Genomic DNA, 144179 nt, shown 5'->3' with positions numbered 1-144179 from the left:
CTGTAATTTGGCAGTCGTTGAAGATATCATAATGAAATTTGGTAGGGACGTTACTCCTATTACTATATGTGAGTCAAATAAAAATTAGCAAAATCGGATTACAAACACGCCCACTTTTTAAAAAAAAATTTTTTAAAGTAAAATTTTAACAAAAAATTTTATATCTTTACAGTATATATGTAAATTATGTCAACATTCAACTCCAGTAATGACACGGTGCAACAAAATACAAAATTAAAAGAAAATTTCAAAATGGGCGTGGCTCCGCCCTTTTTCATTTAATTTGTCTAGAATACTTTTAATGCCATAAGTCGAACAAAAATTTACCAATCCTTGTGAAATTTGGTAGGGGCCTAGATTCTATGAATATAACTGTTTTCTGTGAAAAATACGCGAAATCGGTTGAAGCCACGCCCAATTTTTATACACAGTCGAGCGTCTGTCCTTCCGTTCGGCCGTTAACACGATAACTTGTGAAAAATTGATATATCTTTACTAAACTTAGTTCACGTAACTACTTATCTGAACTGACTTTATCTTGGTATAAAAAATGGCCGAAATCCGACTATGCCCACGCCTACTTTTTCGATATCGAAAATTACGAAAAATGAAAAAAATATCATATAGTGATGAAACATGGTAATTTGGATTGGTTTATTAACGCAAAATATAACTTTAGAAAAAACTTTGTAAAATGGGTGCGACACCTACCATCTTAAGTAGAAGAAAACGAAATCAAAAGCCCTTGGGATCTTGGCAGGTCGATATATAAATAAATTAGCCGTACCCGACAGATGATGTTTTGGGTCACCCTGGTCCACATTTTGGTCGATATCTCGAAAACGCCTTCAAATATACAACTAAGGGCTACTCCCTTTTAAACCCTCATTAATACCTTTCATTTGATACCCATATCGTACAAACACATTCTAGAGTCACCCCTGGTCCACCTTTATGTCTATATCCCGAAATGGTTTCCACCTATAGAACTAAGGCGCACTCCCTTTTAAAATACTCATTAACACCTTTCATTTGATACCCATATCGTACAAACGCATTCTTGAGTCACCCCTGGTCCGCCTTTATGGCGATATCTCGAAATGCCGTCCACCTATAAAACTATGGCCCACTCCCTTTTAAATACTCTTTAATACCTTCCATTTGATACCCATGTCATACAAACACATTCCAAGGATACCCTAGCTTAATTTTCCTACATGGCGATTTTCCCTTATTTTGTCTCCAAAGCTCTCAGCTGAGTATGCAATGTTCCATTACACCCGAACTTAGCCTTGCTTACTTGCTTTTTTATGTAGTCGGCTAACGAAGCTAACGTAAATTTGGTTGTGTGCGCACTGCTTCTTGAACTTCATTTAAATGACTATCATTGCCACAGCACTCCGCCCTCCTTGCCTTAACTTCACAGATATGCAATAGAAACACTTAATTCTATAATTTGTATAATCACTGAAGCGTATTCACTTTTTACTACCCAAGTTTTGCACGCTGTATCGTTATAACAGTTATTTATATTTTCATCATTTTTAAGCATCTGTTCGTGATAATTAAATAAAAAATTGGTGAAAAATCGCCGCACTTATAAGGCGAAACAAAAAATTAGTACAATTGAAAATATGCACCGGTGCTTGCATGCATCACACATCAATGATTTAGCGCACCGAGCTGAGATGAATCAAAAACAAAACGTTGACAATTTTGTAAAAATATATGTATTTTTGTGTGGACAATAGGCTTGAGACCCACCTTTGATACTTAAATATGTAAGAACCAGGCATTCTTTAAGAATACGGTACTTCTTCCTAACCGGGTACATTTTAAGAACCAGGTTCTTTTTTGGAATAAGGCACTTTTAAAGAACCGAGTACTTTTGCAGAACCCGGCAGTTTTTAGAAACATTTTTTCCAAAAAAGGGTCGTTTTGGGAGAGCAATTTTTTAATAAACTGATTTTTTTCATAAATGGGGTTTTTTGGGATTCGAGTACTTTTTTGAACTGGATACTTTTAAAGAACCCATTACTTTAAAAAAGATATTTTTTTTAAACCAGTTAGTCTTAGGAACCGGGGTTTTTTCTTCATCCGGATATTTTTTTTGGAGCCGTGCTCTTTTCACAACCGTGTCATTTTCCGAAGCTGGAAAAATTTTTGAAGGTGGGTACTTTTCGGGGTATGCACCCTTTTTCGAAGCCGGGTACTCTTTTAGAACCGGGAACTTTTTCATATCGGGGTAATTTTTTGGAGCCGGGTACTATTTTCAAACCAGGTACTTTTTTAGAACCGGATTGTTTTTCGAACTTAGTCCAAATGGAAGTTGCATACTCACAAATTTACTTACCTACTTAATTGGCACATAACCGTTTAAATGGCTTTATATGGATAGCCCATGCTCATTATGCTCTTGGAATGCTGGTCAAGTAGATGAATTGGGTATGTCAAGCATAACAAAAAATGTGTTTACCGTGCAACAGACGGCGCTGGTTGGTATCAACGGCGCTCTTAGAACACTACCTGACCTAGCGTTAAATGACATGCTGAACAAATATCCTATGGATATTGTGGGCGAATTGTTCATTTCAAGACGGACTATTGTGTGGCGACAACTACTGCTATTCGAGCTTGGGATAGGGACTCATTTACGACAGTGGGTTAGTCAAATGGTTGAAGGTTTGGTCGAAGTTGATAAGCCGCAATCGCTGCAGTGTTTTCCAGCGGAAGTTTCTGTGATTAAGAATGCGTTGGGGTGTGACATCCATTGCTACTATAGTTCAATAATTAACATCTACTTCGACAGCCAAGCAGCTATTAAGGCACCGAGCTCAACAATTTTACCATCAAGAGTAATATGGGAACGCCTGAATTCGGATATAAAGGCTTATATCGAATTCCTGTACATATTAAACCTACGATACGCTAAGCAAGCGTTGAAAAGACGCTACATCTTGCAATGTAGGCAAATTCTCTTGGCCGGATGTGTCAATCTGTCGAAAGTAATGGGTTCATCAAGCCTTAATGGTGATTGGGTCACACTCCAATGGACGTCTAAATGGTACGTCATTATATAACGGAAAGGGCTTCCTACTGCAGCTCGATTCAGGATAATTAGTTGGAAACGTCGATTTATTTCAAGTTTGACTTTGGGATTGGCTCACGTAGATGTCCGGAGGATTTACCTAGGTCGCTTACAGTCAACCTGGACTTATCTAGCATTTTTTCATTGATACCTTTTAATTCAAATATTTATGCAGCCGTAATGTATGACATTCCGATCAGCGTAAAATCCTGCCTTACAGTTTACACGATTTTGTTACTTATACCGTCGGAGTGCTAAAAATTCCGCTCATGACAGTCACCGGCAGTTCAGGCTAAAGAAACATGCTCCTGCCGCATCCTTCTTCATCACTTATATAAGCAAACTTCGATAACGAATAAACGGGAATGAACGGGATATCCTAGTGGAAAAACTTAACAAAGCTGCAGCCAATTACTTAAATATTTTAAAATTTCAGTAACTTTTTACTTGATTAGGAAGATTACTAAAACCTTGTAAAGTTGTTTTTTTAAGATGATCTAAATTAATTATTATATAAATAATTAAAATATTCGTCGCTCATTTACGTTTTTCTTGCTGTGTAGAACTGAGATTAGGGTGAGCCAAAAAAAAATATACCTTTTTTCCTTTGGTATAGTGAAAATATTGTTCAGGACATTCAAAAGGACACCCAAAAATATTTTAGTTTTTTATTTTCATATTTAAAGGTGCTTCATCGCGACTTTAGCTTTTCCATACAAATCGTATGGAGAATCTTCAAGCTTTTATAAAAAGCTGAACAGAGCTATTGCCCTTAACGGCCCAAATTATTGCTATACCTATACTTATAGGAAATTTAACGGTCTGCAAAATAGGTTAATTGTTATTCGAGCCTAAATTTCTACGTTAATAAAATCTTAAGCTGAAAATTTTACAGGTTATCTTTTATGATACGGCGGCCGCCGTGGTATGGTGGTAGCGTGCTCCGCCTACCACAACGAAGATCCTGCGTTCACGCCCCGGGCAAAGTAACATCCAAATTTTAGAAACAAGTTTTTTTTCAATTAGGAAACAGTTTTTCGGAGTTGGCATAAACCATGTAGGTCCCGTCTCGCCAATTAAAAAACAAACTAAAAGGAGCACGACGCAAATTGGCAGAAGAGCTCGGCCAAAATACTCTTCAGAGGTTATCGCGCCTAGCATTTATATTTTTTTTTTTTTTTTGTATATCATTTTTGAGGCTCTGAACATTAATTTCGCAAATACCAAAAGGAAAAAATATTTTATTTAGCACACATATGTACATACATACGTTAAAAATGTATTACTAAATTCATTTTCGTTAACAGTACTTACTTTAAATATAGCGGTTACGTATGCTCTCGCTTATTTCCGTTAACATTTAAAACAAGTCCGCAAGTTCTGAGTTCACATTTATTTGCCTTCTTTATAATACCATCATTCTAAACAACACTGACGTTTTATTACATAACATAAACTTGTTAGTCGCCATTTAATATTTAATGGTTGTTTATCCCTACATAAAAAAGTAAGCATACACATCTTCAGCCAGTAGAAACACATAATAATAATTGTTTTACTGTGTTATGTCATTTGCCACAAATGTACTATGGATAGTATAAATGTAAATTGTTATCGGCGTTGAACTTGAAACTTTTTCACTTTGAGCTTCCAACTATTAACTGCCAATAAAAGAAAAATATCCAACCGTACACATAGGCGAACAAAGAAATTCTCGCCGACAGTACCCGCTGAAGCATGAAGGGAGTTTGTCCGATAGTACCAGTAGGGGTACACAAATGATCTGTCCGACAATACCCGAAGTTGTACAATGAGGACGTGTTGAATAGTACCCGTAATAAGAGTAGAAAAAGTACCTGTACAACAGTACCGGTATGGGCGTAAAGGCACTATCCATCCATGCATAAATTGGTACAGTTGGTCTCCCCACAAAACGCGTTCAAACAAAAGGGAAGACTCAAACCCATATAAAGTTTGCAGAACGGGCTATAGTGGCGCATTCCTTTGCGACTCATCCCGATTCATCTTTGACTAATCGCATTTTTTATTTTGCAGGGTAATTACTATAGTTATTGATATTGGAGAAAAATGACAACGTTTACAAACGGCTATGGTTACTGGGACATGTTTCTGAATTCCATTTCTTCATCGGCTAGCTTCTCGGGAGCTGAGTATGGATGCCGTATGTATGCACCGCTGCTCGCTTTGCATTTGGTCTCTTAGTGTTGCCTTTTTATACTCAGTTCTCTGCTCAACTGAGCACAGAGTTTATTAACTTTGATTGGATAACGGTTGGTTGTACAGGTATAAAGGAATCGAGATAGATATAGACTTCCATATATCAAAATCATCAGTATCGAAAAACAATTTGATTGAGCCATGTCCGTCCGTCTGCCCGTTAACACAATAACTTGAGTAAATTTTGAGGTATCTTGATGAAATTTGGTATGTAGATTCCTCACTCCGCACTCGTCTCAAATCGCTATTTAAAATGAACGATATCGGACTATAACCACGCCCACTTTTTCGATATCGAAAATTTCGAAAAACCGAAAAATGCGATAATTCATTGCCAAAGACGGATAAAGCGATGAAACTTGGTAGATGGGTTGACCTTATGATGTAGGTTAGAAAATTAGTAAGATTTTGGACAATGGGCGTGGCACTGACCACTTTTAAAAGAAGGTAATTTAAAAGTTTTGCAAGCTGCAATTTGGCAGTCGTTGAAGATATCATGATAAAATTTGGCAAGAACTACTATTACTATATATGTGTTAACTAAAAATTAGCAAAATCGGATGAGAACACTCCCACTTTTTTAAAAAAAAATTTTTAAAAGTCAAATTTTAACAAAAAATTTAATATCTTTACTATATATAAGTAAATTAAGTCAACATTCAACTCCAGTAATGACATGATGCAACAAAATACAAAAATAAAAGAAAATTTCAAAATGGGAGTGGCTCCGCCCATTTTCATTTAGTTTGTCTAGAATACTTTTAATGCCATAAGTCGAACAAAAATTTACCAATCCTTCTTAAATTTTGGTAGGGGCATAGATTCTATGACGGTAACTGTTTTCTGTGAAAACGGGCGAGATCGGTTGAAGCCATGCCCAGTTTTTATACACAGTCGACCGTCTGTCTTTCCGCTCGGCCGTTAACACGATAACTTGAGCAAAAATCGATATAGCTTTACTAAACTTGGTCCTCGTACTTATCTGAACTCACTTTATCTTGGTATAAAAAATGGCCGAAATCCGACTATAACCACGCCCACTTTTTCGGTATCGAAAATTACGAAAAATGAAAAAAATGCTATAATTCTATACCAAATACGAAAAAAGGGATGAAACATGGTAATTTGATTGGTTTATTGACGCCAAATATAACTTTAGAAAGAACTTTGTAAAATGGGTGTGACACCTACCATATTAAGTACAAGAAAATGAAAATGTTCTACAGGGTGAAATCAACAGCCCTTGGAACCTTGGCAGGAATACTGTTCGTGATATTACATATATAAATAAATTAGCGGTACCCGACAGATGATTTTCTGTATCACCCTGGTCCACAATTTGATCGATATCGCGAAAACGCCTTCACATATACATCTAAGGGCCACTCGCTTTTAAAACCCTCATTAATACCTTTAATTTGATACCCATATCGTACAAACACAAGAGTCACCCCTGATCCACCTTTATGGCGATATCCTTAAATGGCGCCCATCCATAGAACTATGGCCTACTCTCTCTTAACATACTCTTTAGTACCTTCCATTTGATACACATGTCATACAAACATATTCCAGGGTTACCCTAGGTTCATTTTCCTACATGGTTATTTTCTTTATTTTGTCTCCATAGCTCTCAACTGAGTATGTGATGTTCGGTTACACCCGAACTTAGCCTTCCTTACTTGTTTTCACTATTCCTTTATTCACCATTTAAGTACATACTAATTCTATATGCTTTTTAATTGGAATAATTATAGGCGCGCTCCAAGAAATTAGTAACTTTGGTTTTATAGCAATGCTTTTATAAGCAGTATTTCGCTGATATGAATTTACCCAAATTCTAATTTCAGAAAATCTTAACTAAAAGAATTAACAGTCATATCAACAAAAATGAAGTTAGTACTTTTATAAGTGAACTCATAAACATATATTTATATGGTCAGTTCTAGTAGAAAATCATTTAGTTGGCTACCAGCCACTTGTCATGCTGCAATCAAGAAGCTCAATTACAGTTGCTTATATAATACAAGTGTATGACACTTACTGAATATGTTTCTAATTATATTGTGACTATGGTCTCACTTGCATTTTGGTCACTTATAATAATCTCGTGCGTCATTAACATCCTGGCAACACTTTTTACGCACTGTAATTAAATAAGTTACACTGTACAGCAGTAATTTTGCAACAAAGTTATCATGGTATTTACCTGAAACGTGGCCTCACACAGATACATTTTTCCGAACAATCTTACAGCCCAGCTCGTCTAGTTTACTTATAATTTTCATTGAAAGGGTAAATGGGTCACAAGGTGTCCTTGGTTCTTATAGAATAAGCAATATGTCCTAGTAGCTCTTTGAAATGCCTCTAGTTCTTCTTCGTCCACTTATTCGCATTTTCCGTAAGGCACCACGACGTTGCCACGTATTGATGCAACATGTTGCTAAGGATTTACTGAGTTTTTTCACTCTGGTGTATATAAACAATGGAAGTAATAAACGTGGAAGTGTGCTGAACTATAAGTATATTCTGCGAAAATTATCTGTACGGAATCCGCTTTATGAAAACCAGCAAGTTTACTTTGTTGCCTAAAAACATTGCGTGTGACCACTGTACTTTGGTCATCCTTCGGACTATGCTGTTTCTTTCGAGTGCCGGACACCAAGCCGTGATGCTGGAGGTGATTCTCACCCTCATCTCCATAGATCTTTTAGGGTATTCAAGGCCATGTTAAATCGTTTTCGAGATGAGAAGGCTTGTAACTAAATGGTGATTGTGACCGTAACATACCAGATCTATATCCGAAAAAGGACCATCACCATCGATAACACTCCACAACACCTTCGAAAAGTGTCTTTATCACTACAACAGCATAGATCTGTAGAATCCTATCCAGTTTTTATTGCTATTAGACTGAATAAAGTCATGTCCGATATATTTGACCAAGTCAGCATTCTTGGGACCATTTTCGAAAGTTTGCTTCAACCAGTTATGCTACACTGACCCTCTCTTTAAACAACATGTTCTCCAATAAAATCCGATATCTCTATAGTAGACGCAGATTCCACTGCCGTCTTCACAATTGGCTCTAAATTTATTTGCATTTTAGACAGTGTTGTATTGCAAGAAGGTATTTCACATGTCTTCAGTATAGAGCTTCGCAGCCTTTCTAGTATTTTTCATGAGGAACAACAGCCAAACGAGAGAGTTGGCTACTCTCTACGAAATTCAACACCGATAGTTATTTACTCTAACTGTAAATGCACGATTAAAGCCCCCGTGGATGGGAACACTTCATAATAGGGGAAAATAGATTTCAGACAGTTGTTAGATGAACTAGCCTCTCACAGCAGTAATATGTGTCCCAGTATATGCAAGACAAGCTGCTATACAGCCCGGGTTTAACCAGCTGATTTACATGGCTCCTCCCTTAGCTGAAAGTTTGTTGCGTCACGATTTTTACCAATAAAGGTGTGCAGACCAACTTGGCACCCACCCACATAAATGATGTCCGAACAAGGTTTCTTATTACCCTTTTCGTCTCTCCTAAGGTGAATTGAATATGATATTTACCAGCCATTATTAGAGTAAAAATGCATTCTTTTGGACCTATTGTGAGAAGAAGAGATAGAGAGTGTTGAGCTGCTCCTTTTCAGCTGGCCTGCTCTGGTCAGGACACGCATAAAATTTCTGGAGAGGCACTTCATCGAATGTTTAGCGGAGCATACTTCTGCTAAAATAATAAACATTTTACGATGCATTAGACGAAGAAATTTGCTAAACTTTTTATAAATTTAAAGGATGAGCGCTTTCTCCTCATCCAGGGGTATTACAATGGGCTGGAAGGCCTAAGTGCACGCTTCTGCTTTGGTGTGTGCCGACGACTTACTTTATCGTCCCTCCCTCTTCAGTAAAAAAGTAAAAAATACCTCTATTACTCTCAAAATGACCTCTGATTAAAAAGTTGTCCATAGCCAATTATTTTTGCCGCATATTTGTAAATTGCTACGCATATAAAACGTAGTTTCATGCTGATGAGAAAGCAGTGAGTATTTGTATGTCATAATCTGCGCTGACAGCTGTTTTGCGAACAAATTACAATTATAATATGTGACACAGAAATAATTATATTGAACCAAGTGTGAAGTTGTTTTGTTTAAATTCATAAATGAATTTTAATGTCAATCGCTTTGATGTATTTTACTTGTCCTAAATCTAATCTAATATATATTATAAATGGCAAAGTTTGGATGTTAAGATGTTTGGATGTTTGGATGTTTGGATGTTTAGATGTTTGGATGTTTGGATGTTTGGATGTTTGGATGTTTGGATGTTTGGATGTTTGGATGTTTGTCCAGACGTTTGTCTTTGTGACTCAATAACGCAAGAACGGCTGGACCGATTTGGATGAAATTTTGCACACATATAGCCAATAGTCTAGAAGGATCTACTAGCTATATATTTTTCAAAAGGGGCGTGGTCCCCGCCCCCTAGGAACAGTTATAATTTAATTATTATATTTTTTCGTCTTTGCGACTGAATCACGCCAGAATGGCTACACGGATTTTGATGAAATTTGGGACACAGACAGTAGTCTACTAGCGAAATTTTTTTCGAACATGGAAAGAGGGGTGGGGGTCCCACGACCCTTCGAGAAATTATTTTTCATAATTTTTACACATTATAACTTTACGTATACTGGCCTTCACCAATATCACAGACTCAAGGGGTCAAATAAGTCGAGGGCTTACAAAGTAAGCAGTGACACCCTCCGCCCGCCCCCCTTTATCTCCCCCTCTGGTGTAAAATCCATAAATTGTTATAACTGAATCTAAATTTTCTCCTAAATCAATAGTTTTTGGTATCTGGTACATACAGAACGAGATCTAGACAATTTTGGAGGAACGATCAGTGGTCCTCTCCTCTACTCCCGCCATCCGCCCTCCATCAATTGTTTTTATTAGCACGCTTTTATTAGCTTTACCTGTATGTTTCTATCTAACTTTTTATTCGCTCCAATGCGACTGCTGCCTTATTAACATGGTTTTATAATTAGCTTCACTTTATTTGTAATCCCGTAAGGGTCATATCGAGACCCTTCCGGGATCATTTCTGGATGGTTTTCGGGATCGGTCCGGGATTACGCCGGGGTAATTTCGGGACTTTTTCGGGACTATTTCGGGATCATTTTGGGACCCTTCCGGGATCATTTCTGTATAGTTTACGGGATCCGTCCGGGATCCCGTCGGGGTTATTTTGGAACATTTTCGGGACTATTCCGGAATCATTTCGGGACTATTTCGCGATCATTTGGGGACCCTTCCGGCATCATTTCTGGATGGTTTTCGGGATCCGTGCGGAATCTCGTCGGGGTCATATGGGGACTTTTTCGGGATCATTTGAGGGCTCTTCCGGCATCATTTCTGGATGGTTTTCGGGATCCGTCCGTGATATCGTCGGGGTCATTTGGGGACTTTTTCGGGATCATTTGGGGGCTCTTCCGGCATCATTTCTGAATGGTTTTCGGGATCCGTCCGGGATCTCGTCGGGGTCATTTGGGGACTTTTTCGGGATCATTTTGGGGCTCATCCGGCATCATTTCTAGATGGTTTTCGGGATCCGTCCGGGATCCCGTCGGGGTCATTTCGGGACTTTTTCGCGACTAATACGGGATCATTTGGGAACCCTTTCGGCATCATTTCTGGATGGTTTTCGGGATCCGTCCGGGATCCCGTCGGGGTCATTTCGGGACTTTTTCGCGACTAATACGGGATCATTTGCGGACCCTTTCGGCATCATTTCTGGATAGTTGTCGGGATCCCGTCACGGTCATTTCGGGACTATTAGGGGATCATTTGAGGACCTTTCCGGCATCATTTCTGTATTGTTTTCGGAATCCTTTCGGGATCCCGTCAGGGTCATTTTGGGACTTTTTTGGGGCTAATACGGGATCATTTGGGGATCCTCTAGAGGTCGTTTCGTGACTTTTTCTGTTTTATTTCGGGATCATTTGGGGACCCTTCCGGCATAATTTCTTGATGGTTTGCCGGATCCATCAGGGTCATTTCGGGACCATTTTGGGATCATTTGGGGACCCTTCCGAGATCATTTCTGGATCCGTCCGGGATGCCGTAGGAGCCATTTCGGAATTTTTTGTTACTTTTCCGGGATAGTTTTTGGACCCTTCCGGGATCATTTCTGGATCTGTGCGGGATCCCATCTGGGTCATTTCCGGACTATTTCGGGATCATTTTGGGATCCTTCCGGAATCATTTCTGTATGGTTTTCGCGATCCGTCGTTGATTCCCTCGGAGCCATTTCGGAACCTTTTCTGGAGTATGTCGGGGTCATTTGGGGACTTTTTCGGGATCATTTGGGGCTCTTCCGGCATCATTTCTGGATGGTTTTCGGGATCCGTGCGGGATCTCGTCGGGGTCATTTGGGGACTTTTTCGGGATCATTTGGGGGCTCTTCCGGCATCATTTCTGGATGGTTTTCGGGATCCATCCGGGATCCCATCAGGGTAATTTCGGGACTATTAGGGGATAATTTGTGGACCTTTCCGGCATCATTTCTGGATAATTTTCGGTATCCATCCGGGATGCCGACGAGGTCATTTCGGGATTATTTCGGGATCATTTGGGATACCTACCGGCATCATTTCTGGATGGTTTTTGGGATTCGTCCGGGTCATTTCGGAACTATTAGGGGATCATTTGAGGACCTTTCCGGCATCATTTCTGGATAGTTTTTGGAATCCTTTCGGGATCCCGTCAGGGTCATTTCGGGGCTTTTTCGGGATCATTTAAGGATGGCTTTCAGGATTCGTCCGGGAACCCGTCAGGGTAATTTCTGGACTTTTCCGAGACTATTTCGGGATCATTTTGGGACCTTCCCAAGATCATTTCTGGATGGATTTCGGGATTTGTCCGGGATGCCCTCAGGGTCATTTTGGGACTATTAGGTGAGCATTTGAGGACCGTGCCGGCATCACTTCTGGATGGTTTTCGGTATCCGTTCAGATTCCCGTCGGAATAATTGCGGGACTTTTTCGGGATCATTGGGGTCCCTTCCAAAATCATTTCTGGATGGTTTTTGGGATTCGTCCGGCATCCCGTCGGGGTCATCTCGGGACTTTTTCTCGACTAATACGGGATCATTTGCGGGCCCTTTCGGTATCATTTCTGGATAGTTGTCGGGATCCGTTCGGGATCCCGTCAGGGTCTTTTCGGAACTATTGGGAGATCATTTGAGGACCTTTCCGGCATCATTTCTGGTTAGTTTTCGGGATCTTTTCCGGGTCCCATCAGGGTCATTTCGGGACTTTTTCGGCATCATTTAACATTGGTTTTCAGGATTCGTCCGGTATCCGTCAGGGTAATTTCTGGACTTTTCCCAGACTATTTCGGGATAATTTTGGGACCCTCCCAAGATCATTTCTGGATGGATTTCGGGATCTGTCCGGGATGCCGTCAGGGTCATTTTGGGACTATTAGGTGATCATTTGAGGACCTTTTCGGAATCACTTCTGGATGGTTTTCGGTATCCGCTCAGGATCCCGTCGGAATTATTGCGGGACTTTTTCGGGATCATTTGGTGTCCCTTCCGGCATCATTTCTGGCTGGTTTTTGGGATTCGTCCGGCATCCCGTCGGGTTCATTTCGGGACTTTTTCTCGACTAATACGGTATCATTTGCGGGCCCTTTCGGCATCATTTCTAGATAGTTGTCGGGATCCGTTCGGGATCCCGTCAGGGTCTTTTCGGAACTATTAGGTGATCATTTGAGGACATTTCCGGCATCATTTCTGGATAGTTTTCGGGATCCTTTCGGGGTCCAGTCAGGGTCATTTCGGGACTTTTTCGGGATCATTTAGAGATGGCTTTCAGGATTCGTCCGGGAACCCGTCAGGGTAATTTCTGAACTTTTCCGAGACTATTTCGGGATAATTTTGGGACCTTCCCAAGATCATTTCTGGATGGATTTTGGGATCAGTCCGGGATGCCGTCAGGGTCATTTTGGTATTAGGTGATCATTTGAGGACCTTTCCGGCATCACTTCTGGATGGTTATCGGTATCCGATCAGGATCCCCTCGGAATCATTGCGGGACTTTTTCGGGATCATTTGGGGTCCCTCCCAAGATCATTTCTGGATGGATTTCGGGATCTGTCCGGGATCCCGTCAGGGTCATTTAGGGGTGCGTTCGAGATCCCGTCAGGGTCATTTCGGGACTTCTTCGGGAATATATCGGGATCATTTCTGGAGGGTTTATGGGATCCGTCCATTACCCCTTAAGGGTCATTTCGGGACTATTAGGTGATCATTTGAGGACCTTTCCGGCATCACTTCTGGATGATTTTCGGTATCCGTTCGGGATCCCGTCGGAATCAATGCGGGACTTTTACGGAATCATTTGGGATTCCTTCCGGCATCATTTCTGGATGGGTTTCGGGATTTGTCCAGGATCCCGTCGGGGTTATTTCGGGACCTTTTCGGGGCTAATACGGGATCATTTGGGGATCCTCTAGGGGTCGTTTCGTGACTTTTTCTGTATTATTTTGGGATCATTTTGGGACCCTTTCGGCATAATTTCTTGATGGTTTGCCGGATCCATCAGGGTTATTTCGGGACCATTTTGGGATCATTTGGAGACCATTCCGAGATCATTTCTGGATCCGTCCGGGATGCCGTAGGAGCCATTTCGGAATTTTTTGTTACTTTTCCGGGATAGTTTTTGCACCCTTCCCGGATCATTTCTGGATCTGTGCGGGATCCCATCTGGGTCAATTCCGGCCTATTTCGGGATCATTTTGGAATCCTTCCGGAATCATTTCTGTATGGTTTTCGCGATCTATCGTGGATCCCCTCGGAGCCATTTCGGAACTTTTTCTGGAGTTAGTCGGGATAATTTAGGGACCTTTCCTGGATATTTTCTGGATGGTTTCTGAGTTCCGTCCGGAAGCCCGTCAGGGTAATTTCGGAACTTTTTCGGGACTATTACGGAATCAATTTGGTACCCTTCAGGCATCATGTCTGTGTGGTTATCTGGATAAGTCTAGAATCGTGTCGTTGTCATTTCGGGTTTTTTTGGGACTACTTCGGGAACCACTCCGGGGCGTTTCTGGATGGTTTTCGGGATCCGTCCGCGATAGCGTCGGGGTCATTTCGTGGCTTTTTCTGGATAATTTCGTTATCATTTTGGGATCCTATCAGGTTATCAGCTCATAAAGTTCTTTTTTTTACTCAATTACAAAAATAAAATTCATTAGACAGAAAAAAATTTTAAACAGATAACTTTATAAGCAGGCTAACGTGAATAGCCCACATATTTCATTTTCTCCTTGCGGACGGGGCCGCGGGTAAAGGCTAGTATATATTATAAATGGGAAAGTTTGGATGTTAAGATGTTTGGATGTTTGGATGTTTGGATGTTTGGATGTTTAGATGTTTGGATGTTTGGATGTTTGGATGTTTGGATGTTTGGATGTTTGGATGTTTGTCCAGACGTTTGTCTTTGTGACTCAATAACGCAAGAACGGCTGGACCGATTTGGATGAAATTTTGCACACATATAGCCAATAGTCTAGAAGGATCTACTAGCTATATATTTTTCAAAAGGGGCGTGGTCCCCGCCCCCTAGGAACAGTTATAATTTAATTATTATATTTTTTCGTCTTTGCGACTGAATCACGCCAGAATGGCTACACGGATTTTGATGAAATTTGGGACACAGACAGTAGTCTACTAGCGAAATTTTTTTCGAACATTGAAAGAGGGGTGGGGGTCCCACGACCCTTCGAGAAATTATTTTTCATAATTTTTACACATTATAACTTTACGTATACTGGCCTTCATCAATATCACAGACTCAAGGGGTCAAATAAGTCGAGGGCTTACAAAGTAAGCAGTGACACCCTCCGACCGCCCCCCTTTATCTCCCCCTCTGGTGTAATAACCATAAATTGTTATAACTCAATCTAAATTTTCTCCTAAATCAATAGTTTTTGGTATCTCGTACATACAGAACGAGATCTAGACAATTTTGGAGGAACGATCAGTGGTCCTCTCCTCTACTCCCGCCATCCGCCCTCCTTCAATTGTTTTTATTAGCACGCTTTTATTAGCTTTACCTGTATGTTTCTATCTAAATTTTTATTCGCTCCAATGCGCCTGCTGCCTTATTAACATGGTTTTATAATTAGCTTCACCTTATTTGTAATCCCGTAAGGGTCATATCGAGACCCTTCCGGGATCATTTCTGGATGGTTTTCGGGATCGGTCCGGGATTACGCCGGGGTAATTTCGGGACTTTTTCGGGACTATTTCGGGATCATTTTGGGACCCTTCCGGGATCATTTCTGTATAGTTTACGGGATCCGTCCGGGATCCCGTCGGGGTTATTTTGGAACATTTTCGGGACTATTCCGGAATCATTTCGGGACTATTTCGCGATCATTTGGGGACCCTTCCGGCATCATTTCTGGATGGTTTTCGGGATCCGTGCGGGATCTCGTCGGGGTCATATGGGGACTTTTTCGGGATCATTTGAGGGCTCTTCCGACATCATTTCTGGATGGTTTTCGGGATCCGTCCGGGATCTCGTCGGGGTCATTTGGGGACTTTTTCGGGATCATTTTCGGGCTCATCCGGCATCACTTCTGGATGGTTTTCGGGATCCGTCCGGGATCCCGTCGGGGTCATTTCGGGACTTTTTCGCGACTAATACGGGATCATTTGGGAACCCTTTCGGCCTCATTTCTGGATGGTTTTCGGGATCCGTCCGGGATCCCGTCGGGGTCATTTCGGGACTTTTTCGCGGCTAATACGGGATCATTTGGGAACCCTTTCGGCATCATTTCTGGATGGTTTTCGGGATCCGTCCGGGATCCCATTAGGGTAATTTCGGGACTATTAGGGGATCATTTGGAAACCTTTCCGGCATCATTTCTGGATAATTTTCGGGATCCGTCCGGGATGCCGACGAGGTCATTTCGGGACTATTTCGGGATCATTTGGGATACCTACCGGCATCATTTCTGGATGGTTTTTGGGATTCGTCCGGGATCCCGTCGTGGTCCTTTCGGGACTTTTTTTCGACTAATACGGGATCATTTGCGGACCCTTTCGGCATCATTTCTGGATAGTTGTCGGGATCCCGTCACGGTCATTTCGGGACTATTAGGGGATCATTTGAGGACCTTTCCGGCATCATTTCTGTATTGTTTTCGGAATCCTTTCGGGATCCCGTCAGGGTCATTTTGGGACTTTTTTGGGCTAATACGGGATCATTTGGGGATCCTCTAGGGGTCGTTTCGTGACTTTTTCTGTTTTATTTCGGGATCATTTGGGGACCCTTCCGGCTTAATTTCTTGATGGTTTGCCGGATCCATCAGGGTCATTTCGGGACCATTTTGGGATCATTTGGGGACCCTTCCGAGATCATTTCTGGATCCGTCCGGGATGCCGTAGGAGCCATTTCGGGATTTTTTGTTACTTTTCCGGGATAGTTTTTGGACCCTTCCGGGATCATTTCTGGATCTGTGCGGGATCCCATCTGGGTCATTTCCGGACTATTTCGGGATCATTTTGGGATCCTTCCGGAATCATTTCTGTATGGTTTTCGCGATCCGTCGTTGATTCCCTCGGAGCCATATCGGAACCTTTTCTGGAGTATGTCGGGGTCATTTGGGGACTTTTTCGGGATCATTTGGGGCTCTTCCGGCATCATTTCTGGATGGTTTTCGGAATCCGTGCGGGATCTCGTCGGGGTCATTTGGGGACTTTTTCGGGATCATTTGGGGGCTCTTCCGGCATCATTTCTGGATGGTTTTCGGGACCCGTCCGGGATATCGTCGGGGTCATTTGGGGACTTTTTCGGGATCATTTGGGGGCTCTTCCGGCATCATTTCTGGATGGTTTTCGGGATCCGTCCGGGATCCCATCAGGGTAATTTCGGAACTATTAGGGGATCATTTGTGGATCTTTCCGGCATCATTTCTGGATAATTTACGGTATCCATCCGGGATGCCGACGAGGTCATTTCGGGATTATTTCGGGATCATTTGGGATACCTACCGGCATCATTTCTGGATGGTTTTTGGGATTCGTCCGGGATCCCGTCGGGGTCATTTCGGGACTTTTTCTCGACTAATACGGGATCATTTGCGGACCCTTTCGGCATAATTTCTGGATAGTTGTCGGGATCCGTTCGGGATCCCGTCACGGTCATTTCGGAACTATTAGGGGATCATTTGAGGACCTTTCCGGCATCATTTCTGGATAGTTTTTGGAATCCTTTCGGGATCCCGTCAGGGTCATTTCGGGGCTTTTTCGGGATCATTTAAGGATGGCTTTCAGGATTCGTCCGGGAACCCGTCAGGGTAATTTCTGGACTTTTCCGAAACTATTTCGGGATCATTTTGGGACCTTCCCAAGATAATTTCTGGATGGATTTCGGGATTTGTCCGGGATGCCCTCAGGGTCATTTTGGGACTATTAGGTGAACATTTGAGGACAGTTCCGGCATCACTTCTGGATGGTTTTCGGTATCCATTCAGATTCCCGTCGGAATAATTGCGGGACTTTTTCGGGATCATTGGGGTCCCTTCCAAAATCATTTCTGGATGGTTTTTGGGATTCGTTCGGCATCCCGTCGGGGTCATTTCGGGACTTTTTCTCGACTAATACGGGATCATTTGCGGGCCCTTTCGGTATCATTTCTGGATAGTTGTCGGGATCCGTTCGGGATCCCGTCAGGGTCTTTTCGGAACTATTGGGAGATCATTTGAGGACCTTTCCGGCATCATTTCTGGTTAGTTTTCGGGATCCTTTCCGGGTCCCATCAGGGTCATTTCGGGACTTTTTCGGCATCATTTAAGATTGGTTTTCAGGATTCGTCCGGTATCCGTCAGGGTAATTTCTGGACTTTTCCCAGACTATTTCGGGATAATTTTGGGACCCTCCCAAGATCATTTCTGGATGGATTTCGGGATCTGTCCGGGATGCCGTCAGGGTCATTTTGGGACTATTAGGTGATCATTTGAGGACTTTTTCGGCATCACTTCTGGATGGTTTTCGGTATCCGCTCAGGATCCCGTCGGAATTATTGCGGGACTTTTTCGGGATCATTTGGTGTCCCTTCCGGCATCATTTCTGGCTGGTTTTTGGGATTCGTCCGGCATCCCGTCGGGTTCATTTCGGGACTTTTTCTCGACTAATACGGGATCATTTGCGGGCCCTTTCGGCATCATTTCTAGATAGTTGTCGGGATCCATTCGGGATCCCGTCAGGGTCTTTTCGGAACTATTAGGTGTTCATTTGAGGACATTTCCGGCATCATTTCTGGATAGTTTTCGGGATCTTTTCGGGGTCCAGTCAGGGTCATTTCGGGACTTTTTCGGGATCATTTAGAGATGGCTTTCAGGATTCGTCCGGGAACCCGTCAGGGTAATTTCTGAACTTTTCCGAGACTATTTCGGGATAATTTTGGGACCTTCCCAAGATCATTTCTGGATGGATTTTGGGATCAGTCCGGGATGCCGTCAGGGTCATTTTGGTATTAGGTGATCATTTGAGGACCTTTCCGGCATCACTTCTGGATGGTTATCGGTATCCGATCAGGATTCCCTCGGAATCATTGCGGGACTTTTTCGGGATCATTTGGGGTCCCTCCCAAGATCATTTCTTGATGGATTACGGGATCTGTCCGGGATCCCATCAGGGTCATTTAGGGGTGCGTTCGAGATCCCGTCAGGGTCATTTCGGGACTTCTTCGGGAATATATCGGGATCATTTCTGGATGGTTTATGGGATCCGTCCATGACCCCTTAAGGGTCATTTCGGGACTATTAAGTGATCATTTGAGGACCTTTGCGGCATCACTTCTGGATGATTTTCGGTATCCGTTCGGGATCCCGTCGGAATCAATGCGGGAATTTTACGGAATCATGTGGGATTCCTTCCGGCATCATTTCTGGATGGTTTTCGGGATTTGTCCGGGATCCCGTCGGGGTTATTTCGGGACCTTTTCGGGAATATATCGGGATCATTTCTGGATGGTTTATGGGATCCGTCCATGACCCCTTAAGGGTCATTTCGGGACTATTAAGTGATCATTTGAGGACCTTTGCGGCATCACTTCTGGATGATTTTCGGTATCCGTTCGGGATCCCGTCGGAATCAATGCGGGAATTTTACGGAATCATGTGGGATACCTACCGGCATCATTTCTGGATGGTTTTTGGGATTCGTCCGGGATCCCGTCGTGGTCCTTTCGGGACTTTTTTTCGACTAATACGGGATCATTTGCGGACCCTTTCAGCATCATTTCTGGATAGTTGTCGGGATCCCGTCACGGTCATTTCGGGACTATTAGGGGATCATTTGGGGACCCTTCCGGCATAATTTCTTGATGGTTTGCCGGATCCATCAGGGTCATTTCGGGACCATTTTGGGATCATTTGGGGACCCTTCCGAGATCATTTCTGGATCCGTCCGGGATGCCGTTGGAGCCATTTCGGGATTTTTTGTTACTTTTCCGGGATAGTTTTTGCACCCTTCTGGGATCATTTCTGGATCTGTGCGGGATCCCATCTGGTTCAATTCCGGACTATTTCGGGATCATTTTGGAATCCTTCCGGAATCATTTCTGTATGGTTTTCGCGATCCATCGTGGATCCCCTCGGAGCCATTTCGGAACTTTTTCTGGAGTTAGTCGGGATAATTTAGGGACCCTTCCTGGATATTTTCTGGATGGTTTCTGAGATCCTTCCGGGAGCCCGTCAGGGTAATTTCGGAACTTTTTCGGGACTATTTCGGGATCAATTTGGTACCCTTCAGGCATCATTTCTGTGTGGTTATCTGGATAAGTCTAGAATCGTGTCGTTGTCATTTCGGGTCTTTTTGGGACTACTTCGGGAACTTTTGGAAACACTTCCGGGGCGTTTCTGGATGGTTTTTGATCCGTCCGCGATAGCGTCGGGGTCATTTCGTGGCTTTTTCTGGATAATTTCGTTATCATTTTGGGATCCTATCAGGTTATCAGCTCAAAAAGTTCTTTTTTTTACTCAATTACAAAAATAAAATGCATTAGACAGAAAAAAAATTTTAAACAGATAACTTTATAAGCAGGCTAACGTGAATAGCCCACATATTTCATTTTCTCCTTGCGGACGGGGCCGCGGGTAAAGGCTATATATATTATAAATGGGAAAGTTTGGATGTTAAGATGTTTGGATGTTTGGATGTTTGGATCTTTGTCCAGACGTTTGTCTTTGTGACTCAATAACGCAAGAACGGATGGACCGATTTGGATGAAATTTTGCACACATATAGCCAATAGTCTAGAAGGATCTACTAGCTATATATTTTTCAAAAGGCGCGTGGTCACCGCCCCCTAGGAACAGTTATAATTTAATTATTATATTTTTTCGTTTTTGCGACTGAATCACGCCAGAATGGCTACGCGGATTTTGATGAAATTTGGGACACAGACAGTAGTCTACTAGCGAAATTTTTTTCGAGCATGGAAAGAGGGGTAGGGGTCCCACGACCCCTTAGAGAAATTATTTTTCATAATTTTTACACATTATAACTTTACGTATACTGGCCTTCACCAATATCACAGACTCAAGGGTTCAAATAAGTCGAGGGCTTACAAAGGAAGCAGTGACACCCTCCGCCCGCCCCCTTTATCCCCCTCTGGTGTAAAATCCATAAATTGTTATAACTCAATCTAAATTTTCTCCTAAATCAATAGTTTTTGGTATCTGGTACATACAGAACGAGATCTAGACAATTTTGGAGGAACGATCAGTGGTCCTCTCCTCTACTCCCGCCATCCGCCCTCCATCAATTGTTTTTATTAGCACGCTTTTATTAGCTTTACCTGTATGTTTCTATCTAACTTTTTATTCGCTCCAATGCGCCTGCTGCCTTATTAACATGGTTTTATAATTAGCTTCACGCTATTTGTAATCCCGTAAGGGTCATATCGAGACCCTTCCGGGATCATTTCTGGATGGGTTTCGGGATCGGTCCGGGATTACGCCGGGGTAATTTCGGGACTTTTTCGGGACTATTTCGGGATCATTTTGGGACCCTTCCGGGATCATTTCTGTATAGTTTACGGGATCCGTCCGGGATCCCGTCGGGGTTATTTTGGAACATTTTCGGGACTATTCCGGAATCATTTCGGGACTATTTCGCGATCATTTGGGGACCCTTCCGGCATCATTTCTGGATGGTTTTCGGGATCCGTGCGGGATCTCGTCGGGGTCATATGGGGACTTTTTCGGGATCATTTGGGGGCTCTTCCGGCATCATTTCTGGATGGTTTTCGGGATCCGTCCGGGATATCGTCGGGGTCATTTGGGGACTTTTTCGGGATCATTTGGGGGCTCTTCCGGCATCATTTCTGGATGGTTTTCGGGATCCGTCCCGTCCGGGATCTCGTCGGGGTCATTTGGGGACTTTTTCGGGATCATTTTGGGGCTCATCCGGCATCATTTCTGGATGGTTTTCGGGATCCCGTCGGGGTCATTTCGGGACTTTTTCGCGACTAATACGGGATCATTTGGGAACCCTTTCGGCACCATTTCTGGATGGTTTTCGGGATCCGTCCGGGATCCCATTAGGGTAATTTCGGGACTATTAGGGGATCATTTGGGAACCTTTCCGGCATCATTTCTGGATAATTTTCGGGATCCGCCGGGATGCCGACGAGGTCATTTCGGGACTATTTCGGGATCATTTGGGATACCTACCGGCATCATTTCTGGATGGTTTTTGGGATTCGTCCGGGATCCCGTCGTGGTCCTTTCGGGACTTTTTTTCGACTAATACGGGATCATTTGCGGACCCTTTCAGCATCATTTCTGGATAGTTGTCGGGATCCCGTCACGGTCATTTCGGGACTATTAGGGGATCATTTGGGGACCCTTCCGGCATAATTTCTTGATGGTTTGCCGGATCCATCAGGGTCATTTCGGGACCATTTTGGGATCATTTGGGGACCCTTCCGAGATCATTTCTGGATCCATCCGGGATGCCGTAGGAGCCATTTCGGGATTTTTTCTTACTTTTCCGGGATAGTTTTTGGACCCTTCCGGGATCATTTCTGGATCTGTGCGGGATCCCATCTGGGTCATTTCCGGACTATTTCGGGATCATTTTGGGATCTTTCCGGAATCATTTCTGTATGGTTTTCGCGATCCGTCGTTGATTCCCTCGGAGCCATTTCGGAACCTTTTCTGGAGTATGTCGGGGTCATTTGGGGACTTTTTCGGGATCATTTGGGGGCTCTTCCGGCATCATTTCTGGATGGTTTTCGGGATCCGTCCGGGATATCGTCGGGTTTATTTGGGGAATTTTTCGGGATCATTTGGGGGCTCTTCCGGCATCATTTCTGGATGGTTTTCGGGATACGTCCGGGATCCCATCAGGGTAATTTCGGGACTATTAGGAGATCATTTGTGGACCTTTCCGTCATCATTTCTGGATAATTTTCGGTATCCGTCCGGGATGCCGACGAGGTCATTTCGGGATTATTTCGGGATCATTTGGGATACCTACCGCCATCATTTCTGGATGGTTTTTGGGATTCGTCCGGGATCCCGTCGGGGTCATTTCGGGACTTTTTCTCGACTAATACGGGATCATTTGCGGACCCTTTCGGCATAATTTCTGGATAGTTGTCGGGATCCGTTCGGGATCCCGTCACGGTCATTTCGGAACTATTAGGGGATCATTTGAGGACCTTTCCGGCATCATTTCTGGATAGTTTTTGGAATCCTTTCGGGATCCCGTCAGGGTCATTTCTGTTTTTTTTCGGGATCATTTAAGGATGGCTTTCAGGATTCGTCCGGGAGCCCGTCAGGGTAATTTCTGGACTTTTCCGAGACTATTTCGGGATCATTTTGGGACCTTCCCAAGATCATTTCTGGATGGATTTCGGGATTTGTCCGGGATGCCCTCAGGGTCATTTTGGGACTATTAGGTGAGCATTTGAGGACCGTTCCGGCATCACTTCTGGATGGTTTTCGGTATCCGTTCAGATTCCCGTTGGAATAATTGCGGTACTTTTTCGGGATCATTGGGGTCCCTTCCCACATCATTTCTGGATGGTTTTTGGGATTCGTCCGGCATCCCGTCGGGGTCATTTCGGGACTTTTTCTCGACTAATACGGGATCATTTGCGGGCCCTTTCGGTATCATTTCTGGATAGTTGTCGGGATCCGTTCGGGATCCCGTCAGGGTCTTTTCGGAACTATTGGGAGATCACTTGAGGACCTTTCCGGCATCATTTCTGGTTAGTTTTCGGGATCCTTTCCGGGTCCCATCAGGGTCATTTCGGGACTTTTTCGGCATCATTTAAGATTGGTTTTCAGGATTCGTCCGGGATCCGTCAGGGTAATTTCTGGACTTTTCCCAGACTATTTCGGGATAATTTTGGAACCCTCCCAAGATCATTTCTGGATGGATTTCGGGATCTGTCCGGGATGCCGTCAGGGTCATTTTGGGACTATTAGGTGATCATTTGAGGACCTTTTCGGCATCACTTCTGGATGGTTTTCGGTATCCGCTCAGGATCCCGTCGGAATTATTGCGTGGCTTTTTCGGGATCATTTGGTGTCCCTTCCGGCATCATTTCTGGATGGTTTTTGGGATTCGTCCGGTATCCCGTCGGGTTCATTTCGGGACTTTTTCTCGACTAATACGGGATCATTTGCGGGCCCTTTCGGCATCATTTCTAGATAGTTGTCGGGATCCGTCAGGGTCTTTTCGGAACTATTAGGTGATCATTTGAGGACATTTCCGGCATCATTTCTGGATAGTTTTCGGTCCTTTCGGGGTCCAGTCAGGGTCATTTCGGGACTTTTTCGGGATCGTTTAGAGATGGCTTTCAAGATTCGTCCGGGACCCGTCAGGGTAATTTCTGAACTTTTCCGAGACTATTTCGGGATAATTTTGGGACCTTCCCAAGATCATTTCTGGATGGATTTTGGGATCAGTCCGGGATGCCGTCAGGGTCATTGTGGTATTAGGTGATCATTTGAGGACCTTTCCGGCATCGCTTCTGGATGGTTTTCGGTATCCGATCAGGATCCCCTCGGAATCATTGCGGGACTTTTTCGGGATCATTTGGGGTCCCTCCCAAGATCATTTCTGGATGGATTTCGGGATCTGTCCGGGATCCCGTCAGGGTCATTTAGGGGTGCGTTCGAGATCCCGTCAGGGTCATTTCGGGACTTCTTCGGGACTATATCGGGATCATTTCTGGATGGTTTATGGGATCCGTCCATGACCCCTTAAGGGTCATTTCGGGACTATTAGGTGATCATTTGAGGACCTTTCCGGCATCACTTCTGGATGATTTTCGGTATCCGTTCGGGATCCCGTCGGAATCAATGCGGGACTTTTACGGAATCATTTGGGATTCCTTCCTGCATCATTTCTGGATGGTTTTCGGGATTTTTCCGGGATCCCGTCGGGGTTATTTCGGGACCTTTTCGGGGCTAATACGGGATCATTTGGGGATCCTCTAGGGGTCGTTTCGTGACTTTTTCTGTATTATTTCGGGATCATTTTGGGACCCTTTCGGCATAATTTCTTAATGGTTTGCCGGATCCATCAGGGTCATTTCGGGACCATTTTGGGATCATTTGGGGACCCTTCCGAAATCATTTCTGGATCCGTCCGGGATGCCGTAGGAGCTATTTCGGGATTTTTTGTTACTTTTCCGGGATAGTTTTTGCACCCTTCCGGGATCATTTCTGGATCTGTGCGGGATCCCATCTGGGTCAATTCCGGACTATTTCGGGATCATTTTGGAATCCTTCCGGAATCATTTCTGTATGGTTTTCGCGATCCATCGTGGATCCCCTCGGAGCCATTTCGGAACTTTTTCTGGAGTTAGTCGGGATAATTTAGGGACCCTTCCTGGATATTTTCTGGATGGTTTTTGAGATCCGCCCGGGAGCCCGTCAGGGTCATTTCGGAACCTTTTCGGGATCATTTTGGAACACCTTCAGGGATCATTTCTGTGTGGTTCTCTGGATACGTCTAGAATCGTGTCGCTCTCATTTCGGGTTTTTTTGGGACTATTCGGGGAACTTTTGGAGACCCTTTCGGGGCATTTATGGATGGTTTTCGGGATCCGTCCGCGATAGCGTTGGGGTCATATCGTAGCTTTTTCTGGATAATTTCGGGATCATTTGGGATCCTATCAGGTTATCAGCTCATTTAGTTCTTTTTTTTACTCAATTACAAAAATAAAATGCATTAGACAGAAAACAAAATTTTAAACAGATAATAAGCAGGCTAACGCGAATAGCCCATATATTTAAAATTTTCCTTGCGGACGGGGCCGCGGGTAAAGGCTAGTATGAACATAAATTTGTATAACATAACTTGAACACAAGTGAAACATGAAAATGTAATTTGTTTTGAGTTGTGAAATTAATTTATATAATCATAACAAAATGAATCTTATTCAAATTTGCCGAAACTCAGAAAAAGTGGTCATGTAATAACATTCGCTCGTGTATGTGTGTGTGCATATTTTCAATGGTTGTGAGTGACATTTAATTATTACAAGCTTCCCTGGGATAAATGCGATTAGTTCGGTATGCATTCGGGACTAGGCGCAGGGATTACTACTTTGGCCCTACTCATATAAAATGACCCATTTGCATCTGCTCAAGGATGTCTAATGAGGAGCCTTACTGACTCATCTGAAACCGCATTGATTAAACGGTTTGCGGTAGGTTTCAGTATTCTGCACAATACGCTTGACAGAACTTTATATGCGACAGGCCGATTCCACTTTAGTTAGAGCAGCTTAGACTCCAATCGACAGGCAAACACATCTACGGCCATGCCAACCTCCGTATTTGAGTAACTTAGTGGCTTATACATCAGCGCGCGGCTTTTTTGTTATTTTTTTTTTACCTTGTCTTGCTCGAGCGAAGGACAATCAATTCCATCATTTAAGGTTTGCTGTCCTCCTTCCTCTTCTTGTAGCGAAAATTCCCTGAAAGCTTTGGGAGTTCTACCAATGTTGAGGGTCCTTTGTAGGATATTGATCCTGTACGTTCTAGGAAAAATAGCAGCATTATGGTGCTAGCCGCACCATTGCGCGGACGAATTGATATGGCAACGCGGCTCCCAGCATATATAAATTTTCTCAGCTGCGATACGAAGTGCTCTATATGCTCGCTTCCACTGGTATGCATGCGGTCGTCAGTTGTATGTAGCTCGGTTTATTCGAAGATCTAAAGCATTGATGACAGGTCATCCATCTGCCGCAACATGGTCGATGTGGTTGCCTATTTTTACATTGTCGAAATTTATATACATAGCTTGTATGACGTTGCCCAACGGAGAGCAAATGTTTTGGGCTATCTCGTCCATTGTCGGTGTATGTAACGAGGGCTCACTTTCTATTGACCACGCGCCCCTTCTCCTTATCACCAACTTTGCCCGTGTTCCAATAAGAAAGCTAAAAGTATTACCCCTGTCTTAAGGGCGCATTTTCCCTTAACCCATATAACTACGCATTTCATTCCGTCATCTTGCATATAGGATGACGTCATCGCAGTTTCTCTTAAGATTACCATACAGGCACGCGGAGCATCCAGCGCCTTCTATCTTATCACTTTTTATAAAGCGTGCAGTTATGGTGGTGATAAGTACTCGCAGTATATTTATAGATGACCATCCAATCAAACGAAGCATCTTAAGTCAATTTTCAGTCGACTAACTGCCACTACATGTCTCCCCGCTCTTCAACTGGTGTCATTCGTTATCATGCCGCTAATTAGCTATTGCCTTACCTTCATGCTGTTACGTCCATCGACCTCTTTCTATAGCACCGCCGACCACCGATTCCATTCCTCATCGCTGCTGACAATGGTCCTTGGTCCGGTTGCTTAACTGTTTTCGACCACTGATCTTGCCACTGTAGGAGTTACATATGACACTTTCCGCTCTCAACTACTCCGTCGACCAACTATTAATAAGGCAGGGCACTTCGCTCTGTTCTCCCCTAACCTCTTTTTACGGAATGCTTATGTTCTCCTGACATCTGAACCAAATGTAGTATGTAGTCGATCTTTCTAACAAAAACCGTTTTTTACTCAATTGGGGTTTGTGGTATCTCTACTTGAAACGCGAACGTGTGTTACCGTAGCTGTCGACCAACCCCATCGCATACTTGATGAACTTTTTATGTCCAAACCATTTGCTAGATATGACCATGTTTCAGGTACCGAAGCAGTCGATCAGTCTCAGTTCATAAGATAGAGTTTCGTACTAGACACTGAGCTTTCCCACCGAAAAGCCAAATACACCTTATTTTATCGCTGAAGTCGCTTCTCACATCTTTCATATCATGACGGGCAGCGCATTCCAAGCTCTTGTGGAATGCGTCCTTTTTTTAATCCTCCTTTTCTTTTACCTTGAAGCAGATAGTTTTCGAGACGTCTGCAGTACCAAAATGATGATGAGCTCACTCAAATGTTATTGAAACGTTACTGTCCGCAAAGTAAACAAGCTGCGTCTTTGTTGTAAGTTCGTTAAGTTCATAAAACAAAACATATTTTATTGTTTCAAGCAAATGCAAAAAATTTAAATATTCTGAATAAACCAGAAGTGTATGTGTGTGTGTATTTAACTAAAATCTGCAATCAACTTTATTTAGCTAAAAAACTGGTTACTCTACTTCAAGCGTTTAACATTGTGCAGCATTTGACCCAATTTTTCAGTTGCAACTGCAGTTTCATCTTGCCATTTGGCTCTTCTGTGTTGATGGAAAAATTCACTGTCTTGACCATGTCTAATTTTGGTTGTTGATATGATAGTGAACAGGATTTATAATGCACTTACACACATACGTTCATACATGTTTAAAAATTTAATCTTGTCGTGAAACTCTTCTAACAAACAGCTGGTTACCAACGGTTGACTTATCGCAATTGGGTATATCCGAATCGCGCAATGTTGAATTTTACGTGAGATTAGTGAGCATACCTTGCAATGCTGCATTCACCCTTTTGGTGTGTTATTTGTGAATTAAAGTCTTTGATGAATATTGAGGTGAAGTACCAATTAACCATTTGACAATTGGCTCAACGTAGCGTTTCCAAGTCACAACTTGCTGCCACAATTGATGTCCAATATGTCTTCTGTGTATAACTCAACAGATGCGTATTTGAAAGGCTTCTACTGCAGTGATGCATACTAGGATAAAATACTTTCACATAACCGTATATTCAACCTTCAATAGGCATCAGTTTCTTTGATGTGTATGGCATTAAAAAGGTGTATCCGTTAAATTAGCAGAGTATGTTGCTTATTAAAAGGTTATCTCAAACAGCATCTTTGAACTTTGTGGTGGTGCAAAATTTTAAACTTTTATTTAAGGCTATCATAGCGAAAATGGTGTAACCCCAGACTAATTTATTGGGAAAAAATGAGTTAAAATTGGAGAAATTTTTTTTAGAAGATAATCAATTCCATGGTGGAACTATACAAGGTGCACAGTGACAGCTGATTTGTAATTTTTATACTCAGTTGAGCAGAGCTCACAGAGTATATAAACTTTGATTGGATAAAGGTTCGTTGTACAGGTATAAAGGAATCGAGATAGATATAGACTTCCATATATCAAAATCATCAGTATCGAAAAAAATTTGATTGAGCCATGTCCGTCCGTCCGCCCGTTAACACGATAACTTCAGTAAATTTTGAGGTATCTTGATGAAATTTGGTGTGAAGATTCCTGGGCCCTCATCTCAGATCGCTATTTAAAATGAACGATATCGGACTATAACCACGCCCACTTTTTCGATATCGAAAATTTCGAAAAACCGAAAAAATGCGATAATTCATTACCAAAGACGGATAATGCGATGAAACTTGGTAGGTGAGTTGAACTTATGACGCAGAATAGAAAATTTGTAAAATTTTGGACAATGGGCGCGGCACCGCCCACTTTTAAAAGAAGGTAATTTAGAAGTTTTGCAAGCTGCAATTTGCCAGTCGTTGACGATATCATGATGAAATTTGGCAGGAACGTTACACTTATTACTATATGCCTGTTTAATAAAAATTAGCAAACGCCCACTTTTTAAAAAAAATTTTTTTTAAATTAAAATTTTAAAAGAAAAGTTAATATCTTTACAGTATATAAGTAAATTAAGTCAACATTCAACTCCAGTAATGATATGGTGCAACAAAATACAAAAATAAAAGAAAATTTCAAAATGGGCGTGGCTCCGCCCTTTTTCATTTAATTTGTCTAGGATATTTTTAATGACATACGTCGAACAAAAATTTACCAATCCTTGTGAAATTTGGTAGGAGATTAGATTCTAGGACGATAACGGTTTTCTGTGAAAAAGGGCGAAATCGGTTGAAGCCACGCCCAGTTTTTATACACAGTCGACCGCTCGGCCGTTAACACGATAACTTGAGCAAAAATCGATATATCTTTACTAAACTCAGTTCACGTAATTATCTGAACTCACTTTGTATTGGTATAAAAATTGCCGAAATCCGCCTATGACCACGCCCACTTTTTCGATATCGAAAATTACGAAAAATGAAAAAAATGTCATAATTCTATACCAAATACGAAAAAAGGGATGAAACATGGTAATTGGATTGGTTTATTGACGCAAAATATAACTTTAGAAAAAAACTTTGTAAAATGGGTGTGGCACCTTCCATATTAAGTAAAACAAAATGAAAAAGTTCTGTAGGGCGAGATCAAAAGCACTTGGAATCTTGACACGAATACTGTTGGTGGTATTACAAATATAAATAAATTAGCGGTACCCGACAGATGATGGTCTGGGTCACCCTGGTCCACATTTTGGTCGATATCTCGAAAACGCCTTCACATATACAACTACCACCACTTCCTTTTAAAACCCTCATTAATACCTTTAATTTGATACCCATATTGTACAAACGCATTCTAGAGTCATCCCTGGTCCACCTTTATGGCGATATCTCGAAAAGAAATCCACCTGTAGAACTAAGGCCCACTCCCTTTTAAAATACTTATTAACGCCTTTCATTTGATACCCATATCGTACAAACAAATTCTATAATCAGCCCTGGTCCACCTTTATGGCGATATCCCTAAATGGCGTCCACCTATAGAACCATGGCCCTCTTAAAATACTCTTTAATACCTTCCATTTGAAACCCAAGTCATACAAACACATTCCAGGGTTACCCTAGGTTCATTTTCCTACATGGTGACTTTCCCTTACTTTGTCTCCATATCTCTCAACTGAGTATGTAATGTTCGGTTACACCCGAACTTAGCCTTCCTTACTTGTTTATTTTAATTTGATACATCAACTTCGATTTTGACATTAGTCCATCGACAATAGGGAAAAAACAATCCGCTAGTAGTTGCGTGGATTTAGATTTTGTACGGAGCGAATGGAAACTTGCGATCTGTTTTTAAGGTATTTTCCATGGAGCTACAAACCTAAAACGGGAGCATTTCTCGATTAAGTTTTTCAAGAAATTTTAAACGTATTTAAGATGTCAAAGGAAGAAAAAAAATATCTCAAAAAGTTTGTCTAGGGACGCACAGATATATTTGAAAAGTTTTTCAAAAGGGAGAAATCTTGCAATCAATCTTTAAAAGATTTGCTACTGAGCTAGAAAGTTGAAAGCCCACACATGTACAGTTCAGAGCGCGCAGACAATGGCAAAGTGTGGGAAAATAAAAAGAGGTTAAACAACACTTTCAAACACTTCCTTTTTTTAAACGAATCAAAATGCAGCGGAAAATGTATCCTTAAACACAGATATAATGTTGATGAATTCTAATTTTGAAATTTTAACAAATACTTGGGTAACAACTTATCAGAAACAAAGCTATAAAGGTAGAATGCTATTGTGCACCGTTTACTTCTATGTTTCCAATCTAAATATACTTGAAGTAATTGTTCCCTAGATAGTTTCGGTAATTGCATTATACCTTCTTAGTTTTATTTCTGACAAGCTGTTTACAGTAGATGTTGTTCAAGTTTTAAAATTAAAATTCAACAGAGACACATTTTCCGCTCAGTTTAGATCTTTTTATATAACGGCAGTTTTCAAAATGTATGTTTCACGCAAACTTCGTAAAAGCGAACTGCATTACTCGAATATTTTATAAGAATTTGAATGAGGTAATGGAATTTCGACCTACTGAATTTCCAAATATACCAGCTGGTCTTTGGCCATATCCTTATTTATAAATTACGTTTTTAGCGCCTACTGTTGATGGAAACTAGAATCGCTTAATACACATAATTTTGTTTCGTTGATTTTGCGACAGGGTGGATAGGTAATCGATGCATATTTTGAAATATTTTGCGTCATTTTCAAATTTTGTTTAGAGTTACACCAGTTTTGTTTGGCATGGGGGTATGAGGCGAAAACGGAGAGCAAGAAATACAGGAAGCGAAAAAAGAACCAAAAGGAAAGAAAATGGGAGATAAGTTGGAACGAAGATTGGACGTAAAAGGTATAAAAGTTTTCGAGGGCAAACAGAGAAGGTATGGGAGTTGGAAAGACGTGTATTGTGGTGACGCATTGCATGAAGTAGAGGAAACGTACGGGTGTTTAAAATAATCACGTAATTTTATTAAAAAATCACTAAAGGCCGATTTCAGCAACTCGACTTAGGCTAAAACTTAGTTGCAACTTAAGTTAGCCCAAATTTGAGACTAAGTTTTTTTCGGTTTCACCAACTTAGCTACAAAACCCATTTGACTTATAAAAACCCTATCAGCCATTTTATACATAGTACTTAGTATTTTTGGCTACGTTATAATTACACGCATAATGAAATAAGTATCAATACCGCCATTTAATTCGACTCAAAATTTATACTACAGCAACACTGTTGAAAGTCGAGAATAAACCAGCTGACATTTAGGCTAATTTGTGACTCAGCTAAGCATTGGTGGTGAAACAGGAAAATTAAAAAATATGAATCGACTAAATTAAGTCGAGTTGTTGAAGTCGGCACTAAGGAAATTAAGATATGTCAAGGATTTTTGAGATAAGGACAAAAATGTGACTCAAGTTGCCCCGATTGTTGCGATTCTTAGAGCTTTCAGAACATTTTTAAGATAGTTAGATAGAGTTTCTTCTAGACCTACTTAGGCTCCTCGATTTAAGGTAATCTTAGGGCATGGATCGTATACTTTTAGACTCATGTAGGGGCTGTTTTCTGGCCCATTTTAGAGTCATGCAAAGTAAGCCAGTTCAATCCAGGATCACTTTGCTAAGTTTTCGGCTTGTGGTAAGTGGACTCTCCGAGTCTAAACTTTTAGCTGAACCAGTTTTTCTTATCTCAGAGAAGACCTGGTTGGTCCAGTTTTTTTGCAATTTTTCATTCATATGCCAAAAAAATATAAAAAAAATGAGCGTCGTATCCGAAAATTTGGTGCAAAACAAAATAATTGACTTTATGGCCACTAAAAAAATATTTGACTTTATGATCATTTCATAAAGTAGGATGGTCATAATATTAATATCATTGACACCATTTAAAATTTTACTTTGTAACGATTTCATATGACTTTGAGGTCATTTGAAGTAGACACAACGCCAACTGAACTTTTGTCCGTTGAACATATATCACTCCACCAAAACTATCTGCCAAGTATATAATATTATTATATATATTAGTTTTAGCTGTTCATAAGAATGCAAATTTGCTATGGAAAACCCACAGATGCCTATGAGAATAATACCACCAGATGACGTTGGTGCTTTAATTGTTGGACTAAAAATTTTAAGTGCGTGATCTTAATAACAATACTCAAATACAAAACGTATTGCTCTTTTATTTATATTAATTTAAGAAGTTTATATAGAAATTCGCGCAATTACTTTACATTACGTAATTTTCTCTTTCTCTTCTTCTCTTCTTACAGTCAAACCAATTTCGAGATAGTCAGAAGGCATACTCAACCTACATGACCGCCGTTAACTGCATTCTATAGCTTTAATGCTCCGTAGAGCTACAATTAAGACTAGCAATAGAAAAATTAATATATAACACATCTAAGTACGTACATATTTAGAAATTTTGATAAACTTGACAGACAAGCTGAAAACAACACATAAACGAGTTTACATTTGATCATTATGTCCCCAACGGAGACGCATTAGTTTCAGTTGTTGGAACAAGTAAAAAGAAGACTAGAAAAGTGTTATCCATTGTTTTTTTTTCTTAATTCAAATCAAAACAACCAAACGCTGATTTATTGGACGCAACACCGACGCCAAAGTCAAAGTCAAACTTAGAATAAAAAACATAAAAGCTAAGTAATCAATACCATTTTCGTTCAACGTGCAACATGAAAAATAAACTTAACGAAGATTAAGAAGAGAATAAGAGCGCCAAGAGGCAAAATGAATAAATTTGAGTGAATAAACATTGAATGAAGAAAATTTTGTAAGATCGGTGCTGGCGTTTTCTGCAGAAAAAAGTAGAGCTGCAACAAAGATATCTCACAAACAGACTAAATAATTTCTTGTCACAGCTTCAATGCAACTTATGAGTCTGCAATCAAGGAAATAACCAGTTTCATATAGTCTTCAGCCACTACAATAAATTGATTCATAGTTGCTCTAGCGAAGCTATTACTTACCGACTTTGCTTTAGCCCACATCAGACGCAGAACAGCTGAACAAAAATATGCGCGCTATGATCTCCACCCAATCAGTTGCCGGATGACAACGCATGCGCACGCACACAACACCGCTAACAAAATAACACCAAAGTGAGCATTCGAAATTTTATAAAGATCTACGTGAACAATAAAAACAAAAATCATGACACAATGCATGGCATACAAAACGAAAAGTGCTAAATTGTGAAAGTCAAAGACAACAACACAAAAAAGGTGACGAAAATCAGTGAGGTGCAATAAAATAAAGAGAAAAAAACGCAAATCAAAAATAAAATGAGAAATAAGAGCATAATAAAAAAAAAATAAATGAAAACGGTCATACACTTTATTTACAACACGTAGCCGTGAGCAGCAAGTGTTAATGTTGATTATAATGGAATTTTTTTTATAATTGTTTTTTTTTGTTTGTTTGTTTTTTTTTTTTGTGTACCTTTAATGCTCACCTAAAAAAGTTATTGGTGTTACACGAATAAATAAAATTAAAAACGGAAAAAACAATAAAATTTTTAATTCAATAATGTTAAGTGATACTTACAAAGCTTTCTCACAAACAATGCGCAAAATATAAAATTTTTTAACCGCCAAATGAAAGTAATAAAAAAAACAATTACTTGAGTATCCACTCAAACCCAATCGCTTGGTATTTAATAACATGCCAAAGTGGTCATTGTGTTTATTGTTTATGGGATTAGACGAATAGTTTTCAATCAATAACACTATGTAATTGTTTCTTGAACATAGAGAATTGTTAACAGCAAAACGTGATACTAAATACTCAGTGCGAAAAGTGAAAATAAATGGAGGAGTTGTTTTAAATAGTTTTAGAGAAGTGAATAATGTGAAAAATAAGTGTAAGAATTTCATTCAAAATAAAAAAAGATAAAATTCCATCTAACGTTTACTACAAACACCGAAAAAGTGCAAAAAAATTAACTTATGCAATTAAAACAAAAGACTTAAGAAACGAACTTGCTAAGAAATGCAACCATAAATAGCCCTATCTCTCAGTTTGTCTTTGCAACATATTTATTATCAGTATGCAGAGATGGCAGTGATAAATCATTTGATTATTTTAATCGATTATTTTTATCGAATGATCGGTTAAATTTTATCGTTATTTTGTATTTTCTTAATCGATTCCATGCAATCAAACCAACTAATTGAATACTAGAAAAATGCTATTTTGCATATTAGCAACTGGTATTTTTAACGCGGCGCTGTCCTACGAAATATCAATTGCCAATCTCTGCATCAGCATCACACCTGTTGCCAAATGAGTCAGTGTATATGCGTCAGGGACATACCAATTAATACATTAGTCAGCCTCTCGCCAGAAGGCAGATGGCATACTACTTCGTTTAAGCAAGAGTATATTGAAAACAACTTTCTCTTGGGGCGACCTCATGATGGTACTTCCCGACTTAGTGTGTATAAGGATTAGGACCTCCTTATGTTAATCTGGATCAACCGGCTGAGTTGGCCGTCGTAGAGCTTACGGAGATTTTCCATATTCCCTATCTATAAATCTTTCAAAGAAGTTTTCTTTCGAATATTCCCTGAGCCGCTTCATCTGATGTTGTCATGGTCCATGTTTTTGCACTATATGCAGGACGAGTACGATAACTGACTTGTAGAGCATGATTTTCGTTTGCCGAGAGAGGACTTTACTTTCTCTTAGTCCAAAGTAGCATATATTGTTATCAGTAGATTAGGTTAGGTTAGGGTGGCTGCCCGAGGGCACACTTAGGCCAGTAGTATTAGGCCCGTTGTAATACCACGAAAAATATCGTTACCTTTCCTCTTCGAACCATTTTGAGGACCTGATGAAAACTACCAAGTCCTTGACGTCATGCTCCACAACCTGGCTCAGATTATCAAGAAATGGAACTCCCAGAAAGCGCTGCCGTGCTCTGCTTAGTGCTGGGCAGTTGCAAATGAGGTGAACCACCGACACCCCGGTGTTTGTGCTCTTTTAGCATTAGCTTGAATGTGGACAGGGGCATACCTAAGAGTTCTTGTCCAGGAAGAACCTGCCTGGTTGTACCCTGCCTAGCGAGTTCATCTGCAATTCAATTTCCCTCGATATCCCTATGTCTTGGGACCCATGTGAGGTGCACTCGGTTCTGTTGAGCCATCTCTTGAAGAGATCGGCGACAGTTTAGTGCTAGTTCAGAATTGAACGAATGGGAGCCAAGAGATTTTATGGCAGCTTGGCTGTCGCTGAAGATAAAAATTTCTTTGCCGACATTGCATGTCGCTATCCTAGCTGCGGTTTCCCTTATGGCTGCAACTTCTGCCTGGAATACACTGCAGTGATCGGATAGTCTGAATGAGAGCTGGAGGTCAAGGTCCCTTGAGTATACTCCACCTCCAACTCTACCGTTTAGCTTAGAGCCGTCCGTGTATATGGAAATGCTGCTGCCCATAGCAAGGCACTTATCCTACTCCGTCCAGGTATCCCTGCTGGGTATGTTTACCTTAAAGTTGGTTTCCGCAACTGTTGTGGTCGCATAGCGATCTGTGATAGGAGGAAGAAAACTGTATTTGTTTACTATACTTGAGTGTCCTGTGGTATTGTTGTTCCAAAACAGCAACTCCCTTAGACGCAGGGCTGACGTTGCCGCTGCTCGATGACCAGCTAGATCCAGTGGAAGGATGTCAAGAATGATTGTTATCAGTAACTCATATCAGTAACTCACGATCTGGCAACGGTAATCGATGAGTTACCGGTTTGGCATTGACGAGTTATGGGCGTGTTATCCATTTTTTATTGACGAGCTATCGGTTTGTTAAAGGTGTGTTATCGGCGAAACGTATACCAGCTATCGAATTGTTATCGATATTCGTAATTTTGAGTTTTTCTAGCGCTGAGGATGTTTTCAGATTGAAACCGAAATATCGACCAATTTTATATATGGCGTTTTATTTATTTATCCTTGTGGCCTTGAGCTCATAAATTAACCAAAAGTTAAAATACACTTATAAGGCTGTTAACAAAACTCAAAAATCGAAGTGCTATAAATTTATAACAATAATAAAGCTCACCGATGTACTATTGATTAATTATCAATGATTTATCGGTTTGTCATCGACTTTTAATTGAAATAATATCAATTAGGTGGCAAAAAATGTTCGATATATTGTCAAACAGTTATTGATTTAATATGGGTTAAGTAAGGTTGAACTGGCCGGTCAATGAGGACCTCACATAGACTGAATGACTCCATAGTGTTACCAGAAGTTTGTTTGACGACCAAACTGAAAACCACTATCAAAAATCAGGACCTATGTCATAAAATAGCTCCGTCTTCTTCGCAAATACTTGAAGCTTTTTAGGACTTGTGCCACTTGCTGCTTCTAGATCCGACAGCTGTTTCACACAAAACGTGCTCAATGGTTTCCTCCTCTAACCCCGACTTCCTCCGTCTACTATCACTGAAAAAGCCTTATTTAAAGGTATGAAGAAGGCGCCAGAACACAGTCCAGCCAGGAAGACCTTCGCGAGTCAATCTTATTGCTATCAAAGTGTTATCGGTTTTTTGAAAATTTATCGATTTTTTATCAAAAAGCTATCGATTTTAAAACGAAAAATTATTGATTTCTTCATGGAATATTATTAATTGACTATCGGCATGTTATCGATTTGTTTCCTAAGCCTCATCAGTTTTTTATGAAACAGATACCGATAGAACGTCACTATAATATCGATAAAACATCTGTGAGCCGTCGATGAAAAGCCGATAAGAAAGTCAATAATAATCGAAAAATCTGCGAAAGGGTATAGCGTGGTTTATAAGTCCCCAGAGAGAAACCTGAAACAGAACTTATGTTTCAGAAACTAAATACACCTTTAATCCTCCGATAGATTATGGCAACTGACCAGACCAGAAGACTTTATTTTCGTGAATAACTTTACTGCTATCGACCCGATCATGAAAAGCTTTAGTTACTTTTTAAGTTTAAAGGCGGTCTTTTTAATAATTCGGAAATCGAAATTTTTTTCTTTTTATTTAATCGTTTTTTTTTTTGTACCAAAGTTGATTATGTCACATTTTAGCGTTATCGTCTGGCTAGACGAACATATTTTTAAGCCATAAGACCTCATAGTTCGTATTCATTTCAAAATTATTTAATAAAAATTCAAACTTGGGTCTGGTTAATCACAGTGTGCGGCGAGTTTTCATCAAACTTTAAATAAAAGTTCAAATATTTGTGGATAAATTTCAAAGTGTCAAAGTTCATCTGGCCAGACCACAATGCTAAGATGTGTTGAATTCATTCACCGCTAATCCGAGGGTTAAACATATGTACCAACATATTAACATATAAACTGAGCCCGAGTTTAAATATTATACACAAATAAACTTTTGAAGTGAAAAACAGGTACAATAACAAATACAAATAACACATCTTGTACAAATTAACGTAAAGAGAGAATGTCTTTAATTGTGCGAGGGTGTGAAAACCGGTGAAACTGAAATTAGCAAAAAAAGAAAATCAGCGAGCAATTTCAGCGGGCTGACCGTTGTTCGATCGTCGGAGAAAACATTAAGAAATTACCTGACGATGATGACGTGGCGGTTTTCGAAATTGTACCATCACAATGTGCCAGTAAATGCTTTCTTCTTTTCAGTTTTCCCCAATTGACTACCAATTATTATTTATCGGTGTTAAGCTCATTAATTCTTAAAAGTGTTTAAAAAAATTAACAAATTTTAATCTTTACAATCCCTATAAGTTTTATTCGAGATTGTAAATTTTTGTCATTTATATTCCTATAAAAAAAATTCTTCCTGAAACAAAAACATAATCATGATAACATGCGTGGTAAAACGACCAAAAGTCTCCCATTTCGAGCGATGATTTTTATTGGAAGGTCATATGAGTAGAGTTTGTACACCGAGTAGTTTCTGAAACAGAAATTGGGATATATATTTCTCTGCGGGAACACACACTGTGCTATTTGCAAAAGTGTTAAAGTCAGCTGAGCTTATAGCTACTATAAATTGTCAGAAGGCCAATTGGAGCTTCTTGCAAGGGGTACTAAAATATACACATATTGCAACAAAATCGGAGAAAGCGATGACGCATAATATTATCTTATTTTAAAAATAAAATTCTAAAGCGAACAAACAAAAACTCAATTGATTTTCACTTTAAATAATTAATAAACTAACACAATTTTCACGCTTTAGTAGCCTGCAAGAACAAGAACAACCGGATACTTTTTAAAAGACAGATACTTAAAATAAATGACAAATATTGTGAAGAAGGAGAAAGTTGTAAAATGTTACAATTGAACTTGACTTGAATATTCTAAGAAAAGTAAATGAAAGAATTTCACTGGCGCAAAATACTTACGCTCAAGCAGTGCTAACTTTTAAATATAAGGAAAAAGGAACAAATGCAACTAAAGCGCAAACAGCTTCAAAAGTGGCAGCATCCGCAACAGCAACAACAACAGCAGCAACAACAAGAATAAAACAAAACTAATTTGCTTGCTAAAGCAATGGAGAAAATAAGCGAGTCCAAAGAATATACTACAACGCGGACCACATATTTTAGATCAAACATATTGCCAAACTGGATCGCAGGTAAACCACAAAACAACAGCAGTGACATGGGCCACAATAACAACAGCATCTATCGAAACAACAACGACTTCAAAAGAAATAACAACAACACAACAAATAGTCAAACGATTTCTGCGTTTAACCACAAATCTTGCGTACGGAATCGGCACATTGGTGTGATTGCACCAACTACACAAAGCAACTCCGCAGCAAACAGACAAACTGCAGCAGCAGTCAACAAACTCAAGCAACAAATGCGAACGATGCTTAATGACTGTCACTTGTATATGGCAGTAGAAAGATGTTCACTGTTCATCGCTATTTTGTTGTTAATGTTTGAATGTGCGTTATCAGTTGAAATAGCTGACTTGTTTGATAGTACGACGCCTATGCAACCAACTTTAAACAGCAGCAGTCTGGCATTACTCGCTCACAGCAATTTGACGACGCAAACAGCCATTGGCATTAATATGAATTGGCAAAAATTGGATGCGACGAATAAGAGCAACAATAATTGGAGTAACAGCAGCTACAACAACAACAACAAAAATAATAGTAGCACACGCATTAATGGCAGTGATTCAATTTTTATGCGTTTCGCGAAACGCTTCTCTGCCGGAAATGAATTATGGGATGATATTATACGCGACTGTTATCAACGGCCAACTTTTAGTTGCTTTCAAAAGAATGTTTTTAGTTACTTGAATGGTGCACTTGATGTTAACGATGTTAACATAACACAACGTGTAAAATTTTATCGCAATCAAGTCGACTTTACAAATTTGCAACATGAACCAACAGAGGCGACAGCAGCCAAGGATAGTGTGGATGATTTATGGGTAGAACGCAAGGATAAACACTTGCTTAGCAACGAGATACCGTTTGAGGAGGAAGGTCGTTCAGCTACAGGTAAGCATAATTTATTTATATAACTATTAGCAGACCCAGCAGACGTTGTTCTGCTTAAATTTGGTCTATCTGCATACATTTTAACAAGCTTTTTCGGTCTAACTCTGCCCTCGCCCCTCTACACTTTTTCCTAATCTCTGTATTCACTCCTCCCTCCGTATTTTTCGCTCCATCTTCGTCTCATTCTATCTCTTTCTCAGTCTCCTTCTCCTCTCTTTTCTCTTCTCTCAAGTTTTTCTCATTCTTCTTCATATCTTATTGCCAGTCCCAGAGGGTGGTATGTATTTTGTTACAGTCCCATTCCGAGTCTCAGTCCCTGTCTCAGTCTCAGTCTCAGTATCAGTCTCAGTCTCAGTCTCAGTCCCAGTTCCAGTTCCAGTTCCAGTCCTAGTCCTAATCCCAGTCCCAGTCCGTCTCTGGTCTACTTCCCGGAAAACAGCATCGTAAATACTAATATAGGCAAATTTATATACCAAATTTCAGGCAAATCGAATAGGACGTATGTAAACAGGTATGTGGGTATTATTAATTCATGTCTTTATTTCGGCTTCGCATGCATATTTATCAGTTTTGCCAGGTTGATGCGACTAAATCGAATATCACAATAAAAATTACTTTAAAGCGTTCGGCAACAGCTTTCATTTGATATCCATAATACACACACATTCTAGCGGTATCCGGGTCCATGTTTTGGCCTATATCTCGAGGTCCTAGTCACCAAGAGATGTAAAACTTACTCTGTACTAAAGCACACATCAACAGCTTCAATTTGATACCAATAATGTAAAAACACATCCTAGTGTTACCCGGGTCCACGTTTTGGCCTATATCTCGAGACCCTGGTCACACAGGGGTATGAAAATTACCCTTTACTAAAGCACTCATCAACAGCTTTCATTTGTTATCCATATTCTATAAACACATTCTAGGGGTATCCGGGTCCACGTTTTGACCTATATCTCGAGACCCTGTGCGTCGACCCTGAAGTTTCTTTGCTATAAACCTCACTGAGCCCCTAGACCTTTCCAACGAATGCAAAACCGTGGAAATCGGTTCGTACGTTCTGGAGTTATAGCGTCAGGAAGGAAAACCCAACTTATTTTTATATTATAGATTAGTAATTGCATATTTGTAACTACTGTACACTTATTGTTGGAGGTCTATGTAAAATAAAGCTACACGTTTGTATTTAAATTTTATGCCAGAAATAAATAAACCACTGGGGCGGTCCTTCTTGGTCATAAATTAAGTCATTTGGGCGCACCAAAAAAGATGAATTTTCCCTAAATGTCCATAGAAAAGATCGTGCGACAAGAAATCGAGGCGGACTCGCAATAATCACTCAACACTATGCGCAGTACAATATATTTAATCCTAACATCTACCGTGCAGAGACAGGGTCCTGCAGCGTCAAGAAATACTTGTGCAGACAGGCGATTCGAATTTAGAAATCACCAACATTTACATCCTCCCGTTACTTGCTATTTCCTGAAATCTGTGCTTTTCTCACTGGTGAGAATCAAATTTTTCTAGGCGACTTTAACCGTGCATCATGTTTGTGGCATTCTGATCTGCAAGATGCCAGTAGGGATGAAATGTTGGCGTATGAAATAGATGACACTGCGTTCTGCACGATAAGCTGGACACCCTCGTACGTATAGTAGGAAATTGTCATAGCTCGCCAGATAACTGCATCGTTAGCGCAAGGCTAGTGTAGTGCTTGAGTTGGCCGCCGATGTTATCATTGACAACCGACCGCCTACTCATACTGCTCTCACTTGAGTGGTGAGCCGAATTCATCATATCTGAGCGACGCACATAGAGGTATTTGAGCAATCTGAGTGGTCAAAATTATTTGTTTGGCTTTAAATAATTTAATTTTGTTATTCATGGTGATTTCAGTTATATTTAACTTTTTATTTTATTATATATACAGTGGTCCAAAAAAGTCTACGGACAGCAAAGTTTCTTAAAAAATCATTGTTTTTTGCTTTAAATTGTTTAATTAGGTTACTCGTGGTGATTTCAGTTATATTTAACTTTTTATTTTATTTTATTATATATACAGTGGTCCAGAAAAGTCGACGGACAGCAAAGTTTCTTTAAAAAGCATTGTTTTTTGCTTTAAATTGTTTAATTAGGTTACTCATGGTGATTTCAGTTATATTTAACTTTTTATTTTATTTTATTATATATACAGTGGTCCAGAAAAGTCGACGGACAGCAAAGTTTCTTAAAAAATCATTGTTTTTTGCTTTAAATTGTTTAATTATGTTACTCGTGGTGATTTCAGTTATATTTAACTTTATATTTTATTTTATTATATATACAGTGGTCCAAAAAGTCGACGGACATTCTAGTATAATAATTCATTCTAGTATAATAAAGTACAACTGACAAGCAGATCGCACATTTCGCTGAATTTTGGCATTTATTTTTATATGCCTGGCATCGAGAATTCTAACACAATTTATTAAGTAATTATCAAAAAAATTTAAGCCTGCCGAAAAATGGTGAGTTTCTATACATCACCTACGTGTTCGGCATTACCAGATTAGTAAATAATCAATACTAAAGCTAAAACTCGTATCCCAATCCGATACACTGTTATTTGTAACAGAAGTCCAGTGGCATGGTTAGTTATCATTCTTTAGGGCTCATCATCAGAGAATATGTCAGGCAGGTCATGAACATTGAAGCATGGCAATGGTGTCTTTTGCAAAAGTTTGCAATGTTTTCCTTCTTTTTGGCTTCATACCTGTCATCACTGGGTCAGAATTCAGAAGTAACCTGTAAACATTATAAAATATTTAGTTGCATTAAATTACATTTTCACTTACAAATCCAGTTTTACCTATTTAATATGTCCAGGTTGCAGGTTTCTCTAGAGAATTGCCTTGCAAAATTTTGCCTATATAGTCGAATGTGTTTATTTCTGGCTTCTGCTGCCTCTTCTGATAGTATAGATCTAGGATTCGGTATGAGCACATTGATTCACCAAACAAGATCGAATTCTACAATTGCGTTTCTAAACGTGAGATTAACGTCCAAACTGAGTTTCATAAACATCAGACATCTTTTAATATAACCGTCCACAAGAGTAGAGGGCATGGCATGGTACCAATCATCACCATATTGCATATATATTCTTTTTATGCTACAACAAGATTACAAAATTGGAGTACGTTTACTATTTTTTATTGCTCACCATATGGAGATGGCACCACTGTGCAACGCTCAAAATTACCAATTTTTTCAAAAAGTGGGAATAAGCGGGAACAATCTTTCCACTATTGAAATTAACAAAATACAGGCTTTCTAAAAAAAAATGGAATCAATGCGTGGCAAAGCGGGCCCTAAAACAAAACCCTTTTGGAAAACAAAAAAAATGGGCAAAAATTTTGCCCCAATACATCACTTTTTAAAAATTGTATTACGAAGGTGTTAAGGACTATATAAATCTTAAAATACATAAGTATTAAACTTACTGTTTCATAAGAATCCATGGCTTCTTTTTTATAAACTTCACTGAAATCCGTAAAAATATCAATTCAAAATTTATATTCTCTAAGAACGTGAAAAACTGCCGCAAGATACGCACGAATGATCCAACTTTGAGTGGATGTCCACACTAAGCATTTGAATGATGCAAATAAATCTGGGGCTGAAACTGTTATTTCTTTTATAATATAAGTTTTTGCAAAACTATTAATTTTGGACTTTAAATATATTTGGATCAAGATAAAAATTATTTTCGGATTTTTATTTTTTGAGTCCGATAGAACTAGTTAAACTCGGACTTTTAAAAATAAAAGTCACGAAATAAAAGTTAAATCAAGACTTTTATTTTTTAAGGCCGAAATAAAAGGCCCAAATCAAAAAATAAAAATACAGATTTTACTTTTATATGTGGACTTTTATTTAAAAAGTTCGAAAAATAAAAAGGATGCATGATTCGACATGATATTGCTATAGGGATACCTGGGAACTCAAACATTTTCACCTAGAACAATTTTTTGACCATGACTTTTTCGATTCCGAAAAAAAAAAAAATTATTATTATTTTCCGTCCCTGAAATAAATAATTATTGATTCTAATACGCTAGAGTATTGGCCTACTAAATATAATTTTTTTTATTTGCTTCGTTTTGAAAAATTGATTTTTGGCCGCCCAGATTGCTCAAATACCTATATGTACGACGCCTTTTAATCAACTTTAAAATAGGCGAGTCGGTGGAATATAAAGCACATACAGAAAATCTTTTTGCTATCCTTCCAGTCCCGACTGATGTCTGTAAAGAAGAACGTGCGAAAGATCTTTGAACCCACATCGGCTCGCTTCATTCCCGCAGAAACAATTCCGGAAACACGAGCAAATTTTCCAACGGAGGCCGCAATTTTTTGCCTCCAAAACATAATGCGTTCCTTGGTAGGCAGCCGGCAGTAGCTCGTCTCCTATTACCCTCACCGTCACAGAGGTTAAAAACTCCATCAAAACTTGCTAAATTATCTAAAGCGGTAAGCTCGGACGAGATTGCCATGCCGATGCTTAAAGAGATTGGCTATGAGGGATTTAAATATTTATCGCTCTTCTTTAAATTGTCTCTGTCCACTTTCGTGATCTCTGCAAAATATAAAATGGCGTGGTGTTACCGTTACTAAAGCCTGTGAAACCAGCTAATGTAGGAGACTCAGCTGGTTAGGGGGCTTAGATTATACCCGCAGCAGGTATGCCTGTCGTAAGAGGTGACTAAAATACCAAATTGATTCAATGGGTTGTGTAGCGCAACCTCTTCAAGGGGTTGCCAGCGCAATAGATAGTTTCTCCAACCCAATTGTCAACCTCCCATACCCGTGGAGGATCCTGTTTCTTTGACAGCCGAGGCTCTGGCGACCCCAAGTTTCTTATAGATCTAGGGGTGGGGCGGTACGGCCTAGAAGGTTTCATGTGGTCATACCAGATGGTCGAGCTAGTACCTTAATGGTGCTTGTTACCGGAACGTTCCAGATCTGCATCCGGAAAAGGAGCATCGATATCGATAACGCTCCCCAAGGCCTTCGTGGAGTGTCCTCGTTTCTACAACAACAACAACAACTGCAATTGTGCGCTATATCTCCTACGGCCAGTGACAAAGGCACTTGACCCGTCCCGCTCCCTTAAGCAATTGGCAAGCTGTTTGTATGCTACGCGTCTCCGATATAGTCACCCAGCGGAAAAGAAATGTACTGGAGAAAATTGCAAACACCGCGCTCAGAGCTGCCACGGATGTCTTACACGGAAAGGCAAAAATACTTCCAATACTCAGAAACGTGAACATCCCAACAGGCATATGATTAAAAAGACCCGCCGCCTTCCAGAGATTTAGGGAGTAAATCCGTAAATGCTATAAAGAACACACAAAAATTCAGTCGTGTGAAGTAAAAGGGTCAGCAAAGTCCTATACCATTAAATGTCTAGCAAACCCAATTCTCAATGTCAAAATCCCAAAACTCATTGTTGAAGAAAGCAGAATTGATGTATATTGCAACGATTTTCTGTCATCTTTTGTCAAATTTGGTTTTTAGATAAACCTTCTTCAAAATTCTCAGGGGGACGCGCGTCAGCCTGGCACAACTTCGATCTTTACACTGCAGTAGATTGAACTCTTGCTTATCCAGAATTAAACCTAATAATCTGTTCCCACATAAACAAACCATCATTTCAATTGCAATGTGGAGCCAACGGCTTTAACACCCATATCTATTGATCCAACCCTGTTGAAACTGCAAGTTTCTTCGGACTCCCGATAAAGGATATTTATGATAATTTCTGAGTGATCACATCTATTGAATGGGGCGAAGAACTGTTAACGCAAAAACAAAACCAAAAAGACATTCTTATCGGTCGTTTTCGCTCATTTTCAGTACCAGTCTATTCATATGTAAGCCAAATTTTTCGCTCCAGTTATCGTGTTAACGGACGAACGGATAGATGAACGGGCATGGTCTGGACTTCGATATAAGATGGTATATATCTATCATGCTCCCTTAATGCCATTACGTGCAACAGTTATCCAATCAAAGTTATAATACAAGTACATATAATACAACGCTGGGTATAAGAATTTAATATATTGGACTAGGATGCATACCAGTTGAGTAGTACTTTGCAACTAGTTGTTCTATCTACTTGAACTTTTCAAATTATTTAATCTACTTTATTTACATAATTTCTGTTTGCAAAATACATCACTGCAATAATTTATCACAACATGCATTTTCAACTACGACTGTAATTATGTAACTTTGTGTTATAATTTTTTGTTTTGTTGTGAAGTAGTAAATACAAAAACTTATGTACATAATTAAACCAGTAACTAATGAAATGAATGAAACTTAATTGCACATCTACAAGTATTACATCAAATTCAGCAGCAATCAAAACGAATTTCGTAATATATAATAACTTCCTGCGTGATAAACAAAAGTGACAATATTTACCAAACGAAAGTTTTTAGTACTAATAAAAATGTTAGTTTTATTGACAGCAAAAGAATGATTCAACAAGTCGCGAAAATGAGTACTAAGCAAGTAAAAAATATATGCCATGTCTGTGAGCGCATAAAAATACTTACATAGGCTATATTAGTGCAGACAGTATTCACACGCACTCATTTCGATATTCACAGACTTTGATTTTATGCTTTAAGCTGACTTCACTTTAACCTTAAGCTGTTGCAGACATACCAGCATACCCAATAAACACTATAACTCAGTTAAGGTTTGAGTTTAAGACTAACCTTATTCTCTAACTTCATAATTTGGTTCCCACTCGCATTTCATATAATCACCTAAATGCACATTTTCGACTAGTGAGGTTAAGTCTTCCTCTATCTGCTCTTCCAACTCAGTTAAGGTTTTCCCTTTCTCTGCTTCCAAACTTTCTTGGCCGGAACCTCTTCGTATAACATGACCTAGCCTATCTCTTTTTATTCGCTGCACTTTCGTCATATCTGCGTAAAGCTCATGAAGCTCATGATTACCCCTACTTCGATATACGCCATCGACATCACAGACAGAATTTATTATTATTTAATAAATCTTCCTTTCTCTCGAAAACTCAAGAGCCATCTCACCTTCTCTCGAAACCTTCCATTACTCCGAGCGATACATCAGGGTAGGTATGATGAGCGACTTGTAGAGCGTGATTTTTGTTCGTCGAGAACAACTTAACTTCTCCGTTTGCTACTCAGTACAAAGTAGCACTTGTTTGCAAGAGTTATTCTCAGTTTGATTTCTAAGGTGGCATTGTTTTTTCTGTTAATGCTGATTCCTGAATAGACGAACTTCTTCACAGTCTCGAATGTATATCCGTCAATATTGAGGTGGCTACCAAGGCGCGAGTGTGCCGGTGTACTTTGTCTTGTCCTCACTTACCGCAAGACCCACTTTTTTTACTTCTTCATTTGATCCAGAGAAGGCAGAACTCACAGCGCGTCTGTTCTAGTCAATAATATGAATACCATCAGCATACGCTAGCAATTGTACCCGCTTATAATATATTTCACCATTGGGATTTATTTCTGCTGCTAGAATCATCTACTCCAGTCTTATGTTAAAGAAATATCATGAAAGGATGTCGCCTTATCTGAAGCTTTGTTTGGTTTCGAATGGTTCGGAGCAGATAGTGTTGCTCAACGTCATTACGCAGAGCCTTATTTAGATGGTGAGTATAGATTTTCTTATCGTGAGTCTTCTCCAAGATCTTGCGCATCGTGAAGATCTGGTCGATAGTATATTTACCAGGTATGAGGTTTGCGGGATCGCCTGTCTTGTGTATCCGCCATTAAATAAACATGTGTAATGTCACGTTTTGGTGGCTTGGGCATAACTTTAAAAATAAACATAACTGTTGAAAGAACCCATTTAATGCCACGCTCATTAGCTGCATTCGTACAGAAAGACTAGAAGACTAAACAGTGAAAAAAATTTACAAAAACCTCATATATCATAAAACTCTGAAGTAATGGTACAATGTTGAGCTCGGATTCAGATTCTATGCAGAAAACTTGATCGGAAATAATTCTCAGCTGCTCACAAACGAAACTTTCCACATCTGTGTAATTAGCATTTTTCAATAGTTTTTTTTATATTGTTTATTGGGTAAATGCCTACTGCTTGAGCGTAAGCTCCGTTCAAACTATCATAGCCACAGTTAAATACATACGTGCTTATGTATGAAGGCATCTACATATCTGATCATCAGTGAAAGTTTTTTAATAAAAGTGAATTTCGGTTAGCACAACAACAGTCCCGTGAATACCAAAGCGATGCTGAAGCGGTTCAAAGAAAAAAACGAATAAACGTAATGCTTTAAATAAATAGTAAAATAAAAAAATAATAGCATTCGCATTCACGTGCACACAAAAAATAATGAAATCGAAAATTTAATACATTTTAAGCGAAATTATTATCTCTGATATAAAATGATCTAAAATTGCATTTCAGAACTTGACCTAAAGCACCAAATAAGTATCTACTAGTTCGATAGTAACTAAATTATTTCTAGTTCAAAAATCGACAGTTTGTGTTTTATATTTCTCTTTAATACATACTTGATAAATATGCTAGCTACAAAAAAAAAACTGTTGCTTGCTTTGCTCGACTTTGAGTATGTCTTCTTTCCCACACTTTAAAGCCTTTCCCTACCTAAACTCCATAGCAAATAGATAAGCAACTTGTACTTGAATCCATTCACATTAAACTTTCCTAAGTTCTTCAGAGGGCGATTTCGGCTAGTTCGGAGCTATCGAAAACGTACCAATAAAATAACTAGTTCTAAAGTGGTAATTTGTATCTAATTGTCAACTATATATAGAAAATGTAATGCAGCGGGCACAATTTCCAATGCCACGTTAAACTCGCCAGCTGAAGGCATGCAAAAGAGATAAAGGGCGAATAAGTAGTGGTTCCAAATGAACTAGAATCGCACTTGTTTTGAACTAGAGATTTTCAAAAAAATGTTTATAAATTCTCGAACGCGAGGCCATACAATATTAAATAACACACAAAAGCTTTTTGTTTATATGCGTTACATATTGTCGTTTTATTTATCGATATTTCGACTTCAATTAGAAATCATCTTCAGGACTAGAAATACAAATTGACAAGTATTATAATAAAAATACAAAAGTACATGTATACATAAACAATGACTTACATCGTTGGATGTACCAGGTCGACTAATTTAAAATTTGATATAGTAACAAAAGAAGAAAATAAGCACACAAAAAAGTAAACAAATAAGGTACCGTAATTATAAACAAATTATTACTAACAACAATATATTATAACAAGTAAGGAAGGCTAATTTCGGGTATAACCGAACATTACATACTCAGTTGAGAGCTATGGAGACAAAATAAGGGAAAATCACCATGTAGGAAAATGAACCTAGGGTATCCCTGGAATGTGTTTGTATGACATGTGTATCAAATGAAAGGTGTTAATGAGTATTTTAAAAGAGCGTGGGTATCAAATGAAAGGTGTTAATGAGTATTTTAAAAGGGAGTGGGCCTTAGTTCTATAGGTGGACGCCTTTTCGAGATATCGCCATAAAGGTGGGCCAGGGGTGACTCTAGAATTTTTTTGTACGATAGGGGTATCAAATTAAAGGTATTAATGAGCGTTTTAAAAGGGAGTGGCCCTTAGTTGTATATGTGAAGGCGTTTTCGAGATATTGACCAAAATGTGGAACAGGGTGATCCAGAACATCATCTGTGACCGCTAATTTATTTATATATGTAATACCACGAACAGTATTCCTTCCAAGATTCCAAGGGCTTTTGATTTCGCCCTGCAAAACTTTTTCATTTTCTTCTACTTAATATGGTAGGTGTCACACCCATTTTACCAAGTTTTTTTCTAAAGTTATATTTTGCGTCAATAGACCAATACAATTACCATGTTTCATCCCTTTTTTCGTATTTGGTATATAATTATGGCATTTTTTTCATTTTTCGTAATTTTCGATATCGAAAAAGTGGGTCATATTCGGATTTCGTCCATTTTTTACACCAATACAAGGTGAGTTCAGATAAGTACGTGAACTGAGTTTAGTAAAGATATATCGATTTTTGCTCAAGTTATCGTGTTAACGGCCGAGCGGAAGGACAGACGGTCGACTGTGTATAAAAACTTGGCGTGGCTTCAACCGATTTCGCCCTTTTTCACAGAAAACAGTTATCGTCCTAGAATCTAAGCCCCTACCAAATTTCACAAGGATTGGTAAATTTTTGTTCGACTTATGGCATTAAAAGTATCCTAGACAAATTAAATAAAAAAGGGCGGAGCCACGCCCATTTTGAATTTTTTTTTTTATTTTTGTATTTTGTTGCAACATATCATTACTGGAGTTGAATGTTGACATAATTTACTTATATACTGTAAAGATATTAATTTTTCTTTTAAAATTTGAATTTAAAAAAAAATTTTTAAAAAGTGGGCGCGGTCGTTCTCCGATTTTGCTAATTTTTATTAAGCAGACATATAGTAATAATAGTAACGTTCCTGCCAAATTTCATCATGATATCTTCAACGACTGCGAAATTACAGCTTGCAAAACTTCTAAATTACCTTCTTTTAAAAGTGGGCGGTGCCAAGCCCAATTTAAGTTCAACTCACCTACCAATTTTCATCGCTTAATCCGTATTTTGTAACGGATTGTCGCACTTTTTCTATTTTTCGAAATTTTCGATATCAAAAAAGTAGGCGTGGTTATTGTCCGATATCGTTCATTTTAAATAGCGATGTGAGATGAGAGCACAGGAACCTACATACCAAATTTCATCAAGATAACTCAAAATTTACTCAAGTTATCGTGTTAAAGGACAGACGGACGGACGGACGGACGGACATGGCTCAATCGAATTTTTTTTCGATACCGATGATTTTGATATATGGAAGTCTATATAACTATCTCGATTCCTTTATACCTGTACAACCAACCGTTATCCAATCAAAGTTAATATACTCTGTGAGCTCTGCTCAACCGAGTATAAAAAGTTAAGCTGTGAGCGAGCCCCATAGCATAAGTTCATATTTTATTCCCACCCAGGTAAATGTTGTTGTAACTCTCAGAATTAATTTTTGCAATTTCTCATAATCAATTGTCTGAATGCGTGAGCGCATTCATCTGTGTCTGACTTAAAATTCATTCGTTTGGTGTGCTGATTATGTGTAGCATCTCCAAAATATAGCGTTTCCTATAATGTTTTTCTTGTTGTAGAATCTCTACCTCATCGAAATCCGGAGAGTATCCAGTTGTTTTCCAATGTTGAGAGAGGGCCCTTTTGTTATCACTAGTGTGGTCCCTATTTTTTAAGTTTGATTTGTGAGCGGAAATCCTTGTCTTTAGTTTGGATTTAGTTGTCCCCACATATACCTTATTGCATACGTGGGACCCGTCGCCGTTGCATTTAATTTTATATATAACGTCGGATTTCTCATATTTTCCGATTTTGCTTTTTGTATTGGTAAATATTTTTTGTAAAGTGTTATTACATGTGAAGGCAATTTGAAATTTTTCTCTGTCGTACAAATTCTAATGCTTCACTCTATTCGGCAAACCTTGTACAAAAGTGGCGGATTTATATATTTTATCAGGTTTAGCTTTCTTGTCTCTAGTCGTTGTGAAATGGCTATGTATGAACTGTTTTATAAGGTTACCAGGAAAATTATTATTTTCAAGAACTTTTTTAATTACTTCCACATTGTGAGAACCCGTCTTACGAAATTTCTGGCCGTATTTACGATCACAGACTTATCGTGTTTTGAATAAAAGTTTAATAATCTACCGGAGGCAGTAGGCTTTCTATACCAATCGAAAGGTGGTTGTTGTTTTTTATTACCATTGTGTCCAGAAATGGCAATTCTCCATCTTTCTCAACCTCTAATGTAAATCTTATAGATCTGTTGTATTCATTTAACTTAGCCAGCATTTCCTGAAAATGGTCCGTTCTTGCAAAGGCAAACAGATCGTCAACATATTTAGTGAGTAGGCGGGGTTTATGTGGCGAATCTTCTTCAAATTTAGTTAGCAGTTCTTCTATCACTATATCTGCTATGACCGGAGATGCCGGTGACCCCATAGGCATTCTTGCACGTTGTTCGTAAATCTTATTATTGATGTTGAAGTACCTGTTTTCTTTAATACAAAAACGTACTACCTCAAGGAAAAGATCCTTGGTTAGATTTGTATGCTTTTTAATTCGGTTCCATTTAGACGAGATTATTTCCAAAGCATGGTCTACTGGAATGCTAGGGAATAATGAGACAACATCGAACGAAACTAGTATCTTATCATCAAAAACGTATGTATCCTTAATTTTATTTTTAAACTCAATGGCATCTTTTACATTGTATTGTGATTCTTTAGTTATATTCTTCAAATTATTTACAACGAATTTACATAGGTTGTAAGAAGGCGAGTTAATGGAAGAACATATAGGTCTCAGTGGGATTCTTTCTTTATGAATCTTCGGTAGACCATACAGTCTTGGTGCATTCGCAGTCTTACTAAACAGGAGGTATTTTTCTTTCAAGTCGATCATATTGTTTTTAAAGAGCTTTTCCACGATCGCATTGTTTCTGTCTTGCAGCTTGTTAGTTGGATCTCTTTTTAATACTCGGTATGTGGAAATGCCATTGACAATGCATTGTATTTTGTTAAGTAATCGGCCATTTTCATTTAAACTGTGACATTTCCTTTGTCCGCGTTTAGAACTAACAATTCTTTATTATTTTTAAAATCCGTAGCGGGGAATTCCTGGGACCAAGGACAAAAAATGCTTGGTAGATTTTTTTAGTCACATACAACTTTTTCGAGAGGTACTCATCACATCTCGATTGATTGCGAGCGAATTTTTCATCGTAGAAAGATCAAATATGAATTCCCAGTAGGACACACCCAAGGCCACAAAAAGATTCCCAAAAATCGGAACCATATTGATTTTGGAAAACTTCTTTACATTCTAACTCAATACATGGATTTTCTCGAAATCTTTGTACGCTTACTACAGTTTTTCTCAGCGGAATCTGAATATTGAGACATATCGCAAATTTCTATATTTAAGGAATTAAAGGAAATGCTAAGAGAGTAACGTGTTCTTCGCTGCAATAAAATACTCTCACGGATATTAGCATCACTAAGCTATACCATCACTAAGGCGATGCTAAGGCCATGCTAAGCGATATTTACGTCAATAATCAAATCATGTATACACATATATAAGGCAGCCGAGAGATGTCACGCACAGATGCATTTACTTATACGCCTATGTGTGCGCGAGAGACTGTAAACTAAAAACATTCACATCAATAATTCAATCATTATGTCCACACATATGTACATACACGCAGCGGAGATGAGATGCCCAAACACATGCAGAAATCTTATTGAGATGCTCCTAAATGTAGGCAATTATAATTGTGGAAGTGTCGCTCACACATACAAGCGCATGGGGTGTGAGAGAAGCTATACAAATTATACAATTGTAGTTACACTGAGAAGTTTGAGAGCTGATGGACTAGTAGATTCTGGAAGCACCTAGAAGATGCGAACAGGGAGTATAAAAGGCAGCAGATGTAGAGGCGCTGGAATTCAGTTTGATTTGAGTTGTCAAGCAGTTACGACTAAGACGATATCTAGCGAGCAATAGCAGTATTATTTTGAAAGTCAGTTTCCTTTAAGCTATCAGTTAGGTTATTAAGCTATTCGTTGCACAGTTTCAATGTTATTGTGAAGTATTTTAATAAAGGCCATTTTTCCATTATTCAATATTGGAGTTATTTATTGAACAGTTTAGCGATACGAACCTAGCAAAAGGGCAAATAAGAGGATTTGCAAGTAAATTCGTTACAATACATTTAGAAACAGATATACGTCATTTTAATTATTTAAATTACGCGAAGGTTCTTAGTTAAACCATTTGCAACCAGTTTGTGGAATCCGTTTTGTCATATTTTGCTTGCTTTTGAAATACGTAAATAAATTTAATATAAATTCATAATATGGCGCAAAGACCAAAGACTAAAACTACTCGGCAAACAGCGGCAGCATCTTCCCCACTTCTCACTCCAACGTTTGCTAAATCTTCAATAATTGAGAGTCCACCGCCAATTTCGAGTGAGATTTCGCGCCTAGAGGCAAAAATTATTCTGTGGAAAGAGAGCATCGTGGAACATCTAAAAGAGTCAGAGGAGCGAGTTTTGCGGAGAGTTGGTGAGTTGGTAGTGGAGATAGCAAATTTAAAAATCAATTATAGCAAAACGGAAAAAAGGGTTGAGTTGGCTGAAAGTGAATGTAGACAGCTTAGATCAGATGTAATTTCTTTAAAAAGCCAGCTCAGTGAATGCCAAAATAATGCGGTGCTGTCTGATTTATTGTTAAGTGGGGTTCCCCAAACGCCAAATGAGGATTTGTCTGGAGTTTTTCAGAGCACATGTCGCACGGTTCAAATAAGTGCGCCAACAATACGTGATGTTTTTCGAATTGAAAAGAGCAAAAATGGCAACTCACCCATAATAATAAAGCTCAGTTCGCCTACCGAACGCTCTTTGCTTTTAAGAGCTATTGCGAATTTTTGTAAAATAAGCAAAAGGCCATTGACACTCAGTGATATTGGGCATAATGGAAATGGCAAAATATTTGTACATGAGTGTCTAACGAAGAATAACCGTGAGATATTACACACATGTGGTTCATGTTGAAAGACACTAAGGGATACCAATTTTTTAAATATCTATAGTACTGGGCATCTCAGGATTCCCTTTTTACAACGCCGAGATCACGTCATCTGGCCTGCGATTTAGGATAATAATTATTTTGCAAGAGCTTAGACTAGACCAATGTGAATTAATACCTCTTATATAACCCCCACCCCACCCCCCCCCCCTCCAACAGCAAAATGAAAAATAGATAAAAAAAAATTTATAAATTTTTATCTGAAAATATAATAATTTATCCAGGGACCATGCCTAATACTTATGCTGTATATTATATATACTTTTTTGTTGAAACTTTGAAAAGTATGTTTCAAAATTGGTGCCCTCTAGTAAAACTCTTTGAACTTTTAATTCCGGTGGGAAGAACAAACAAAATTTATCTGATATTGTTTGTCTTCAATCCAGGAACGCGTGGGGAAAGTATTGAAATACAATTTTGGATCATATTGGGCACACAAGTTGCCTGCTGGAATGAAAAAAAATCTATGCAAAAGCCTCTCCCATACTTTTCGTTAGATGCAAATATTACAAAAACACATATAAGTTCATTATTAAGTCTATACTTCAGAAATCTAAAATCAAATGTAATCGGCCTTGTATTACATAAATAAAAATAAACACCATAATTGCATTAACAGAAAAGATAACAGCTCTGCTACAACAACAACATAACAACAAATAACAGGTTATGAATCGGAAAATGAGATGAAAACCAAAGTGATATTGTTGCGCTGTGCAGAGACGTATAAAAATAGAGAACCGCCAACAGAACGAATAGTGGGAAACAGTAAACCCTCAAATCGCTGATAGGTAATAATTCACGATTGGGGAAATGTGGCATGAAAATCGTCAATTCCAACGCTAAAAACATTTTATTTTCATTCAGTAACCACAATTTTCCTATTTTTTTACGTTTTCAATAACTTTTTTTGTGTAATTTTAATGAAAACGCCACGTTGTTTGCTAATCTTCCAGTAGGTAATGTGGTGAATTACCTGCCACCAATTTGACAATTTCTCTTGCTGTCCGTCGTTGATTATTCTCTATAGATTTACGTCTCTGGCGCTGAGCCTGAAATGACTGCAGATTACAATAACACATTGAATTAGTAAGCATCGCTTTGTATGTCCTACCTTTTTTTTATTCAAGGTTCGATTCGAGCTCAAGACCAGAACAATAATTTTTTTATGATAACTATTGTTTTTTTTTTTAATTTTTCTAGAATTGAAGAATTGTATTTTATAATTTTCTACCTACTATTCCAAAAACAAAATACAGCCTTTCAATTATAGAATAATTAATTAATTCAGAAACATGTCTTAGTAACCATCGCCGTTTGTAAACTTACAATTTTTCTCTAATATCAATTACAAAAATTAAAAAAACAATAATTATTATAAAAAAATGTATTGTTCTGGTCTTGAATTCGAATCGAACCTTGCATCCTTTATCAATAGGACGGGAAAACAAAAACAATTGTTAATAAACCAAGGGTAATTTTTTTGATTTGATATTGACCTATCTTAGTTGATACCCTTTATTAGTACTTACTTAAAAGCATCGCTAATAAGATCTGTCCTATAAAGCGAAAATCGTTTCTATCATTCGGTCTAGGACAGCGCTTGAAGAAGTACTTTAGCTTTTATAACAAACAATTTTCCTATTAATATTACAGTATTGAATACGAAAACGACATTGGCAATTTTTATCAAGTTTCGTTAATCAAATTGATTCGATAAGTATGGGCACTACTATTTTCGTTCTCGCTGCTGTAGATGCATGTCTTCGCGAGTTGTCAACGCCATGCACGGTAATGAGTTATTGCGTGATATCGTGGGTGGTGCCACTGGTGTTAATACACTATTTCATGATACCATAACACACATTCGTTAACAAATAAATTAGTTTACTAAAAGGTGCTGCAAAATAGCTAAAGGCACAAGAGATTAGCCCAGTGGTCACAAGCATTATCAACCGTAGTATTATGTGTTTCAAAAACAGTTTGGGCTCTGTGGAAGACAGCGTCTTATGTACACAAGTAAGTTAATTCTTTGAGCGTAGGTGATTATTGCTTAGGACCACAGAATCTGGTTGACAAGCTGCGCCGCCAACGTTGCCGGTCATTATCTTAAAACTTCAAGTCCATGTCGCCTTAACGCATGGTTGAGATATAAATTTCAATTAATTCAATGGCGCATGTTACACCATCAACACACTACTGACCGCAGCCCCAAAAATGCGCTTGGCGCAAAAGGGTAATACGAGTATCGAGAAAGAGTGCGCCGAACTGCATTTTAATTTGAAACTAGAGTGGACTCCACTTATACAAAAACAGAAAAAATCTAGAATGCGGTGGCCTGGTTTCAAACCCACGTGCCCCGGATTGCAGTAGCTCTCTTTACATACTGAGCTATCACATTTGTGTAACATATCACAACACCCAAAATGTTCCGAAAAAGAATCTACTTATGACTTGCAACACTTTCCACAAATAATTTTTTTTATACTCAGCGCAGCAGAGCTCACAGAGTGTATTAATTTTGTTCGCATAGCGGTCCCGTAACGGCATAAACTAATCGAGATAGATATAGACTTCTATATATCAAGATGATCTTGGCGAAAAATAAATTCATTTAGCCATGTCCGTCCGTCCGTTCGTCCGTAAACACGATAACTTGAGTAAATTTTGAGGTATCTTAATGAAATTTGGTATCTAAGTTCCTGGGCACTCATCTCAGATCGCTATTTAAAACGAACGAAATCGGGCCATAACCACGCCCACATTTTCGATATCGAAAAACCAAAAAGGGGGGATAATTCATTATCAAAGACGGATAAAGCAATGAAACTTGGTAGGTGGGTTGACCTTACGACGCAGAAAAGAAATTTAGTAAAATTTTGGATAATGGGAGTAGCACTGCCCACTTTTAAAGGAAGGTAATTTAAAAGTTTTGCAAACTGTAATTTGGCAGTCGTTGACGATATCATGATGAAATTTGGGATGAAAGTTACTCCTATTAATATATGTGAGCCAATCAAATATTGGCAAAATCGGATGACGAACACACCCACTTAAAACAAAATTTTTTTTTAACTCAAATTTTAACAAAAAATGTAATATCTTTACAGTATATAAATAAAGTATGTCAAAATTCAACTCCAGTAATGACACGGTGCAACAAAATACAAAAATAAAAGAAAATTTCAAAATGGGCGTGGCTCCGCCCTTTTTAATTTAATTTGTCTAGAATACTTTTAATGCCATAATTCAAAAATTTACTAATCCTTGTGAAATTTGCTAAGGGCATAACTTCTATGACGATAACGGTCGTCTTTGAAAATGGGAGAAATCAGTTGAAGCCACGCCCAGTTTTTATACACAGTCTACCGTCTGTCCTTCCGCTCGGCCGTTGACACGATAAATTGTGCAAAAATCGATATATCTTTACTAAACTCAGTTCACGTACTTATCTGTACTCACTTTATCTTGGTATTAAAAATGGACGAAATCCAACTATGACCACGCCCACATTTTCGATATCGAAAAATTAAAAAAAAAAACCATAATTCTACACCACTCAAAGCTCCATTATTGCTCGGCTCTGGTAGCACTTGACCTGTCAAAAGCTTTTGACACAGTCAAACACCGCGCACTACTCCAAGACATAGAAGATTTAACCCTTCCCTATTGTCTAAAAGGATGGATCGCGCATTATCTGAGTGGTTGGCAAGCGTCGGTTCAATTTAGGAACGAAATTTCAAAGCCTTCAAAATTAAACAAGGGGTGTCGAAGGTGGTATCCCCGCTTCTGTTTAACTTATATATATCCAAGCTCCCTTAACCACCAGAACAATCAGCCAGCGTTTCATATGCTGACGACTGCACAACAATGTCATTAGGCTATAGCCCCTCAAAAAATGAAATTTCCAAAATAAATAGTTATCTTCCCAGTCTGTCTGTTCTCTTCACATCGCGCAATCTGTATACGGCGACTCTATGTAAGATATGGGAACAACAGGTAACGCAGATACTGAACGTACACGGCAATGGCGTTATGCTATCGATCTTAGGTGTAATGCTCGACAGCGCTTTTACCTTTAAGCCATATACCTCCGAAATTGTATCTAAATTACAAAGCCGCATGAAAATCTCTAAATCGCTAGCCTGCCACCTAAATAGTAAGCCAAAAGAATATCCCGAAATGACCCCCAAATGAACCCGACGGAGTCCCCAAAAAGATCCCAGAATGACCCCCAAATGACCCCGAGGGGTCCCAAAAAATGTCACGGAATGACCTCCAAAAGACCCCGAGGGAGTCGCAAAAGTCATCCCGAAATGACCCCAAAACCCTAGAAGGATCGCGAGGGAGCCCGTGGAATGGACCCCAATAGACCCCGCGAGGATCCCCAGGGTGTCCCAGAAATTACCCCCAAACGGCCCCCATAAAAACCCACGAATACTCCCCAAAATCATCTCAATATTACCCTAAGAAACTTCAGAACTACACGCGAACTGGTTACGCATATGGGTATATTTTCAGAGCATCTCGATGGTTTATTTTTTTATTTTTGAACTAGCAGACCCGGCAGACGTTGTTCTGCCTTAAATTTGGCCTATCTGCATACATTTTAATAAGCTTTTTCCGTCTAACTCACCCCTACCCCTCTACATTTTTTCCCAATCTTTTTATTCACTCCTCCCTCCGTCTTTTTCTCCATCTTCGTCTCATTTTATCTCTTTCTCAGTCTCTTTCTCTCTTTTCCTTTCTCTCAAGTTTTTCTCCTTCTTCTTCATCTCTTATTGCCAGCCCCAGAGTGTGGTATGTATTTTGTTCCAGTCCCGTTTCGAGTCTCAGTCCCATTCCCACTCCGAGTCTCAGTCTCAGTCCCATTCCTAGTCCTAATCCCAGTCCCAGTCCGTCTCTGTTATACTTCCCGGAAAAAAGCATCGTTAATACTAATATAGGCAAATTTATATACGAAATTTCAGGCAAGTCGAATAGGACGAATGTAAATAGGTATGTGGGTATTATTAATTTTAGTCTTTATTTCGACTTCGCATGCATATTTATCAGTTTTGCCAGGTTGATGCGACTAAATCAAATTTCACAATGAACTTTAGAGCTCTCAGCAATAGCTTTCATTTGATATCCATAATACACACACATTCTAGGGGTATCCGGGTCCATGGTTTGGCCTATATCTCGAGACCCTAGTCACTCAGCGGTGTAAAACATAATCTGTACTAAAGCATACATCAACAGCTTTAATTTGATACCCATAATGTAAAAACACATTCTAGGTGTATCCGGGTCCACGTTTTGGGCTATATCTCGAGACCCCAGCCTCCCAATTGTATGTAAATTATCCTGTACTATAGCACTCATCAACAGCTTTCATTTGATATCCATATTGTATAACCACATTCTAGGGGTACCCGGGTCCACGTTTTGGGCTATATCTCGAGACCCTAGCTTCCCAGTTGTATGAAAATTATCCTGTACTATAGCACTCATCAACAGCTTTCATTTGGTATCATATTGTATAAACACATTCTAGAGGTACCCGGGTCCACGTTTTGGGCTATATCTCGAGACCCTAGCTTCCCAGTTGTATGAAAATTATCCTGTACTATAGCACTCATCAACATCTTTCATTTGATATCCATATTGTATAAACACATTCTAGGGGTACCCGGGTCCACGTTTTGATCTCAAGACCCTAGGCACGTAGCGAAAAAAAGGTAGACATTGGCCGATTCTCAGACCTACCCAATATGTTCACAAAATTTCATGAAAATCGGTTCAGCCGTTTCGGAGGAGTTAAGCCTCTAAAACCGTGACAGAAGAATTTTATATATTAGATTTGATATCCATATTGTATAAACACATTCTAGGGGTACCCGGGTCCACGTTTTGGGCTATATCTCGAGACCCTAGCCTCCCAGTTGTATGGAAATTATCCTGTACTATAGCACTCATCAAGGACTTTCATTTGATATCCTATTGTATAAACACATTCTGGGGGTACCCGGGTCCACGTTTGGATCTCAAGACCCTAGGCACGTAGCTAAAAAAAGGTAGACGTTGGCCGATTCTCAGACCTACCCAATATGCTCACAAAATTTCATGAGAATCGGTTCAGCCGTTTCGACGGAGTTAAGCCTCTAAAACCGTGACAGAAGAATTTTATATATTAGATAACTGAATAAAAACTAAAATTTTATTGTTATTCCATATTTTGTAAATAATGAATAATAACTCAACTCTTTATTCAAAATTTGCAAAAATAAGAATGGGCGTTTATCATCAATTAGAATATTTTGAATAACGAGAATATGTTATTCATTATTCAAGAAATGTTTGAATAAAAAATAACATGTTATTCATCACTCAAATTTCTTGAATAATGAATAAAAATTTATTTTTTATTTTTCCGTCAATAGTTATTCAAATTTGTTGATAACGCCCATCCATGATACAGCCATATTTTAGTGACCGATTTTGGCTATGAACCAATTTTCATGTCATAAAAAAGTTACGAAAAATACCTCACTTCTACACCATCTTTTTCAATTTTGAACCCGTAAACCCTCCCCGTAAATCCGCCACCGACCTCACCTGTCTGGTTTATTGCAACATTATCGCACGCAAAATAAGTGCAGAGCAGTTCAGTACAGAATAAAGTATAGCAGCTGTGAAAAATGACGAGATAAAGCTTTGGCGACTCAAAGTAAACATCATATGAAACACTTTTCAGGAAAAATTTTAGAAACAACCGACATGCGGCTAATCTCAATGCTTTATTTAGCTAAAATAGCCGCGAAACTACAAGAAATTTGCCCATAATAAATTCATCACTTTTAAAATGCTCGATTTTATTTATTTTTCTTATAATTCTTTGAATTTTAAACTAAAAAATAATAATTTTGGTCATGGTTCCATTATATGGCTGGGCATGCTGGATATGACCATGTTCCGAGCACCTGCAAAGTCAATCAGCCTCAGTCCATTAGGCACTCTGATATTTGCGAGTATACCCCGCCTGTAATAGCAATATAAGTAGAAGTATTACATACATGTCAGCAGTCGATTTAAAATAATACCCACCTATTTAAGTTTCGCCCTTTTTATTATAAATGATCGAGCGTTTGGATATGAAAGATCTGTATATAGCTGCGGCCAATACGCATTATTCTCTCCAGATAATGCCAACGCACAAAGTTCTCCATCCACAACTCCAGGTACTGCTAAATCTCCAGGAGTACAACCCTTAAAGCTACCTCCAGCACAAATCACTGAATTTGTTACATAAATATCGGGTATTCTCTTATAAGTCTCCTTACAAACCCCCCGTGGTACCACACGCACTGAACTAGTTTGGATTTGAGATGATGCTCCCCATCCACTAATTCGCATTTCTTTGCTAGCACTTACTTTCTTACTGCACAGTGGTTTTGGTTCTACTTCAGGACTGGGTAGGAAGGGTGATTCTAGTTCAATCACGCCTACATCCATATTGTGCATTATGGGAGCATAAAGCCATGGATAATGTGTATGCAGCACATTGCGAGTTTGCCCAGTCTCTTTTGTAAAATTAGTAACACCGGCCACAACGGTCATATTCTTCTTGTCAATTTTTTTCACACATTGTGCAAGTGTAACCACCATTTTCAGTGAGACCAATCCACCAGCACAACGAAAATTTCCGCAAATATATATTCTTACTAAATACGGGCTATCTGTTATAGAAGTAGGTTCGCCTCCAACAATGCGAAATTCCGCAGTTGTATAACGAAAAGGACAGCCCAAAACTACCAAAAGGAACGCAAACTGCTTCGTTAAATTCATTGTACTTTCTGACTATTTTCACCGCTTTTTATGTATAAAGTGAATCAAGCTAAATTTTGTGGGCACTATTTATACATATTTGGTCATGTGATTAAAACATAAACAAAAGCTAGATTTCAGGAATGTCAACAATACAATAAAAATTCTTCTTAATTTAATTTAAAGCTATACAAAAACAATCTGTTTTTTATTTACTCGGCCTTATTAGCTTAAGTAAATTTCCGATGCAAAGTTTCTGCTAAATTTTAAACTGTTTATAGAAAGAACAAAAGGCTAACTAAGCTTTTTAAAATGATATTTCCATAGAAATTTCCTCTATAATAGGAGCTTAATAAACCTATTTAACTTTTATGAATACGCAATCAAGTATAGTGATAGTTTTAAACCAGTTGAATAAACAGTTTTTGTTCTACCAAAAATAGCAAAATCAAGATTATTATGGATACTTCAATGAAATGGAATGGCAAAACACCTTGAAATTATATTTAAAAAGAATATTTCCTTGAAAATATTTGGACTTACTTATTTCTCCGACCATGCTTATATCAGCTTCAGCATCCCCCTAAAGAGGCTAGAGAAGGGAGGTACCTTTAGCAACCCTACGAACCCAACGAACTGTACTGAATTCCAGAAACAGGTAGAAACAAAACTGGGACAAACCAAAGAGGTTGCCAATGTGGAGGAACTGGAGGAGTCTAATGAATTACTAGAAAGGACGCTTATGACTGCGTATAACAAAGCTTGCCCTCTAAGAAGATTAAGAGGAAAAGCAAAGCCGCCATGATGAAGCAATGAGCTGAGTCATCTAAGAAGACAGGTGAAAGAAATATTTAAGCTAGCAAAGACCGCGGAAAGCGAAGCGTGTCCGGACGAGTACAAGGATCTACTGAGCATCTACCAGCGTGGAATTTCCAGAGCAAAGAGAATCTCATGAAAAAGTTTCTGTACGGACATAGAGTGCTCCAGCGAAACAGCACGGTTGAAGAAAGTCCTTGCAAGGGAAAATATAGTCCAGGTATTTATAAAGAAAGAGAAAGAAGAATGGTCATGTAATAGTGAGGAATTCCTTGAGGTGCTTTTCCATAGACATTTCCCATCGAGAGATGGTTCAGAAGAGCCAGCAGACAGCACTTACAATTAGACCACGGAGCGGGTACTGCCGGGCTTGGTGGCCGATACCAAGATCGAATACGCAGTGAAGACGGTTTCTTAGTTTAAATCTCAGGGCTCAGATGGTATATTCCCGGCCATGCTACAAGTTTCGAATATAGCGGTCGTCGAATGGCCTAAAATAATATTCGATGGGTGCATAAGATTGAATCATGTACCGCACTCTTGGAGAACTGCTCGTGTAGCTTTCCTACCAAAGTCGGGGAATAACGGTCACGTGTGTCCCAAAGACTATAGACCCATTAGCTTAACATCATTTCTGTTCAAAACCTTTGAGAGGCTGATAGATGTGTACATAAAGTCCAACATGGATGAAAAGCTGCTCTCCACAACACAGCGTACGTACACCAAAGGCAAGTTGGTAGACACCGCATTGCATAGGGTGGTAATGAGCATAGAGAAAGCCCTGGAATATGAGGAATATGCTCTAGGAGTCTTTTTAGACAATGCCGTGGCTTTCAATAATGTTTCCAAATGGGCGATTAGGGATGGTTTTAATTACATTAAAGTACATCCAGCCTTAACCAGATAGCCGGTCTATCTATCATGTAAAATTGCAGGAAGATTACATCACAATGGGGATTGTACGAGGCCACGAAATCAGTGGACAGGGGCACGCTGCAGGGTGGGGTGCTATCACCTCTGCTGTGGACGCTGGTCATCAACCAACTGCTCAGGCGATTCGATGAGGGACACAGTGTTTCGATTGTATGGAGTTAGGTGGAAAAGGTCAAAACCATTATAGTTTTGCTCCTATATTAACTTATATTAACTATCTGGTTGGAATTTTTGGCAAACTACTAGTTTTATACTCAGCTTAGCAGAGCTCACAAAGTATATTAATTTTGTTACCCCGTAACGCCATAAACTAATCGAGATAGATATAGACTTATATATACGATAACTTGAGTATATTTCGAGGTATCTTAATGAACTTTTGGTGTGTAAGTTCTTGAGCACTCATCTCAGATCCCTATTTTTAATGAACGAAATCAGGATATAACCACGCCCACTTTTTCGATATCGTAAATTACGAAAAACCGAAAAAGTGCGATAATTCATTACCAAAGACAGATAAAGCGATGAAACTTGGTAGATGGTTTGACCCTATGAAGCAGAATAGAAAATTAGTAAAATTTTGGACAATGGGCTGGGTACCGCCCACTTTTAAAAGAAGGTAATTTAAAAGTTTTGCAAACTGTAATTTGGCCAGCGTGCTTTTTACACAGAGTATATTAACTTTGACTGGATAACGGTTGGTTGTACAGGTATAAAGGAATCGAGATAGATATAGACTTCCATATATCAAAATCATCAGTGTCGAAAAAAAATTTCATTGAGCCATGTCCGTCCGTCTGTCCGTTTACACGATAATTTGAGTAAATATTGAGATATCTTCACCAAATTTGGTACACGAGCTTATCTGGAAGCAGAATAGATTGGTATTTAAAATGAGAGAAATCGGATGATAACCACGCCCACTTTTTATTCATATAACATTTTGGAAAACCCAAAAAAACCTGATTATTTAGTAAATAATACACCTAGAAGGTTGAAATTTGACGTGTGGACTGATATTGAGACTCTTGATAAAAATTTGAAAAAAAAAATTTTAAATGGGCGTGGCACCACCCACTTGTGGAAAAATAAATTTTACAAATATTATTAATCATAAATCAAAAATCGTTAAACCTGTTGTAAAAAAATTCGGCAGAGAGGTTGCCTATAAGGAATGCTTTGTAGAAAAATTAACGAAATCGGTTAAGGACCACGCCCACTTTTATATAAAAGAGTTTTAAAAGGTTCGGGGACGAATAAAATAAGCTATATCTATGCAAAAAAGGGCTTTATATCAATGGTATTTCATTACCCCAAGTGGATTTATAACAATAAATAGGTAAAACTTAAAATTTAAAAAACATGGGTGTGGCACCGCCCATTTTATGACTAAGCAATTTTCTATGTTTCGGGAGCCATAACTCGAAGAAAAATTAACGGATCGTAATAAAATTGGATTCACAAATTTTCCCTATAGTAGAAAATATTTCTAGTAAAAATAGACGGGGTCGGTCAAAGACCACGGCAACTTAGACATAAAACAAGTTTAAAAGGGTCGTAGACTAGAATAATAAGCTATTACTTAGCAAAAAATAGTTTTGAATCAATGATATTTCACTTATCAAATTTTATTGTAAGAAGAAATGTGGAGACATTTTTTTTAAACGGGCGGCGAAACGTGTTATGTAGAAAAGTAATTTATCTGAAATGAAATGTGCAACTGAAACTTACGCTGAGTATATAATGTTCGGTTACACCCGAACTTAGACACCTTTACTTGTTGTTGCCTTGTTCCTTATGACCATGTTTTTCCATTATGCTATTTTAAGAAGTACAATAACTAACCATGAATATTATTTGTTGTTGTAACTTATTGCTTAGTGTATGAAACATTTTTAGAGCAATTTATTATTTTAATTTATTAAATATTTTGGGAAAAATTAACAACTCGTCATCAGAACGAACAAGGCAAGAGCTGTTTCGATTATATCTTGTAAAGCTTTTCAAAACAAATTAAGCGTTAGGGTAGTCCTTGTTTAACAACAATAAATTAATTTCATAGGTAGGGTAGGGTAGGTGAGGCGAGTACCGAAGAAAATTTAATGATGAGCTGTACGAGCTATACGCAGACATCAACATAGTCCAGCGAATTTAAACGCAGCGGCTGCGCTGGCTAGGCCATGTTATGCGAATGAAAGATGATGCTCCGGCCAAGAAAGTGTTTCTATCGGAACCCGCCTATGGAAGCAGAGGTATAGGGCGGCCCCCACTCCGTTGGAAGGACCAGGTGGAAAATGATTTAAACTGCCTTGGTGTGACCAACTGGCGCCGGTTGGCGGAGCGAAGAAGCGACTGGCGCGCCTTGCTGGACGGCCATACCCGTTTAGACGGTTACGCGCCAATTAAGTAAGTAAGTAAGTAACACCTTGAGAGGGTTGCGCTACACAACCCATTAAATCAATTTGGTATTTTAGTTGCCTCTTACGACAAGCATACCTACCGCGGGTATATTCTAACCCCCTAACCCGCTGTGGGTCAAATTCTTCTTCTTACGCTTTGCTTGCAACAAAAGTTGGAAGTTGACTACATTTTCTGGTGCCAGTGTCGGCCGATCTGCCGTTCTCCATAAAAATACTGCAATCTATAAGTTTGCGTTAAACGCATTTATATAACAAAGTGCTTATGTGACACGGCCTTTAGTTATTGTGCTTCTTGAAAAGAAAAGAACACACCAAAAAAGAGCCAAGCTTGTGCTGAACGCAAATATACAAATATATTCCGTAAGGAAGTATAAAATTATGCAGCCTAAGGTGATTGGAAAAAAGACGTATCTTTAGTCGGGTTTTTTTGTCAACAGATTGTATATAGGAGGGGCGCGGGTTCGAATCTTACTGCTAAGTTAAAAGGCTTTAAAGAGGTTTACAGTGTATAATCGAAACATTTCACGCCTTGTTCTTTGATTACTCTTATAGTTTTTGTTTGCTAAGTTAGCTGTTTTTATTTACTAACTCGAGCAATTTAATGTTATTATTTGCTTAATTAGGGCGCTGCGTAAATATGTATTCATGCTAACGTCATATATTAACAAGTAAGGAAGGTTAAGTTCGGGTGTAACCGAACATTACATACTCAGTTGAGAGCTATGGTGACAACATAAGGGAAAATAACCATGTAGGAAAATGAACCGAGGGAAACCCTGGAATGTGTTTGTATGACATGCGTATCAAATGAAAGGCATTAAAGAGTATTTTATGAGGGAGTGGGCCATAGTTCTAAAGGTGGATGCCATTTAGGGATATCGCCATAAAGGTGGATCAGGGTTCACTCTAGAATGCGTTTGTACGATATGGGTATCAAATGAAAGGTGTTAATGAGTATTTTAAAAGGGAGTAATCCTTAGTTCCATAGGTGGATGCCGTTTCGAGATATCGCCATAAAGGTGGACCAGGGGTGACCCTAAAATTTGTTTTACAATATGGACATCAAACGAATGGTGTTAATGAGTATTTTAAAAGGGAGTGGGCCTTAGTTCTATAGGTGGACGCCGTTTCGAAATATCGTCACAAAGGTGGACCAGGGGTGACTCTAGAATGTGTTTGTACGATATGGGTATCAAATTAAAGGTATTAATGAGGGTTTTAAAATGGAGTGGTGGTTGTTGTATAGGTGGTCGCCTTTTCGAGATATCGCCATAAAGCTGGACCAGGGGTGACCCTAAAATTTGTTTGTACAATATGGGCATCAAACGAATGGTGTTAATGAGTATTTTAAAGGGGAGTGGGCCTTAGTTCTATAGGTGGATGCCGTTTCGAGATATCGCCATAAAGGTGGACCAGGGGTGACCCTAGAATATGTTTGTACAATATGGGCATCAAACGAAAGGTTTTAATGAGTATTTTAAAAGGGAGTGGGCCTTAGTTCTATAGGTGGACGCCGTTTCGAAATATCGCCACAAAGGTGGACCAGGGGTGACTCTAGAATGTGTTTGTACGATATGGGTATCAAATTAAAGGTATTAATGAGGGTTTTAAAAGGGAGTGGTGGTTGTTGTATAGGTGGTCACATTTTCGAGATATCGCCATAAAGGTGGACCAGGGGTGACCCTAGAATTTGTTTGTACAATATGGGTATCAAAAGAAAGGTGTTAATGAGTATTTTAAAAGGGAGTAATCCTTAGTTCCATAGGTGGACGCCGTTTCGAGATATCGCCATAAAGGTGGAGCAGGGGTGACCCTAGAATTTGTTTGTACAATATGGGTATCAAAAGAAAGGGGTTAATGAGTTTTTTAAAAGGGAGTAATCCTTAGTTCCATAGGTGGACGCCGTTTCGAGATATCGCCATAAAGGTGGGCCAGGGGTGACTCTAGAATTCGTTTGTGCAATATGGGTATCAAACGAAAGGAGTTAATGAGTATTTTAAAAGGGAGTGGGCCTTAGTTCTATAGGTGGACGCCTTTTCGAGGTATCGCAATAAAGGTGGACAAGGGGTGACTCAAGAATGCGTTTGTACGGTATGGGTATCAAATGAAAGGTGTTAATGAGTATTTTAAAATGGCGTGAGTCTTAGTTCTATAGGTGGACGCCTTTTCGAGATATCGCCATAAAGGTGGACCAGGGGGGACTCTAGAATGAGTTTGTACGATATGGGTATCAAATTAAAGGCATTAATGAGAGTTTTAAAAGGGAGTGGTGGTAGTTGTATATGTGAAGGCGTTTTCCAGATATCGACCAAAATGTGGACCAGGGTGACGCAGAACATTATCTGTTGCATACCGCTAATTTATTTATATATGTAATACCTGCCAAGATTTTAAGGGTTTTTTATTTCGCCCTGCAGAACTTATTCATTTTCTTCTACATAATATGGTAGGTGTCACAACCATTTTACAAAGTCTTTTCTAAAGTTATATTTCGCGTCAATAAAACAATCCAATTACCTTACCATGTTTCATCCAATTTTTCGTATTTGGTATAGAATTATGGCATTTTTTTCATTTTTCGTAATTTTCGATATCGAAAAAGTGGGCGTGGTCATAGTCGGATTTCGTTCATTTTTCATACCAAGATAAAGTGAGTTCAAGTAAGCACGTGAACTAAGTTCATTAAAGATATGTCGATTTTTGCTCAAGTTATCGTGTTAACGGCCATGCGGAAGGACAGACGGAAGACTGTGTATAAAAACTGGGCGTGGCATCAACCGATTCCTGCCATTTTCACAGAAAACAGTTAACGTCATAAAATATATGCCCCTACCAAATTTCAAAAGGATTGGTTAATTTTTGTTCGACTTATGGCGTTAAAAGTATCCTAGACAAATTAAATTAAAAAGAGCGGAGCCACGCCCATTTTGAAATTTTCTTTTTTTTTTTGTATTTTGTTGCACCACATCATTACTGGAGTTGAATGTTGACATAATTTACTTATATACTGTAAAGATATTAAATTTTTTGTTAAAATTTTACTTTAAAAAAAAAATTTTTTTTAAAAGTGGGCGTGGTCCTTCTCCGATTTTGCTAATTTTTATTAAGCGTACATATAGTAATAGGAGTAACGTTCCTGCCAAATTTCATCATGATATCTTCAACGACTGCCAAATTACAGCTTGCAAAATTTTAAATTACCTTCTTTTAAAAGTGGGCGGTGCCAAGCCCATTGTCCAAAATTTTACTAATTTTCTATTGTGCGTCATAAGTTTAACTCATCTACCAAGTTTCGTCGCTTTATCTGTCTTTTGTAATGAATTATCGCACTTTTTCTGTTTTTCGAAATTTTCGATATCGAAAAAGTGGGCGTGGTTATAGTCCGATATCGTTCATTTTAAATAGCGATCTGAGATGAGTGCTCAGGAACCTACATACCAAATTTCATCAAGATACCTCAAAATTTACTCAAGTTATCGTGTTAACGGACGGACGGACGGACGGACGGACGGACATGGCTCAATCAAATTTTTTTTCGATCCTGATTATTTTGATATATGAAAGTCTATATCTATCTCGATTCATTTATATATACTCTGTGAGCTCTGCTCAACTGAGTATAAAAAAAAATCTTATAGTGTGGAAGTTTTTAAAAAATTAAGTGTAACTTCTGGTTGACATGAAAAATATTTAGGGGCATTCTCGTGTGAAACCGAACTCTTTCACATAAGAGCATTATTTCACCTCAGTTAATAATAGTAAACCTGATTGTCTTTGTGAAATTTTTGCTATTATATAGTGATGAATGTAACTGCGAGAAAAAGTGTCACGGCGTCATACATAATCTGGCTCTTATATTCAATTTTTATTCGCTGAAGCCAACGCAAGTTTTATCCTCTTTACCAAACTGGCATATTCCGAGGATTTTGTATGGCCCATTTTATGATGATTCTATCACTCGTGCTAGAACTAAGATGAAAGGCTCTATAATCCCTGTTGAATAACTATCATTAGGGCTTCACGAGTTTGAGGTATGTAAAAAGAAGTCTGGGTTGACTAAAATAGGCTGATTTGGTCGGCCAGTGCAATGCATCAATTATGTAGATTCAATTTATTTAGAACTATATTATGTGTTTGTTTATTCACATGACGACCCCGAAGTGACATTTGGCGGTATTTGCAAAAGTTATAGCGATTTCCAATAGGGTGAATACTTTTGGTCCAACTGGTACTTTCGGAATATAAAAGCATAGCTTACGGCTTATAAAGTTCTTAAACGCATATTTTTATACCCAGCTGTACTTGTACACAGGGTATTATAACTTTGATTGGATAACTGTTGATTGTACAGGTATAAAGGAATCGAGATAGATATAGGCTTCCATATATCAAAATGATCAGTAAGGATAAAAAATTTTATTGAGCCATGTCCGTCCGACCCTCTGTCCGTTAACACGATAACTTGAGTAAATATTGAGATATCTTCACCAAAGAGGTTGCCTTTACTATAAGGAATGCTTTGAAGAAAAATTAACGAAATCGGTAGGACTACGCCCACTTTTATATAAAAGATTTTTAAAAGGGGCGTGGACGAATAAACCCGAACTTAGACTTATTTATTTATTACAGTCTATGGTGTTTCAGGCCTTACAGACTATAAAACAGATTTTAACTTTACTTAGTGATAAACTAAAATAGTTACAAGCTACTTGTATTGTAATGAATGACAATAAATTTACAGATTACACAGAACAAATATCACTGAGTATTGATTTAAAAGTGGACTTTGGCAAAGAGAAATCGATGGTTGAAGAATTTGTGATTAGATTAAAATCGGTCATGGCTCTAAACAAAGGTGCATTAGAGGCATAGAGGGTCCTGGCATTGTCCGTATAAAAATGAACTCTGTTACGAACCGGCCTGCTCGGGATAGGAAAACTGATACTCGCGAGGAGGCAAGGTGCATCAACTTCTCCGCGAATAATGTCATAGACAAAAGTGAGAGAGATAATGGTTCTTCTACATTGAAGAGACTGTAGGCTTATAAGTGCACACTTCATGCGAGGGAATCGGATCGGAGAAATTCAACGATCGCAATGCGAAACGAACATATGTTTTTTGTACACGTTCGAGCCTCTTAATATGGCACTCGTGATATGGCCTCAAAATAAAGCAAGCATATTCAAGCTTAGAGCGAACAAGCTCAGTGAACAATAATTTTAAAGTATAGGGATCGTTAAAGTCAGAGCTAAAGCGCCGAATGAAGGACTGCACTGAATATGGCATAGCAATGGTAGCATTCAAGTGAGCAGGTTGAACTGGCCGGTCCATGGGGACCTCCCATAGATTGATTGAGTCCGTAGTGTTCATTCAAGTGAGTAGTGAAATAAAATTTCGAATCGAATATTACCCCTAAGTCTTTTATCTCATTAAGGGTTGAGAGGCGGGTGCCGCTAATAAAATAAGAGGTGGGGAGATTATCGCGAGCTTTGGAGAAGGTAACATGAAAGAATTTACTAACATTTAGCGGCAGATTATTGGTATTACACCACACAGCGACATTGTCGAGATCAGATTGAATCCTTTACGCTTCAGAGGCATTCAAAATGGTTCCAAAACTTTTAAATCATCAGCGTAGAAAAGAAAGTTAGAGTGCTGAAAGCAGGCTGAAATATCATATTGTAACGATTTTGCTGCAAATCCTCTTATTTGCCCTTTTGCTAGGTTCGTATCGCTAAACTGTTGAATAAATAACTCCAATATTGAATAATGGAAAAACGGCCTTTATTAAAATACTTCACAATAACACTCAAACTGTGCAACGAATAGCTTAGACTTTCAAAATAATACTGCTATTGCTCGCTAGATATCGTCTTAGTCGTAACTACTTGACAACTCAAATCAAACTGAATTCCAGCGCATCTACATCTGCGGCCTTTTATACTCTCTGGTTTCCTCGTTCGCATCTTCTAGAATCTACAAGCATTGTCCATGAGCTCTCAAACTTCTCAGCTGTAACTACTATTGCACAATTTTATACATCTTCTAGGCTCTTCCGGAATCTACTAGTCCAGTAGCTCTCAAACTTCTCAGCTGTAACTACAATTGCACAATTTTATAGTTTTTCTCATTGCATACATATACGAGTATCTCAGATATATGCATGTGTTAGTGCATTGACTCTCCGCTTCTCGTATACGTACATGGACATATATGTAGACGCAGTTAATGTTTCGTTTATGAAGATACATAATGATTGAATTATTGATGTGCATTCACGTCACTGCTTAGCATCGGCTTAGAGACGGCAGCACTCCTTAGTTTTGCTAATATTCGTAACAATATTAAAAGATTACAAAAAGCAGCGGCCCAAAAATGTTACCTTGCTGCACGCCGGAGGTGGCAATAAAAGAGTTAGAGTGAGTACTGTCAATTACAACAACACAACTCCGCTGTTGAAGATGTGATCTTATCCAGGAAAGGAATGTTGAGTGGAAACCCAAAGAAAGCAATTTAGAAGTTAGGATTGAGTGACTAACTTTATCAAACGCTTTTGAGAAATCAGTGTATACAGTATCAACTTGTAAACGATTATTAAACGCGGATAGGCAATAATCAGAGAAAATTGCTAAATTTGTCACAGTGGATCTACCGGACATTAAACAATGCTGATTGTTACTGATTAGATGTTTTACCGCAAAATACATTTTTTGTTTCACAATATACTCAAAAAGTTTAGAAATAGTCGACAACTTTGCTATGGGTCCATAATTGGCGACGTTATTTTTATACTCAGTTGAGCAGAGCTCACAGAGTATATTAAGTTTGATTGGATAACGGTTGGTTGTACATATATAAAGGAATCGAGATAGATATAGACTTCCATATATCAAAATAATCAGGATCGAAAAAAAATTTGATTGAGCCATGTCCGTCCGTCCGTCCGTCCGTCCGTCCGTTAACACGATAACTTGAGTAAATTTTGAGGTAACTTGATGAAATTTGGTATATAGGTTCCTGAGCACTCATCTCAGATCGCTATTTAAAATGAACGATATCGGACTATAACCACGCCCACTTTTTCGATATCGAAAATTTCGTAAAACCGAAAAAGTGCGATAATTCATTACCAAAGACAGATAAAGCGACGAAACTTGGTAGATGAGTTGAATTTATGACGCAGAATAGAAAATTAGTAAAATTTTGGACAATGGGCGTGGCACCGCCCACTTTTAAAAGAAGGTAATTTATAATTTTTGCAAGCTGTAATTTGTCAGTCGTTGAAGATATCATGATGAAATTTGGCAGGGACGTTACTCCTATTACTATATGTACGCCTAATAAAAATTAGCAAAATCGGAGAAGGACCACGCCCACTTTAAAAAATTTTTTTTAAAGTAAAATTTTAACAAAAAATTTAATATCTTTACAGTATATAAGTAAATTATGTCAACATTCAACTCCAGTAATGACATGATGCAACAAAATACAAAAATAAAAGAAAATTTCAAAATGGGCGTGGCTCCGCCCTTTTTCATTTAATTTGTCTAGGATACTTTTAACGCCATAAGTCGAACAAAAATTAACCAATCCTTTTGAAATTTGGTAGGGGCATAGATTTTATGATGTTAACTGTTTTCTGTGAAACGGGCGAAATCGGTTTATGCCACGCCCAGTTTTTATACACAGTCGTTCGTCTGTCCTTCCGCATGGCCGTTAACACGATAACTTGAGCAAAAATCGACATATCTTTAATAAACTTAGTTCACGTACTTACTTGAACTCACTTTATTTTGGTATGAAAAATGAACGAAGTCCGACAATGATCACACCCACTTTTTCGATATCGAAAATTACGAAAAATGAAAAAAATGCCATAATTCTATACCAAATACGAAAAAAGGGATGAAACATGGTAAGGTAATTGGATTGGTTTATTGTCACGAAATATAACTTTAGAAAAAACTTTATAAATTGGTTGTGACACCTACCATATTAAGTAGAAGAAAATGAAAAAGTTCCGCAGGGCGAAATAAAAAACCCTTAATATCTTGGCAGGTATTACATATATAAATAAATTAGCGGTATCCAACAGATGATGTTCTGTGTCACCCTGGTCCACATTTTGGTCGCGATCTGGAAAACGCCTTCACATATACAACTACCACCAATCCCTTTTAAAACTCTCATTAATACCTTTAATTTGATACCCATATCGTACAAACACATTCTAGAGTCACCCTGGTCCACCTTTATGGCGATATCTCGAAACGGCGTCCACCTATGGAACTAAGGATTACTCCCTTTTAAAACCCTCCTTAATACCTTTAATTTGATACCCATATCGTACAACCAAATTCTAGGGGCACACCTGGTCCACCTTTATGGCGATATCTCGAAACGGCGTCCACCTGTGGAACTAAGCATCACTCGCTTTTAAAATACTCATTAACACCTTCCTTTTGATACCCATATTGTACAAACAAATTCTAGGGTCACCCCTGGTCCACCTTTATGGCGATATCTCGAAACGGCGTCCACCTATGGAACTAAGGATTACTCCCTTTTAAAATACTCGTTAACACCTTTCTTTTGATACCCATATTGTACAAACAAATTCTAGGGTCACCCCTGCTCCACCTTTATGGCGGTATCTCGAAACGGCGTCCACCTATGGAACTAAGGCTTACTCCCTTTTAAAATACTCATTAACACCTTTCATTTGATACACATATCGTACAAACGCATTCTAGAGTCAACCTGATCCACCTTTATGGCTATATCTCAAAAAGGCGACCACTTATACAACTACCACCACTCTCTTTTAAAACCCTCATTAATGCCTTTAATTTGATACCCATATCGTACAAACAAATTCTAGGGTCATCCCTGGTCCACCTTTATGGCGATATCTCGAAACGGCGTCCACCTATGGAACTAAGGGTTACTCCCTTTTAAAATACTCATTAACACCTTTCATTTGATACCCATATCGTACAAACGCATTCTAGAGTCAACCTGATCCACCTCTATGGCTATATCCCTAAATGGCGTCCACCTATAGAACTATGGCCCACTCCCTCATAAAATACTCTTTAATGCCTTTCATTTGATACACATGTCATACAAACACATTCCAGGGTTTCCCTCGATTCATTTTCCTACATGGTTATTTTCCCTTATGTTGTCACCATAGCTCTCAACTGAGTATGTAATGTTCGGTTACACCCGAACTTAACCTTCCTTACTTGTTATTACTGCTCTTGAAAACTGGTCTAATGAAAGTTATCTTCCATGCATCGATAAATTCACCACACTCGAGAGATTTGTTAAAAATAAGAAGGAGTGGGATCGCCAATGCCAAACAATTTTTAAAAAGATAAGACGATAGGCCGTCAATATCGGTAAAGGTGGATGATTTTATGTTTTGGATTCCTTACACAACATCTTTAAGGGATAGAGTCAAAGCGCCAAAGTTGATAGAAGAGTCATCACATACGGGGACCACCGGCCGAACTTCCGTTTGCGCAACAAAGTTGGAGCGGAAAAAATCTGCAAAAAGATTAGCCGCTTCAGCAGGTGAAGAGGCATGATCCGTATTATAGAATACTGATGTCGTAATACTAGAGCATAGCTTTTTGGATTTTACGTATTTCCAAAACGCCTTAGGGTTATATTTAATATCAAGTTCAACGTTGCAAACAAAATTCCTATGGAGTCTTTTGCCCAACACTTTAAATTTTTTAGAATAGTGAAGGAATTTAGATCTATAGACCATGGACTTAGTGAGTTTGAATTTTTTGAAGAATCTATTTCTTTTATTCTATTCTTTAGCCGCTTCAGCTTTCTGGTATACCACGGAATCTTGTAACAATGCACCTTTTTTCGAGGTATATTGACAATACAAATTTGATTAATAACAGTTTTAAAAATGTTGAAACAACTAGAAAGATCTTTTCCCAGAAAAAGAGACTCCCAGTCAGTGGACGAAACTTTCTGAAAAATCATATAGAAGTTTCCGCGTCCAAATGAAAAACTATGGGCATCGTCATATGGACGGACACCACTAAAGGTATACATTTCCACGTCCAGGGTTAGCGAGATGTGATGCAAACATGAGTACGACAACGGGTCAAGACATTCGCTAAGAGTACAGTTGACATTATCACTAACGAAAACAAGGTCAACAGTTCTCGATAACTGATTTGTAAGGCTGTTTTTCTGGGAAAGATTGACACATAAGAAGTTATCAACGAGGTACATCTCAGCAGTACTGTTTACATTTTTAGGGACTAAAGTATAGTTTTCCTTAGCATAGGACCACTCAATATTAGGTAGATTGAAGTCACCAAGTATACAGAAGTTACTACTATCATGATTACGAACTAGGTCTATAACGTTTTCAACATGTGATTTGTAGAGAGAATCCATACTAGAAGTTGGGATGTATGAGACGCAAATGAACATTTCGGAAAAGCCACGAACAGAGACACAAAGTTGATCCAAAAGTAAATCCACCTCGGATAACTCAACAAGCGATGATTGGAGATGGCGGCGAATAGCAACTAAAACCCCTCTAACCCTGTAGAGACCAGTTTTTGAAAAATCACGATCATTACGATAAACGTTGTACAAATTCGAGTCGAAGAACTCGCCATCCAGAAATTCGGGGTTGAGCCAGGTCTCGGTTAGAACAAAAATATCGTAATCGGCATGCGAACTCAGATTGAAAAATTAGTAGGATTTAGTGCGCATACCGGAGACATTTTGGTAGTAGATTATTAGATGTTTCTGGCTACCGTCCAGGGAAGTGTTACCAACTCCACAACATTCAGTAGGCGGTACATAGGAATTTGAAATACATGAACTTTCAGCAATTATATTATCATTGTAAGCGCTAGATGTCATTGATTTGGCGTTGCATGGATCGAAAGGGCCGAACATTAACGTCGGAAGGCCATACATTGGGGTCTAGAAGGGATTCACTTCACACGACGTTAAGTCCTAACAGCACTAGTAATATCTGGAATAGAAAAAAAAAAACAATACAAATTGGACTTTCAGAACTATGGCTGTCTTAAAAACTTAGGTTATTTCAACACGTAAAGATTGATTGCAGAGTTGGGTTTGGCTGTTGTTATTCCTTTAGTATTCTTTTATGTTATCTGTAAGGTTGGTATTTTTGGATACGCCTGGAGGAACCGGAAAAAAACATTTCCGTTTAATTTATAATAAATGATGTAACAGCAAAAGGATAAATCACTATGGCAGTTGCTTCCTCAGATACCGCGTATACCCTTTGTGTGGTGGACGTACAACTCCCCATTTAAATGACCACAGTCTGCAACATAAGCAAAGGATCAGGCCAAAGTGAGGGTATGCGATGTGCGCACCATGACTCATAAACAGTTGCTGCAAGTTTTAGACCGAACCCATAAGAATTTAAGGTGTAATGATCATCTCAAAAGTGGTGCATTCCTGTTACTTGTTGGAACAACCGCATTGAAGTAAATTCGTGCTTTTTCGTCTATAGAAGGTTTTACGTACAAAAATTTAGACTTTTTAGAAATACGAGAGGGCATTTTGGCGGAAACACTTCAGCAGCAGCTTTTGTTAAACAACTTTCTGCAAGTTTTTGAGAAATTATGACACACATTTCTTCCAGATATTGAATCTATCTTTACAAAGTATAAATGGCTTTGAGAAAAGGAATTTTAGGAACCTTAAAATTAGGATGTTAATATCACTAGAACGAAGAAAACTTATCACTCTATTAACACAATCGCGGAAGAGTCCCAAGCTGTGCATATCCGATTGAGTTTATTAGCTCTTTTGAGCCATCAGAAATTTCTCCTCATGTATTGATCCTTAAAAAAAGGGCCCATAATATCATAATATTTATGCTTCGTTATTTCGATTCTCCATGCTTATGTAGTGGGACAAGGCTTTTCATCACAAAACTTTTACGAATGTTATTGAAGCAATTCAATTTATCGGAAAATTTCGAAAACAAAAAAATTTAAAACCAAGGATCCCGTTGATACCGCTAGATTTGTCTTTTCAATTTTAATTGCCTCAAATTTCCTATCCCTATCAATGAAGTTCAAGGACGATCATTAGCTGCGAATCAAGGGATTGATGAGCGCAATGCAAACCTTTATAGCTTCAGAGCTTCTGCAACTCAATTGTCAACCTCACCTACGTGAGGGGAATCCTGTTACAAATATGATTATATCATACAACAAAAGTCATTAGCTGTAGCAGAAGGCAATCTTACCAACTCATGTTTTACCCATGGCCAGTTAGGCGTAGCCTGCATACTTTTGTAGAAACGTGCGGTAAAACCCACGGGCATAAGCTAGTATATTATAAATAATTGATATATCTATTGCAATGTGTAATAATATGATATATGTTATACTATTATTATTTTACTTATTATTTAAGAATACTTGTGCTTAACATCGGCTAATAAAAATAGTTATTAAATCCTAACTTAGAACGCAACTTCCTACGTTATACTATTTTCACACAGATGGCTTTTTGAATAATAAAGGCAGTTTTCTACATTAAGACACTTATTGAGCTCAATCTTTCCTACAAAATTCGAATCTATAATTATTTCATTAGTAGCTAATCGAATGCCTAATGAAGTCAAAAGCACAATGCAACTCTGTTGGCCGCGTTCCGCTTCTTAGTTTTTGGTGTGTTCAGTGCTTAAAATTGTCAAGGTAAATGTCATAGTCTGCATGGCGGAACGATACAAGGTGGCCGCAACGAACAGCTGATTATAACCTTTTTTATTTGATTTGATACATCAACTACCGGCGCAGTACGATTTTGACATTTGTCCAGCGAATTTACAAGTACATGGAATTTTTTTTGTTTGTAGGTATGTCACCATGCTGCCACCTTGTATCGTTCCGCCATGATTGTCTGTCATATAGCATTGTCATTTTATTCGCTTGACATTTCATCATTCATACTAATCGAGCAGTTACTTCTGTGTGAAAGCAAAAAATTTACGATTTCATTAGAAGGTGAAATGAGATCATTAAGTTTCTGTGTGAAAACAGTATTACAATAGTTCGGTTCTAATCAATTTATAAGTGATTCTTACACTGCAAAAATCGTGCGATTAATCCCTAAAGAGATTGGTGTCCGGGTGATCTCTTTTGTCTACATTGCGGCATAATTGATCCCCTCTAGTGCCTTTTGGATACAGTTTTCAAATTATGTAGCCCATTTTAGGTAACATAAGAAAAACGACAACGAAGTGAGTAAAAAAAATATTACATTTGATTAATTCTTATTATTCAAAAAACAAAAAAAATGCGGAGCCGAACCTAAATGACTTGTACCATCTGTGCCATTATTGTCGCCCTATATCTCTTGGAATGAGTTTGCGACTTAATCATTTTTTTTTTTTTACTTATATGTAGTTAACAACCTTTTAGTTTTGAGTTTTGATATTACGTTTAAAATGTGCATGGCCGCGTATCGTACGAAACTAGCACTTTTTAATGAGCAAAAGGATTAGTCTTCATTCGTTCCCATATGGCTACAAAAAGGATTTGTCCTATCGTTCCCGTTCAGCTATAAATGGGTACAATTAGTCTCTTCATAGGACATGCTCAAGCAAAAGGGAACACTTCAACGCATACAAAGATGTCAAAACTGGCATTAGTCGCATACTCCTTTGCGACTAATCACGGATTGATTCTAGACTAATTACATTTTTCACAGGGTAGTTTCTGCCTTAAAAGATTTTTATTGGAACTGCTTGTGTAATTTACGGCTTATAGTAGTCGGCTGAAACTAATAGATTCCCACCCAAGTCAGTCGTAGAAAAACATTTAAAATAGTTTTTGTGATTTAACTTAAAAAAATCTCTCCAGTTCCTTTATGATAAACCAGGAAGATTTAAAGTTATATACCCTTTGGCCCCTGAATTAATAGTAGGGAGTAAGAGTTAGAGTGGGAATGAATTTGTTGTGAAAAGAAAAAGAAGAATGAAAAGCTTATGTAAATAAAGGGAATAGGGTAGGGTCAGCAATAAAAAGAAGAAATTGAAGAAGGAATAGAATAGGATATCGGGAGTGGAAGACCATTTTTTAAATCTATACTTTGTATTTAATTTGCCCCTTAAGTTGTGATCTCAGCGGTGCTTCGCTTGACTACGAAAATCAGATAGTCATGCTCAGCTGCGAGTACAACTTAAGTACGATGGGTAAAACCCGAGTATTAGTCATAATTTTTATATTTTTAATTTAAACTATAAAATTTTGTTTGCAGCCAACGATGCAGCGGAAACGCCGATTGAAGAAGTAACCAATGCGCTTTACGACAAAAGCGTAAAATTTGCTATGACACACGATCTGGAAGTGAAATTACCAGATGTGATGTTTGATGGTGCCACCTTTCGTATTTCACCACGTTCATTTGAGGGCAATGGCATTATTGCTAAATTGGAATTGATACCGAAACAAGAAGTGGAAGCACGTTTGGCGGGAAAAGTAATCATAAAAAAAATACGTAAGTAAAAAAAGAAATTTGTTTATTAAATTTAATAACATAAATGGGAAATTTTATTAGCACAATTTTTAAACTTTATTCTTTTTTACCAATTACAAATATGTTTTTTAATTTCTTTACAGAAAAATTTCTACGCAGCAAATTGTTGTTATCATTTTTGGCGCTTTTGCTCATAATCAAAATTATTAAAATCAAATTATTTTGGCTGCTGCCATTTATAATAGGCGTTGGTGCTGCAAAAAAATTGCTGCTCAAATTCTTACTCTTCCTCTTTCCTGCGCTGTCTCATCTTTTCAAATTATGCTCGTATTATCAACAAACATACCATTCTACGAAATATCATCATCACCATCATTTGATTAATCATCATCATACGGTGAGTAATATGAATGCCAATCAAGAATCTTTAAAGTTATTCTCTTCCACAATATGTATATATAAAATCCTCTTAACAACTATTTTGGGCCTATGTCGACTTAAAAAGAAAGCTGTTCCTATGGGCGAAAACTATATAGGATTAATCCAGAGATGGTTACGATATAATCCTACAACCATCCCGAAATAGTACCGCATATCTTATTCGCATAATAAAAACAAAAACAATCTTTTAAATTGGCTTAGATTATCGTAAAATCATAAAGAGATAGTTCCGAAATAACCCCAGGATTTTACCGAAAAATTCGCGAAGAGATCCTCAAAATAAATTTTCAATCTGTCCTCAATGGAGACTTAAAAAATCTCAAAATTATCCCCAAATCATAATAAAGGTAGCCCTTGAGTTACTACAAATAATCCCAAAATGTGCCTTCTTAAAAAAATCGTAAATTTTTTTCCAGATAATCTTTTTAGCGATTCCGAACATAGTCCCAAAACATGGTTTTGATGCCAAAATCAATGGGGAGGTAGTTCTAAGTTCATCTTTGAAATAAGTGCGAAATAGTCCCGAAACTATCCTGATGAAATTCCAAATCTGTTTCGAATTTTTACTGAAATTATCTCGAAATAGTTCCGAAATCATCTTTAAAGTGTCCTCAAAAAATCCGGAAACGATTCTTAAATTAGCGCTAACTAAGTTTCTTATTTATCTTGAAATTAATCTAAAATTATAACGAAAAAATTTGCTTAGTCTTAAAGCTATTCCAATATGGTCTGAAGTTATCTAAAAGTAGTGTCAATATTCTTAAAGTTATTCGGGGAAATTTAGTCCCAAATTATTTTCCGCAATGATCGGAGATAGTCTCAAAACAATCACGAAGTAGTCCCCAAACTATTCTGAAAACCGTACCGAAGCTTTTTTTATATAGCGCTAATTCGATCTTGTGATAGAGGCGAAATGGTCCCGAAAACAATACAAATATTATCGGCACATTTTCTCGAAATAATCCCGTAATAGTTACCCCGAAAAGAATCGCCAAACTATCTGAAAATCGTCCCAAACCGATTCTGAATACAATCTCAAAATAATCTGAATATAGTTCCAAATTTATAGCAGAAACAATTAAAAAAAGATACTAAACAAAGTTTTGAAATGATCCGACTATTTTCCCAAATAGATAACGAAATGCACATGAATAGCGAATGATGAGGAGATAGTCTCAAAATGATCCCGAAACAGTGCAGCAAAATTCATCTCTAAAACAATCAAATAAAAGATTCTTAAATTAACACGAAAGAAGCTATCCCGCAACAATCTTACAACAAGTTCCAAACCTATACCGCAACACCTCCAAATTATCCAAAAATACTCCCGAAATATTCTTTAAATTACCCCACAAAAATTCCTGAAATAGTCCGAATATCAGCTATAAAATGGTTCTAAAGCTGTCCCGAAGTAGTCCTGATATTATACCGAAAACAGTCTCGAACGTGTTTCAATTTAGTTTCCATTTGATCTTCCAATATAGCCTAAATGATTTTCCAATATACTTGAAATGATTGCCAGATTATCCCGAAATAGTTCTGAAAAAAACTCTGAAGCTATCTTTAAAAAATCTAAAATTTATTTTGAAAACAATCCGGAAATAAATCGAATATAGTCCCGAAATTATCCATTAAACAATCTAGATAAGCTCCTAGATAAAACAATCTAGATAAGATTCCAAAACATTCTTAAAATTTTCGGAAGATGATCCTTAATGATCCGAAAATAACCCAGAATATATCCTAAAATAGAACCTGAAGGCAATTTTAAAATTATTCCGATAACATCCCCCGCACTAACCATGAATACTTGTACTTTGAGCAATCCCGAAATATCAGGAAATAGTCCCAAAATAATCTCAAAATCGTCCCAAGCATATAAGGAAACAACTTCTTAAATGTTGCTGCATAAAAGTGCACGTGGCATTTGTCTTTAGCATACATAAATACATACATATTAAATACCCTCTTAACTCCTTGAACACCTCAACACTTTAGTCTTTCTTTTCCTTTAACTTTAAATTCCTTTGAAACACTTTCTACATTTTTGTTTTTGGCATACAGGAATCTTACGGAAGTGCGCACAGCAACTTCCATTCATTCTTTATTAAAACTTATATCTATAAGGAAATTAGATCCAAAGGGAAAATTTCGTTCAAAGCGCAAAAGTTAAAGTACGAGATATTGGAATGTAGAAAAATTCCAACGCTGTCAAATTCACACATTTGATGAACAGAGGATATTACATACATATTTACACATGCATTTAAAATTACAAAATTAATTAGGTTTACATACGGATTACAAGCGATTTCAAGCTTAAAAAGCAATAGTGGAAATGAATTGTTTTGATGTACCATTTGCACGTGCATGGTGACGAAAACTTCATAAATTTGTACAACTTGTAAGATTAAAAACATGTCAACTTCTATGCATTTATAATCAACAAGGTATGCACCTTATAGTAAAAGTAATTGGTACCGAATTAGTGAACTCCCCCAAACGTGGTGACATGAGACTGCTTCCATGACCACCTGATAAAGAACAAGTGAATTTATGAAATGAGTCGTCAGCCAGTGAAATAATTATTGCGCTCACTTCACATACATATATTATTAGTCTCTTTGGCTGAGTAGCTGCTTTTGATTTATTGTTAGACTCAAGCATGACGCAATAAAACCAGACAGGTGAAGTCATTATTCCAAAATGGAGGCGCTTTGGCAATACTCGCCCTCATATTTTTAAGTGTTTTTGACATATCTGCAATATCATAAAAAATACTACATTAATGCCTTTCTGAAATACGAAGTAACGCACAGGAAAAGAACGCCTGCGGTCTGGATAAGTTTTAGTCCATAACTAAGGAATATGGAAACAAACTTTTGTCATCAATGAGATGGAACAATGTCATGAGATCGTGGAAGAGTATCTGGGAGGCTTGCAAAATGAAAGTTAGGGGTCGGTGGTACACAGTCCCGAGTCCCAACTTTTATCTATGTAAACGAAGCGTTATTGAGCAGAAAATGGTGAATGGCGTAAAAATAAAAAAATCGGCCGCTGCTACAAACACTCAGAGCTTTATGGATGGCAAAAAAGAAATATGGGGCCTATCAAAACTATCTTTATTTTAAACAGCTCTGGCTGACCCTCGAAACGTTTAGACAAACATGAAATAGCCAAACCCGAGAGACATGGTTCCGACTTTCTCCGTCGAACCACCTACCCCTCCTCTGGCTAACCCTTTGCATCCTCTTTTATTTCCTCTTCACTCTGCATTTTCTAGTTTCCCTTAATCGACCCAATCAACTTCCCTGTTCCTTTCATTCTTTCGTAAATCTTCCCGTTTTTCCTCTTACTCTTTTTGCTCTTGCTCTTATCCACGTCTAACTATCAATATTACTCTTAATCATATCCTTATATTATTCTTACTCTTCCTGTGAACTTCTTTTTAAATTTCTCTCAAACCAATACCCTTATTCTTCCTTTTACTCTCTTTCTCTTGGTCTCCTTACTTTTCCCACTTCCTTGCCCCTGTTTTCACATCTCTTTTCTGTCATATTCCCGTTTCCAATGTGTGAGATATATCGAGTTAAACTCTTTTCTGCACATTACATTGCTAAAGTAAAAATTTTCCCTTCCTACTCTTTTAAAATTCATGACCGCACTATAAGGGCCGTCAAATTTTTGTTGTTGTACTACTGAGATCACCTGCCTGGCTTTATTGCGTCATGGACTCAAGCATTAAAATAATATTTTTGTAGCATATCTTCGAATTATTCTTTGCGTGCTATCAAACATACGTGCGTACGTCTTGCCCCGTTACTCTTTAATCCACGACTAAACCACCATTACTAGGATAATTTTACAAACCACTAACATTTTAGTATTCACTTATTTAACATGAAATTGTATCTGGAGGGGTCCAGATTCACTACAGCAAAGTAATACCGACCTATAAAATACCGAAATAGACTCGATAAAATCCTTAATACGACCCCCTTGTAATTCTAACAAAAACTTCAAAAGAGTCCAGATATATTCGCTAAATGATTAAGGTGCTAGCACGACCATCTCGGGAACGATTTATATGGCCACATTAAAACTTCAGGTTATCGCTCCCTCCCCACCCCCAAGTTCCATGAGGAGCTTGGGATCGCCAGAGCCTCGTCTGTTAGTGAAACAGGATTATTCGGAATATTTCGGCAACAACCTCATAAAAAATCTGTCACGAAACGAATTGAAAAATAAACTTGATATAAACTTCAAAACAAACCAATAGTCTCCAAATAGTGGTACTAAGATTATTTAAATAATTTTGAAACCATGCCTAAAACAGTTCTGAAACTATACCGAAATATTACCCAATTTTCATGTGATTTCCCCAAAATTTATCCAAAATGAACCCAAAAATATTTCCGAAGCACTCTTAATCCTCCTCAAAAAAGTTTCGAAAATAAACTTTCCTGAAAATGCATTGTAATATTTCCAAAAAAAAAATATCCGATATAATACCAACATAATCCTGAAATAATCTGAGAGTTGTCAGTAATGACCCCGAAATATAACTTAAAATATCCTGAATGCAATACTGAAATACTTCGGAGATAGTTCCGAAATGGTAACAAAAACAAAGTCAAGTTAATACGAAGATAGTACTGAAATGAGATCGAAATTGTTATGATCTAACCTAGAAATCAATCCAAAAAACTTTTCAAAATTGTTCCGATGTAGCCCAGTAAACATCTCGAACATATTTCGTAAACGGTCCCGAAACATTCCAGGAATAATGCCGCCATACTGTCGAAGTTATCACGAAAACTCTCCCAAATGATCCTCAAAATGTACCGAAATGATATCAAAAAAAAATCCTGAAATGATCCGGTGAAAATTACGAAATGCTACAGTGGTCAGGAAATAGTTCTGAAACATCTCCAAAATTATCCCAAGATAGTCTAGAAATTATACCGAAGGCAATCACGAAATTTTCCAAAGATAGTGCCGGAATGGTCAAAAATTTCTCTGCAACGCTGGGAAGTTAAAAGTTATGTGTGTTCCATATCACTTATTTTATCTTTATATTAATTACTTATCTTTTTATTTTCCTAAAATTTGTACCTTTCTTTCACAGGTTGTTCCAGCATGGCATGCACCCGATCATCATTCAATACCGGAAATAATATATACACATCCCCCGAAAGGTCACCCATCCACCTATTTACATGGTGCACCAATACACGAGACCTATGGTCCATCTTTTGAGCACAATGAAGGCAATTGGGAGAATTCAGGGCCAGGTCTCGGGTCAGAGTAAGTATAATATTGAAGGATGTAAGGATTAACATTGTTTAGTAAGTAATTTTTAGGTATACTTCATCCAAATAGCTTTCCTTAAACATTCCTCTAAATTACCAAAGTTGGTTGTTGCTTATAGCCTACTGAGCTTCAAATTAACAAAATAGAATCGCTTTAGGAGCATTTTGTGGAGCATATAGCTAGGTTTTTGAGATTACAATCAAGCGGGTTCTGCTATATCGACTGCTGGTATGGTGGCAAGCACTGAAAACGACGAGTCGTAGCTAAATGTAAGAGTTGCTAGAACGGACAGTGAAAGGTAGTTTCAACGGAGCTCTAATATTAACACTTGCCTTAGCATTGAATGTTATGTTGAGCATACATTCAGTCGATATTCTGTCGAGCGATTACAAGGTAGAAAGGTTTCTCTAGGGCAGACTGAACCGTTAAGAATTCGGAGTTGCGCTGGTAGACGAAGTGGAGTCATCGAGCCACTTGTGCTTAATTGTCCAACAGAGATTCGCAGCAGTTCAGCATTCAGTCGCCGTTCACATTCCTCTGCCTTCCAAATTGTCGTAGTAACTTCTCTAAAAATTCTGCTTGACCATCCTTATTTCAGTTTCGTAAATATCTTAGTCCTGTTGGCTTTGTTGCAGAACCGCACTCGGAAAGCTCCTAAGATGGTCTGAATTTATCGAAAAATCAAAGCGTTGACAGTTTAATGCGATATTGCTCGTTGAGAAGAAGTCTTTAACCAAGAGCCAATAAATGAACAGTCTCCAAAAAGTCCCGAAAACTCTCTAAAAATAGCCCAATAAAAAAATAGTGGAAAGCTGATAACACAGAGAGTCCCGAAACATTCCAGATAAAATATATATTTATATTTATATATTTATTTATTTATTACGACTCTAAGAGCCTAGTTCAAAACTTAACAATATGATTGCATTAATTAACAATGTGTACTTAATCTAAATTTTTAAATAAAAAAAAAAAAAATCCATAAATGGTCCACTATAGTCCTGCAACTATCCCGTAAGCCATCCGGAAATTATACAGAAGAAGTCTCGAAATTATCCTTAAATCGTTCCGAAATGATCCGGACCACAATTCGGCAGTGACGCATGTATAATTGCGTAATGATTCCGAAAAGTTCTAATAAAGTCCATAAACCATTTCCGAATTGATACCGCAAATAGTTCCAAAATGATCTTGAAAGAGCCCCGTACTTATCCTTAAAATATTCTCGAAAATGCCCTGAAAATTTCCCAAATATAAACTTATTTCTATTGGATTTTTTGCGACCTGTGTTCTCGCAAATATTTGGCGATTCTGCTGGCTCAAGGTCTCTTCAAATAAAACACATAGGTTTTTTTCTTTCCGATATATTTCGGTTACACTACGGTAACCGTCCTCAGGGAACTACAAACGTACAAAAAATTTTTTATTAATAAATAAAATCAAAAACTTTACAATAAAATTGATTAAAAATATCACATACATTATTTTACACGTCCTTCCGTCGTGACGTGGAGTTTGGTACTGGTCGTTTGTTTGTTAGTAAATATTTATAGTTGTGAGCGGAATGGTCAATGTCAGTTTTATAGTTCAGTCTAATGTGTTCTGGAGTGTTTACGATATGTAGCATTTCCAATGTAAATCGCTTATTGTAGTGTTGCTCTTGTTGTAGAATGCTCGCGCTCTCGAAGCTCGGTATATGGCCGCTAGCTGCACAGTGAGACATTAGTGCAGTTTTTTGATTATTAGACTGTTGGCAATATTTTAAATCTGATTTGTGTTGCGACAATCTGGTTTTTAATTTTGATTTTGTTGTTCCTACGTAAACGCTGTTACATGGTTCGTTGTTTTTGCCGCCGCATGGGATTTTATATATGACATTACTTTTTTCGGTTTCGGGTATCTTTGATTTTGTTTTGTTAAAGAAACACCTTAATGTGTTGTTAGGTTTATGTGCAATTTTAACTTTTTCTCCGTCATAGCAATCAGACTTTGCGAGTCGTTCTGATAACCGCGGTATATATGTTACGGATCTAAAAATGGTAGGTTTTTCTGATTTTTGTATTCCTTTGTTAGATTTTGCATTTTTAATTAATGTTTTAATAATGTTGTTCGGGAAATCACTCGCAAAGTCTGATTGCTATGACGGAGAAAAAGTTAAAATTGCACATAAACCTAACAACACATTAAGGTGTTTCTTTAACAAAACAAAATCAAAGATACCCGAAACCGAAAAAAGTAATGTCATATATAAAATCCCATGCGGCGGCAAAAACAACGAACCATGTAACAGCGTTTACGTAGGAACAACAAAATCAAAATTAAAAACCAGATTGTCGCAACACAAATCAGATTTAAAATATTGCCAACAGTCTAATAATCAAAAAACTGCACTAATGTCTCACTGTGCAGCTAGCGGCCATATACCGAGCTTCGAGAGCGCGAGCATTCTACAACAAGAGCAACACTACAATAAGCGATTTACATTGGAAATGCTACATATCGTAAACACTCCAGAACACATTAGACTGAACTATAAAACTGACATTGACCATTCCGCTCACAACTATAAATATTTACTAACAAACAAACGACCAGTACCAAACTCCACGTCACGACGGAAGGACGTGTAAAATAATGTATGTGATATTTTTAATCAATTTTATTGTAAAGTTTTTGATTTTATTTATTAATAAAAAATTTTTTGTACGTTTGTAGTTCCCTGAGGACGGTTACCGTAGTGTAACCGAAATATATCGGAAAGAAAAAAACCTATGTGTTTTATTTGAAGAGACCTTGAGCCAGCAGAATCGCCAAATATAAACTTATTTCTTGATCTCATGATCCAATTTTCCGTGGAAAGTCCCGAAATGATTCTACCGGGATCCAGAGATAGTCCTGAGATGGAGCTCAGTATCATGATCAAGGTTAATATACTAATAAGAGCATAACTTAAAAAAAAATTCAAATAAACTATCCCTCCTGCCATTTTCCAAAGGGTATAGCCAGTCGATTTTTCCAGGCTTTAGCCTCTCACTGTGTGTAAAATTTCACTCAAACCCCTCCCGCCGTTCTTGCGTGATTGAGTCGGAAAAATAAAAATTTCGACATCCTTACATCCAACCTTTTAGATATTAATTCGATTCGGGGATATATTCTTTTTTGTCGTTTTCATTGTTGTAATATTTTTAAAATCACATCCCTATATAATACTTGTTTTATTAAATTTATGTACATAAGAGTGTGTTTCTCTCATATCATCTACCGCACAATCATCCAAACATACACTCACAACATCCTACATTTTTTTGTTTTTTCTCCTCTCTTTCTCTCTCTTTACATGTATGTGTAAATGTTACAGTTACATTGGTGACATAAATCGCGCGGCACAAGTTGATGAAAATTCCAGTTTATTCAAACCCAATCCTGAGAAAGATGCCAATGAAATACTTATTTGGGGTTTGGGCACCACACAGCCAACAAATTCACAACAACAACATATGAAGCAGCCTCAAAGGTATCGGCCGGTAACACCGCAACAACAACATCAAACACCTACACAACAACAGCGACCGCCATCACTTGTACAACAACAGAAATTGCAATTACAACAGCAACAAATGCTAGTACAACAAAAACTGAAAACACAACAGAAACAACAACAAACACATAACCTACAAAAGCCACACGCCACTAGTCAAAGTTTTAATCCATTTTTAAATGGTGATGTAAATTCTAAACAAAGGTGAAATTATTTTTTAATTCAAATGATGCAAAATACTTTTCTAATTAGGTGGACTTAAATAAGCCGTTTCGAAATAATCTATTTAGATTTAAAGCGACATTACCTTAAATTTTTCTATAGTTAGTATCAACAAAAAAGCTCGGTACTGATTCTGATATTACTATATGTGCATTAGGGTGGTCCTTAAAAATCAAAATATGTATTTCTTTCCAGTGTCCTCCCTTGGAACTATTCACTATAAATAAGAGTGATCCTTAAAGTCGAACTAACTACTTCTTCTTGGTATTACCCTTTCAAATCCTTAACCCATGTTCCTTTTCCGAAAAAAAAAAATTTTAACATTGACCTATGCAAAAAGCTACCAATGTTTGTAGGTTGATTAGGGTGGTATTTGTAAAAAATTCAGACTTTTTCCGGTCTTAACCTTTCAAACGGTAAAACCACGATCCAACAATATTAATTACAAATTGTGTTCCTTACTAGAGACGATTTAGTGTTACCGCACAGGGATCAAAGCTAAATGAAATGAAATATGACATATACACTTTATTGGAACCGATTAAACACTAAAGCACGGTGGGTACGCTAGATATTGACTACCCTAATTTATGTATAAAATTTTGAGTAAATCGATTAATTAAAAAGACTTTTTGGTATAGGTTGATCCTTAGGTTAAGGTAAAAGACAGGTGGACACTGTTTTGGTCCGATGCGGTACCACATACTCAAACGGCGATATTGGCTTCCAGCTATTAAGATGGATACTACCTCGGGAGAGTCCGAGCCGAAATATATCTCAATAAACGCTAATAACTCCGCTGACCGTCGGAGTCAACATATGGCCAGAAAGACGACTACACACGACAAAAGGTGGTTTAAACCTAGCGCTTTTTTAACTGATTTGAGTTCCACCTGTCCAGAATCAGTAAGCAAGTGACCAATGGTGTCACAAAGTCTCCACTCGCTGCCGCATTCAGTAAACCGAAGCTTGCTAGGGTAAAGACATCAGCCTGACAGCCATGGATAAACGTATGTCCTGGCCCAAAACATAATTTGCTTCATATAGTATTAATATCAGACCACAATGGAAGCAGAGGAAGGGGGTGGCTCCACAGTCTGCTGGAAGGACCAGATAAAAAACGACTTAAATTCCTTTGGTGTTACCAGTTGGGGCCAGTTACACCAGCGAAGATGCGATAGGCGCGACTTATTGGATGGTCATAAGCGCCAATGGAGCTAGTAAGTGAGTTAGACGCCACCGCAAGTGAGGTCCAGCAATGTCTGACCGTCGCATGACTACATTAGTAGGTTTGAAAGCCTATAACAGCTACAGCGTGGGATGGCATCTTATCTACCGTACCAAAAGGCTCACCACACTTCCGCCCCATATTAGTTTCCCCCTTCCATTCATCTTTTGTAAGAATATGAGGGTTGAAGCTAGCAAAAGAAACGGCAGTCACGGCACAGTCTGGCTTGCTAGGTATAAAATCGAAGCTGATGAACAAACTGGAGTGCTGCAATTAACAAGCTCTCATCCCTCTTCACGAAACTTTTTAGCTGTTCGGACAGCTGCCAGTTTTCCTACGATGCCAGTCATGTACAGTGCGTTGTTTCTTAATAGAGCTGTTCACGAACAATCGTCTTGAGCATCATATCGTACAAACTCTGGTGATAGCCCACAGCATTTGCCAATTTCCTTTCGAAATTTCGCAATTTAAGACAACCGAAGCCTTCCTAGCCCTGTAATCAAATTGCAATTTCCATGAAAGCTTGCTGTCAAAGAATAACCCAATTAGCACTGTCAGGCAGCATCATTAATACCATTCAGGAATCTTTTAGCTTACCGTATATGGAACGAACTTCGTTTATTCAACGAATACAGTTTAAAACAGCGTAAGGCAGACAACTTGGCCACGACACCGAGGTAACCTTATAAAACATCACTCAGTGTATTCTGAAACTACTGCTAGGCATTAATTGTAAAGTTATCGCCATGAACAGCAACAGGTGAGAGAGAGGGCATCCTGTTGCATACGGCGTATAACTTATCTCTGAGCGGTTGCTCCACACTTTAGTTAAGAGAAAGTACATATGATAGCGTGTTATCGATAAACTATCGAAGTGTTAACGGGATGTCTGTTATCGACGTGATAACTCGCTTTTAATAGGCAGTTTATGTCCTGTTATACATATTTTGGACGAGTTGTTTGTTATTCATTTGTTATCCGTATCGATTTAATATCGAAAAATTATCGATTTCGTAGCGAAAAATTATCGAAAAGCTATCGATGTGTTATCGAAAATATATCGATTACAAATCGATAACTTTTCGATAGCAAATGAAAATTTTTTCGCTAATACTGTTTTCACACAGAAACTTAATGATCTCATTTCACCTTCTAATGAAATCGTAAATTGTTTGCTTTCACACAGAAGTAACTGCTCGATTAGTATGAAGGATGAAATGTCAAGCGCATAAAATGACAATGCTATATGACAGACAATCATGGCGGAACGATACAAGTGGCAGCATGGTGACATACCTACAAACATAAAAAAATTCCATGTACTTGTAAATTCGATGGACAAATGTCAAAATCGTACTGCGCCGGTAGTTGATGTATCAAATCAAATAAAAAAGGTTATAATCAGCTGTTCGATGCGGCCACCTTGTATCGTTCCGCCATGCAGACAATGACATTTACTTTGACAAATGACATATTTAAGCACTGAACACACCAAAAACTAAGAAGCGGAACGCTGCCAACAGAGTTGCATTTTGCTTTTGACTTCATTAGGCATTCGACTAGCTACTAATGAAATAATTATAGATTCGAATTTTGTAGGGAAGATTGAGCTCAATAAGCGTCTTAATGTAGAAAACTGCCTTTATTATTCAATAAGCCGTCTGTGTGAAAACAGTATAACGAATTGTCAAATTTTAAAAAAATCGATAACTTTGCAATACTAAGTCGATAACTTTTGAATAACCTTCTGATAAGAAATTAATACTTTTTCAATATCAAATGGATAATTTTTCGGTAATAACGGATAATTAGCTGATTATGAACTGAAAACTAGTTCGAATAATCCCAAATTGTTCTCTGATACATATCGCCCGACTACCTGAACAATGACTAAAAAGTCCAAAACAATACCGAAATCAACGCAAAATAGTCCCGTACTGCTCCCAGCGTTATAAAAAAAAGTCCAGAAATTATCTCAAAATGATCCCAGAAGTATTTGTTTGTGGCAGACCGTAAAAAAATCATAAATAACCAAATCTCACTGAGAAAGCCATTTTTGGTTCTTGGAAATCGGGTGTTATATGCGATTAATAATTTTCCTGATGGGTTAGTGTAGAAACAACCTTTACAGGGAACTGAGAGCTTTACGAAAAAGACACTCCCGCTTTAGACTCGTATACCTGCAGCCATCCAGCTACATTATACTGTGCTTATTGAGTACAGTCCAATCCGACCATACAAGACAATTACTTACAACATTTGTATATGTTTTCAATTAAAATTTTAACTCAATGTCACCCTCACTTTATTATATACCCATCACTTCTTTGTCATTGACAATATCCTAATTAAGGCTTTGCATCATTCCCTTGTCATACATAATACCCAGTTCAGTTTTTGGCAATCGTCATTAACAAATAAAATAATTTAAAAAAATATGTTTTCTTAATAAAGAAGAGGGGACCAGCTGTAAATATGTTAACACACGCTTCTCTTGATGCACAAACATTTGTGTGTTATATTTTGTCAACATAAACTTTAATTATAATATATTAATATTTCAATTCATATACATATAAAAATACATACATTTGTCCAGGTGTATATACTCCTACTATTATTATTAAGAGCTTTCGTCCACATAGCTCATGCAATAATAGTTCACTATATTTTCATGGAATATGTTGTTTTTATTTTTTTTTTTTTTGTTCCTTAATTTCAGTGCATTTCCTACGAAATTTGACAGTCCATACCAAGCACAATCTGCACCAAAGCCAGTGTATGCACCCCCACCGTCACATGTGCAACAACCATCACCTGAGGCATTAAGTGCTGCAGCACATATAGTCGCCCAATATGATCCGGCACGTAATAGTCTTGCGCAGCAACAACAAAAGCAGGACCAACTTAAACAGCAACAACTACAGCAATTATTACAGCAACAAAAGCAGCAATTGTCGGTGAGTGCATACATAATGATGATATCTGTCTTACGCTTATAGGGTCTACACATAGTGAGTTACAGTTAATAGTTATTTTCAATAGGGGTACTCATGAAAGCATTTAAACTTATAAGGTGTAAAATTATATCCATTTACACACGCTGTTATATGAACGCACCTAGAAATACTCTTGATAAATTTGATTGTTTATCAGCTGTATTATTGCCAAAAAAATTTTTTTTGATTGTTATACAAATTAAAAAATGCAAAGATTAAGTGAAAAATCAAAACTAAAACGTCTTTACTAAGATATTCTTGTAAATGACTTGCTGATGTTGGAGATTTCTGATGAAAATGCCTGCTGTAATGTCTGCAAGGTTGCATTCCTTTGAGTTTACCGCGTTTACACAATGAAATGTGCGCGTAAATTTATACAAATTGTGTAAATGATTTTTCATACAAAATTTGACAGTTCGTTTATGCACTAGATATTTTTATACGTTTAAACACTTTATAAGGCATTTATACGGTTACATGAGTCCCCCTAATGTGAAAATACATATTTTAGTATTAGTCATACAGATGTGACCCTGCCTGAATCGTGAAAATCAAGATATATTTGATTTTGATGTCGAGTCAGCAGGTACACAGCTGACTCGTGAGTCAGACGCACCGTGTGTGGGCCCTATTAATCGTAGGAAAAATTTTGACATTCGACTTTTTGAATATAAATGAAGTCATAAATTCCTTAATGTGCCCCAGTTCAATAAAAAGTACGAGTTTATTTCGGATTTGGATATGCATAACATCCTATAAATAACCGAACAAACGGGTGTGGCTAAGGGGTATTTGAGTATACAGTTTTGTACTCCGTCTGACAAAATATAGGCCTCTCAAGGTTCGCATTAATTTCTTCCATATGAGGGTCCATAGCTTCTTTTCTCATATGGAAGAAAATCAGAGACACTCTTTGGGAAACAAATTTAAAAAAACTAACTCGGATTTTTGAAAGAGCTATAACTTTAACTTTGGAAAGTCCCAAGCACATTCGCTTTTTGCGTCCCCTTGGCGCTTACCTTGTGGCTTAAATGGAAGGTCAGGCAGCTAAAAAAGCGCTGAGCTGCAAAACTATGTGGTCAAGCGTAGTCAACGAGTACTTGAGATAATATAAATATGAATGATTCGAAAACAATACCGAAATCATCCCGTAAGCAATCCCAAAAATTCAGCAAATATTCTCGAAATTTACCAAAAGCAATCTCGAAATGTTATAAAGGTACTGCCCAAATTATCTCGAAATAATCCCAAACATAATACAAATATAGGTTCTAAATGATTTCCAAACGCTCCCGAGATAGTTTTAATATAAATTAATTAGAACTGAGTTACCAGAGATAATGTTATCATAAACAAATAGTTCCTGGCTATTTGAGAAGAGCTTCGTCGGCTTCTTATCGGTAATAACCGAAAACGACAAATTATTATTTGATTATCGGCTCATTATCGTTGGCGAATTATTACTGTCGAGTCGATACGTCGAGAGCTTGTTATCGCGTAGTCATCGACTTCTCATTGGTTTCTTATCAGCTTGTTATCGATGAGTTACAAGTGTGTTATCGTTTATTTATTGAAGTTCTAACAGTATCTGTTTCATTAAAAAACACAAAGTCGTCGATAACAAATCAATAACGCTACGATAAGCTGATCAGAATACTCCGAAAATTATCGATATCGAATCGATAAGTCTTTGATAACAAATCTATAACTTATAATAAAGAAGTGATAACTTCTCTAAAAAAATCGATAACTTTCCCATAGTAGTCTATAACTTTTCGATAACAAATGGAGAAATGTCCAGAAGCAAATCGAAAACTTTTGGATAAAAAATCGATAGCGGCGATAACGTGTGTCAAAATTTTCCAAAATAAATGAGCACCTTTGCGATAGTAACTCAATAACCACTTGCTAATAGATCGATATCAAATCAATACATCGTTGACAACATGTCGATAGCTTTTCTCTAACAAATCGAAAAATTTCTTTAAAAAATCGGCAAACTTGTTGATAAATTACTGATAATATTTCGATGAAAAATCGATATTTTGCCAAAATATACCGATAAATTTTCGATAACATATCAATAACTGTTGGATAACAGATCGGTAACAAATAGATAATATTTCAATAACATATTCATAACTGTTTGATATAAAATTGATAGTTTTTAATCAATTACATTGGTTGAGCTGAATGACCGCGGTTAATGAATTAAACTTCCTTTTGGTTTGTTTTATATTCATAAACTTTAATTTTGGTCGATATTTCGACTTCAATCTGAAGTCATCATCAGGGCTGAAGACAAAACAATAACAATAGTTAATTATACAGAACATACATATGAACACATGAATAACAAAATATGACTTACACATATGGACATGTGTGATCGACTGATTGGTAATATGAGTAAAAAATTACAAAGAAGTCGAGAAAACAATAGAAGAAACCAAAATATAAACATCTCCTCGAAGTGGAATGATATCAAAGAATACACGTTGCTATCTAAAGAGTTATTTCTGAATATTCTTGAATTTTGCGTAAAAGAAAATAGATATTTTAAATATAACAACTAGATCTACGAATAACGGTCAGGAATGCCAATGGGTTCACAAGTCTCCCTAGTCATAGCGGACAGAGTTCTGGAAGAGCTGCTAACGGAATTCGAGTAAGAGTCAACAACCAAGCCAAGCCTGTTGACCAAATATGGGGGCCCGCGATTTAGAGGTAATATGACATTCTTTTTTGATTCAGGAGAGTCTTTAGTTGTGTAGAGGGTTATTTTCATACCCCTAGGTGACTAGGGTCTCGAGATATAGGCCAAAACATGGGCCAGTGAATGCCTAGACAGTGTTTATACAATATGGATATCAAATGAAAGATGTTGATGAGTGCTTTAGTACAGAGTAATATATTATCCAGAGACGGACTGAAACTAGGACTAGGACTAGGACTGGAACTGAGACTCGGAGTGGGACTGGGACTGGAATTGGAATAAAATACATACCACCCTCTGGGACAGGCAACAAGGGATGCAGAAGATTGAGAAGAAATTGAGAAGAGACAAAAGAGATAAGGAGATTGAGAAAGAGATAGAATGAGACAAAGATGGAGACTGATTGATTGATTGATTTATTTATTTAGTAATAATAGGACTACTTGTAATTACATTGATATTATTTACAAAATTTGGATATGCTATTTTCTTACAAAATCTATACATTTTCTCTTGAATGATTAAATATTTTGCTCTTGTTTGATGTCTTCGCTTAATGTATTGAATATTCTAAAACCTTTATAAAATATATTATTTTGCGATGATGTTTTGCTATACTTCTGTAATTTAAGTCTTTAACGTTTCTCAGCACATATGGTTGCACTTCTCCAACATAAGGGACCTTCTCTGCTATATAGTCTGGTATTTTTCCGTTAGTAGTCTGGTATACAAACATAATTGTATTCAGCTCCAGTCTCTGCCGCACATTCAAGCATTTCAGTGTATCAAGCATCAGCTATACGGATGTATATCAACCACATTTTATTATTATTCGCATATCTCTATTCTGTAGCTTTTGCATCTATCAATTTGCGAGTTACTGCAACACGAAAACAGTATAGTTGAACAATACTCAAAATGTGGTTTAACTATTGTGTTATAAATTTTTATTGTATTTACCACAGATAAGTTCTTTCTAAAACTTCTCAAGAAACCAAGTTCTTTTCTTATTTTTTTGCACACGATTTCCATGTGAGGAGAAAACTTAAGACCATTGTCTATTATTAAATAAAAAAAATAAATGTAAGGCGCGATAACCTCCGAAGAGATCTAAGGCCGAGCATCTCTTCCAATTTGCGTCGTGCTCCTCTTAATTTTTCCTACAAATTGGCCGGATGGGACCTACATGATTTTATGCCGACTCCGAACGGCATCTACAAGACAGATGAGTTTTCACTGAGAGCTTTTCATGGCAGAAATACACCCGGAGCGCTTGCCAAACACTGCCGAGGGGCGACCCCGCTTAGAAAAATTTTCTTCTAATTGAAAAACCTTATTTCTAAAAATTTTGATGTTGCTTTGCTCGGGGTTTGAACCCAGCGCATCCGGTGTGGCAGGCGGAGCACGCCACCATCACACCACAGTGGCCGCCGCCCAGGTATTTAATGTTATCTACTTTCTCAATCATTTGCCCGTTTATTTCGATACTTTCCTCACTGCTCATATTAATTTCCATTAGTTTCGTTTTTTGCTCATTTAATTTAAGTTTATTCATTTTTAGCCATGTACTTTTTTCGGTAATGTCTTGTGCTAATTTATTTTTACATTCTCTCAGAGTTTCACCAACGCTGTATATTATTGTGTCATCGGCATATAACATGACTTCCCTTACCACATTGCCTATATCGTTTATATATATTATGAATAACAATGCACCAAGAGATGAGCCTTGCGGGACTCCTATGTTCACATTTAGGTAGTCGGATTCATACCCTTTCACTACTGTGCGCTGCGTTCTATTTGTTAGGTAGGACCTAAACCAGTTTAGTTCACTATTTTGTACTCCGTACATATATAACTTTTGCAATAGTATATTTCTGTGTATTGTTTCAAAAGCTCTCTTAAAGTCTAGAAAAAGGGCCATGATTTTTTATTTTCATATCGTTTCCACTCACTACATGGTTTACAGCTGTTTCACACGAGTATTTCTTTCTGAATCCCGATTGGTATTTCATAAACAATTTATTCGATTCAAAATAGTTTTCTAACTGTATTTTGACAGTTTTTCCAAGAACTTTCTCTAACGTCTTTAATGAGTTTATGGGTCTGATTTCATCACAGTTTAATGCCTTATTCATTTTTTCAAGTGGACTAATCATAGTTTCATTCCATATATCAGGAAACACTACTTGCTTGAGGGACTCATTTACTATTTTCAATAGGGAATCACCAAATTTATTCCAGTTGTCTAATATCATTTTGGGTTTAACTCTTACATAATCTCTATTATTTTTTAAGGATTTGCATATATTTTTTAATTCTTCTAAACTTATTTTCCTAAATTTGAAAATGGCCTGAGCTTTTGTGGTTATATCTACATATTGCACATGGTCAATCGAATCTCTTATGTTCTGTACACTTTCAACAGACGGAAAAAGCTTATTAAAATATATGCAGATAGGCCAAATTTAGGGCAGGACAACGTCTGCAGGGTCTTCTAGTAATAAAATATATATTGATTGGTACAAAAAACCTGCGGCTTCGGGGAGATTAATCAATTATAATTCAAAGCATGAACGTAAAACCATTATAGATACTGCGAAAAACTTTATTAGAAGGGTACTCACGATAAGTGATACAAATTTTCATTAAAAAAAATATTGCGATAATCAAGAAAATTTTAGAAGAAAATGTTTTTCCCATAAACTTGATTAACAAGCTGGTCCGGAAATTTCATGCCAATAATAGAAAAGAACATTTGAAAAAGGAGAAAGATTGTAAAATATACAAGTCAATCACCTATGTTCCCGGAACCTCAGAGAGGATCAAGATGTCGAATATATATGACAAATTAAAATACAAAATAGCAAAATTAAGGACAAAATTTCAAAACTGGAGAAATCTGACATTATTTACAGAATTCCTTGCAATGGCGACGGGACCCACGTATGCGAGAACGTATATATGGGGACAACAAAATTAAAACTCAAGACAAGGATTTCCGCGCATAGATCTAACATTAAATTAAGGAATAACGCTTCGGACAACAAGACGGCTTTAACATCCCACTGCAAGGACACAGGGCACTTCTCCGACTTCGATAATGTAACTATACTGGACAATGAGAAACATTACAGCAAACGATACAATTTAGAAATGCTACATATTTTGAACACCCCTAATGAAAAAAGAATGAACTTTAAAATGGACACAGAAAATTGTGCGCAGTCTCACAGGAATTTAATTTTGAAGCAACAACACCACAAGGCGGTCCTTTGAAATATTGTGCAATAGTTAAATGGGATGCAATATGTACATACAGACGTACATACGTGTTAAGCTAAGTCTATTTGTCATATCAATGTTGTTATTGTATATATGATTTTTGTTTACACTTACTGTTTATGAAAATTTTTTATTTTTACGGGACTTTTCCAAAATGTTTATATTTTCGTTTCTTCTTTTGGTTTCTCGACCTCTTTGTAATTTTTTAGTCATATTCCCATTCAGTCGATCACACAAGTCCATATGTGTAAGTCATATTTTGTTATTCATGTGTTCATATGTATGTTCTGTGTAATTAACTATTGTTATTGTTTTGTCTTCAGCCCTGATGATGGCTTTGGATTGAAGTCGAAATATCGATCAAAATAAAAATTTATGAATATAAAACAAACCAAAAGGAAGTTTTATTCATTAACCGCGAACTTTCAGCTCAACTAATCTAATTAATTGCAACATTCAAGGCTACTAAATTTTATTAAAATGATTGATAGTTTTTCGAAAATGAATCAACAACATTTATCTAGTTATTGTCAGATGGTGTGGAACTCTCTCATACTAATGGGCGGGATGGCCTAGAAAGTTCAATGTGGTCATAATAAATTGTTCCCGAAGTAGTCGGGCTAGTGCCTTAATGGCGCTTCTTATCGGAACGTACCGGATCTACGTATATCCCACAAAGGACCATCACAATCGATAGCAATCGATAGCAAACCTCAAAATCTTCGGAGAGTGTCCTTACAACAACATCAACAGCAGTAAATTTTCTTTGGAGAAACAATTTAATTGTTATGTAGGTTTATATGAGTTGCAACAACTTTTTATTTAATATTTATGTATATGTGTAAGTCATATTTTGTTATTCATGTGTTCATATGTATGTTCTGTGTAATTAACTATTGTTATTGTTTTGTCTTCAGCCCTGATGATGGCTTTGGATTGAAGTCGAAATATCGATCAAAATAAAAATTTATGAATATAAAACAAACCAAAAGGAAGTTTTATTCATTAACCGCGAACTTTCAGCTCAACTAATCTAATTAATTGCAACATTCAAGGCTACTAAATTTTATTAAAATGATTGATAGTTTTTCGAAAATGAATCAACAACATTTATCTAGTTATTGTCAGATGGTGTGGAACTCTCTCATACTAATGGGCGGGATGGCCTAGAAAGTTCAATGTGGTCATAATAAATTGTTCCCGAAGTAGTCGGGCTAGTGCCTTAATGGCGCTTCTTATCGGAACGTACCGGATCTACGTATATCCCACAAAGGACCATCACAATCGATAGCAATCGATAGCAAACCCCAAAATCTTCGGAGAGTGTCCTTACAACAACATCAACAGCAGTAAATTTTCTTTGGAGAAACAATTTAATTGTTATGTAGGTTTATATGAGTTGCAACAACTTTTTATTTAATATTTAAATATATATAATAATTAAAAACCATTGTCGTTAGAAATAACATCAGCTATCACTCTTAAACTCTACTTAAGTTAAGTTTTTCTTTGTGCAACTTATTCAAGACCTTCAATATTACGATTCTGAACGCATCGATATGGCACATAAACTCGAATGTAAATACGTTCTCTTTAAAGCATCGTATACCTAAGAGGACATAAAAGACTTCATATAAAAAAATTTCTATTAACTCAAGTGCTTGGATGCTTTATACTTTCCACTCTTCCTTTATTGTATACAGTACGTATTAAAAACTAAGCACTAAGGGCTAGATTATGTATGACGCTGAAACATTTTGCGTCACAGTCACTCACATGCTCCACTATATAACACCAAAAACTTCATAAAGGCATTAAAGTTTACTGTCACTCACTAAAGTGAATGAACGCTCTTATATGATGGGAATTTTGGGTCACACGAGAAAAAATTACTCGTTGCGTTATACATAATTTGCCCCTAAACTTGAAAGAGCTTCTTAAAATATAATAGCATCGTCCTTGTCCATATCTACTCTCATGTTTTCTTAGGCCACAAGCAAACACCAGATGAGCTTCATATGTTTGTACAAATGTATGTGTTTGAGTTGAGTGGGGCGTATACGTAGCGTATACGTCAGGATCTTAAAATGTTTATATTGTTGTATAAACAAAATATATCAAGTTTTACTCTGATCCGATAATGTTAAAAGATGGAAATTTAAGCCCCACTGTCGCAATCTCATAGTATACAGGTGTCTTTGTTATTATATTGTGAGCTGCCACATTAGGTTGGGTTTTGGTTGAGCGGTGATACCCCAAATTGAAATGCTTACTTGAGCAGAATGAAAATCCATCAAAATTAGCGGTGACGAAAACTATAGTTAACTAGAAAATCGTTGGATAGTTTCGGAAAATACCCATCTCCAACCTGGATAAATGCTACGAAGAGCCAAGTGAGCTGAGACGGAAATTCCTTCGTGGCAAGAACTGAACAGTCTTGCATGAAGAGACCACATATCGCGTGAACTCCCGATTGACAATGACCTCGCAAAGTCCCAATGATCATTGTTAGATGACCTTGGTGAGACCAATACTTTAGCTAAATGGCTGCTTTAACTCTTCCAGCAATAATGTTCACCCAACCCTATTTGGGTTTGCTTAACTGACTCCAGATCCATTCTTATAGCAGCAGACTACAGAAAGCCAGCTGACATATGAACTTCCCACAATCCTCTATAACCGGCTCAGTTTTCCATATGTGGACAAAGAAATTTTGAAGCAATCGCAAGCTTTGTCAGTAATTCATTCACACCAAAACTGAAAATAAGACCGTTTGGGTATCTAAAAGAAAACATGAAAACGAAGCACGATATACCTCTAAGGAGAGTAAAGCCGAGGTTCTCTTCCAATTTGTGGCGTGTTATGTTTTAGTATTTCCTGCGAATTGGCGGGATGGAAACTAAATATTTTATATAGCTTTTCCGGTCCATGAATAGCCATCAACGTGGCTTGGAAGGCGCTACAGTTATCGACCCGTTTTCTTACATCGAGCCCCCGATTGAAAACAGTTCTAAATGAGTTCCTCTCTACAGTATCGAGAAAATTATTATGTTGAAGCTTGCACAGGGGTAGTGTGCTCCGACAGGACAGTTCCACCGGAATAGACTTTACTACTATCTTACTTACAGTATAAAGGCCTTTGTGAGGGTCACCAGCTACAACAGAAGGCCTGCCAGCAGCTTTGTAGGGTAACCGTGGTCGTTTTAAGCTATCCTCCACTTTAGACCTCCAGTAAAGTTTTATGCTCAAAAGATCTTTACCAAACAAGGGATTATTTACATCTCTAAACAAAAAGGTATCGATTCCGTTTTGCGCAATGGTCTGGCTTCACATTGCTCAGCAGAACTTTATGTACATCCTTGACCCAGTTCTTCAGATAATCTGGGTTGACAAACAGTCCATAGAGGCTGGAACTAAGCTTCACCGCTCGTTTACTACTACAACCCAAAATAGAGGATGCAGAATATTCCCCGACGTGCCTTTGCTTACACTTCTCTAGATTGTGATCACCAGCCTTCTCCATTTGCGACAGTTCGGTTTCACAGAAGTTTGTTAAAAAATGGAATCAAAGACCCACAGACAAAATTTCTACAACCCTATCGTTGGTCCCATTCAGGATCTTGGCGAAATCTAAGAAATATCTTGCGCTTTAGGAATCCCACAATCGAAAAACAGCATTTTTCGTTGAATTGCTCTCACAACAGGCTTAGTGCTGTGTCGAAAGTATCCCACAAGGAACTGGCCTTAAAATAAACTCGATTAGTGAGAAACAATTTTTTATTATTGATCGTGAAAATTTACAAAATTTGCACACCGCGATGGTTACTAAGACGTGTTTCTAATTTTCACTTCTTTATCAGGTAGTTTAAGGGTTCTGATCTTTGAACTCAAGAGTATACCTGTATTCTTACTGGTGTTAAGGTATTGCCATAGATCCAATTACATTGATCAGGTTCTGTTGAACGTGTCGAAAAATATTCCAAACAAGTTTGGACTTGTAAAACATATAGGATAAAAGAACCAGTGTGTATAAAAGGAATAGCAACCAAATGGCAACCAAATTAGAGAAAAAATACAAAGCAAGCAGCGGGGCATTCAAATGGCTGAGTGCCCTGCAGTCAAAAGCCAAAGTAGTCAGCAAACATTCTAGTTCATTGACTAGAATTTTGTGGGTTTATTCATACTAGTCAGCTTTTGAATAGTTCATTGACTATAATTTTGTGGTGTTATTCATACTAGTTAGTGTATGAGTAGTTAATTGTAGTGTTGGGAACTATCGAATGAAAACTATCGAGTTATTCGATAGTTCAATAATTTTCATTCATTCGATAGTCATTTGAAATTCGTTCATTACTATTTTTTCGAATTACTAGTTTTAGGTATGAATGATTCGTTCACTACTATTTTTTCGAGTTACTAGTTTTAGGTATGAATGATTCGTTCATTACTATTTTTTCGAATTACTAGTTTTAGGCATGAATGATTCGTTCACTATTATTTTTTCGAGTTACTAGTTTTATGTATGAATGATTCGTTCATTTCTATTTTATCGAACTACTAGTTTTTGGTATGAATGATTCGCTCATTACTATTTCTTCGAATCATTCGTTCTATTTAAATTTTTGCTGTGCATATATCAGTGTTAAAAAGATATTAAAATAAATTTAGCATACGTCAACCTAATCGACAAGCGTTTTATGCGTGGTAATTGTTAAATATTTTTAACTGAGGAAGTGATTTTAACGATTTAATTTATGTAGATATTTATAATGCGGCCTGGATTGAAGAGATCTTCTGTTTGGGAGTTTTTTACCAAAAATGGCAACGAAGTTAAATGCCATATATGCAAAAAAAATTTTAAATTTTCTGGCAATACATCAAATTTAAATGACCATCTACGCCGTAAGCGTCCGTCTTCCTCAGAACATAGGAATCTAACTTCAGGAGAAATAGCGCCAGTAATTTCAGAAGAGGAACGTAGTTCCACTTCTCTTTCGTCAACTACTGCAGGGAGTGCAGCGCGCAGTTCGTTAACAGTACCTACCGAAGACATTTCCAATAGTGGATGTTTGAGAAGGACTGTTCAAACAAAATTATTTGTTACCAGCACACGTTCTGAGCTCTCAGAGCAAGAAAAAAATAATATTGATGAATCTCTTTTAAAGATGATTACAAAAGACTTGCAGCCGCTTTCCATCGTTGACAATGTAGGATTTGTAGAATATACAAAAAAGCTTCAGCCATTATATTCCTTGCCAAACAGAAAAGTTTTATCAAATACAATGCTACCTTTTAAATACAATGAAGTAAGAAAGAAACTGCATGACTTGCTCAACATTGTAACACATATTTCAGTTACAACTGATATGTGGACTTCTGATAGTCAAAAATCTTTTTTGTCAGTTACTAGTCATTTCGTTCGGGATAACAAAATGATTTCTGCAGTTTTATCAACAAAGGAAATCTTAGGAAATCATACCTCCCAAAATATAGCTACAGAATTGAAGTTAATATTTGATGAGTGGTCCGTTTTTGACAAAATAGTTACTGTAGTATGTGATAACGGGGCTAATATTAAAAAGGATATAATTGAAATGCTACAGAAGCACCACCACCCATGTGTAGCGCATACATCAAATTTATGTGTAATTGATGCCATCAAAGCTGTTCCAAAAGTTACTGTGCTCATAAACAAGTGTCGTGCCATAGTCACTTACTTTAACCATAGTTCTCAAGCGACGGAAAAATTAAAAAGTATGCAAAAGCAAATGGGCGTTACTGAACTGAGGTTAAAGCAAGATGTCCCTACCCGGTGGAATTCCACCCTTATAATGATGGAGCGCATATGCTTGGTAAAAGAACCACTCTCTGCCATAATAACTTCTTTACCAAATGCTCCTGATTTCCTCAATTCATCAGAATGGGAAACATTGTTGGACTACACTAATCTCTTCAAGCCCGTAGAGGCCATGACAACCGAATTGTCAGGAGAAAATTATCCCACGATGTCACTGGTAGTGCCCCTAATCAGAGGTCTTCAATACGCAGTACGAAATCGCAAAATGAAAACTGTAGAGGAAGAAAGTTTGAAGAGCAGATTGTTAGAGGTAGTTTGGAGACGATTAGGGCAGTTGGAGTCTGACAAAATGTTCGCTAAATCAACATTCCTAGATCCTTAGTTTAAAAAAATTGCGTTCGGTAACGAAATTAATGCAAATAATACAACAAAATGGCTAGTGGAAGAAGTAACTTCCCTAATACGGCAACAAAACACAAGTGTTTCTACCAACACCCCAAGAGAAGTATCGGTCGATAAAAGCGAAGTATCTCTCTGGGACCTTCTCGATGAAAAAGTTGCTGAAGCAAAAACAATTTGTCAAAACGCGCCCAATGTCAATGCAAATATTCAGTTGGAGCAATATCTAAGGCAAAATTTTGTTGACCGCTCAAATAATCCCCTAGACTATTGGAATCGTAGCCAGCCAACATTTCCGGAACTATATATGCTTTCGAAAAAATATTTATGTATACCCGCAACATCGGTTCCGTCAGAACGAGTTTTCTCGAAAGCAGGGCAAATAATTAACGACAGGAGAAACCGACTTAAAGGAGATAAACTAGATATGATAATATTTTTGAACAACAATTTAAACATTGAAGGTATTTTTCATGTCAACTCAATGTACATACTTGTATTATTTACTTTACAATCAATTTTTTTAGGGGTTTAATAACACAATCAGTTGCCATCTCTGCGGCGAAAATTTAATATAGACCCTCATGCACTATCCGATTTTGGCTAGAACAATCATAGCGACTTTTAGTATTTAAGTGTTTGAAATATTTGTTTTATGTTTCTTTTATAAGTGAAATTTAATGTGCAATTTTTATTTAATTAAACGTGACCTGAATTTTGAAAAAAAAAAAAAAAACAGTAGCTTATGTATAAGTTAAGGCAATCAATAATGCCTCTGAAACAGATTTGAATAATACAGATAAAAATCCATTTTAAGTAACCTTATTTCCTGTTGTTGTTGGTTTATTGTAGAGGCATAAAATCTCCCCACAGGTTTGGGGAGACCAAAAAACTCTGTGGGTTGCGAACCAAGGTCATTTGCATATCATTCATGCGCTTTGCATAACATGTAACAAAGGCATTTAAATTGAATATTTTCATTATTTACTTGAAGCACAATTTACACCATTTTAGTCATATTTAACGTTTTTGTTACGTTCCAATGTAGCGTGATCCAGATACGGATAGAAATTTAACATACAAATGCAACAACAAATTGATCCATATGGTTCACATTGTTGTCGCATTTGCATGTTAAATCTCTAGCCGAATCTGGATCTCGTTTCATTGGAACACGACGTTTTTTGTCTTATATAGGTTTGTTCTTTAGCTACCCCGAGGGGTAACTAAAACAATCCAGAAATTGTTCTTTTGGCTTCTGGCAAGCTAAAGAACAAATTAAATAATGAATGAATGAATGAAAAAATTCGTTCGATAGTTAAAATCATTCAGTAACTAACTGTCGATAGTTGAATTCATTCGATAGTTCCCAACACTAGTTAATTGACTAGAATTGTGTGGCGTTCATCATAATGGTCAGTTTTAGAATGGTTCATTGTAGAGTTGTGCTTTTTCGTTCATTTCAGAGATTCGAATCTTTCGTTCTTTTTCTGATGAACGAACAAGTTGTTCTTTTTGTTCATTTGTTCTTGTTTTTTTTAAGCAAATTTGTTCACTGCTGCTCGCCCTCGCGGAAAAAGCCTACAAGTATAGATTGGCGTGTGTATGCAGCAATGCTTTGTGTAGGTATATTTAAATGTGTATGTAGCAGTGCCACACACAAAGGTGACCACACATATCTTTAGTGTAAGTGGCATCATCGACATTCGTTCTCACTGTGAATTTCTGCGTATGTATGTATGAATTTACGTATGTATGTTCGCGAACGATATGAGAGAAAGAATAACATTAGATAAAACGAACTAAAAGAACAAATGAACTAAAAGAACAAATAGAACCGAAATTGAAGATCTAGTTCACTTGTTCAGTTGAGAGACCCGGTCAATTAAACAAGTTCAGAACAAAACGACCCAACTCTAGTTCATTGGCCATAATTTTGTGGTGTTATTAATACTACCCTACAAGAATACTGACTATCATATGACTCTCATCTGATTGTCAGCAATGTCAACCTAACGATCAGCGTCTCATACAAACTTTTTATCACAAACTTAAGGGGACTTGCGCAAATGTGATGTAAACAATTGTGTACGTGTGAGTTTGTGTCTCCTTCTTATACACCAACATGGGCTACTGATTAAGTATATAGCCGTACTGCTCACTCTCATTCGTTTTCCTGGATCAGTGCTGACACTCTAACTATCAAAAAGTGTCATAAATGATAGTTTACTGTAGATATCAGGTTTGACTGTTATACTATCATAAATGACCATTGATATATTCCGCCAAAAATGAAACAATGGTTTTTGCTTTTTATTTACTTTATTTCATTACGTTTTTAATTTTGTACGTGATAAAAGCATACGTGTTTCTTATTTGTTTAAAATAAATAGTTTTATAAGAATTCGAGAAAATAACAAAACAACAGAAGAGCGCTTTTCTCATGCGGAAACACATTTAAAAATGAATCACCATTAACCACTATTATTTTTCGCGTATCAATTTTTTGAGTGCGCCCCATACATTCCGACAGCTTTTGGTATTTTTTAATATTATTTTCGATTTTTTTTCTTTTAGCATGGAGCTTTGAAATGCTCTCTTTTTTATTTTTTAAACTTATTTTTTATATGGTTTTCGTCGGTTGAAAATGGCGGAATTTAAAAAATAAAAAAACAACCGTGATAATCATTTGATTGTCATATGACAGTCACTAGTGACAACATGATTAAATCGGATAAACTGTTCTCGCATACATAAAATTCCGTTGAGAATTATGTATCTGTCTCACATGCATAATGGTATCTGCTGTATGTTCTTTTGTTCTGTACCAGGTGTCCGAAGCTTTCCCAGTTTGAGTCCTTTTTCATGATTATAGGCTGTCGTTGGGAACATGCTGACATGCGTGAGCGAACAAAGGAACAGACATAAATTTGAGTATCAATGTTTACGTCATCGCAGGATCAGCATTGTCAATTACAAGTTTGAGTGTATTAGTAAAACTATCAGCGTTTCTTGTAGGGTAGTTAGTATTTAAATTATTCATTTGACTATAATTTCGTCTGTCGGCTCGAGGAAATGCGCGAGTGCTTTCTGTAGCCAATTTGCAATGCATACTTCAGTTGACAATGCTAGATATCGTCCAAATCAACGGGCACATAAACACAAGCATGACGAGTCAACCCTCTCCGTTACCTCAACAGAGGTTAAAGAAGTTATTGAAAAGGCCAAGCCATCCATATCAATAGTCCCAGACGGAAGACTTATACCGATGCCAAAACATCTGTGCCATGAGGGCATCAGTAGCCTAGGACATTTTTGTCGTTACAAACCTATGCCTTTACAGAATAACAGAGAAAGACCGGAAACCCAGCCAGTATCTACCGATATTATCCCTTTAGTCAGTAACGAAAACGTTTAAAGCCGTTATGATTCCCTCAATTAAATGAAATTGTTCGGTTATCCAGCCATAAGCATGACTTCCGTAAAGTGCATATCACTACCACCATTCTGAACTCCATTAACACTCATAACAGGACGGCGCTAGTGCAGCTCGCACTACTGGTTCGTCCCTTCTCCGTTAGATAGATAGATAATTTATTGAGGATTGCACTGTGACCTTTGGTCAGCACCTCATCCCATCCGACTTCTATGATGAACCCTAGCAGTTCTCTTGGCTTGAGGGATTTAATGTGGGAAAAACGGAGATAGTACTTTGTTTACTTAAGCCTCAATCTCTACAAAAAAGTGGGTTTTGTCCAATACCCAGAAAAAAAGTTGATTTTGTCGCATAACGTTATTATTATAAATACGAAATATTATTATAAAGACTCACTTATTTACTTTGACTTCCCCTATTCCTGATATTTGGCATATCTTTATTAACTTTTCAATCTAAACCCTGCAATTTTTCCTACAAAAATATCATGAGTTTCAGGTCTAAGTATAATAAGAATCAGGTAAAATAACAGTTGCAATAAATATTGAAAGTGCTATAACTTCTTTGTTTATTATTTTAGTAATATGGTTTCAAAGCAACATTTTCTTGAATTTTTAAGTACTTTCGTTTGGTTAAGGAAAAAAACATACATTAGGTCGGGTAAAATTTTTTTAGCTGACCTAATCATGTGAAAACGACTTCGTAGCTTAACAGGGCATTAAACGGAAATGTGGAGCTTCTCCACGTCAAATAACCAAGTTACAACGAAAAAACCTTTTTGGCTGTATTTCGAAGGATCAAAAAAAATTTAAAAAAATTTTTCGAAACCCTCTCAACATAATCTTCAAATTTAGGGGCGGACATTAGCAACTTTTTTTTTTGTATGGGGACCAACCCAGTCTACTGACTAGTATGTCAATTGGTATGATATTGGTGTATATAATAACTAGTATGCCATCTGGTATAATGCTGGCGCAAAGGCTGACTAGTATGTTAATTGGTATGAGTCTGATGGGTATGCTGACTAGTATGTCATCTGGTATGATGTTGGTGTATATAATGACTAGTTTGTCAATTGGTATGATGCTGATGCAGAGGCTGGCAATTGATATTTCGTAGGACATCGCCGTGTTAAAAATACCAGTTGTTAATATGGAAAAAAGACAGAACTCATACTAGTATAGTTTTTTGGCAAACTAGTATTCTTATAGTATACAACTAGTTGGTTTGACTGCAGGGTGGATATGGGCATCTTTCTTAACATAAGTATGAATGTATGTAAACCCCAGTTTAAAGCTCAGCAACCGAGAAGCCTACTACTGGAATTCAGCAAGAAGTCCTACCTATTTGTCGCTAATATTAATAACATAAATATTTTAATATTAATTGGTTTAAATTACTAATTTTTCTAAGTTGCTTCAGCGCTAATTGGAGTCAATGTCTAAGCTAAGTTTTTCCTTTTGAAGTGCAACTCTTATGTGGGTATAATAAACAGTTCGAATTCTTTAGTGTGCAAAAATTTAAGGCATCTTAAAAAAAACGCTTAAGCCTCGCACTTGACATTATTTCTATTTGCCAAAGCACTTTTTATAGCAAATGGGAAACGAGCGAAGGTTGGTGTGTGCCTTTGATTACTTCGCCATGTGTTGTTGACACTTTCATTCATTTCAACGCATTTTTTATGAACTTAGGTACATATTTGCATAATGCACCTAGATTTACTGTGTACATAACTATCACCGTTCGTCGACTTTTTGCTGTCTTCTTGTTTGTTCTTTTGCATAAAAAAATATACTACAAACAACACTTTTGTGCTTTTACTGTGGGTAAAATATCTCTCGTAGTTTGCGTTAGCGCCATCATAAAAGTTGTATAAATTTATATTAGATCGACCAAAAATAAACGTTTAGTGCGAGTTTGATTCAATTTTGTATTGAAGTTTTATCCGTTCGTGTTTCATAACAAGCCGAATAGTTGTCGATAACTAATCGATATCACTCCGATAACAAGTTAGTAGCACTCCGATAAGTAATCGATAAGTCTTCGTTATCAAAGCGTTTTTATAACAAGTCGATGACTGTTGGATAAATTTCTGATAAATTTCGATTAATTTGTAAAAGCATAATAATAACTTATCGATAGATAATAGAATTTTCTAATAATACATCGAAAACTTTTCGATAAAATATTGATCACTTTTTGTTAGTGAATCAAAAAATGTTCGATAGCAAATCAATAATATTTGGATAACACATCGATAACATTTCAATAATAAATATATAAATTTTCTATAACAACCCGATAACTCGTGGCTGAAATATCTGTAACTTTTTATTTGAGTCAATTCTATATTAAAGTTGTATATCTTCTGTGTTTCATAACAAGCCGAAGAGTCGTCGACAACAAATCTATAGCACTCCGATAAGAAACGGATAAATCTTCGTTCTCAAATCGATGGGTTTTTTGTAACAAATCGATGACTGTTGGATAAATTTGTGATAAATTTCGATTAATTTGTAAAAGCATACTAATAACTTTTTGATAGATAAGAGATAACTTTCTAATAATACATCGAAAACATTTCAATAACATATTGATCAGTTTTTGTTAATGAAGCAAAAACCTTTCGACAGCAAATCCATAACATTTGGATAACATTTCGATAACCTTTCGATAATAAATCTGTCATTTTTCGATAACAACCAGATAACTCGTCACTAAAAAATCGGTAACTTATTTAAAACTTTTACTTCGATGACAAAACGATAGCTTGTCGATAACACACCTGAAACAAACCGACAACTCCTCAATAAGAAATAGATAACTTTTAACAAGCGCAGGAGTGTCTTAAGAACATACTTTTCAGCTAGCTGCACATACCTGACTCATTTAATTTAAGTGCGCCGATATAACACTTTTCCACTCATCCCGAAAGCCATCGCGAAATTAACTGTAAGCTCCCCCGAAATGATCTCCAAATAAATCAAGAAGTGGTATCGAAGTTATTCCCAAGAATTCCGAAACTATTCTTAAGTAGTCCGATATTATCCAAAACATAGTCCTGAAATGGTCTCAAATTAATTCCGAAATGATCCAAAAGTAGTCATGTTCGAACATAAGGTACTCGCTCGTCCATCGTGGGAACGATTCGATATAACCACGTTGAACTTTCTAGATCAATCAGTTGCCTCCTTCCGTGAGAAATACGGGGTCCCCAGAGCCTTCCCTTTAAAAACACAGGATTCGCTATGGCTGGGTGAGCTTGGCAAAATTAAAAATTGCCCTGGCGAACCCATTGAATCTCGTGTCGCTCGTTTGCTCCTTTTAAGCCTATGCCATAGTTTCATCGCTTACTTGATTCACATTCATCTGGCGTATTAGTATATTGTGGCAAATATTAGCATTTCGATACATCGCTGCCAGTAAGCATATGCACAACAACATCAAAGCAAGCAGCCCCACATACATGCAGTTAAACATCAAAGCTGAGAGCTAAGAGAATAAGAAAGCGAAAAAGCTAAGAGCGAAGATGAAATGACTCACACATATACCTGTATATAGCTAAATAAACAACTATGAGATACAACTGCTCGAGAAAGCTGTTCGTGAAAAGTTTAGACTCTAAGAGAAATAGGCCAACGTGGCAAAATTTCAGTATAAAAGCAGCACAAGCTGAGGAACAATAAATCAATTTGATTTTAACACTCTCTAAGTGAAGCATGCGAGTAATTTGAATGTGAAGTACTACTACCAAAGTAGTGTTGTTAACCAAGAACATTTGACTATACTGAATTATTGAGTAATTTAGTCGACAGTTCAGCGACTCGAGCTATAACAGAAGGTGCAGAATAAGTAAGAATACCTAAAACTCGCAACAATATCACTTTTTCGAATTCTGCTATGTTTTATCCGCGTCTCCCCCACACTTTGTATTTATTGGCACTTGCTATTGAATTCGTTTCCGCATATATATGTGTGTGAGTGTATGTGTCGGCGTTGTTACCGTGTGATAATGTTTTGGAGTTGTAGAAGTAGTTTGTTGATTAGTGGTGGGAGTTTGGGAATTGCATATTGGTGTGCGATACTTAATAATATTTCGTCACGATATTTAGCAACCTTATTTAATTAATTCTTTTAAGAATTTCATCTCAATATCAAAAATTCTGAAAAAAATTACTGCGGTTGAATTTCAAACCATCCAAGAACCCGAAACAAAAGTATTTCGTTTCTTTTCAAACCAGTCTGATGTACATATACATATGTGTGTATAAAATATATCAACAGACTTCAATAACTATATTTGCATTTAGTTGACGTATTTCTATTTACGCATTTTTCAACTAGCATTTTCACATAAAGTTCTGATGGCATTGATCGAAAATACTCACGCCTACAACTATTAATGGGCGAGTTCGCTTCAGCGTATAAATTTAAATTTAAAATTAATTTTAATGTAAATATTTGAATACAAAGTAAATTTGTTGATTTAAGCTATTAAATTTAATGGTTTATTGAGTTAAGTATTTAAAATGAATATTTGTGCTTTTGTATTTTTTTTTAAGAGAAATTTAATAGAATTTGGCAAATGATATTATTTTATCATATTATATAAGTAAAATTAAAATTTGTATTATTTTAAATTAAATAAGCTTTAATATCGCTTATGACAAATACTTAATTCTTGAATATACGTATTTATTTTTATAAAAAAAACTTGAAATCATTAAGCTGCTTATTTTAAGCACATACCTGCTGTGATGATTCTATACACTACGGTGCTATTATTTCGGTTCTGCTACTTGTTTCAATTTCACTTTTTTATACCCAATGTGTACTGATAGGCAAGGATATTATAATTTTGATTGGATAACGCTTTTACGTAATGGTTTAAAGGAATCGAGTTATCAAAACTATCAGCATTGAAAAATATTGTGATTGATTCATGTCGTTCCGTATGTTAACACGATAGCTTGAGGAAACACTGAGATATCTTTAAGAAATTTGTTTAAATGGGACAACGATCGATCGAAAATTACGCCCACGTCTTTGACAATTTCGAAAAATAGCGATAATTCATTAAGAAGATCGATAAAGTGATGAAACTTGATATGCCGGTTGAATTTATGACTGGTGGACCCGCCCCATCTACATCTAATATTTCGACATTGCAAGAAATACCGTAAATTGAACAAAACTCTACCAATTCTAAATATTAGTTTTATGACAAAAACTGTTTCTTGTAAAAACGGACGAAGTCAGTAGCTTTTTATAACCTATCGTACGTCTGACAGTCCGTTGGTCCGTTAACACGGTAACTTGACCAAAATATACTTTTATTGTAGCGAATACAAGCAACTCCGAAACATCACTATGTAGGTAGTAAATAAATGCTACACAATCGCAATAGCAATGTAAGCAGATGAGACAACAAATAGCTACGCACACATGTGCTAAGAGCGTAGACTACACTACACGTATGTATGCAGCAATAAATGGCGCACACGACATAACTCACACATACGCATAGAAGACAGCAGCAAATATGTGATACAGAGATATGACAAAAGTAAATAAGCAACTAACCGCGAAGGCTTCTCGCGAAAAGTTAAGACCCTGGGGGAAATAGGCGAACGAGGCAGATGAGACCATATAAGCAGCGCAGTCTGGGAAAGAATGAATCAGTTAGATTTAAACATGTTGTAAGTGATGTACGCGAGTAATTTGAAATTTTACTACCATAGTAGCAATTTTAATAAAGAGAATTTCGTATAAAAAACGCTTGAGTTTATTTATTCGGCAGAGCGCTGGTGAATTGAAGGATACTTGGCATTGTTCAAAGCAAAATTGTAGTAACAAAAAAGGTCGCCAAGAACACTAGACATTTTTGGAAAAGTCATGTTTGGCAGATTGCAAAGCCTGAAAAAATATCATAAAGTGCAAACACTTTTTATTTATGAAAATACAAACTAAGGAGGTATAAAGCACTTGTTTAAAAAATTGGCCTACTGCTTTACAACTTATCTCTAAATTTGTAAATGACAATTTTTTCGAACGCAGTCCTTATGCAATATATTATTAAATTGGTTTTACTACTGACGAGGGGCTTATAAATTCCGAAACTACCTACTCCTTCGTCCCAAATACTAAAACTTTTATGCGGAATCAACTCCTGCGAGATATTGACCATAGCTTTCCCTACAATTTTTGGCGTGCTATCCAAATTTTTTTCCTACAAATGTTCTTGTCAAGACATAGACTAAATATATCCATAGTGTCACGGTAAACCAAGGTTCAGCACCAGAACTTATGTTATAGAGTAACTTCCTCTTCTTGGGGAATGTTAGGGGTATTTTAAGACCTAACTGAATTGCTGCCTCGATATCTCGAAATACAGCCTTGGCCTAGCGAGCGCAGGACACGAACACAGAAAGTACTCAAACGTTTCTTCCTTCGTCTCAAATTTTCTACATCTGCTTTTACTGCCGAGGCCCAACATATATTTAGGCATATTTGTTTAGTTAAATTTTTAGAATAAGAAAAAGAATGCATCGCCTTCAAATTTCGCTTGTGTGCAAATAAAACACATCCAAACAAATAAAAACTCAAACATTAATATGATCTTTTCTATTTAAATTATTCAAATCGGTTGATACATGAAGATTGGGAAGAGTTTTGAGAATTAAATTTTAAATTTAAACAACTGTGAGGTGAGCCAAAAGTAAAGCCAATACAGCGCGCTTCCCAATTAATATTTATAAAAGCGGAGTTTGAGTCTACATGCATACTTTGAATACCTCTTTAGAACATCTAAAAAATTTTTAGTTTTATTTTTCAACCGCAATTTTTCTACTTATGACTTTTTTCCAAATATCTCAAACTTTTTTGGGTGTATTAACAAATCTGACTAAAAATTCGGAATCAACGCTCTGTAACACTTATACATGAGTTTGGTTCCATTTGCAAACCACTTTTTTTTATGCAGGTGTTATCTTCAATGCTGGGTTATACGCTCCGCTGCAATTGGCGCCCGAGCATGCCCTGCAAGTTGTAGGAAACTTCCTGATTACAACCTAACCTACAACATTACTAATCTGGGCTTAACAAAAACAAGTTTATGTGCTATATCGCATACCTTTCGCAGTTAGTTAAGAAAGTTTGCAAGCCCTTTACAAATTACTGAGCTCATCTCTTGGCATATATTTTCCGACACAATCTTTTGTATACCCAGTCTTAAACATATTACTATGCGAGGCTGTATGGTGACAAAGTTTTCATTGCAAAACGGGATAAACTTTATACTTTTCCTAATAGATCTACAAAGAAGCATTATTAGTTTTCGATATGTGTAATAAATCGTCGGAAAAAAGTATTACTAATCGCAGTACTTTACATTAATGACCGGAAACAACATTATTAAGGGGCTGGCAAAAATAAAATTTGCACAATTCGCGTGATTAAAGCAAATTTATTAAAAAAAAAAACAAAAACATGATAGCTTGGGTAAGTAATGGAGAAAGAGTTAGCCAGAAAATGCAATAACCTGTAGCTATACGCCAGTATATAGCAAATTCATACACTTTTATACGCGGACATGTAACTCAAATGTGTCTAGCAGTCTATATCACATGACACCTGACACACACAGTCTGTTCCCCACATCAAAGCTATGTAAATTAGTGTATATATAAATACATTTCTACAAATAAGCCCTTTTAATGGAAATTTAAGTGCTCTTCGCGTCATGTCTGTATCCGATGACATTCAAATGCAGGTCGACCGCCAAAAAGCAAAGCGAAAATTTTCAAATTAAAATGTAAACAACTTTAAGTAAGAAATTTTTAGTTTTTGTAGAAAAGAATATAATACACCCATTCGTACGAATTGAAAATAACACGACATTGTGTTATCGCTTTTCAATTGAGATCCCTATACATATTTGAATATTTAAAAAAAAAGCTTTTATAGAGGAGCTCGTTATGTTATAAGTGCGCAACTTGTTGCACCTAAACCGTACACTTAACTGTCACAGAGAAATACTGGGCAAAGCGTTCTACGTAAATCCGGCAAAGGAATGACCAATGGCAACTTTGATTGCGGAGTTGTCTGCTTTGTCTCCTTGAATCAACTGCAAATTCTTCAGCGCAAAACTTTTATCGATTCCCAAAACAAGTTAAAGAGGGAGAAACATACAGAGCAACATACATATTTGGTCGATTGGCTCTGTCTTTGCAAGTAAGCAGCGATCTTTTACCAAAAATTCGATACAAAACTGCGGTCAAAATAGTCGATGAAAAAAAGGATCGACATCGCATGTGAAAAGTGTCGATGTGTTGAAGTATCGCTTAGAATTTCGTGTTCCTAAATCGAACAAAAAGTATCGATTTGTTACGCACTCCCGGTATATCTTAAAATATATCGGGAATCCAATATTATTAAAAAATCTCGTTCATTATGAAAATACCAAAATTGGGGTAAACTTACTACGTCTTGGCTACGTCATTCAGGAAAATAAATCGTGCATCATTTGATCCAAAAGCAAAGGTTAAGACAGCAACCGGATTCAAGGGGTTGATAAACATAATGCAAAACTTCTCAGCTTCCGCAACGGTATTGTCAATCTCACTTACTGAAGAGGAATAATGTTACAAATATGAATTTATCGTACATATATTTAGCAGGCGAGGCATCCCCAAGTTCCTCACGAAACTAATGGCCTAGAAGGTTCAATGTGGTCATATCAAATTCTGCCCGCAATGACCGTGCTAATACGATACGATACCCGGATCTATTTGCGGCAAAGGACCATCAACATCTGTAACAATAGGGAATACCCTATACAGCGCATTTCAAAGCATTATAATCAGATCGTTAGTCTATTAGAAAGTGTGCTTAAAATGTTGACACTGCATTCATAGAAGCCACATACAGAGACTGGAAATTCCATCAAGGAACCAATGTCGGTACTGTGAAATGACTGGAAACTGCTGAGCATATTCTTCTTGAGTGCGGCTCTATTGCTCGAAATAGAGGAAAGCATCTAGGTTATGCTTATGCTCTGGCTAAGGCTACAGGTAGCAGCAGAGGATGGTGTGATAGTAAGTGCGACTGTATGTGGCATAAGTGGCAGCATAATAATAGGGAGGTACGCCTCAGCCCAGAAGCAAAAATAATTCCTCTTTTCATTCCACTGAACAAAAAAATGTAGAAACAATAAACGTAACTATAATGCAATAAATCTTAGCATTTTAGTACGTGAAGAAGCAAAACCACAAAATTGACCTTATGGCCACTTGAGAAAAAGAGAGTTGACTTTATGACCATTTGGGAAAAGCATGATAGACATAATGTTTATATCGTTGATATTGTAACCATTTAAAACTTGACCTTGCGACCATTTCATATGAGCATAACTTGAATTTACTTTGTGTACGTGTGAAGTGTCATCTCTCCACATTTGAGTACAACCTGCCGGCTGCGTTTTCTACGATATCGGTCTAGTAATATTCGACTTCCAAAAAAGACTGAAAAGTTTCCGTTCACAAACAGCCCGCACATATTGCTACCCACCAAATTTTTTGCCACTTTTCAGAAATCGGCACTTATTCCGCTAGAAAAATAAAATAGTTTGAAGTAAACTTCTTTGGCGGAGATTGCAGAAAGTAATAACACTGGCCGACACAGGTTCTGTTACATGAGATTTTATGCATGATTGTTAAAGTACTTTTTACTGTAATTTCATAAGTAGAAGTCGTTTTTCCCTAGCAGCTCTAGAATATTTTATATATTTAATAACAAAGTTTTTAGTAAAAAAAAATATTTAATAACTAAAACTTTACTATTATCAATGATAAGTAAAGTGAGTGAGTAAAGTTTTCTTTTAATAAATTTTCTTTTAGGAGTTGATTCAGGAACATTACTTAGTCATAAAAGGGGCGGTGCCAAACCCATTTTCAAAACATTTAGTGTTTTCCAATTTAATGTTATAATTGAATTTAAAAAGTAAAATTATCTTGATACAAAGCCCTTTTTCGCTAAGATATAGCTTATTTTATTCGTCCACGACCCTTTTAAAAATCTTTCATATATAAGTGGGCGTGGTCCTTAACCGAATTCGTTAATTTTTCTTCAAAGCATTCCTTATAGTAAAGGCAATCTCTCTGCCGAGTTTTGTTGCGATAGGTTTAACGATTTTTGATGTATGATCAATAATAATGGTAAAATTGATTTTATCACAAGTGAGCGGTACTGCGCCCATTTAAAAATTTTTTTTTCAAATTTTTATCAAAAGTCTCCATATCAGTGCATACGTCAAATTTCAACATTCTAGGTGTATTATATACTAAATAATCAGGTTTTTTGTGTTTTCCAAAATGTTATATATATATAAAATGGGCGTGGTTATCATCCGATTGCGCTCATTTTCAATACTAATATATTCTGGGTCCAGATAAGCTCGTGTACCAAATTTGGTGAAGATATCTCAATATTTACTACAGTTATCGTGTTAACGCACTGACGGGCGGACAGACGGACGGATATGACTCAATAAAATTTTTTTTCGACACTGATGATTTTGATATATGGAAGTCTATATCTATCTCGATTCCTTTATACCTGTACAACCAACCGTTATCCAATCAAAGTTAATATACTCTGTGTGCAAAGCACGCTGAGTATAATAATAAGGGATGTGCTTGTTGTTCTTGTTATATAGTAGGCCTTGCCCCTTCAATTTGAATTTTTGGTCCTTAATTTTGGTCAACAACAGCTATTTGCATTCCCTGCTTTAATAAAGTCAAGCAAATTGTTGTTGCCATCATTGTGAGAGTAGTGGGTACTCACTTTGAGCTTGCACTTAACATCATTTAGAATGACTACACTCTGCGAATGTATTTGTATTTATCTCCATCGCTATTGTATGCGCTTTTCTTGCCACTTGCACATTAAATTTATTTGCAACAAAACAACAATTACCGCCATCACCACAAAACACTTAGCGAAAGTATGTCACAATGTTAAGGCAAACATGCCGGCAACCGGTTTATTACCTGAATATTTAACATATAGCGGCACATAACAACAACAAAATGTGTAACAACAAATCTTTTCACATTGGTAATAGCAACAGTAAATAACCGTTGAATTCGGTTGCAAGCTCCATGGCACATCGTCACACGTCCAAATTACTGCCACTCAGCTGTGCACATGAGCAACGTCATTAAAAAATCGCATTCGTTAACATGTCTGCCTTTTTTTATCTTATTTGCATCATTTTCCCCCCATTCATAATTGTCACGAAATTTATTTTATTTTTCTTTTTGATACAATAAATATTTAGCTTTTTTCACGCTGTGAAGCGTGTGTGTGGCAAGTGGTGCCCGTAGAAATGCATTATATCACGCTATACTTTTGTGAAGTGCGTGACTCTGACTTTTTTTTTTTTTTTTTACAGAGTACGTTAATTGAAACCCTTAGTGCGATAGGCGGCACACTGATTTCGCCGTTACTGGCATACTTAAGTTCAAGTACCGAGCCAAGCGGTCGTTCTATCATACTTTGCCCAAAAGTGGTTGACGATTTTACTAAGTCCCCAGCTCCTTGTAATATTTTTGAGCCGGGATTTTGCTATTTTAACTTCGCCGTAGTCGTGTGGTGGAGTGCATTTTTCATTCTAGGAAATTTTTACAGCAATTATTCTGTCAACCGGCATCGCACGTTGTTCACGTTCACGTCTTTTAGCCAAAGGCGCATATAACCTCTATAACAAATGCACCCTTTTTGCTTTGCTATTACGAAAAACTTGAAGGCTTAGAGCCTCCTGCGATTTACAACCAGATTGGCTGAATTTTGTGTGTGTTAGTGCAGTCGGGTGGCTTCGTGACACACGTATTTGTTGTCGGCTATACGTTGATGAAAATCAAAAATTTTTGATTTTTTCATTTGACGCTAGCTTATTTGATAAGCTGGAGTCATTGGTGCCGTATGTCGTATCGCTGTATCCGTATCCCTAGCGTAATCAGCTGTTTATCGTTACGACGGTAAACCAAAACCCAATTGGTTGGCTACGATACGGTTACGACCTTAGCGGCACCAATAATCGATTGCATTGATTCTCATAAGATTGGTCGAATCAGCTGTTAAAAGGTTACCGATACGGTTACCGATAAAGCACCAATGTCTCCAGCTATAGTCGCGGGGTGTGATTGACAAAACAGCAGTGTTGTATTTAGTTTATGTCGACATTCAAAATGAACAAGTGCGCGGAAGAACAGCAATTCATATTAAAATTTATTGAAAATTATTATTGTTTACCAGCTTTATGGAATGTGATGCTGAAAACTGCTGTAGTTGCAAGTACAAAAAGGTTATCATCCGATGACGACATATTCACGACCGAACGCTACGGTTTCTCAATGCAAATGTTGATTGATGGCTTTTTATTTGATAGTCGTGAGGCAAGCGTCAAATACCCGACACGCACACATACAAAAATTCAGTAAATCTGGTTGTAAATCGCAGGAGGCTCTTAAAGTAACAATCCTCATGTTCCAATGAAACGTGAACCAGATACGGATAGGGATTTAACATGAAAATGCAACAACAATGTGATCCATCCGATTTTATTGATGGTTCACGTTGTTGTTGCATTTGCATGTTAAATCTCTATCCGCATCTGGTTCATGTTTCATTGGAACACGGGGAATGCTGTTATTGAATGCTAGAGTTAACAGATACTGCCAATTTTTGTGATGATGACTTCTAAGTCACAGCGATTTTTGTGGAGTGTGACTAAGCAGTAATAAAAGAGCAATGTGATGTAAAGTCAGCGCTATCAGTAAGCGCAATCAGAGCTCCTCTTCTCAAAGCAGAACATAAGATGTGACAATTAAAAAAAAATCTGTGATTTCCGCTACTGCTACTGCTCCTTTTATTTGTCACAGCCTGTGAGGGGCCTGCTTCAGCATGGACGTTCTAGGCACACTTATTAATATAAAATATCCCAGTGCAATTGTAAATAAACTTTCAGTAGGCGTTCCATACCATTTTCTCTCTTGGTAATTCGAATAGCCTAATCAATAATTTGTCTGCCCAAGAGGTCAAGCAAACATACGACAGAGCGAGATAGAGAGGAGGACAATAGACGGAGGGGAGAGGGAGAAATAGCCCCCCAGCGGGTTACGGGGTCAGAATATACCCGCGGTAGATATGCCTGTCGTAAGAGGCGACTAAAATACCAGATTCAAGGGGCTATGTATTGCAACCCTTCAGGTTGCCAGCGCAATATATAGCTTCTCCAAACCCAATTGTCAACCGCACCTATCCGCAGCGAATCCTGTTTCACTAACAGACGAGGCTCTGGCGACCCAAGCTCCTCATGGAAGTTGGGGATGGGGAGGGAGGGGATGGCCTGAAGGTTTAATGTGACCACATAAATCGTTCCCGAGATGGTCGGGCTAGCACCTTAATGGTGATGTGGTACCGGAGCGTACCGGATCTGTATCCGGCAAAGGACCATCACATCGATAACACTCCCCAAAGCCTTCGGGGAGCAACCTTATCGCTACAACAACGACAACAACAGAGGGAGAAATAGAGAGAGAGAGAGAGAGAGAGGGAGAGGTAGAGGAAGATTTAGACGTCGACGTAGATGTAGACATATATGTAAACGTAGAGGCGGAGGTGGATAGGGGAAGAGAGAAGGAGAAAGAGTGAAAGTAAGAATCATAGTGAGAGTGGGAGTGAAATTGAAAGTGGGAGTGCGGGGACGAATGAGAGGGTAAGGGTATACTTACAACATGCTTTATTGAATATCTTCGCAGAGGGGGAGAAGGAGAGGGAGAGTAAGAGGAAGAGTGAGAGGGAATAAGTAGACTTACAACACGCTGTATTAAATATCTGTTTGATTAATAAACAAAAAAAACGTATATTCTTCTGACATTTATATATTCTTTCAGCCTGAAATAGCGGCACAAATAAAGGAGGCGCTCAGAATACAAGCCGAACAGCGTATAGTGTCACAGCAACAACAAATACTAGATAAGCAGCCATTCGTTCAAGATGGACAGGTTTGTACATAGATATCTCATAAAAAAATGAATAGAAGCACTTTAAGTAATATTTAAATAAAGAATATTTTTTTTAATATTTAAATTTTTCAAATTGCAGCCAATCATGCCAAAGAATTATGATCCATTCTACAGTCCGATTTTATTGAAAATCGATAAAATTATTGAGCAACTTGGCATAACCGATGAACATTGCAAAGAGAGAGTTGTTTGTAGTATGTACAAGGATCCGACAAGATATAGTCCGCATAGTAATTTCGTTTCAGCGGAACTAAGCCGGTAAATAGAAATAAATATTAATATTACTCTATTACAAAATTTTTACCTACAAATTCAATTTCTTTAAACTGAACTTTAAGACATTGTTAATGCTTATTGGGGCAAGGTTTGTAGCATTTACAAACTATTTGAATAAAATTATGTTGAGACTGTTTTATGACATATACATATAACTCACAATTGTATACCTCCATAATAAATGTCAGAGAAGCTTAAAGCTGTCAATCAATTAAATACTAAATTTGTCGTATTTTGTCAAAACTTTATCACACCAGGCTTGTTGATATGTATGCGTGCATATATGTACCAAGCGTCACATAAGTAGACGACCGAATTACATATATATGCGTTCTCTTTGCTCCAATAATTGCAACTACAGCTACGGCAAGTACACAATAGAAGCTTTGCAGCGAAAAAACTAACATTAAAATGAATGACAGTTTGTCCAAGTGCACATTATGGTTATGAGTGTCCCATGTTTGATAAATTTCAAACGACAATATCGAACACAGGTTTAAGTTCCAGAAGCAAATTCCCCAACTCCCCCCCCCCCCCCCGTCCTCACTCTCATTCACTCTCTCCCTCACACACTTCTATCCTTTCCCTTACACTCTTCCACTTCCTCTGCCTCTCGCTGCTTCTCTCCGTCTCTCTCCCCCTTTCTTTTTCCCGCGCCCTCTCTCCTATTCTTCTCTTACCCACGTCCGCACTGGTCCATTTAATACCTCTTGTTGATCTAGAGCATGGGTCTCCAAAAATTGAGATTACTCTTTGACATACGCAATGATAGCACAATTTAGATAGATAGATAAAGATAGATAGATGTAGGTCAGAATGTCCTAAATTTAAAGGGAACCTAGCTCCCCTATATAGTGAACGGTGTTGCTATTCAAACATTCCATAGGCGTATTGTCCGAATCGGGAATCTATGAAGGAAGGGCTCGAAACTTTATTTTTAACTATGACAAAAGTCATTAATTCGTATTTCAATATATTCATCGTGTTTTTGCAGTAATCCGCTAATATTCCTCTCAATGGGCCTAAATGTGGTTTCCAGTGTCTCTCTGGCACAAGCTTTCTTGTTGAAACCACAGACGAGTAATGTTAAAACAAGTTTCGGCATGGCACAGCGTTGCATGGGGACGACCCCATGAATCATTTTAAAGCCCTTTTTCGTTACTAAAAAGCATTCCACCCACCCTAGCTGGTGTCGCAAAAAAAGAAATTTGGTCGCGAAGGGGAGATAGGTAGGTAGGTGTGAGTAATAGCGTATCCAGGTTCCTCAAGTAGCTCTTAGGAAGCCGTTTCGATAACTTAGATCTCGTCTAAGCTCACTAAATAATAGATCGGATATATTCAACCAGACAGAGCTGTTATTTAAATTAAGAGCATTTGGAAAACCTATGCCCATGCTCTCTGCGTGCGTGCCTAGAGCTCAATGCAGCTAGCGCACACCGCTATAAGTTTATAGGCGTCAGTTTTAGATCTACTCATAAGGCGCTCTGTTCTTCTTTGATTGTAGTCTGGCAATGTGACTTTTGCACATTGTGGGATTGCACTCTTTCACTTTTGCTGTGCTTTGTTCACGAAAGAATTTCGCATTTCCCCCTTGGCTTTACCCAAAGGTATACTTACTTCGACGCTGGTTTTTCTATCTTTTCCTTCTACTGAGCCACACTACATGTGCGCTCATCAGCCATTTGGTTTCCCTCGATTTCTATATAAAACCGGGAGCCATGGTTCTTTCTACATTGTCGATTAACTCAGCTAGAGGTTGCTTGCATTCACCTACCACCTTGTAGCCGCAATGTGGCACAGCAAGTGATTTTATTGCTGCCTCGCTGCAAGATTATGTTCCTGTCCTGAAGTGTTTTGCTACCTATGACGAATGTTTAATGACGTAGAAATCTAGAAATCTCTAAAGACTCTAAGTTGAGTCCTGGCCTTATACCTAAATTCATCTTGGAGCTGCCATTGTAGATTTGTAAGCTATTGTCAGCTGCAATCGCGTCCTTTTTTCAATCGAAAATTGTGTTTGAATGCAGGCCTATAACTTTGCTTTGTGAGGATAATAATCTGTTTCTGCGCTAATTGTGATTAAGTATATTAAAGATATTACTATGCCTTTGAAGAGTACGAAGCTCCAACAACAGAGCCATAGATTTGCAGCGATTGCACCACTGCCTCATATAGTCAAAACACGATCATCAGCTTAAAACCCCATTTCTCATCGATCATCGATTTACAGTTATAAAAAGCAATTCAGGCTTTCGCTTGTTGGTCGTAGCTAATTGGTATCATTCATCGATGTAATCTATTTGTCACAGGTGAAGACTATCCGGTGCTTATTAGTTTTAACTGTCTCGTGATATTTTTTTTTTTTTTGCTTTGCTTTTTGTTCCCGAACTTGCAATAAAGCAAGAGTAAAATTTTTGTTTTGCATCACAAAAAATGTTTCGATTTAAACAACTTTGACCTGCTTGGCATTCAATTTTCCTAAGTATGATTCAATAACTATCGAGAATATCAAATAAGCTCTACAAAATGGAAATGAGTTTTGCTTGTATTTGAGATTACACAGTATCTTTCTTTTGTATATATTTCTATCAGTTCACATTTGCATGATTTCTTTTTTCTTTACAATCCGTACTTTGGTGTGCCCACACGACCCTGCATTGCGTTATGTTCAGGAGCGTGTGTGTATCTTGGCCCCCTCAATGCCTTGGTCCAAGTCGATACTGGAATCTCGCTCTGTCAACTGGTGCTATGCTCTCTTCTAATCACATCGTGATCAATTCGGTTTTGTTCCATGTCACTCTGTTCTGATGCTGCTCATGCCTTGCCTTTGGATTTTGAAAAAAGTCGCTTTAATTTTTTAAGATGTTATTATTGTTCAGGCTTATCAACTAAATTCAACGTACATATGTACCTGCTGTATCGAATCATGGTAGCAGTTTATTTGGCTAGTCTGGTGTAATTCTGACCATGAAATTACTCAGCTTCGCTTCTTCAGATCTCTATACTTCAATAGGCATTTTCATATTCCTTAGGTTCTACGAGTTCCACAGTCAGAAACTGCTTCGCAATGTATCGTTTAATTATATATTTTGGTACTACAGAAGACCATATTTCCTACAAAGCTAAGTAGATCCACAACAACCTGTTGTCAGATGTTACATTGAGGGAGCTGGTGCAAAGATCCGTTCCTCGTACACTAGTTAAACTTCTCAACTTCTTTCTCTTAGAAATATTTTTTTCTAATTGAAAAAAACTTTGGATATTGCTTTACCTAATGCCCGACCATTTCATTGCTGCCCTTCTCAGTGCAACTTCTGCAAATGCTGTTAAAAGGGATCGCCACTCTTTCAGAGAATTGACCAAGCGGCCAATGGCCCGTGAGTGACAGTGATCCTAATTATTTTTTTCCTATACCTATTTGCGAGGTTCTCGGTTCTCCTACAATCGTTATTCGGCCAGGATTGCTTGCTCATCTTGCAGGTATCCGAGGAGTACCAGTAGGAGACCGCTGACTCCTTGAATCTGCTATGGATGTTTATTTTAATTCATGTAAGTGGCTTCCACGCCGCACTCCATTTTGAATTCGTCGATATAAAACCTAATTGCGTCTTTCCAGTCAGCTCTTGAGGAAAACTTTATCTCATTACTCTGTCAAAATTTAGCGATGGCGTGAGGTAGAACGCCTTTTGATACCACTGCGACCATACTGCCTCGAGCTCCAACCGTTGATATTTCATTGGTGTAGCTGGTTTATGAGTAAATTTAGTGCATCAGTTGGACACGACTTTAGTGCTCCGCTTACTCCTCCGAAGGCTGCTTGTTGTACCCTTTTCATGTTTTTAATATTATATTATTTATCCATGGTAAGACACCATACAATACCTCATACGTTATGAGTCTGACGACTCGGTAGATATATACACAGCAAGTGTTTGGGTTTTAATCCCCAGTTCCTGCGGACGACTTTTTTGCACGAGTAGAGGGCTATGTAGGCTTTCTCCATCTGAAGTTCCAGTTATCCAACTAAGCTGTCTATTGCGAAGCCCAGATACTTGACTCTCGCATAGCTAGGTCCATTGTGAGACTATCACAGTCATGAAAATGAGTGTTCAAGTGGATGTTTAGTGATTGTTCAGCAGACTCCGATCGCATCCCATCCTCTTTCCACACGAAGTGATCGTGGTAATGTTCCTTGGATAGAATCTTACTGAGCCTACACGAGTCACGGCTTGGATACCCTTATTGCTTTTTGTATTGTGTATGGACATTAAATTAAAGTTATTCTTCAATCCCTCTCTAAAGATATATTTTTAGAAGATTTGCAAGCAGCCACATATGCATGTAAACATTAAAGCTAAGAGCGAAGAGAATATTTCACATACATGTAATCAGTAGCTAAGAGTGAAGAAAAAAGAGAAATAGTCACACATACATGTAATCAACTAAGAACGGGATGACATTACTCATACATAAACATGCTAATAGCCAAACTCAATTTGAGGTGCAGACACGAGAAATAAATTAGCAACTATTCGAGACGGCTCTTCGCGAAAAGTTTACACCCTAGGAGAATTAGGCGAAAGAGGCAACTGAAAGTATAAAAGTAGCGCAATTTGGGGAATAATCAGTCAGTTTGATTTTAATACGCTATAAGTGAAGTACGCGAGTTATTAAATTGTGAAGTACTACTTCAGTAGAGTTGTAAATAAAGAACAGTTTGCTATACTTAATATTTGAGTTATTTATTCGACAGTTCAGAGATTCGAACTATAACAGAAGCTGCAAAATAATTAAGAATTTCCCAAATTCGCTACAACAATATTCCCTATTATCACGGCGGCCACCGAGGTGTGATGGTAGCGTGCTCCGCCTACCACACCGAATGCCCTGGGTTCACACCCCGGGCAAAGCAACATCAAAATTTTAGAAATAAGGTTTTTCAATTAGAAGACAATTTTTCTAAGCGGAGTCGCCGCTCGGCAGTGTTTAGCAAGCACTCCGAGTGTATTTCGGCAACGAAAAGCTCTCAGTGAAAACTCATCTGCCTCGCAGATGCCGTTCGGAGTCGGCATAAAAACAAGTAGGTCCCATCCCGCCAATTTGTAGGAAAAATTAAAAAAAAGGAGCACGACGCAAATTGGAAGAGAAGCTCGGTCTTAAATCTCTTCGGAGGTTATCGCGCCTTACATTTTTTTTTTTTTTATTATCTCGAAAATTTCTTTACTCAAAATGGGTTATCTCCAAACCTTGCGTGCGTGAAATGAAAGGTACACAGTTTTTACAATAAATATATACCATGTAGTAAGATTATCATCTGGCGGCTCTGCCAACGACACCGAAGATCCTGAGTTCACAACCAGGCAAGCACCATCATTTTAGAAACGTGTTTTTTCAATCACAAGACAATTTTTTCTAAGCGAAGTCGTCCCTCGGCAGTGTTTAGCAAGCACTCCAAGTGTATTTCTGCTATGAAAAACTTCTCAGTGAAAACTCATCCTTCTTGCTGATGCCGTTCGGAGTCGGTTTGGAACATGTAGATCCCGTCCCGCCAATTTGGAAAAATTTTAAAGGAGCACGACGCAAATTGGAAGAGAAGCTTGGCCTAAAATCTACTTGGGGGCTATTGCGCCTTGCTTTTATTTATTTATTTTCATCTAAGTTTCACCTTTTCTCCTATTTCTTATCGTTTTATATCCCATTTACACGATTGCATTTTACATTCATATTATATTTTTTCCTTTTATCTCTTTTACATGTACCACTGCTACTTGAAAAATGTTTAAAAAAATTCGATTTCCACAGCGATACAAATGAGTTACAACCCGTATCAAATCCAAATGGTGCTGTTGTGCGTTTCTATCGATTTATACAAGCTGCCCGCGATGGTCAAGATCAAAAAGACTGCCTAAGTCTATATTCACAATGTAATATAAATACGGAATGAATGAGGAAATGGAAATGTGTTTGACATAAAATCAATGTGAGTTAAAGCGAAAGGCGGCGCTTTGGTGTGGCGAAATTTGCCTCAAAGTCAGAATAAGCTAATATATAGCTAGAAATAGTCACTAAATTTTTCCTAAGAAAACCCATTGTTTTTGTTATTTTATTTCTTTTGGTTTTAATTTTTTAAATAAGCTTATGTATTTTGTATAAGTATTTATTTAGAAATCTATTTATTTATATAGGCATAATGTGTGTGTTTGCCTTTGTTTGAATATATATTGTGTGTTTTTAAATACTGTTATTTCCTAAGAAATTCAAATTTATGCACCTACACATATGCAATGTTTAATATTCGAAATACGCAATAAGTAGTGCTGTTGTATTAGGGGTTGCCAGGAATTTACTCTAATAGCGTTTTCTTTTCTGGCAAAAGTGTTACACTTTTTGTACGCCGCGCAAGGGTTGCAAATATATTTTGTTCTATTCTAAAAAGCAGGTAACGCCTTTACGGGGTATTTCTTTCTTTTGTGAAAATTTTTGCCTGCTCGCAACGCAAAAGCGTAACACTTTTACCCTGCATAAAATGGCGGTGTGGCATTGCAACTCTGCTAAACCAGCTGACTGTGACAATTTATTTTCGTAACTTCACAAATTTTTAGCGAAGAAAATTTAAATGAACGAAATAATTCCCTGCCAAACAGCTATCATTCATTTGAGGCATCAATTGACAGATATGGCTGATGGAAATTTACATCACAGCGTAAAGCAAAGTTTCTATCAGGTTGTTAGAAGCGACATGACAAACCTGATGTAGACATTTTGTATACGTGTATGCATACACATACATACATGGTTTTCCATAGGAATAAAAGAACAATTTATGCGAGTGCATTAGTGATGTCAAAAATTCTGTTAGATGTGTTAGTTTCCGTCGGCTCTGTCTAGCAGGGTCGCTAGTGAATTTTTATTATCATTGACAGCGCGTTTGTGAAAATCAGCTAATACACGGGGTAGCCATTTATATTCTTTGCATGAACTATAAATATTGAACATTTTCTGGGGTAGGAGCAACTCTATTAAGTCTTTACCATTTACTTAGGCAGCAATTTATTTCAGAAAAGAAAACGCTATAAATCAAAATTTTGGCATACTTTAAGTGAAAATTTTGTGAAGCGTAAAAATAATAATTTCCAAACAAAATCAATTCTTTATAAAAAAATTTAGCTGTAAAACCTTCTGGTCTTTAATACTAATGTAGTTGAAATATTTTGGAATTTATTTAATACAAAATTGTTGTTTATTTTTGAATTTAACTTCTGGGCCGCCGAGAGAAAATCCGGGCCCGGGGGCAAAAAAAATACGGGCCCCCATACTAAAATGAACGAATTCTCAGAATCAAAAATACCATCTTTTACAAATTTATATGTATTTGTATATACATGTATATTTAAGCGTATACATGCATACGTATTAGGCTGGGTCGATTTATTAACCGATAGGATTTGGGCTCAGGAAGAAAAAGTTCTACTACGCATACCCAAAAAAATAATTTTCGAGCCTGCGGAAAAAAAATAGCGAAAGGGTCATTTCCGACCAAAACACTCCCCAAACCCCAAAAGATATCTTTTTTTTTTTCAAAAAACTGTTATCGCCAACGTTTTTACATACATACATACATGTATATTGCTGTATAAGAACTTGCATCATACCGAATTTTTCTGCTGCAACAGAAAACGAATTCAACTTTATGCTACAAAGCCGACGCCAAAAACCAACAACACCTTATGCGGGGTGCAGACAAGTTAATAGATTTTTAATATTTATTGAAATTTAAAATGATTGCTATCTACGAAAGGTGATTAAAGGTGTGGTTTGTTTATTTTCTGTAAGCAAAAAGCTTGGATAGCATTTTGAGATTCCCGGGCCCCTCAAAGCCCGGTCCCGGGGTAAATGACCCCCTCATCCCCCCCCTCCCCCCTTTCCTAGGGCCTGTTTAATTTCATGGTAATTTAATTTTTAATTAAAATTTGCGGTAGTGACGCAATTTGGCGAAATTATAGTCATTTGGTTATGTTTTAAATAATTTTATAAATAAACAAATAACGTTGTTATAATCACTAAGCGCTATAGACATAGTAAATATAAATATAAAATTAGAGTAAAATATGTAATTCAAATTAAAAACTCTACGTGTATTTATTTTATATTTATATATTATTTAAATACTTAGCTTTATTTTATTTTGTAAAAAAAGTTGAAGTAAATGTATGTGTGTGTATACTTAAAATAAAAACTAAATTTAGATGCAATTCATTCATATTATAATTGCGGAAGTTTGGATTTTCAGCTGGTTGTGTTTGTTATACAATCACGTCAGAGTGGATGAGTAGATGTGGATCAAATTTACGGTGCAGATAGCTAAGGCCGTAGAAGGATCTATAAGCTAGAGATCCAACGCTCTCTGGGTACAGTTATTTTTTAACTATTTTTCGTTTTTATAATTCTAAATATATTTAACTTAAACAATGCCATTGAGTCAATGAGTAATATAAATATAGAGCTAACAATTTCGGAAAAGTATACAACGTTGCGCCCCCTTCTAAGAAGAAAATGAAGAGGTTATTCTTATGTTTAGGTCTACAAACTTTGGAAATGTATACAATGCTACATCTTATCTTTTTCCTCTTTTTGTTTTATAGCGATAAACAAATTGCCCGAGGTTTCAGTGAGTTTTATCGACGTTGCTCATCCTTTCCTATTTGAGTACTAGCCCGGCAACCACGGGAACGAGTTAATATGCCCTGTTGTTGATGTTGTCGATAAGGACACTTCCCGAAGGCCTTGGGAGTGTTATCGATGTTGATGGTCTTTTACCGAATGCAGAGCCGGTACGTTCCAGTAACAAAAACCATAAAAATACTAACCCGACCATCTTGTGAACGATTAAGTATGACCACAAGAAACCTTCAAGGCCATACCGCCCTCATACCCCCTAGATCTATGAGGAGCTTGGGGTCGCCAGAGCCTCGGTTGTTAAGAAGAAAAAAGATTCGGCACGGCTAGTTGAGGTTAACAATTGCGTTGGAAAAGCTATATATTGCCCTGACAACCCCTTGAGAGGGTTACGCTACACAATCCCATGAATCAATTTGGTATTTTAGTCGCCTCCTATGACAAGCACACCTGTCGTGGGTATATTCTAAGTCCCCTAACTCGCTGGGTGATTTAATTTGACCTCGTTTAACCTTCTGGGTCATCCAATTCACTCCTTTCCTCACGAAGGGAGTATCGTTAGATCGTTATAAATCGACGTCTTATTAACCTAGACTTTGGTATATATTTGTTATCTAGGTTTTATAGATCGAATCATATGAAATTTCGAGAATGGGATATTTTTGAGACTATTTCAGTTCTTCGAGTCTCACCAAGTTGCATTTCAAATGCAAACCGTGCAGCTTTGGAACTATACAAGATCTATTACGAAATCATTTTGCGATTTATTTATGAATAAATTTTACACTATAGAAATCTTTAGACTTTTTTACACCATTGTGACAACTTGGGACGATTTTGGAATAATTTCAAAACCGTTTCGACATCACTTCCCAACTACTAGCCACACATTTCGATTAATTCGGGATCATGTCGAGATAGCTTACGGGGATATTCCGGGACCATTTCGGTATTATTTTGTGATTAACGCCAGATAATTTTTGTATTACTTCGTGATAGTTTTGGCATTACTTCAAACTGTTTCGGGACCAGTTTAAGGTTAATGTAAAACTCTCTCCGGGACAATTGTTTTTCTCTGGATCACTGCGGCAAATCTTGAATTGATTTAGGAAAAATGTCGGGACCATTTCGACACCATTCATTCCGTATCATTTTGGGACTATCCCCAGATCATTTCGGAACATTTAGGGACCATTTCAGAACAATTCCGAGATAATCTCGGTTTCGCGATTTGTTACAGGATTGATTCGATATCATTTCAGTATGGGTTGCTTCGGGATTGTTTATGCAATTTTTGGGGATCTATTAGCGATTCTTTCGGAATCGTTTCGAAATCATTTCTGACTATTTTAATATAACTTCGGTAGTTTTTTAATGTCATTCGCATTAAAAATAGATACGGAACTGTTTGGGAATAATTTCGGGATTATTTCCGAGATGAAATTATTCGAGTTTTTTGCGTTATAATTTTTCCAATATTTAAATCATACCGGGACCCTTTTGCGATCGTTTTGTTATAATTTTTTACTATTGTTTCAAGTATCATATCGTGTCTAAACACCCGTATATAGATCTCACCGAACGCTTTAATTTGGAACCGTCGATATGAACTCAGCCCTGTATCTCCCACGTAGCTCCAAGATCTCTGTGGAAGCTTAGGAACTGGAACATGCCTTTTGCTAAACGATGCTGTACTTATGTGACAATTCGATCAGGTGTTATTGTTGTTGTTGTAGCGATAAAGACACTCCCCGAAGGTTTTGGGGATTGTTATCGGTGTTGATGGGCCTTTGTCGGATATAGATCCGGTAAGTTCCGGCAACAAGCGGCATTAATGTATAAGGAACCATCCCGCCGCCACCTCCATGAGGAATTTAGGGTCACCAGAGCCTCGGCTGCTTAAGAAACAGAATTCGCCAGGGGTAGAGGAGGATGATAATGGTGTTGAGCTACACAAGTAACCCCTTAAATCAATTGGGTACTTTAGTCGCTCCTTACGACAGGCCGCAGGTATCAAGGTTACAGCTATGTTAGTTATGCACTCCAGCTGTGTTGCATGCATACACTGCCGTGGATGCTTTTTTAACCGTCTCCTTCACACGGAGTTTCCACGACAGTTTGCTGTCTAGTATGATTTATAGATACTTTTTACCAGTGTATATCTATCTCTATACTTCATAGAAAGGAAGGCTGAAGGAAGATTGATGAATAAGGAATCTGCTCTACTCATACGCCAGTAATTACAAATTTCAATAGAGCGGTTAACTTTTGCAGCGAGTATAATTTGCTCCATCATCAAATTAAAGAAATCGCAAGATAGGGAGTCACCCTGTTTGGATCTTCGTTTAGTTTCGAAAGGATCGGAACGATCCTTCCCAATTCTGACTGAGGTGATAGCGTAGCTCAACGTCATTTTGCACAGCCGAATAAGTTTTGCGAGCAAACCAAATTCAAACATAGCATCTCGTTTTCGTACAGTCGAGAAAGCTTTCAAATCGAAGAAGGGGTGTGTGTCAATTTTTTTTTCGCGGTTTTTTTTCCAATATTAGGCGCATTTTGAAAGTCTGGTCGATGGTAGATTTGCCAGGTCTTAACCGAACCTTGACCGGAACCGATTCCGCGAGAGTTTAGCGAAGTTTGCAGGATCTCCTTTCTGGACTGGGCAAAGAACACTTAGACTCCAATCTGGGGAAGCACTCGCCCGACCATATTTTGCAAAGAAGCAACCAACTCCTCGCCGCGGCAGGGTGGGGTATTTGATCAATCTAGCTGGCCAAGAGTCGATTTTTCAAAAAAATTAATTTTTTTTTTTTAATATACTCTCTGGTGTTCCCAGATGGCCACTGAATAGTATATATACCCCAAAACCCATCTGCAATGTCAACGGAGCTAACCACACACATGTAAAATTGTATAAAAATTGTGTGCAGTTCGATGTATTTTTAGATTAAAAGGCAATATACAGTTCTAACATAAATATTTGTTCACTTGTTTAGCCTTAATCAAAGCTAGTTAAATTTTCTTTTAGGACAGGTAAATGTGTTTTTAATTCATATGTTAGATTTTTTATACCGCATGTGTTAACTGAGTTATTCTACTAGTAGTGCTACACTGAAAGAAAAAGACTGGTAAAATCAACCGAAATACGGGTCAATTCAACCGAAATTTCTGTTAATTTTTATCCATCGCAACAAGATGTTGAAGCAAGTGCGCACAAATCGTTCATTCGTAATTGACCGTTTTAGTAGTCAAATGAACAAAAAAAGTTTTTGCGACAGCTTTGTAGGAAAGTACCTATGTTGCCATATAAATAAATAATTGTAACGCGCGATAACCTCTGAAGAGATCTAAGGCCGAGCTTCTCTCTTGATTTTCCCTACAAATTGGCCGGACGGGACCTACATGTTTTATGCCGACTCTGAACGGCATCTGCGAGGCAGATGAGTTTTCACTGGGAGCTTTTCATGGCAGAAATACACTCGGAACGCTTGCCAAACACTGCCGAAGGGCGACCCCGCTTAGAAAAATGTTCTTCTAATTGAAAAACCTTATTTCTAAAATTTTGATGTTGCTTTGCCCGGGGTGCTAACCCAGGGCATACAGTGTGGCAGGCGAAGCACGCTACCATCACACCACGGTGGCACTTACTAACCGAACGTCAATTAGGCTTACATCAAATATGCTGGCACAAATTGAACATTATCCACTTTATTATTTTGTTTTATTAAACGCACTTTCACCAAATTTTATATTTTATAATTTATTTAATTTATATTTTGAACTTCGCTTTGGAAATAGAGATTAAAAAAGTAGTCACAAAACTGAATCTCAATTCTTTCGGTTGCAGCTCAGCTCATTCTCAATTTCTTCTCTCGCATGTATTTGCCACACTTGATTGTTTCGAACAAAACTTGTATAAATGTTTGACAAAACATTATAAATAGAGAACTTGTAAGTTATAGAAAAGTAAAGAATCAAATCGCTAGAAGGTAATTCACCACTGGAGTAACTTTACATGTAATTCGACAAGTTTAATTTTCGTAACACTTTAAGTTGAAACGATTCCAAAACAACTCAAACTTTTATGTTGTCTGAAACTTCAACATTAAAAAAGGATGTTTTTTATAATCTTATTAAATTCGTTCGCGTGAGTGAAAATTCGTAAAAACTTGAACAAAATGTTACTAACTTTGGAAAAATCCTGTTCGTTGAAACAAAACTTTTGCAACAAGAGGGCGCAATTTTGCATTTCGCTTGGAGGAGAAGTTGCAAAATTGTACCCGATAAATAGGTGTTCCGGTATCTCATAATTTTTTGCACAGTAAAATCTTCAAAATGGTTTTTCGTTTTGTATTGATAACTGAAAAACTAGTTTCTTGTTGTTTTCCCATTTTGTGTGTTTTTTCGATTTGGTCGTTTTCTTATTTTGGTATTTTTTTTTTTTTTAACAAGTGGAACCATCGTCATAAGTATAAAATAGAGAGCGCAGTGAGCGCAAAATTCTTTTTGAAATTTGCTCATGTATTGACTGTTGATCCTTGTTGAAAAGACTAGTGAGATCAGTTGTGTTAACAGAAAAATCAGTTAGATTGACCAGGAATCTGTCAATTTTACAGAATTTTGTTAACTTAAGAGCGACAATTTCTCTTCTATTGAAATGACTAAACTAATTTGTTCGTTTGACAAAGAACTCGGTCGAATTAACTGTAATTTGTTCAATTTCACCGAATCTCCGTTAAGTCAAGAATAGCAGAATCTATTTGTTGATTTTACTAGCACCATTTCCTTCAGTGTAGTACTTTTCAATATTATATTTTTTAAAACCCTTGCAAACAAAAAGATATAAATTTTTTTCATGGCAAATCACGTCAGTAATTTTTTGGCAATACATTAGCTTATGTTTGTTTCAAAGATTAATACCAAAAACGGTTGCGCATACCCGCGATTTTTTGAGTGGTGATCAATTTTGTAAGAGACTGATACCCTATTGGCAACCTTGTGAAAACATCCTCAACACCTAGGTGAAGAGTCTTAAAATATAATACTATATCGATGTACCAAATTTGATTAAAACCGGTCAAGCCGTTTCTGAGATGGTAGTGGATATACAAAGAAATATAAAAAAGGAGGTGAGGTGGCAACCCCAAGTGGCAACCCTACTCTAAAGTGTCAGTAGAAATGCGGAGTAAAATACCTTTCGTTTGATACCTATATTCACATACATATCTCATGTAATGCCGAAAAATGACCCCGGGTCCCTCCGAAACCGGGGGCTCGATCCAAGTAATTCTGCGCGGAACACCGCGAATTTACTGTCAAAAATTTCCATTCATAACAATGAAGTGAGGCAACCACTTATTTAACAGAAATAAGTGCTGTTTTAGTTTTGGCCAGCTTAATTGATCAAATACCCCACCGTGCGCCGTATTTAAATAGCTCCGCAGTCAATCTATCATACAAAAATTAAAGTTTGTTTTCAACAAGTAAGGAAGGCTAAGTTCGGGTGTAACCGAACTTTACATACTCAGTTGAGAGCTGTGGAGACAAAGTAAGGGAAAATCACCATGTTGTAAAAAGAACCTAGGGTAACCCTGGCATGTGTTTGTATGACATATGTATCAAATGGAAGGTGTTAAAGAGTATTTTAAGAGGAAGTGGGCCATAGTTCTATAGATGGACGCCATTTAGGGATATCGCCATAAAGGTGGCCCAGGCCTGACTCTAGAATTTGTTTGTACGATATGGGTATCAAATGAAATGTGTTAATGATAATTTTAAAAGGGAGTGATAATTTTAAAAAGTAGGTGGACGCCTTTTCGAGATATCGCCACAAAGGTGGACCAGGGGTGACTCTAGAATTTGTTTGTACGATATGGATATCAAATGGAATGTGTTAATGATAATTTTAAAAGGGAGTGATAATTTTAAAAAGTAGGTGGACGCCTTTTCGAGATATCGCCATAATGGTGGACCAGGGGTGACTCTAGAATTTATTTTGTAAGATATGGGTATCAAATGAAAGGTGTTAATGAGTATTTTAAAAGGGCGTGGGCCTTAGTTCTATAGGTGGACGCCTTTTCAAGATATCGTCATAAAGGTGGACCAGGGATGACTCTAGAATTTGCTTGTATGATATGGGTATCAAATTAAAGGTGTTAATGAGTATTTTACAAGGGAGTGGCCTTAGTTCTATAGGTGGATGCCTTTTCGAGATATCACCATAAAGGTGGGCCAGGGGTGAATCTAGAATTTTTTTGTACGATATGGGTATCAAATTAAAGGTATTAATGAGGGTTTTAAAAGGGAGTGGCCTTTAGTTATACATATATGTGAAGGCGTTTTCGAGATATCGACCAAAATGTGGACCAGGGTGGTTCAGAACATCATCTGTCGGGTACGCTAATTTATTTATATATGTAATACCACGAACAGTATTCCTTCCAAGATTCCAAGGGCTTTTGATTTCGACCTACAAAACTTTTTCATTTTCTTCTACTTAATATGGCAGGTGTCACACCCATTTTACCAAGTTTTTTTCTAAAGTTATATTTTGCGTCAATAGACCAATACAATTACAATGTTTCATCCCTTTTTTCGAATTTGGTATATAATTATGACATTTTTTCATTTTTCGCAATTTTCGATATCGAAAAAGTGGGCGTGGTTATAGTCGGATTTCGGCCATTTTTTACACCAATACAAAATTTCATCATGATATCTTCAACGACTGCCAAATTACAGCTTGCAAAACTTCTAAATTACCTTCTTTCAAAAGTGGGCGGTGCCACGCCCATTGTCCAAAATTTTACTAGTTTTCTATTCTGCGTCATAAGTTCAACTCACCTACCAAGTTCATCGCTTAATCCGTATTTGGTAATGAATTATCGCACTTTTTCGATTTTTCGAAATTTTCGATATCGAAAAAGTGGGCGTGGTTATTGTCCGATATCGTTCATTTTAAATAGCGATCTGAGATGAGTGCCCAGGAACCTACATACCAAATTTCATCAAGATACCTCAAAATTTACTCAAGTTATCGTGTTAACGGACGGACGGACGGACGGACATGACTCAATCGATTTTTTTTCGATACTGATTATTTTGATATATGGAAGTCTATATCTATCTCGATTCCTTTATACCTGTACAAACAACCGTTATCCAATCAAAGTTAATATACTCTGTGAGCTCTGCTCAACTGAGTATAAAAAGCAACCCAGCTGTTAGAAATAAATGAAATGGGAAAAGTTGCGAAAATAAGAACACGTGCGGTGGAAAAATTGTTGCTTTTGTTTTCGTATACATATACTGAGCCAAAAATAGCGAACAGCAATAAGAACAAACAAATTACAAATAAAATTGAATGATTCGGCAGTGAAGCATGGGCGGAGGTAAAATTTGTTGAAATTACATAAAATTTGAATAGCGAAAATTTCCTTGAATGTCAATTATGTAAGAGTTATTGGGCTTCTCAATGAGATTCCATTATTGTAATAAGTATTAATGTAAAAGAAAGTTTTTCGAACTGCAAGAAAAATAAATGTTTTAAATAATTAATAGCGCGCTGTGGAATATTTATCTACTCGGGTATCAGAATAAGGTAAAACTGTTTATATATGGCCAGAAAATGTGTACTGATTGTGGCAATCATCCGAACTTAGCCTTCCTTACTTGTTTTTACACTGAGTGCTTTGCACACAGAGTATATTAACTTTGATTGGGTAACGGTTGGTTGTACAGGTATAAAGGAATCGAGATAGATATAGACTTCCATATATCAAAATCATCAGTATCGAAAAAAAATTTGATTGAGCCATGTCCGTCCGTCCGTCCGTCCGTCCGTCTGTCCGTTAACACGATAACTTGAGTAAATTTTGAGGTATCTTGATGAAATTTGGTATGTAGATTCCTGGGCACTCATCTCAGATCGCTATTTAAAATGAACGATATCGGACTATAACCACGCCCACTTTTTCGATATCGAAAATTTCGAAAAACCGAAAAAATGCGATAATTCATTGCCAAAGGCGGTTAAAGCGATGAAACTTGGTAGATGACGTTATAACGCAGAATAGAAAATTAGTAAGATTTTGGACAATGGGCGTGGCACCGCCCACTTTTACAAGAAGGTAATTTAAAAGTTTTGCAAGCTGTAATTTGGCAGTCGTTGAAGATATCATGATGAAATTTGGCAGCAACGTTACTACTATTCCTATATATGTGCTAAATAAAAATTAGCAAAACTGGATGAAGAACACGCCCACTTTTTAAAAAAATTTTTTTTTAAATTCAAATTTTAACAAAAAATTTTATATCTTTACTGTATATAAGTAAACTAAGTCAAAATTCAACTCCAGTAATGATATGATGCAACTAAATACAAAAATAAAAGAAAATTTCAAAGTGGGCGTGGCTCCGCCCATTTTCATTTAGTTTGTCTAGAATACTTTTAATGCCATAAGTCGAACCAAAAATTTACCAATCCTTCTCAAATATGATAGGGGCATAGATTCTATGACGGTAACTATTCTCTGTGAAAATGGGCGAAATCGGTGGAAGCCACGCCCAGTTTTTATACACAGTCCACCGTCTGTCCTTCCGCTCGGTTTTAACACAATAACTTGAACAAAAACCGATATATCTTTACTAAACTTAGCCCACATACTTATCTGAACTCACTTTATCTTGGTATAAAAATGGCCGAAATCCGACCATAACCACGCCCACTTTATCGATATCGAAAATTACGAAAAATGAAAAAAATGCCATAATTCTATACCGAATACGAAAAAAGGGATGAAACATCGTACCTGGATTGGTTTATTGACGCAAAATATAACTTTGGAAAAAACTTTGTAAAATGGGTGTGACACCTACCATATTAAGTAGAAGAAAATGAGAAAGGTCTACAAGCCGAAATTAACAGCCCTTGGAATCTTGGCAGAAATACTGTTAGTGGTATTGCATATATAAATAAATTAGCAGTACCCGACAGATGATTTTCTGGATCACCTGGTCCACATTTTGGTCGATATCGCGAGAACGCCTTCACATATACATCTAAGGGCCACTCGCTTTTAAAACCCTCATTAATACCTCTAATTTGATATCCATATCGTACAAACACATTCTAGAGTCACCCCTGGCCCACCCTAATGGCGATATCTCGAAAAGGCGTCCACCTGTAGACCTAATGCCCACTCCCTCTTAAAATGCTCAGTAACACCTTTCGTTTGATACCCATATCGTACAAACATTCTAGAGTCACCCCTGGCCCACCCTAATGGCGATATCTCGAAAAGGCGTCCACCTATAGACCTAATGTCCACTCCCTCTTAAAATGCTCAGTAACACCTTTCGTTTGATACCCATAACGTACAAACATTCTAGAGTCACCCTTGGTCCACCTTTATGGCGATATCTCGAAAAGGCGTCCACCTATAGACCTAATGCCCACTCCCTCTTAAAATGCTCAGTAACACCTTTCGTACAAACATTCTAAAGTCACCCCTGGCCCACCCTAATGGCGATATCTCGAGAAGGCGTCCACCTATAGACCTAATGCCCAATCCCTCTTAAAATGCTCAGTAACACCTTTCGTTTGATACCTATATCGTACAAACACATTCTAGAGTCACCCCTGGCCCACCCTAATGACGATATCTCGAAAAGGCGTCCACCTATAGACCTCATGCCCACTCCCTCTTAAAATGCTCAGTAACACCTTTCGTTTGATACCCATATCGTACAAACATTCTAAAGTCACCCTTGGTCCACCTTTATGGCGATATCTCGAAAAGGCGTCCACCTATAGAACTAAGGATTACTCCCTTTTAAAATACTCATTACCATCTTTCATTTGCTACCCATATCATACAAACACATTCTAGAGTCACCCCTGTCCCACCCTAATGGCGACATTTCGAAAAGGTGTTCACCTATAGAACCAAAGCCCATTCCCTTTTAAAA

At 37.6% G+C, this 144179-nt stretch overlaps 1 protein-coding gene across 3 annotated transcripts; it reads left to right on the top strand.

Moving 5' to 3' along the window:
• Positions 1-39243: 39243 nt before the first annotated feature.
• Osi17 (DUF1676 domain-containing protein Osi17) lies at positions 39244-132681 on the top strand. 3 transcript variants are annotated; one of them, XM_067763041.1, is made up of 9 exons: positions 39244-40523; positions 81579-81818; positions 81941-82194; positions 87367-87545; positions 90910-91065; positions 95262-95499; positions 125127-125237; positions 125338-125516; positions 131337-132681. In XM_067763041.1, exons 1-9 carry the CDS (start codon positions 39551-39553, stop codon positions 131476-131478), a joined length of 2472 nt encoding a protein of 823 aa, XP_067619142.1. In that variant the 5' UTR covers positions 39244-39550; the 3' UTR covers positions 131479-132681. The 3 variants fall into 3 exon arrangements, with proteins under 3 accessions (XP_067619142.1, XP_067619141.1, XP_067619143.1); XM_067763040.1 differs by having other exon boundaries at positions 90910-91293; XM_067763042.1 differs by lacking the exon at positions 90910-91065.
• The last annotated feature ends 11498 nt before the right edge of the window (positions 132682-144179 follow it).

This window comes from Eurosta solidaginis, chromosome 1 (genome assembly GCF_040869045.1).
Source record: "Eurosta solidaginis isolate ZX-2024a chromosome 1, ASM4086904v1, whole genome shotgun sequence".
Taxonomy (NCBI): Eukaryota; Metazoa; Arthropoda; class Insecta; order Diptera; family Tephritidae; genus Eurosta; species Eurosta solidaginis.
Note: the sequence above shows the minus strand (reverse complement) of the source record. Positions and strands in the feature narration are given on the sequence as shown.

Coding starts and splice junctions, on each gene's coding strand:
- Osi17 (XM_067763040.1), top strand. CDS start 39,551: ATGGAGAAAATAAGCGAGTCCAAAGAATATACTACAACGCGGACCACA. Junction 81,819..81,940: donor AGTAATCATAAAAAAAATAC/GTAAGTAAAAAA, acceptor ATTTCTTTACAG/AAAAATTTCTACGCAGCAAA. Junction 82,195..87,366: donor TGATTAATCATCATCATACG/GTGAGTAATATG, acceptor TTTCTTTCACAG/GTTGTTCCAGCATGGCATGC.